General features: G+C 36.4%; 1 long non-coding RNA gene across 1 annotated transcript; it reads right to left on the bottom strand.

Moving 5' to 3' along the window:
• Positions 47,144-139,391, bottom strand: LOC110259276. Its single transcript, XR_002341501.1, has 3 exons — positions 138,534-139,391; positions 63,229-63,379; positions 47,144-47,249 (listed from the first exon to the last, which is right to left on the bottom strand). It is a non-coding gene; the product is annotated as an uncharacterized LOC110259276 (long non-coding RNA).

Raw genomic sequence — 144,179 nt, 5'->3', positions numbered from 1 at the left:
GCCGTGAACTGTGGTGTAGGTCGCAGATTCGGCTCGGATCCTGCATTGCTGTGGCTCTGGTGCAGGCCATTGGCTACAGCTCTGATTAGACCCCTAACCTGGGAACTTCCATATGCCATGAGTGTGGCCATAGAAAAGACAAAAAAAAAATTATATTAGTTAGGATTCATTGAGGCTACAAGGCCCTGAAAACATTGTCAATACCTTAAATAATAGACATGTTTCTTTTGTAGAAAAATCCAGATAAGTGGTCTAGGTCTATTATTGTTTCATGTTCTCAGATCCAAGGTTTCTTCTAGCTTCGCTCTGTTGTGCATGACCCCCACTCACAAGTTTTTCTTATAGTCCCACAAGGGTACCCCAGTTCCAACCATTTCCTCTGACTGCAGCCATCAGGAAAGTGAAGGAAAGTCATCTCCTTTACAAGACACTTAGGGGAACTTGCTATACAGACCATTTTCAATTATATGTCATTGGCTAAAGCTTGGTCAAATGTAGACACCTAGTTTCACTAGAACTTAGGAAATATAATCTTTATTCTATGTTCTTATTTCCCAGCTAAAATCTGGCAAGTTCTCTTTATGACAGGAGGTAAAGATTTTAGACTAATATTAACATTCTCAACCATAAAAGAATAAATTTCTTTATACAAATGGTAGTTTGCAACAATTAAATCTCAAGACAAATATAGATGAAAAAATAGGATGATATAAGGTCCTAAAATGTTCTGCATGACATTGATAGATGAGGTTAAAAATGTGCTGAACCCCTCAGGTTACAAGAAGGGTGCTATAGCTAGAAGAAGCGTTGACCACTTTCCTGGAGCTGAGGATATAGCAGTAAACTCCACAAAACTTTTTGTTCTCAAATAATCCATATTAGAGTAGGGGGTAAGATGAACACATATCACACATAAAAAAAAGAGTAACATGATTTTGTTCTATGAAGGGAAATACTAAATAGAAAATAAAGTAGGAAACAAAGTTATGATTGTGCAAAGAGAGAGGATGTGTTATTTTACACATGGTGAGCTAGAGAGTGCTTGCTGGGAAACTGATATCTGAGTAAGGACCAGGAGATATGCAACTTGGATTTGCACATGCCCAGGGCAAGAGACTTCCAAGAAGAGGAAGGAGCAGATGCTCTTGATTTAGAGATAATATCTCAGCTTTGGTAAACTACCGATGAACATGACTGTCAACTAAGAACTAATAATAACTGTCCCTTATTGGGTACTTTCTATGGGTCAGATATTCTAAGTAGGCCATACTTTCCCTATGTTATGCATGGAGAAACTAAATGTCAGAGAGATTATGTAATTTTCCCCAAATCAGACACCTAGAATGTAACAGGCAGTTTCAAACTCAGTCTGGAGTACTGCACTTTCTGTCCATCCTGCTTCTTCAGACTGAGAGAAGGATGACATCAAATTCAACCAATATTTATTGAGCCTTGGATGAGGATTTGAGATAATCAGTAAACAAAGCAAACAAACAAATAGCCTGCCTTTTTTAGCCCTAAGTTTCCAGCGAAAGGAAATTAAAGATAAATAGTGTATATGTAGGTTATTAAGTAAATTATATACTGTATGTCTTTCTCTGTGTAGTCTATAATTAGAAAGTGATGGTGTTCCTTAGTGGCCTATCAGTCGAGGATTCAGAATTGTTGCTGCTGGGGCTTGGATTTGAATCCTGGCCCAGGAACTTCTGCATGTTGCTGGCATGGCAAAATAAAAATGATAACTGCTCTGGGAAAAATAGAGCAGAGTAGGGGGATAAGGATTATGATGTAGGGTTGCACTTATAAATAACTTGTAAATATGGTAAGTTTTTGCTTAATATACCTTGGGTAAGGCTATCTACTACTAAAAATCAGGGTAGAATAACCTTTACAAAGCATGAGGAAAGTTCTCATCAGGAAAGTGTTTTCTGGAAAATTGTTACAGTAATCCATTTTTATACAACTTTAGAAATATTAAAGGGAATATAGATTTCTGATCAATTAGTGAGGTCCTCAGAGCAAGAGAAGTCTGCTCTTGAAAACAGAATTTTAGCCAACTGAATCCAACAACATATAAAAAAGATCATACACCATGACCAAGTGGGATTCATCCCAGGCTCACAGGGATGGTTCAATATATGCAAATCAATCAACATCACACACCACATTAACAAGAAAAGTCAAAAACCACATGATCATCTCAGTAGGTGCAGAAAAAGCATTTGACAAAGTCCAACATCCATTCATGATAAAAACTCGTACCGAAGTGGGTATAGAGGGAACATACCTTCACATAATAAAAGCCATTTATGACAAACCCACAGCAAATATAATACTCAATGGAGAAAAGCTGAAAGCCTTCCCACTAAAATCTGGAACAAGAATGCCAACTCTCACCACTGTTATTCAACATAGTACTGGAAGTCCTAGACACAGCAATCAGACAAATAAAAGAAATAAAAGGCATCCAAATAGGAAGAGGTAAAACTGTCACTGTATGCAGATGATATGATACTATATATAGAAGACCCTAAGGATTCAACCCAGAAACTACTTGAATGGATCAACAATTTTGGCAAAGTAGCAGGATTCAAGATTAACATTCAGAAATCAGTCACATTTCTGTATACTAACAATGAAATATTAGAAAAGGAATATAAAAATACAATAGCTTTTAAAATTGCACCCAAAAAATCAAATACCTGTGAATAAAACTGACCAAGGGGTTTAAAGACTTATATGCTGAGAACTATAAAACATTCATCAAGGAAATTAAAGAGGATTCAAAGAAATGGAAAGATATTCCATGTTCCCGGGTTAGAAGAATTAATTTTGTAAAAATAGCTATGCTGGGAGTTCCCATCATGGCTCACTGGTTAACAAATCCGACTAGGAACCATGAGGTTGCAGATTTAATCCCTGGCCTTGCTCAGTGCGTTAAGGATCTGGCATTGCCATGAGCTGTGGTGTAGGTCGCAGATGTGGCTTGGATCTGGCATTGCTGCAGCTCCAATTCGACCCCTAGCCTGGGAACCTCTATATTCCATGGATAAAGCCCTAAAAAGACAAAACAAACAAACAAACAAAAACCAAAAAAGCCATGCTACCCAAAGCAATCTACAGATTCAATGCAATCCCTATCAAATTACCCATGACATTTTTCGCAGAACTAGAACAAACAATCCAAAAATTTATATGGAACTGCAAAAGCAAAGCAATTCTGAGGAACAAAAACCAAGCAGGAGATATCACTCTCCCAGACTTGAGGCACTATTACAAAGCCACAGTCATCAAGATAGTGTGGTACTGGTACCAAAACAGGCATACGGACTAATGGAACAGAATGGAGAACCAGAAATAAACCCAGACACCTATGGTCAATTAATCTTTGACAAAGGAGGCCAGAACATAAAATGGGAAAAAGACAGTCTTTTCAGTAAGTGTTACTGGGAAACCTGCACAGCTGCATGCAAATCAATGCAACTAGAACACACCCTCACACCATGCACCAAAATAAACTCAAAATGGCTGAAAGACTTAAATATAAGACAAGACACCATCAAACTCCTAGAAGAGAACATAAGCAAAACATTCTCTGATATCAACCTTACAAATGTTTTCTCAGGTCAGCCTCCCAAGGCAACAGAAATAAAAGCAAAAATAAACCAAAGAGACCTAATCAAACTGACAAGGTTTTGCACAGCAAAGGAAACCATAAAAAAACCAAGACGACTTATAGAATGGGAGAAAATAGTTTCCAATGATGCAACAGACAAGGGCTTTAATAGCAAAAAAGCCAACAATTCAATTAAAAAATGAGTAAAAGACCTGAATAGACATTTCTCCAAAGAAGATAAACAGATGGCCAACAAGCACATGAAAAAATGTTCAACATTACTGATTATTAGAAAAATGCAAATCAGAACTACCATGAGATACCACCTCACACCAGTCAGAATGGCCATCATTAATAAGTCCACAAATAACAAGTGCTGGAGGGGGTGTGGAGAAAAGGGAACCCTCCTGCACTGTTGGTGGGAATGTAAATTGGTACAACCACTATGGAGAACAGTATGGAGGTACCTTAGAGAACTATACATAGAACTACCATATGAGCATATGACCTAGCAATCTCACTCTTGGGCATATATCCAGACAAAACTTTCCTTGAAAAAGACACATGCACCCACACATGTTCATTGCAGCACTATTTGCAATAGCCAAGACATGGAAACAACTCAAATGTCCATCGACAGATGATTGGATTAAGATGATGTGGTATATATGCACAATGGAATACTACTCAGCCATAAAAAAGAAAAAATAATGCTATTTCCATAAAAAAGAAAAAAATAATGCTATTTGCAGCAACATGGATGGAAGTAGAGAGTCTCATACTAATTCAAGTAAGTCAAAAAGAGAAAGACAAATACCATGTGATATCACTTATATCTTGAACTTAACATATGGCACAAATGAACCTTTGTGCCACAGAAAAAATCATGGACATGGAGAACAGACTTACGCTTGCCAATGGGGATAGGGAGGGAGTGGGATTGATTGGGTTTTGGAGGTTAATAGATGCAACCTATTGCCTTTGGGATGGATAAGCAATGAGATCCTGCTGTATAGCACTGGGAACTATGTCTAGTCACTTAAGATGGAGCATGATAATGTAAGAAAAAAGAATGTATACATGTATGTGTAATGAGGTCATTTTGTTGTATAGTAGAAAATTGACAGAACGCTGTAAACCAGCGATAATTGAAAAAATAAAAATTATTATAAATGAAAAAAATGAAAATAAAAAAACCAGAATACCTATTATGCATTTTTGGGTGTGCATACAAATATGTAAATACACATATATCCATTTACCTCTACAGCTATATACATACACATACACATTACAAATAAACACAAAAATTAAAAAACAAAGATAGAAAACATTTAATTAAGGTAAGTAAGTATTTGCTTTACATATATATTGCATCATATTTAACTATTGACATCTGTCTTCTCCAAAGTGATTAGAAAGAAAAATATCACTTTAAAGTTAGTAAGAAAATTTCACCTGAAGTTATTCACACTGGAGGAAACTTCAATGCAAGAAAGAAAAAGAGTGAATTACTCTAAAATTCACCACTTAAATGGTATCTTTTTGGCTTTTAGAAATTCAATAATAGGTTTCTTCCTCAAATAGAAAAACCTCAATTTGAAAGAATTCTCCCCTGGGTAACATTTACCTTTCTTAAGCAGAATAGAAAGTGTCAGTGACAAAATGGTATAAGTACAGTCTCAAAGAATACGGTATACCATCAAATCCTGTTTTTTTTTGTTTTTTTTTTTTAATCATTATTTAAAGGGGAGAAAAAAGGCAGTAACATTAATGATCAAAAAGCAACGCCGGTGTCCAATTCTTTCTTTGTCCTTTGGTTTTCTCCTGACGGTGACCTCTTCGCCTGCTTCAAAATAACATGTTCACAAGCTCTTGCTTACTCAAAGTGCAGGGCTGCTTATCCACTGAGCTTTGGAAAAAATGGTAATGCAGTCTTTCTTCTCCTTTCACCAATGCCAAATGCCAGCAGTCTTTGATGCAAAGCTTTAGCAAACTTTGCTCATTGAAATCAAGCCAGTTAGGAGTATTTATTTCAATGAATAGGCCCACAGTTGTTAGGAGGAACCTGCATATTTCAAAAATTAAAATGGAGGAGGCTAAGAAGTCTGAGGAAGAAAGAGAATTAGACGTTGAGAAGTGTTGGAATTAGGGGCTGCATGTTTATCCTTCCTCTGTATGTGTCTGTTTTGTAAGGCAGATTCTTTTTGGAGCACTGATTGGAAGCTTGAGACCATATTCCCCCCCCTTCTCTTCTTTTTATGGTCACAACTGCGACACATGGACGTTTCCGGGCCAGAGCTGCCAGCTTATGCCACAGACAGAGAAACACCAGGAATGTTCAGAGCATAACATATATGTCATACTATGCTATGTCATATTATATTTTGTCTATTCCAGGTAATACTTAATGTAAAAATTAAAACCCTGAAACTCAGTATATTCTTCACTTTTTAATGGCTATTTATATCTATATTCATCTCTATGAGAGAGAGTGTGCACATATGGTGAATATTCTACATACTGTTAAAATGTTTACAGTTACCTAGCTCTCACTGATGTGTTTTTCAGGAAAGACAATCTGTTGAAATACTCTGCTCACCCTTATAGAAATTCCAAGGAGCTGTGGGCATTTCATAGGAGAGAAGTTTTAGAGAAACAACAGGAGTAGGTTCCAATAGTTATATAAATATATACAATGTGATTCTAATATATTTTTAAATTATATGGTTTAATATATTGAATAGATAAATATAGATATGTCTAAATACAGCTGTAGATATACATAATAGTTGGTGAGTTAAATGGAAGCATATATTCCAACATATTAACAGTAGTACATTTTGAGTAATCAGATTATGTAATATTTAATTATATTTTCTGTAATTCTCTGTATATTCAAAATTTTCTCCCATTGATTTGTATTGAATTTATAATAAAAATAAACTGTAGGTATTACTTACAGAACATTCATCCTTATAAGCAATCAGATAAACTAGGAGGCACTGTTTTTTGTCTATCAAATTAGCAAAGATTAATACCCCCAACTATAAAAGGTGCTGAAAAATTTGATACTCATTTAAAATTTGATACTCATGCTAATGGCTGTATCAGTTGGACCAAATGAAAGAAATATAGTAGAAAGCCATCAAAATGTCATATTCTTTGGCCCTGGATAACAACTTTTAGCGGGCAGTCTTTTATCTTCAAATAATACAATATAGAGCAATCAATGACAAATAAAAACAATCTGAATACATGAAGTGTTTATCATGAGCGATGAATTGGGTAATATTCTATGGTCTTATAAGAAAGGAAGTGTTTAATATGGCACAATTACGTAATGGATTACATGATCATTAAAAATGGTAATAGAGACATTAATAGTTATGAAAGCTTGTGGCATGTTAAGTACAGAGCAGAATGTAGCATTGAACTTACATGATTACTTATGTAAAAATGTGGGAGAGATTAAAAACAGATGTGACATGATCTTTATGGTCTTGGGGTTGAAAATCGAATTTGGCTGACAATAAATGAAATGCAGGCATTTCTCAAACTTAAATTTCATTCTATTTTGCTTTTTTATATGCCAGCTTGGAAAACAAGACTTGTGACATTTACATCAGGACTGAATCTGAACTGAACTCTCTAGACATGACCTTTACAGACCAACTGAAAGTCCTTTAAGAGATGCTTTCATGCAAATTGAAATAATAACAGTATGATTTTCTCAGCTACATAGCTGATTCTTAATACTGACTTTCCAATTTGTACAAAACAGAGAGAGGAACAGTGCTAACTCTGGTCATTTGTTCTTCAAGGAAATGACACAAAGTCAAAATACAAAGACATACTTATCCTTTATTATTGTATGTCCTTGGGCAAATTATGTAATTGTCCCAACCTCCGTTCCTTTGTGTGCAAGTGTATGAAGGAGACAGAGCATAAAAGGGAAGGGAGAGGAGAAGTGATTAATTTTTTAAAATAAAGTCCTAGATTTGACACAGAATTCATATCCATTGTGGGTAATGTATAAACAACTTTATGAAAAGTCAGTAAAAATGATACAGCCTAGAACATGAACATAAGTATATTTTACCTAAATAACAAAATTAAGAGTGAATGAGATTTTTGCCTTTTCCAAGATTAATTTTGCAATTATTGATTTACCTCTAATATCATTGTGACCAGTATTTTCTTTGTAGCTTTTTCTAGTGTTAAGATGTAAAATATATTTTAAAAGTCCAAAAAAATGAAAATCAAAAAAGTCCAGGAACCCATACCATATTTTCTTTCTCTGAATCTTGTTTTTTAATGCGTTCAGAGTGTCGATTACTTGGCCAGAACGCCTCAAAACAACACATTTTCTTTTTATGAGAACATGTTTTCTCCTTCATTCCAAATTATAGCAATCTGAATATTAAAATTGAATATCCTATCACATAACTTAATCCATTCTGGACTCATTTATTGAAAAACTGTTGCAAAGCTCTGCAAAAAATGGAGGTTTTTGATGTGTGTGTGTAAGAATTAAGCTTTTGTTATGGAGTTATAAACTATAATTGCACAGAAGTTTTTGGACAGTTTTGAGTATGAAGAGACTTCCTTCCAAAAAATTGTCACATGCTGGAGTTCCTGTTTTGGCTCAGTAGTAATAAATCCGACTAGTATCCATTAGTATTATGAGAATTCGGGTTCGATCCTTGTGTTCACACAGTGGGCTAGGTATCTGGCGTTGCTGTGAGCTGTGGTGTAGGTCACAGACGTGGCTTAGATCCTGCATTGCTGTGGCTGTGGCATAGGCCAGCAGCTGCAGCTCCAGTTCAACCCCTAGCCTGGGAACTTCCGTGTGCCACAGGTGCAGCCATAAAAAGAAAGCAAAAAAAAAAAAAAAAGTCACATGCTGAATTCTCAGAAATATCATTGTAGATTTCTTTTCCAACTGGGAACCTAATGTTTCTGTCCTCTAAGTCATCACTAATCTTTCATTTTTTCATTAAGTTTTATTAAAATATAGTCAAATTACAGTGCTGTGGTAATTTCTGCTATACAGCAGGTGACCAGTTACATACACACACACACACACACACACACACACACACACACACATTCCTTTTCTTATATTATCTTCTCTTACAATCTATCCCAAGAGATTGGATATAGCTCTCTGTACTATACAGTAGGATCTCATTTCTTATCCATTCTAAATGTAATAGTTTGTATCCACTAACCCCAAACTCCTTGTTCCTCCCCCCATCCCCCTTGACAACCACAGGTCTGTTCTCTATGTCTGTGAGTCTGTTTCTCTTTCATAGATAGGTTCATTTGTGCTGTTTTAGATTCCACGTCTCTGTGATAATATATGGTATTTGTCTTTCTCTTTCTGACTTACTTAGTATGAAACATGCATCCATGTTGCAGCAAATGGCATCATCTTATTCTTTTTATGGCTGAATAATATTCCATTGTATATATGTACTACCTCCTCTTAATCCATTAATGAAAAAATAGACAAGGAAACAACCTAAATGTCTATTTTTTTCATTAATTTATCCATTCAACAGATTTGGAGTGGTTGTGCCACTGAAAATACAACAGTGAATAAAATAGACAAAGTCACCATCATTGCATTTGTATTAGTTTCTACCGTAACAAATTACTACAAATGCAGTGCCTTTAAAGTACACAGATTTCTTGTCCTTTAGCTAGAGGTCAGAAGACTGAACTCAAAGGTTGGCAGGGCTCCATTTCTTCTAGACACTTGAGAGGATAGTCCTTTCCGTTACCTTTTTCACTTGCTGGGGACTCACTTGCGTTCCTTGGCTTGTGGCCCCTTCCTCACATCACTTAGAGGATGGAACTTTTTGACTTCATTATCACATCTATTCCTCTTATCCTCCCCTTACCCTCTTATAAAGACTCTTGTGATTATAGCATGGACCATCCAGAAGATCCATAATAACCTCCATTTCGAGATCCGTTAGTTCATCACACCTGTAAATCCTTTATACCCTGTAAGGAAACATCCAGACGTTCTAGAAGAAGGTTAGTACGTGGACATCATTGGCGAGCCGTTATTCAGCCTACCACACAGTTTCTTATCAAGAATCACATTTTTTTTTAATAAAAGAAAGCTGTGTAGTCTCATTTCCTGAGGTACTTGAGTTATCATAAAGGAGAAATCAATGGCCCCTCATAACGAAGTAAGCTTCTAGATAGCTGGGTATTTCAGGATATATGTGTAGTGTTGAGACAGACATAGACTTAAATCTGAGCTTTACCGTCTTCTCATTGTGAGAGATTGGGAAACTTCCTTAACCTCTTCGTCTTTGTTGCTTCACATGTAGAATAGGGAAATTAATAATACCTACCTCCTTGGTTTGTTCAAAGAATAAAATGAAATCATGTACAGGAATTTAGCAAAGTTTCTGGTAAATACTAAGAACTCAATACATTTTATCCATAATCATGTCTTATCACCTTCATTAATATAAATATTAGATTGGGGAAGTACAGACCATTCTAAGTACACAGATGAAGAATACATCAATGATTGATTTGTCAAATAATACTTCCTGGACGAAGTAAATCTCAAATGGGTTATTAGACATCTGGTTATACTCCAGAGAATTTGAATTTCATCTAATAATTCAAAATAGATTGCTAAGAAACTAGAATATTGTAAATAGAAAAGAAAGAGATTACTTAAATGGTTGGCAGTTGCTCTCTGGGGTAGTTTGAATTATAGGCCTCTATTCTTTTTCACTTTTTTTTAACCTTTTCTTGTATCTGTACACTTTGCTGTGTTACTTTTTGTCCCTCTTTCTAGAAGCTGAGTGCCCTCCTTTGTCCCTTTCATCTGGGCTCAGTGAGGTGAGCTGCTTTGCCCCAAAGAAAGTGAAAGTGTGCATTCTGAGCTCAGGCTTTAGGAGGCAACAGTTTTTTAGATGCCCTCTTTTCCCCTGCCATACCATGAGAAGGACATGCCCCAGGGAGCCTATTCATCAAAGAGGATGAAAAACACATGAAGTAGACAAAGTAACTATGAGCTTATAGCTGCCTAGCTGAGCTCACTCTAAACCAAATAAATGCCTGTTGTTACACGGCACTGAGGTTTGTTTTTTTGTGTGTTTTTGTGGGGTTTTTTGGCTGAATTGTTATGCAGCAGTAACTCACTGATACTCTCCTTAAAGTCATAACACAGCACTTACTTTTTACTTTCCAGAGGCCTCTTCTCATATATTTTGATCAGGAGTATTAGGGCACAATTTTCAAGACTAGGCTGTGTTATCAAAGAGTCAGTACCACCTGCCTTCCCCAGTGACACACTCAAATAGTTTTACATCTAGTAAAAATCAAAGCTCTCTCAGAGAGAGTGAAAGAATTGCAATGAATAGAGTTGGCTCTACTCTTTCCCAATATTGCAAAAGTGGTAGTCACTAATTACATATCATAAACAAGTGGTTAAAGAAAAGATTCCTTTTCAGAAGAGAAAGGAATGAGAAATGTAAATCACAAAAAAAATAAAACAGAACCCACTTAATCAACCCCCTGCCAAACATGCCTTTCATCATGCCTTTCATTATGATAATTTCCAGTCAGCGCTTTCAGGTGGCTCAATGCAGCTTTGTGACAATAAACAAAGGCTAAGTAGGCACCTGGTGATGCCTGTAGCTGATTCACAGTGCTCTGTGGAAGTAAATTGGTATGTGCAGGTTAAAAATAAAATATTTCCACATACTCAATGAAAGGTGTTTCATATTACATTGTATGAAAGGTGGGGATCTGGCAGCCCCTCACTAGTTTTCTGAAGTTAGAGAAAGATTGAAGTCCACCTGAATTAGCAAAACCCATTCCCAGAAGCTCAAAGACAGCAACCAAACTCTAACATGACTCACAGCATAATATAATTTCCTTTCTCTGTCAAAATATAATCGTCTCAGATACCTCCTTTGAAACTTGCCTAGACTTTGCTTCTGTATCTAAAAATGATCTAGAATTAGTGAATGATTGATTTATGTATTTAAGTTGAGTGGGGCTCTAAGTTAGAGGAGGGAAAAACAGGATTGGAGAGAAATAAAGATGTATTTAAATATTCTCCTCTAAGTATCAGCCATCCTAATGTGCATATGTAATAGTGGTGATGATGATATTTATTATTTTTTTCCATATGTGCAAAATGCTATGCTAAACATTGTATGTGGACATTACTCCAGTATCCTAATATTTATAACAAGGAGGATCTATATTAATATAGATAGGAGCCAACATTAATGGAATACATTAATTAGGTGCATTAAATGCTTTCTCTTTTAATTCTGACAGTAATTTTGAGAACTAGATATTAATGCTGTGTTTGTGTGTGTATTTAAACTGGGCTGCAGTTTGGGTGGAAATATATAAAATATGTGAATGAAAAACCCAGCCTTGATGAAAGAAGATTGGAAAGAAAAAAAATAACAAAAAGTTCTTCAATTATTGGGGCTTTAGAATGGTAAAAAATTGTTGTAATGTACATAATACTCAAAGTTAGTGTCTGGGTAAAGTAATTCATTATAGAACATGCTGGAACAAGTGAGATTTAGCATCAGAGATGGGAAGCTATTAGCACTAATGACAGTTAAAAGAGAGGGTATTTACAAATGGTGTGTTAAATATTTTATTACTATTATATTATTTCTGTAAGTAATAGGTGGAAAGTCTAAGTATACAGGGATTTTTTCGTATTAAGATTATGAAGAGGGAAGGCACTGGCAACACTAGTTAACCAGGGAGATAAATAGGAAAAAGGGTTACGACCCCATGATGTCAAGATGATGTCCTTACCATCTTGTAACCTGAAATGGGAACAGCTGAACTCTAATGCACAGGACAGTCACTGGTGAATGAGTGTATGTCAGATCTGAAAGATGTCAGAACAATGAAACACATCTTGAGCATGCTCGCTCTGTGCGTGTGTGTATTTATAAGGGTTACACTTTTTATGTACTGATATTTCATACAAAGAGACAAATGGTGCAAAATTTAAGAGTGGAATCCATAAACCCAACATGGAGAGGTTTAAAACCTGTATCTTCTCTTGGAAACAGTACATATAACTTTCTATGCCTTGGTTTCCTTGCTTTTAAAATGGAGGTAAAAATTGGAGTTCCTGTCTGTGGCTCAGTGGAAGTGAATCTTACTAGTATCCATGACGATGCAGGTTTGATCCCTGACCTTGCTCAGTGGGTTAAGGATCCAGTGTTCCATGAGCTGTGGTGTAGGTTACCAATGCAGCTCAGATGTGGCATTGCTGTGGCTGTGGTACGTGGCCAGTGGCTACAGCTCCGATTTAACCCCTAGCCTGGGAACCTCCATATGCTGTGGATGCAGACCTAAAAAGACTATATGTATAGTAAAATGGAGATAAAAATATGCCTTGATTGAACAGTTGGTATAAGAATATAGGCAAATCACCTGGAATAATATTTTTTGCATAATGATCACCCAATAAATGCTAGCTATTACAGCTGTCATACAGCATTCAAAACAAAAGTTTGAAAAGTGACAAAAAATATACATGGCAACATTCAGTTACAGGTTTTCTTCCTATAACCCATGAATCATTTTATGAACCCTTGGATATATGTCCTGAAGTTTGAAAGCTACTTTTTGATCTGGATTTAGTAAGGGTAGAACCTCCTACTAAGACTTCGTGGTCCTAGAAAATTCATGGCTAAGGGGGAAATTCATGTTTTACTAAGTCATCTCAATCTTGCAGAGGATAGGCAGTTTAATCAATAATCACAATTACTTGACATCATTCTAAAAGCACTAGGTGAAAGGATAAGAATAAATAAGGGATATAAATATTGGCAAAAATAAACAGAATTATCATTATTTGATGATAAGGTCGTATGTTTGGATGTTAGAATCAACTGAGAGCTTGAGAGGATATAAAAGGTATCTGAAGGTTGCCTGTAAAAGAAAATATACTACAGATATCAATTTTGCTCTGTAATAGCAGAAACAAGTTAGAAAACAAAATAGCCAAAGAAAGCTTCATTCACAAAAACAGTAAGTACTTAAAATCACCAGGGACAAACTTAAGAGAAATTCACATTACCAATATTAAAAAAAGGTTAGAATTTTACTGAAGGATATATGACAATTCCAAATAAATGTAGATATATGTTTATTCTTAGAAAATTAAATTCTGTAAAGAGACCATTATTTTCCACATTGCCATTTAATTGTATTGTATTCCCATTTTAATGGATATTTTAAATATTTTGGACCTGATAAAAGCATTTGAATGATATCTGCATGCATACATATAAAAGAATAATAGGAAATCTTAAAGAAACAAAAGTAATGGGAAATTATTCCCTCTACTAGAATTAAACATTTTATGAAGCTACAGCAATTTAGATTATGTTGTAATTATACACAGAGACAATTTAATTAAGTAAAATTGGTAGCTGAGAATTATATCCAACATGTGTAAAAATTTAGTATTATATGAAAAAAATGGTTTATGTTAGTTAGAATAGGATAGGCTCAAAGATACTTATTTATTTCTAATGTAAAAGCCCAAAGAAGAATTTGTTTTCATCAGCAGAGGGTTTTCCTCCATACACCTTCATATTGTTACTTCCTTTTAATTTGGGCTCTAGTTCTCAAAGTCGGGTACCACAATAGGAGCATCAACAACACCCATGGGCTTTATTAGAAATGTAAGTATTGGGCCCCTTCTCTGACTTACTGAGTCAGAATCAGGGTGGTGGGGTTCGGCATTCTGTTTGTTTTAACAAATTCTTCAGATGATTCTGATGTTTGATGAAGTTTGAGATGTATGATAAAGTTTGAGAGTTGTCGTCCACTACACTGGCTGTAAAAGGGGACGTGCCTGTTGTAGTGGGTTAAACAGTGTCCTCTCAAATTCGTGTCCACCTGGAGCCTCAGAATGGGACCTTATTTGGAAGAGATCTTTTGCTGATATAATTCGTTAAGGACCTTAAGATTAAATTACTCTGGCTTGGAGTTCCCGTCGTGGCGCAGTGGTTAAGGAATCCGACTAGGAACCATGAGGTTGCGGGTTCGATCCCTGCCCTTGCTCAGTGGGTTAACGATCCGGCGTTGCCGTGAGCTGTGGTGTAGGTTGCAGACGCGGCTCGGATCCCGCATTGCTGTGGCTCTGGTGTAGTCAGTGGCTACAGCTCCGATTGGACCCCTAGCCTGGAAATCTCCATATGCCCCGGGAGCGGCCCAAGACCAAGAAATAGCAAAAAGACCAAAAAAAAAAAAAAAAAAAAAAATTTACTCTGGCTTTAGGGTGAGCTCTAAATTCAATGACTAGTGTCCTTATAAGGAGAGGAGAGGCCCAAAGAGACACCCAGAGAATGCTTTATTGAAAGCAAGGCAGAGATTGGAGTGACCTAGTTGCAAGCCTCTCAATGCCAAGGATTGCTGGGAGCCATGGGAAGCTAGGAAGAGTCAGGGAAAGTTTCTTTCCTAGAGCCTCCAGGAGAAGCATGGCCCAGCCCACACCTTAATTTCACACTTTGATCCTCCAGGACTGTGAGTGGTTGGATTTCTCTTGTTTTAAGCCACCAAGTTGTGGTAATTTTTTACTGCAGCCCTAATAAATAAATATAGCCATTTTAAAAACTCTGGCTCAGAAATGGCATATAACACTTCAGCTTACATGCCATTAGCTAGAGCTTGGTTGCATATTTCACCCAGCTACAGGGGAGACTAGGAAATGTAGTCTAGCCATGTTATATGCCCAGCATGAACTGAAAACCATAACTTTGGAGGATATTTACCAACCTCTGCCAAAATAGTACTTCTAATTATAGGAAAAAATTAGCGATTCCATGTATAATGTTGAAAGAACTGATAAGCTATTTAAAGGAATTATCATAATGTTAACACTTCCATAGGATTTAAGAGGAAATGTGCCTAAGATGAAAATGATTGACAGAACCTGGTACTTGGGAAGGTCAGGTAAAACAGGAACTTTCATGCCTTCTTGGTTGAAGCATAAATACAGGTCCTCTGGTGAACAGTCTAGCAGTATATGTCAGAATGTGCGGTAGCATATTCAATACTTCTCAGAGAATTTTTACCCTATAAAGATAAAATAGAGATCTGTCCTGCAATTGAGAGCTTAGTAATCAAATAATCATAATAGGTAAATTGTCTAATCTTACTGACCAGATGATTGAAATATCCACTTGAGAAGATGGAAAAACTACCTACCACATATTCTCATGTGTGGAAAGCACCTTTGCAATATAGCATGTTGGACATAATTCCATCAATGTAATATTTACCCTTTCTCCTTATCTTTTTATCTACATACTTCCCCATTTCTGCTTACACACAGAGTGACACATCTGCAAATATATTAACTAAAGTATTTTTAGGGGTTATTTCTAAGAAGTAGCAGTTCCATCAATTGATGTTTCTTTCGAATCATTTTTCAATACTGTTCAGAGTTTGCCAATGTATGTCGCACTTGTCCAAAGATAATATATAGTGGTCTAGGGTATTGGTTTGCTTGTGTAGATAACATTTGAACTGCGCTAGAATGGAACTTCCCATTGGTGGGTCACCAGTGTGAATTATCCTCAAAGATACAAATTCCTCCAGGTCAGGGGCCAGCTCAGGGAGGTCTGACTTGTCTCAGGCTTGCTGTAGCCACTGTCCTGATCCTATTAGGCTACTAACCTTCTTCACAGGAGCTCTCAGAGTGCAGGGCAAACAGCATAAGGTTTAGTGGCACACTCTGAAGTCTTCTTATGAGGGAAAAATCAGCACATGCTGCTCAAATATTACATGCTGAAGTTAATAGGGAAGAGTTTAATTTGTTAAAGGCTATTTTTCAGCTGTGAACTGTAGGGCACACTGTGTTGGAAAAGGGATCTGTGGAGATACTGGGTCAGTTCCATTTCAGATACCCAAAAAATATAGGCACTCAGCCCAAAGGAACTTGGGTAGGGGCTCCTGGTGAGTATAGTTCAGAGGTTGACCGAAATAAGTGTCTTTCTCATATATCAAATACATCTATCTTTTCTCTGTTTGATGTGACAGCCCAGTGGCATGGAAGCTGGCTTCAGAGGGGCTTTCAAACTATATATATGCATTCTGCAAATTGGAACTTTATTAACTGCTTTGATATATTTGATAGAAAAATTTCCATTGAAATTTAAATCAATTTGCATTATCCCAAGAACTTTTGACATTATATGTATCATGAAAGAGAAGGTAGAGCTGTTAGAGCCTTTAAAAATAATTTCTAATGATCTGAATTTTTCAGTGGTTATGAAAAGGGTGTTAAATATTTTATCACCTTTCTGTTTGAGCAAAGTTTCTCCTTGTTGGTAACTTTTAAGAATTGGAGGAGATCATTATTAAAATCTTTTTTTTTTTTTTTTTGTCTTTTTGCTATTTCTTTGGGCCGCTCTCGCCGCATACGGAGGTTCCCAGGCTAGGGGTCTAATTGGAGCTGTAGCCACTGGCCTACACCAGAGCCACAGCAACGTGGGATCTGAGCCGCGTCTGCAACCTACACCACAGCTCACGGCAACGCCGGATCATTAACCCACTGAGCAAGGGCAGGGACCGAACCCGCAACCTCATGGTTCCTAGTCGGATTCGTTAACCACTGCGCCACGACGGGAACTCCTATTAAAATCTTGATTAGGAAATTCCTGTGACTATTTCAAATATAAAACCTCGCATAACAATTTTAGGTGGACATAGGATGTGCTCAGTTTTTTATTTAAATATTTTATTTGCAAGTTTCATAAAAATATTTTTAATATTTCCAAATACTTCATTAGTATTTTCTTAATTGATGTAACCTTTTTTTTTTCTTGCAAATCCCATATGAAAGCCCCATCTTTACTTTCACTTTCTTCAGTACCTTTACAATTATTTTCAGTTTTTCTGAGTACTATTGTGATGAATAGAGAGCTACACCATGAGGCAACCCCTTCATAATCCCCACTTCTCTTATTTATGTTTTTGATAAATCCTCTTCTCTTGAATGTAAGTATGAGTTCATTGGGTTGCTTCTAACCAATAGAATATGACAAAGGATACCACTTTGTAGATATGTTACATTATTTGACAAAAGTGATGGAATGGGAGTTGCCATTGTGGCTCAGCAGGTTAAGAACCCAACATAGTGTCCCTGTGGATTCAGGTTTGATACCTGGCCTTGCTCAATGGGTTAAGGATCTAGCATTGCCACAAGCCCGGGCATAGTTCACAGATGCAGTTCGGATCTGGCGTTGCTGTGGCTGTGGCCTAGGCCAGTACCTGTAGCTCCAATTCAACCCCTAGCTTGGGAACATCCATATGCTACAGGTGTGGCCCTAAAAGGAAATTTTAAAACAAGTGGAGTTCCCGTCGTGGCGCAGTGGTTAACGAATCCGACTAGGAACCATGAGGTTGCGGGTTCGGTCCCTGCCCTTGCTCAGTGGGTTAGCGATCCGGCGTTGCTGTGAGCTGTGGTGTAGGTTGCAGACGCGGCTCGGATCCCACGTTGCTGTGGCTCTGGCGTAGGCCGGTGGCTACAGCTCCGATTCAACCCCTAGCCTGGGAACCTCTATATGCCGCGGGAGCGGCCTAAGAAATAGCAACAACAACAAAAGACAAAAAAAAAAAAAAAAAAAAAAAAAAAACAAGTGATGGAATGCCGCTCTCACTATTATGTCTTATTATAAAAGACTCCATCATGCCAGTGGACTTACTCTAGCAATTTTCTTTTCTGGCTTGATGAAGTAAGCAGCCTTGTAGAGGAGCCCATGAAGCAAGTAACTATAGGTAGCTTCAAGGAACTACAAATAGTCTCTGAAGAATGAAGTGTCTTCTAGGAAATACCTGGGAGCTGAGAGTGGCTTCCACTGACAATCATCAAGAATCTAAGCCTTTGGTCCTGCAGACAGAAGGAAATTCTCCCAGCAACACCGGGAGCAGATTCTTCTTTAGTTGAGTCTCCAGATGAGAATGCAGAGTATGGGAACCTGAGCCGAGGACCCGACTAGGTTAACCGTGATGATGAACATGTGATGTTTAAAGATGATAATTTTGTGGTAATTTGCTATGTAGCAATTGAAAACCAATACAGTCATGCAGTGACTAGTTGGAAGTAATTGCACTAGATAAGTACTAGTTGTCTGTAGGTAAACCATGTTCATGAACACCAATGACATCTTCTATTGAGTAAAAGTTAAATTTACTAGTCTTCGGTCCTTATCTGCTTGTTATTGGCAGTTTAAAAAACCACATGCATCTAGGTATTTGTTGGCATTCCTCATGATTGTATTTCAGTAGCCCATGCATCAACAATCCTGGCTGTTCTTTTTCACTGATCCCTATTGCCCCAAACTCTATCAGGTGTTCTGCCACTCCACTTTGCATTTTTAGGCCAAACACTGCTAACATCTCAGCTGGTCTTTACTGATTCTAAGGAAACTGATACTGTAACCACTGGTCTTTGTTGTTTCAACACAAATGTCACTCAAGATTACAGCTCATTTCTGATGCATGTTTTCTAACTTGTGTAAGAAAGCAGCAGTCTCATTAAATATGAAGCAAGATGAGTCAGTGTCATTATATTCAGATAAATAAATCCTACAAGTTAACTCCCTTAGGCATTAAATTTCAAGAAATAATGATATATTTTAGCTTATGTTTATATACTTTTTGTTCTTTGTACACAGGTTTTAAATGGAATGGTTAAGATAAAAGCGTATTCCAGCTACCATGGTATAGACCGAGGACCTTTCCAGAGTCTTCATAGTTAAAATGGTTTTCATAATAATAAGAAATTGGTTGTCTTTTTCTTTTTATCATGACTACACAACATTTTTTGTGCCTTTAAATTTGTTTAATTTCTATATTAAATCTAGAGAAACACAACCAGTGATAGGTTCGTAAACTGGCTCTCGAAAAAAAAGTTCCAATTTTTAAGATTTTCAGTTCAATTCCATTTTGCGAATATTCCTACTCTGGCTGATTTCAGGCTACCAAATAACCTAAGTGAATGCAAATTTGAGAAGAGAGGTACACAGTGAGTGAAGGATTCTTTATGCCCAGTATGAGTGAGCAGACTCCAGCATACCCCTGACTGTAAACCTCACTAACTGAAGCTCTTTGGAGTCTTCAGTAATTTAAGAGTCTAAAGTAGTCCTGAAATGAAAATATTTGCGAAGGATGCTGTAGAGCATCTGTTGAAGTCATCATACCAGACTCCTTCATTTCTGATCCTCTCAGAGGACTTTCTACTTGTCTAATCTTTTCCACAGACTTTCACGTGTATTTATGTCTGTTAATATTCCACTTTTGGTATGAAATATCCTTTCCATGAAGTACCTATAATGAAAATCAGTGATTGGGAAATGTCAAAGGAGGGGTTATCCCCAAACCTCACCTCCAAGATATACGTAGATCTTACTTTCAGCTAAAAAGCATCCCTGTAACATACCCTTGACTGCAAACATTTAATAAGTGCTTAACAAAAGTTTGCAAAGTTATCTAATAATTCCCTCCCATAGGATAGAAAAATGAACATATTTCACACAGTTTTTGTTGAGTGCTTACTAAGAGCTAGACAGAGTCCTCTATTTCTGGACCCACAGTTGTTAATAAAATATACAAAGTCCATGACCTTTTTGAGCTCACCTTCTAGTGAGGGATACAAAAAAAATGGATAAATACACATAGGTAGAATACAAAATATGTATGATTCAGTGATAGTTGTGAAATTATACATAGCTGAAAGAAGGGCTAGTGAATGATGGCTGCAGAAGGGATATTTTAGATATGTTGACTCAGGAGAAGGATATGGATAGGCTGACAACTGAGCAGAGACCTGAAAGAAGTGACAGTGTATTCATTTCATTTGGTTAATTGATAGAAGAGCAAACACAGGAGCTCTGAGGTAGAAAGATGCTTAGTGGGTTTAAGCTGTGTATACTGAAGAGCACTTACACAAGGAGATCCTGTAATCTGGATAGGGGTGGTTGCATTTATGTATTTGGGTCATTTCTGAGTGGAAAGGAGGAAATTGTTTTCAAGGAAGCAGAGAAACGGAAGGCACCGGGGCAGCGTATGTAGTCTGAGGCATTTGCGCTATGGATAAGCACTGGTTGCTTTAACATTGCCAGGGCAGGGCCAAGTGTTAGACTGTCAACAACCATGCATCTCTGGGAAGCCCCATTGTGTTGATTCACACATATGCCAGGTTCTGCTAGCATCATACAACTGCTGACTCCAGGGTGTTAAAACTCTGGGTGAATTATTCCCACTTAGAAATGCCTAAGGCAATGCAAGTGAAACCTGGACAATGATCCCAGTTTTGGGTATGAGTGTTACATGAAGACCTATATTTAGCCTTTCCAGTGCTGATACTTGACTGGTGTGCTCTCCTCCCTTCATCTAGTTATTTTCCTGCTTGTCCTTCTGGTCCTATTTCAGAAATTGCCAACTCCAGGACACCTATTTTGCAGTTCAATGAAAGACTTATTTACAGTTTCTGTTTGCTCTCAGAGCCCTCTTTACTTACCCTATTGTTTAATAATCATGTATATAATTAAATGTTTACATTCTGCATCTCCCACGGAGGTTGTGAAATACTTGAGGCTGGTGCATGGAAAGAGATTTTTAAATATGTGCTTATAAAAGTGTGGGTGTTTAGTTTTACATTTAATCATTATTTGTCATGATTTATGACTTTAGAAATAGACATTACAGTGTATTGAATCCATTATAAAATATCTTTGGAAATAGAGCTCTGAAAGGTAAACTAATTTTGTTCTAGGTCACACCTTGCATTTTTTTAAAAAGTCAGAAAATTACCCAGGTGTTGGAGCCACCTGTATACACTGTCTACATTATCAGGCTTTCTCATATCAATAAAGACAGGACAAACATGCTTTAATCCTGTGGTATTGCTCCTATTTTTTTCAAGAATACAAATGTCTTGTAATAAAATAACAAATGCATCTCCTTATCATCATGCTCCTAATAGAGAAGAAAATACACGAAAACGATTTCAGATTCTTCATGAAAAGATGCTACTGACACATCTATTTTAACTGCACTATTCCTATTTGAAAGTAGAATAAGGAAAACTGTTTTGAAGATTTATCTGTCTGCAGGTTGTTTTTTTTTTTTCTGGCTCAGAAATTTTGATTTTTAAGATACTGCTTTATTTAGCTACATTATTTTCCTCCTATTAACTATCTCTGTTTATCTCTTCCAAGTATTCCCTTATTTATAGCCAATATCATATTCAAAGTTATTTCATATCAGAATCACAAAACCCTACTTTGTATTCACAACTATGCAGACTCTTCATCTGTCAAATTGATAAATTCACATATACAAAAACTTTTTTTCCACTATACTCTTCCTTTAGCAGATAATTGCTAAAGACATTCAAAGTTATATTTCAGATGGAAGATGTGAAATGTGTTAATAACAAGTTTAGTTCCTTTATTTGATTAACTCTCAGTTATATTTTATTTTGACACAAAAGGATTGTATTCCTTTGGTGTAAAACTAATAATTACATGTTGATGTTATGTTAGAACATACAGTTGTTAATACCGTCAGCAGATAGTCATTGCTAGCTAATATTGTGATGGAATTTTGCACAACATTGCTTATCAGCTTGCTCAGCAACAGCCTTTTGTACTATCAAAAAAAAATCAATATGTTGTTTGTGATATGTGCCAAATTGATAACCTTGGTGATTGATATAGAGTTACCCAATCATTGTTCCCCTGAATTGGTATTCAGGATTGACTGGGTAAATCATTTTCCCCTCCCCAGATCTTAAACTACTCACAAACTTTGTTCTGCATTACCATAAGAGATAACACCTGCCGAGAACTTAGTATCTTGAAAAAGAGGACAAGTAGGGAAAAAAATCTGTTCTGTGTATGAGTGAGTTGATTTAATAGTGAATAGCAACCTCTCTCACTGTAATCTCAGAGACTTCCTGTTTCCTCAGTCATTTGTGAAACTATCTTGCCTAAAGGTTTTTGACCTCTGATTCCCATAACACAACATTACCTGGAAGCTTGTGTTCAAGGGTTAATTATATTTTTATTTGATCAATACCAGTTATAAGCTTTCTAAGACATGTATATATATATGATGGATTAATTCCATTCTCTCATAATGGAAATGAGAGATGGTCATTAAAAACCATCGATAACCAGACTCTATCTGAATGAGCTATTGGAGTGAACAAAGGAAAATGCTCTTGAATTTAGGAAGAAGAGGCTTCATCCTATTGTGTAGTTCCATGAAAAATTCATGGAAAGGAATGACCATAATATGTGGACTGGATATTTTACAAAGAAAAAAATATAATATATATATATATATATAAATGTGTATATGTATATACATAAAATATATATATAAATGTATATATACACATAAAATATATATAAGCAGAAAACATGTTAGGGGAATAGCATAAATGAGAAATCCCAGTATGATAGTGAAGACAAGATCAAATAATTATTATTGAACTTTAATAAACTCATTAGTATTAAAGGTAGAAAGGAAAGTTAAAGGGAAATCAAAGTATGCCTAAAATTTTCACTAAAGACTTTGGATTCTAACTGATAAGGAAAGTCAATTTTTGAAGTTTTTAAAGAAAAAAAGATGTAGTGAAAGATGTGGTTTATGTACTGGAGTATATTATGAGAAACTTAAGACTGGCATTTAGACATCCCATTCTTTTTTTTTTTTTTTTTTTTGTCTTTTGTCTTTTTTGTTGTTGTTTTGTTGTTGTTGTTGTTGTTGTTGTTGCTATTTCTTGGGCTGCTCCCACGGCATATGGAGGTTCCCAGGCTAGGGGTTGAATCGGAGCTGTAGCCACCGGCCTACGCCAGAGCCACAGCAACGTGGGATCCGAGCCGCGTCTGCAACCTACACCATAGCTCACGGCAACGCCGGATCGTTAACCCATTGAGCAAGGGCAGGGACCGAACCCGCAACCTCATGGTTCCTAGTCGGATTCGTTAACCACTGCGCCACGACGGGAACTCCGACATCCCATTCTTAATTAGATGCATAAAATTAGGTAACTTAATGGTATAGTGCACTTAATATATTATAATGCTCTATGCTTTAGAGATGAGTTGTGTAAAATAGGGCAAGAAGATATTATTTTTTCCAATAAGAGTATCTGCATACGTCAGAAGTCATGTTCAATGGGTATTTTAATGGAAACATCTCAAGAACATATCAGTGAACCCACCACCTTCAACTAAGCTATGAAAGCCAGAATTCTAGGAATGGCTCCCCCTTGTCCAATGATCATGAACCCTTTCTTCCTTTCCCCATGTATATTGTCATCACCCTAGTCTAAATTGTAATTTTCTTCCCCAAACAAGCATAATTGGGACCCTCAAATGCTTCTCCTCACATCCACTCTTCCATCATTTATATTTCAAATGTAAATTAATATATTCCATTCCCTTAAACTCTAGTAATTGGCCATTTTATTTGGAATACATTACAAAATGCATTGCCCCAAAGTCCTTCACACTTCACGTACTTCCTTGCAGACTTCCCCTGTCTGCTTTACCAGACCTGTCTTACACCACTTAATGCCTTCTGCAGACACTGTGGCCTTCTTTCAGCTGTTTAAATAGACTGTTTCTTTTCGGCTTATGGTATTTATACATATTATCTCTTCTGACTGTCATCCATGCATGTTCCTTCTGTTTCCTCCCTAGTGTTGGAAACCAATTTAGATAAAGACATAGGACAGAACAAAACAAAATTTTATTTTTGAAAAATAAAGGTGATGGATAATATGGCAAGGACTTTGGACTAAATGGACCCCTTCTCTGCCCCTCAGAATTAGACAGCTTTACCCACCCTGGTTCAGGCAGATTAGTCATTCCCAGTGTCTCTCACTACCACCACCTTGGAAGTTATGATCTTATAAAGCAGAGCATATATCTTCCTATAGGCAGGCAAATCTCCCTCCAAAAGAGGGGAGGAAAAAAAAAAAAAAAAGAGTCCTGGATCATATACAGTCATGATATAGATAGGATCCTTTTTTTTATTTCTTTCTTTTTTTTTTTTATTTTCCCACTGTACAGCAAGGGGGTCAGGTTATCCTTACATGTATACATTACAATTACATTTTTTCTCCCACTCTTTCTTCTGTTGCAACATGAGTATCTAGACAAAGTTCTCAATGCTATTCAGCAGGATCTCCTTGTAAATCTATTCTAAGTTGTGTCTGATAAGCCCAAGCTCCCGATCCCTCCCACTCCCTCCCCCTCCCATCAGGCAGCCACAAGTCTCTTCTCCAAGTCCATGATTTTCTTTTCTGAGGAGATGTTCATTTGTGCTGGATATTCGATTCCAGTTATAAGTGATATCATATGGTATTTGTCTTTGTCTTTCTGGCTCATTTCACTCATTATGAGATTCTCTAGTTCCATCCATGTTGCTGCAAATGGCATTATGTCATCCTTTTTTATGGCTGAGTAGTATTCCATTGTGTATATATACCACCTCTTCTGAATCCAATCATCTGTCGATGGACATTTGGGTTGTTTCCATGTCTTGCCTATTGTGAATAGTGCTTCCATGGGTTGGATTGTGTAAGGGACTGGGTGGAGATCAAAAGTTTATCTCCATGCAGCGTAACCCCCAGTCTACTTGAACTTCAGAGCTCAGTGCTGTGCTCCTTTCCTGGAGGATGCTTTCTGTAGTCGTCCTGCATACATCAGTACCTGTACGGAGAAATCTCAGGATCTTTAATGGGCTCATTTGTGCTGTGGATTTCTAACAGATGACTTGGCTGCACTGTTTCTTACACTCAATGATCATTAAAGAATTTGTTCCCTAAGTGTTCTATGTAATTAGTGATAGAGAAAATGCAGACTGAGAAACACTGCTTCATGATAACCAGGTAGCTGAGCCTGTTGCCTGTGCAACTTTAGTGGCATCATCAGCAATATTATTGCTTCTACTTATAGGAAGCCTTAGTCTGATAGGCTGGGGTGGGCATGGTAACAGTAAGCCCTAAAATTTCTGTGTTCCAATCAGAACATGAGTTCTGATGAAGTCTGAACGACTCTCCATGGTATATTATCTTCTTTGGAGTGCCTTGGTAATTAGAGCTTTGTCAAGATAATGTGGGAACTTTCCAAGAATTCCTATGGGAGGGGAAATGAGAGGAGAGGTAGGACTGTAAACGGTTAAGTGCTTTGGCCTAGAAGCAACACATACCTCTTCCATTCACAGAACAAGCCATGTCATCTTTCCTCTCACCAAGGGATGTAGGAAGTGTGTTCTTCCATGTTCCCAAGAGGTCGAGGAGACTGGATTGTGGTGGTGTCGTATGTGGTGTTTTCCTGATTCATGTATCTAACAGTGTCTTTAAAACTGTGTAGCCCTGGGAACTCTGTCTAGTCACTTATGATGGAACACATAATGTGAGAAAAAAGAATGTACACATGTATGTGTAACTGGGTCACCATGCTGTACAGTAGAAAAAAATATATAAATAAATGATTTAAAAAACTGTTAAATGCAGAAGAAGAATTCAGATCCAAATTTGATCCTGTATCATTCTTAATATTTTGCAAATATATCTAAATTTCAATAAATATGTTTAATCTTTTTTTTTTTTTTCACAACAAGGACAATATTAAGGATAGTTTGAAGTAGGTGTCAATCTGTATTTTTTTCCTGGCCCTTGCCAGCATCTTCAGTCTTAACTTTTACTAGGACTAAGGTGGTTCTATATGGAGAATGGGTCACCCTGCCATCAGTGACTGGGTCAGGTTTGGCTTATAGGATATAGTAGTCAAGATTTAAAAATTTAATATAAAGGAGTTCTCCTTGTGCCTCAGTGGGTTAAAAACCCAACATAGTGTCTGTAAGGATGCAGGTTCCATCCCTGGCCTTGCTCAGTGAGCTAAGGATCCAGCATTGCTACAAGCTGTGGCATAGGGCAGAGACGCAGTTCAGATCTAGAGTTGCCGTGGCTGTGGTTGTAGGCCTCAGCTGCAGCTCCGATTAAACCCCTAACCTGGGAACTTCCATATGCTGCAGGTACAGCTATTAAAAAAAAGTTTAATATAAAGTGCTTCTGTAGGAGTTCTCATTGTGGCGCAGTGGAAATGAATCTGACTAGGAACCAATGAGGTTGTGGGTTCGATTCCTGGCCTCACTCAGTAGGTTAAAGATCTGGCGTTGCTGTGGCTGTGGTGTAGGCCAGCGACTACAGTTCCAATTAGACCCCTAGCCTGGGAACCTCCATATGCCATGGGTGCAGCCCTAAAAAGACAATAAAATAAAATAAAATAAATAAATAAATAAAAAGCTGCTCTAGATATTCAGGCATGGGAATCAAAAACAAGAACAAGATAGAGGAATGGGAAGTTAGGAAATCCTATCATATAATTCTGATATTATAATATTATAGAGCATACATATGCAATATGTATGTATCTTTATGGTCTAATTAGACTACTGCTATGGAAATTACATGGCATTCTTAGTATAGTATTTCATTCTAAGATGCCATTGCTTTGCAATATAGCGTATATTTTAACAATATTTTAAAAAAGAAACAGTTTACATTAAGTGTATTTATAAAAAGCACAATGATTTCAGAAAAATTTCAAGTTTTAGAATATAGAAAACATAAGCATCTACTTTTAATCTCTCATTCAAAGTATTTTCCTAGTGACATTATATTTTCATGCATTTTTGGACCAATATTAATTCACATGACTACTGAAGTGCAATGATGAGAGCAAGGAAATCAGTATTACCTATATAAGCCAGAAGATTTGCATCAGTTGGACTTTTGCATCTATCCTCAAAGAAAAGTATCACTAATAATCTCATTTAAAGACTAAGAAATAGGTTTGAAGAAGATGAATCAATTGCATAAATTCAGATAACTTGTATGTGGCAGGACCAGGGATTTAACCCATTTTAGCCTGATTCTTTAAACTGCTCTGTAATCTTTTCATTAGCCACGTGAAATGATGGCAATTTGCAAGAAACATCCTGGAGTTCCCGTCATGGCTCAGAAGTAATAAACCTGATTAATATCCATGAGGACACGGGTTCAATACCTGGCTCTGCTTAGTTAAGCCTTTGGCATTACTGTGCTCTGTGCTGTAGGCTGTCAGCTGCAGCTCCGATTTAACCCCTAGCCTGGGAGCTTCCATATGCCGTAAGTGTGGCCCTAAAAAGAAAAAAAAAAAATCGCAAGAAACATCCTGTCTGTGCTTTCCTAAATACGTATTTGTACACAGAGACCACTGCCCTCTTAGTGACTCTGTGTGTGTGTGCCTATGTTTTTATATATTCGGTCAGAATGGCAAATGGCAAGAATCATAATATTTAGTTCTTATTCAAACCAATTTGTTTGACAAAAGTTCTAGGGTGAAATGTTAAAAACAGACAGCATCTTTAGGTCAAAGGATAATTACAGTGAGAGATTAGTTTAGTCACATCAGAGGGAGTTCACTTCAGACATTTTTTTCTAGTGTCAGCTGCAATATTTCCCACACACTAATGGGAATCCAAGCTCTCTTAAGTAACATAATATAAAATAGCTTACATCAAAAGAAAGAACAATGTTCGTTTTGGTTGAGTGGATTTATAATTCACTCCATTCCATTGCAGGGGTAAAATCTGAAATGCTTTTTTCTTTTCTTTATCTTTTAATAATTTCTCAACTAATCCTAACTGTCCATGCATTGTCATCTAATGAAGACGAGCTAACCAGAAATATTCTACCAAGAGGAGATGCCAACCAGTCTGAGAAAATGCTCACAATTTTTTCTGCTTCTCTCTTTAGGATAATCATTTAGAAGCATCAGCAGTGTCATGAATATGGTAATGATTATTGTCTCTAAATTTCTCCACATTTTCCAATTTAACCTGGGATCAAGTTAAAATAACACAAACTATATATTTGAACCACATAGTTTTGGTACTTACTGATATTTTAAAAAATGGTATTGCACTATTGTCTAACAATAAGGTATGTTGCAAGAAACATTTTTATTAAAATAATCTACAGAAAGACATTTTCTGCAATGCCATTTAGTATCATATTTATAAGGACCCAAGGGAGAAATGTTCACATTATTTTGAGGAAGTGAAAACTTTTGCCTTCAAAACAGATATTTTTTAAATCTTTTGGATTCTATCCATAGGATAATTTTTAAAAATCTCATTTATTCTCATGGATTTATATAACTGTTAGTGGCTTCTTCTAAGGAGCCCACTCAATGTTACCTTCTTACGATGCTCAAATGTCAACTCATAAGATAAATCTTTCTTAATCACTCTTATACAGTAGTACCTCCACCTGCTTGGACCCAGAACCATTTATCCCTTTTATTTCACTGATTTTTTCTTTAATATATGTAACCAATTCAATGTAATTTACGTATTTATTTATTCTCTCTCTTTCTCCACTGAATGTAAGCATCATGGAACCAAGGACTTGGTTTGGTTAGTTCACCACTTTGTACCCAACAGGAAGCATAGTTCCTGGGATATACTATCAGTTTATTGAATGAATGAATGTATGAACAAACATGTACAATTTATTTCCTGCCTGACCATAATCTCTAAACTAACACAGATCATGCTTCCTAATGCTATCAGTACTCTATTCTTCAGTGGTTTTCATACTGCTTTGCTTTTGTTCAATACACTAGAATATCCATATCTCATAACTGGGTCAAATGGGAATTCTTTGGCCCTTACTTTTTTTCTTTTATGTGGCATATTTGTAGGTAGCTTTCAAGGCCGACTTAACTAGGCTTCCTTTATAGAGGAGAAGCAGCTGTTTCAAAAATACTCTCAGATCATCTTTTTATCATCCTGATTTTGAGGCAATGTAATAACTCAGGTAGTCAGTGTAGGAGCATGGGCTTTGATGCATTCTTTGATATGGCTATTGATTAACATTTGAGGCTTAAGGGCTCCAGGGAGTAACATCCCCACAGACCTTGTTTACTATAGGGAATGTACCAATGCCCAGGTGGTCATTAATCCCTAATCCCCTGTGACTCAGTTTACGGGAAGGGGCAAAGAAACCATGAGACTTAACGGGACATTTCCACCTCTAAGACCCTTATTGGACAAGGACGGATATAAGTAATTGAGCAAGGCCAACAGAAGAAAACCACATCTTTCTGGACCCCACGTTGGTACCCATCCCATCTTTAAGGAATTAAAAACCCCTATAAGACAATAAAGAAGGGGGCTCTTCTCCCCACTCCCAGCAGCCCTGGGAGGTATTTACTTTCCTGTAACAAAGACTTTGCTTGCTTGCTGCCTATGTGTGTTCGCAAAGTTCCAGGTTCATTCTTCAGCTGCATGAATAAGAACCTTGATTCCAGTAACATCTTTCAGACATTAATTTCACTTTGTGTTGATTTTTCTTCCTATTTACTATTCCCTTCTCTGATTTTGCTTTCGTTGGTGGTGGCTTTGCTTTGCTCACTGCTTCTGAATCTTCCTCACGAACTTTTGATTGGATTTGGCTCAACAGCACAGCTCTCTTCTAAACTTTAACTGATGACTAGGGATCCAATCAGGAGTTTCTCTGTTGTAGTAGACTATCTTGATGGGAATAGTTACATACCAAAAAACTCTTGACTCATTACCTTCACTTATATCCATTGTGCTTTATCTGAGATAACTTCCACACAAAGCATTCCACCTTCCTACCATTGTCCATGATAGCCAACCTTCAGTGGACATCATTTTTCCACCTTATGAGATAAAGAAGAGTTTTTTTTTTTTCCTCCTTCTTCTGTTTGTTTCAGAAGTGTTCTTTGTAATTTTCCTTTGTCTCAGCAAAATTGTATCAAGAGTCAAGAACCCAAGTTGCAAATCTTAATTATATTGCCACCGGAGTGAGTGGTGGTAGTTATAAAAACTATATATTAAGAAGTACTAAACTGTACGTTCACACAATGACAACACCACAGTCATTCATCTGAAATTAGTCCTTTATTGCAAATATACTGATGTATTTCATTGGAATCTGACCATCTTTTACTTGAGTTTTATCTCACTTTAGTCGTCTACCCTGATGTTGCATTTTTAATTGACTAAGCTAGATGCTACTCTAGAGCAAAACTTGAGTTTTCTGTTTCTAGTCAAGTTTGCATAGTTCACCCAAGTTTTTTGAATGAGTAGTTGAATTTTTGTGATAGAAGATGCCTTTAAGATGCAGACAGTTAAAATAGCTTGAAGATATTTTGGGGGCATAATTACATTTTTTATCCTGGCTCTATCACTTCCACCATCTAAGTGGCAGAACTAATGGACCATTCATGAGGTCAGCTATGTATGTTAGGAGGATATTCAGCAGAAGCGACAGTATCTAATGCAATGGAACTCTGTAGTGCATAAAGAATATTTGTGATTTCTACAGTATTACTTCTATATGCCTTATCTAACATCTGTAGTTAGAGTATCATAACAATAAATTTCAATAAAGGAGTTATAATTTGGCACTAAATTAGTAAAGAAAATAGTGGCTTGAGAATTCTCTTGAACAATTTTAATGCATTTGAGTATATAAAGCTATAGTAATCAAGTAGTAGATGAAAAAATAGACAAATGGATCAATGGAACAGAATAATGAGCCCAGGTATAGACCCACATAAATGTTGTCACCTGATCTCTGACAAAGCAGCAGTGGTAGTACGGTGGAGCAAGAGTCTGCTCAACAAGTGGTATTGGAACAACTGGACATCCACACATAGAAAAAATGGATACAGATACAGACCTTCCACCATCTTAAATCACAGAACTAAGTATAAAATACAAAACCATGAAATTCCTAGAAGACAATGTAGGAGAAAACTTATATGACCCTGGGTATGGCAATGACTTTTTAGGTACAGCACCAAAGGCATGATCCATGAAAGAAATAATTGATATGCTGGTCTTCTTTAACATTCAAAGCTTCTACTGTACAAAAGGCAATGTCAGGAGGATTAGAAGCAAGCAGTAAAGGACTATTATCCAAAATACACAAAGAACTTTAAAACTCAATAATGCGAAAACATTCTGCATGAGGCAGTCAACAAAATAAGAAGACAGCCTACTCTGGAGAGAAAATATTTGCAAATCATTTATCTGTTAAGGGATAATATCTAAAATAAACAAATAATTCAGACAACTTAAGAGCAAAAAATACCAACCAATCCAATTAAAAAATGAGCGGGGGATCTGAACAGATGTATTTCTATAGAAGACATAAAGATGGCTAAAGATACAGGAAAAGATGCTCAGCAACACTAGTTATCAGAGGAAATGCAAATCAAAACCACAATGAAATATCACCTCATACCTGTCAGAATGGCTCTTATTAAAAGTAGAAGACATGGAGTTCCCCTTGTGGCTCAGCAGTAACAAACCCAACTAGTATCCATGAGGATGCAGCCTTGATCCCTGCCCCGCTTAGTGGGTTAAAGATGCAGCGTTGCTGTGATCTGCAGTGCAGGCTGCAGATGTAGCTCAGATCTGGCATTGCTGTGGCTGTGGCACAGGCCAGTAGCTGCAGCTCCAGTTCAACCGCTAGCCTGGGAACTTCCATATGCTGCAGATGAGCTGTAAAAAAAAAAAAAATGTAAGTGTTCATAAGTCAAAATGCACTTAATATACTTAACCTATAGAATATCAAAGCTTAGCCAAGCCTCCTTTAAACCTGCTCATTAGCTTACAGTTGGGCATCATTTAATACACAGCCAGTCAGATATTGACTGTCTCATGTAATTTATTGAATACTGTGCTGAAGGTGAACAACAGAAAAGTTGTACGTGTACGGAATGTCTGTAAGTGCATTCATTGTGGACTCTGGTGATCACGTGGGTGACTGGGTGCTGCAGCTCTCTGTCACTGCACAGCATCCCAAGAGAGTTTTGTACCAAAGTTCTCTAGCCTGGGAAAAGATCACAATTCAAAGGACAGTTTCTACTGAATGCGTATCACTTTTTCACCATCATAAAATGAACCACAGCAAGTGGAAGACCATCTCTATTGCATACTTCAAGCATATTAAGAGAGTAACTCTTAACAATTCTTATAGCAAGAAAAAATATTTCTGTAACTATGTATGGTAATTGATGTTAACTTGACTTATTGCAGGAACCTACTGTAAGGTTGCATGTCAATAAAACCTCAAAAAAGAAAAGAAAAAAACTCCATTTAAAAAATGGGCAAAAGACTTAATTTTGTCTTTTTTAAAATTAAGGTTTATTTACAATGTCGTGCCAATTTCTGCAATAAAATTATGGTTGATTTACAATGTTGTGCCAATTGCTGCCAATTTCTGCTGAGTCATAGTGACTCAGTCATAGGTGTTTGTGTGTGTGTGTGTGTATACGCACATTCATTTCTAATACTATTTTCCATCAGTGTCTATCCTAGGAGATTGAATATAGTCCCCTGGGCTGTAGAGTAGGACCTCATTGCTTCTCCACTCTGAATGTAATAGTTTGCATCCACTAACCGCTAACTCCCAGTCCCTCCCACTCCGTTCCCCTACCTCTTGGCAACCACAAGTCTGTTCTCTGTGTCTGTGAGTTTGTTTCTATTTTGTAGATGGGTTCATCTGTGCCATATTTTAGATCCACATATAGGTACTATCATATAGTCTTGTCTTTCCCTTTCTGACTTACTTCACTTAGTATAATAATCTTTAGTTGCAAGGGCCAAAGACTTTAATAGACCCCTCATTAAAGAAAACATAAAGATGACAAAGAAGCATAGAAAAAGATGCTTCCCACATCATATTTTCTCTGGAAATGCTAATTAAAACAATGAGATAATATTATACACCTATTAGAATGACCAAAATCCAGAAGACTGACAACATAAAATACTCTTGAGAATATAGAGGAACAGAACTCTCACTCACTGCTAGTGGGAATGCAAAATAGTACAGCGACTTTGGAAGACAGTTTGGCTACTTCTTACAAAACTAAACATCAGTACAATCTAGTGCAATCTTGCAATCATTCTCCTTGATATTTACCCAAAGGAATTGAAAACTTTAAGCAAAAACCTGCACATGGATGTAAATTTATAACAGCTTTATTCCTCATTGTCAGCACAAGAAAGCATCCAATATATCCATCATAAAGTGGTTGGATAAATAAACTGTGACATCCGGATAATGGAATGTTACTCAATGCTAAAAAGAAATGAACTATCATACCATGAAAAGTCATGGAGAAATCTTAAAAGCATACTACTAAGTGAAAGAAAACAATATGAAAATGCTAAGTATGATATGATTCAAACTTTATGACATTCTAGGAAAGGTAAAACTATGGAAATAGTAAAAAGATCAGTGATTATCAGGGGTTTTGGAAGGTAGATGGGGAAGAATTTATAGGCAGAATACAGAGGATTATAGAGCAGTGAGAATACTCTGTATGACACTGTAGTGATGAATATATGCTGTTATGAATTTGCCCAAATTCATAGAATGTGCAACAGGAAGAATGAACTGTATTGTAGCCATAACCATAGGTTCATCAATTGTAATAAAAACTGTAGAGTTCCCATTGTGGCTCAGTGGGTTATGAACCTGACTAGTATCTAAGAGGATGCAGGTTCAATCCCTGGCCTCGCTCAGTGGGTAAATATAAGTATCCAGTGTTGGCTGTGAGCTGGGGTGTAGGTTGCAGAAATGATTTGGAACCCAGGTGGCTGTGGCTGTGGCTGTGGCCGTGGTGTAGGCCTGAGGCTGCAGCTTTGATTTAACCCTAGCCTGGGAACTTCCATATGCTGCAGATGTGGCCCTAAAAAAATAAAACAAACAAAAAATATACCAGTATGAGGGAAGAGATTGACATAGGGGGATGCTGTGTAAACGAGGGAGCAGGGAATCTCTGTACCTTCCTCTTAACATTTCTGTGAACCTTAAACTGCTCTTTAAAAAATTTCTTAAAAACTGTACTTGGGTGAATAATAATAAAATGATTTGTAGCAAATTAAAAATACGTAGAAAATAATGCCCAAGATGTTTTCAGAAGACAAGTTGTTAATGAGTTTCAAAGGAATGATAAAATGTGAGTTAGGTGGATAAAGAAAATTAATGACAAGAAGGAAACTGTGAAGTAAAAAATAGTCGTCAACATTAAATATAGCACATTATGAATTCAACACTTCACAATCAAATTTGCCTCATTTGTTGACTTGTGCGATAGAACTTAAAATTTTTGAAATGAAATAAAGAGGTGAGAACTCAGGAAATCAGGAATAAGGATCAGAACAATAAAAGCAAAGCCCTTGGAAAAACAATTCTCTAAGTTACATTAAATGTATCATATCTAATTCTTTCAACCACATTGCACAACAATTTATTTTATTGGTGGAAAGTTTATATTAATATATATATAGTACACTCTTGGTATCCGTGGCCTTTCTGTAATAATTATGCATATGTAGTGACTGAGACCTTATAAATGTCTATTAAAACATGTTCATTCATTACTTGGCCCAAATAAGAGGGCATCAGTTCCTATTCTGTCCTAGATTCTCTTTATTACTCCACGTGCACTTCTTGGGGAGTCATCTATTCCCCAGGCTTTGTTTGCTGCACATACGCATATGAAACTAACTTCAACCTCTCTTCTGGAATCCAAAACTATGTATCCAGTTGCCTGCTGTACGTCTCTTTTTACCTCCTAAATGCATAAATCCATACCTCCAAGTTCAGCCTCCTTTACTTTCCCTTCCTTAGCTTCTTGTTCACTGTTATCCGTTTGAGTACATGAAGCCACCATCATCTAATTGTTCAAATTAGAAATGTGAGCATTTTTCTTGACAACTCCTTCCACCTTATAATCAGGTCTAGTAAACTAATGGTTCTTATTCATTCCTCACTCTATAGGAAAAATACTTCTTCTCCACTCTAATTACCATTTATGCTTTTGATGTTAATAACTTAAAACACTTGAAAGCCCTCCTTGGAAATTTGAGTTTCCTTCTTTATTGCCTTTGTTGTTCGTTCGTTTCTTTCTTTCTTTCTTTCTTTCTTTCTTTCTTTTTTCTTTTTCTCCCCTTAATTTTGCCTCCAAAAGAAGCTTTATAAAACAGCAATCTTATCTTTCCAGTCACCTGTATAAAACTTACTATTGGCTATCCATTTACTTCAGTAGAAAGCATATAATTTTCTACATCCGGTTTTAAAATCTTAAGAGAATTATAGATTCACCTGCAGTCAAAAAGAAATAACACAGAGAGAGCCTGTGTACCTTTTACCCAATTTTTCCCAGCGGTAACTTACTGTGTAACTGTGCCATGCCAACACAATCAGGAGATTTGTATTGATACTATCCACTGAGCTTATAACTTTTTTTTGTCTTCTTAAGGCCACACCCACGGCACATGGAGGTTCCCAGGCTAGGGGTTGAATTGGAGCTGCACCTGCCAGCCTGCCCCACAGCCACAGCCATGTGGGATCTAAGCTGCATCTGTGACCTACACCACAGCTCACAGCAATGCCGGATCCCCAAACCCCTGAGCAAGGTCAGGGATCAAACCTGTATCCTCATGAATACTATTCGGGTTCATTAACCTCTGAGGAGCCACAACAGGAACGCCATAATTTTTTTTATTATGGTTTATTAAACCCTTCATGATGTGGCCTCTGCTGAACACCTTCATCATTATTTTCCAGTTAGCCAAATGTCAAAAACTTTTTTGGTTATGACAACAGTTAATTATATGCTTTATCTATCGCTTGTTTTGCAACTTTCATAATGCTTTCCCGATATTTGACTTCATTATTTTCTTAAAAGAACCCCATTACGTAAGAAAAGTATATATCTTCAGTTATCATGTCACAAATGAGCAATGTTTAGAAAATACATTGTTCAATTTGGAATGACAAACCAGGTCAGTGGCACTTGGGTGAAGTGGTGAAAGACAGAAAATTGGATGTTTATCATGTACCTAGACCCACACTTGTGCTATATCATCTAATCTGCAAAACTGCCGTGTGAAAGAACCCCCCTGCGATACTTTCTATCATCTCATGAGCAAAACCACTCCTTTTATAGATGAAGCTCACTGAGGTTATGTAATTTACATAATATCATATTATCGCTAAGTGGAAGATTTTACCTTTGCCACCATCTGCTTTTCAAACTCCATGTAAGCTTTAGCCCACTTAAAAATCACTTGCAGAAGTTTGGAATTGCACCCTGCAAGTTGCTATAAGAAGTTAATTCTCCTTAAAGTTGAATACTCTGTTTTGAACGTCTAAGAAAGTAATTAAGAAGCTAAAATTTGAAGTTTGTTGTTTTATGAGCCCACTTGTTTTGGCCTGGTCATTTAGAATAATTATAAGTGTTTGTGACCAATTTAATGTTAAGACTTCATTTGCACACTCATGGAGAGATGATGATCTTGACGTTCCCATTTGCTTAGTGAGAAATAGTTTGAAGAAAGCAGGGATACACCAAAGTATCCATTAGAAAGGTATGTCAAGATGTAAGCTGTGGATTCTTCTCTTCTAACTGCAGTTTCACTTCCACACATTCCTACAGAGTTGTAAAACGGCTTACTTCTGTTGGAAACTGTTGCCTTTTGTGTAGGAGGCAGATGGCATTTTCTTGGCAAGCTACAGAGTGGATTTGCAGAACTAGCAAAGAGGGGAGGGGACAGAGGAGGAGAGAGAACTGTTTTCTTATGGCACTTCTTTAAGCAGCAGCTGCTGTGGTGCACAGTTGACTTACCACGGGGCATCCATCCCCAGATGAAAGGAGTGGTGATCTCTAGGGACCCCCATTAAAACTTATTGTAAGTCACAAAAGAAGACACACATTCCAATCCCCATCTGAATACTATATAGCATTCATATTTATTTGCAATGAGATGAAGGTCTGTTCAACCTGCCACCCAAGGCCGAACAGGGAATAACCTATGTTATAACCTAATATATATGAAATATATTATATATATGAAATATATATGAAATATATTATTTCATATAATAATCTATGAAAAATAGTAATGGCAGCCTCTCCTATTTTGTATCATACTATCATTGTTTGAAACAAGATTGACTTGTAACAACTATACACAGGAAACCCTAGGATTACATTTAGGTTCCAGATGTGGTTTGTTCACTTCAAATAGAATTTGAAAAAAAATGGCGAGTTATAAGTATTTAAAAAGAAGACTTCATATAAACATCTGGATTACTGTCAAGCATCAACATGTTAGACCTGAAGAGATGATGGAGCACTCTGTGGAAAATCTCTCATGTGCCTTTTTCCTTCTTGTGTTCAGAATTTTTATTTATTTATTTATTTATTCATTTATTTATTTATTTATTTATTTATTTTTTGCTTCACCCGTGGCACGCGGAAGTTCCTGAGCTAGGGCTTAAACCTGTGCCACAGCAGTGATCCGAGCCACCGCAGTGTTAATTCTGGATCCTTAACCTGCTGCACCACAAGGGAACTCTTGTTTAGGCCAGTTTTTAATCTTAAGTCAGAGAATATGTAATCACTTAAAACTATCATAATTACAAGAGAACATGTCAGGCTGAACTAATAAAATTAGCTCATTTCAGTTTGGAGAATCCTGAAGTTACTAGACTTCAGTAAGACATTCTGTAGTTGTTTAGTATGTTTTCTAGAATTGAAAGTGACATTAGATATCTAGTGACTTGTAAAATGTGGCCCACGGAGTCCTTGATACTTACGGAAGAGACTCAGTCACCCTTCCTAAAACCCCTTCTCTAGTCAGAACTATTCCAACTATACATGTGTTTTCCATGTGGCAAGGATTCACATATCTTAAAGATTTCACTCTTGGGGAAAATAATTTTAAGGACTGTTTTATGCCTAACTTGCTTTGTAGAGGGAAACACAAGCCAAAAAGTAAAGACATTTGCCCTAAATCATCTGGTTTATAGGAGTTCGGTTAGAGGGATTAGATTCTTTCCCATCGCCAGGATTCAAGAAGGAAGAACTTTTCTGGAGCTCCCATTGTGGCTCAGTGGTAATGAACCTGAGTAGTATCTATGACAATGAGGGTTCGCTCCCTGGCCTCGCTCAGTGGGTTAAGGATCTGGTGTTGCTGTGACTGTGGTATAGGCCAGGAGGGAACTTCCATATGCCCCAGGTATGGCTCTTAAAAAAATTTTTTTTTACATATGTTTAGAACAAATTTCCTCCCTCCCTCCCTTCCTTCCTTTCTCTTTTTAAAGGCTGCACCTATGGCATATGAAAGTTCCCAGGCTAGGGGTCAAATCAGAGCTTCAGCTGCCGACCTATGCCACATCCAAAGCAATATGGGATCCAAGCTGCATCTGCAACCTATACCATAGCTTGTGGCAATGCTGGACCCTTAACCCACTGAGCAAGGCTTGGGATTGAACCTACATCCTCATGGATACTAGTCAGATTCTTAACCGGATGAGTGACAATGGGAACGCCTAGAACAAATTTTCTGAGACCCCATCCTCCAGGGAGACTTCAGGATCTTGGGCTAATGGAAATCCTAAGCCTCGATTGCATTGCTATACCCCAGACTCGTTCAGGAGTATCAATATTTGGGGGAAAAACTAAGTCCGTGAAATCATACTCTACCCCATACCCTAAGCACACACCCATACAGGTCTCTGCTGGACATTCTTCTTCTACCCATGATGACTACAGAAGATTTCCACATTAATTAAGAATATGAAAGTTTTCTCCCTAACAGTGCTTTTCAGCATGTCTTGACACCTGCACCCCACTACCGTTAGAACATGGTGGCCCCAATTGTTTTTCCCAAGTATCCTGCTAGGGAGGCAATGTAGTGAAAAGATGTGTTTGGAGTTAAAATCACTAACGTTTGGATTAATCTACTAGCAGTGCAAATGTACGCCCACTATTTAAACTCACTGAGCCTCAGTTTCCTCATACTTAAAACATGGAAATAATACTGTCTACTTTGTATATGAATCATTAGAATGAAAGAAAAAACTTTGAAGGTTTCTAACACGCTGTCTGACAAATAGAGTAAACAGATATCATCCCCTCTCCCAGGGTGATCAGCTAATCAACTTGAAATATCCTTCTCAAATGACATTTGCATTTTAGTCATGGCCATTAATGTTTTAAGTCACAGGATTAGGTACATGAGAATTTTAGTCACTGCCAAAGATGGAGGAAGTTAAAAAAAAAAAAAAAAAAACTTGTTTTCTCTGAAAGTATTTCTGAGCAAGGCCGTAACTACTTCATAATATCTGAAAGATAGTAGCTTTCCTCCCCCTCCCCCCAAAAAATCAGATTATTTGTATCTGTCCATAATTGTATATAAGGCATATTCAAAATAATTTTAAAATATGTTGTTGGATTCTTTCCTCTTCCTCATAGAAAATTACTTTCAGGAAGCAGGTAGAGCCACCTAAGTAACTTAGAGAAGCAATTGGCATTTGGAAAGAGTGTTTTTTTTCATAAGATCAAATCAACCCAACTCTCAGAAGTATCTTAAACCCTTTGGTGACGAGCTCTGTCCCTTTCCTGTGGAGTTGATCTAGAGGAGCCCTAGTATCAGGGCTGCTAAAAAGACATGGGTCCTAGGGAGTAAATGTGAACTAAATAAAAACACAGCAGCAGGGAACCAGGCTTCATTTGCGCTTCTTTGAAACGTAAAAATAACACCTAGCATAGTCAAGAATCCCTGGCTGCACATCACAATGCATAAAATAAAAGGCACAATCTGAATGAAAAGCATCTCATTCCCAGGGACAGACTTCTCAAGGCTTTGCAGTTTGAACAGCTACTGAATACAGGGCCTCCCACTTTCTTTTTTCCCTCTCTCCTCCAGGGGTAACCTAGTGTTCCAGACACAACCTTAATTGGCCTGCTCTGGTTTACCAGGGCCATCTGCTGTGGCTTCTAAGATGGTCTCTAGGGTCTCTGTTCTTTTCCCTGAGCAAAGCAGGGATCCTTCACTCTGTCTTGCATAAGCTGCATGCTAAATTTTTATATATGTTAATCTCACTTTAAAGACTTCTTTTTTTTCTAAAGGAAAATGTTCTTTTAAGAGTCACTCTGGTGTTTTTGAAGACGTTTGTGCATAACTTCTCTATTGGCAATGTGGAACAGAGTCATTTTTTTTGAAAAAAAGCAAAAAAATAAATTAAGAAAGAGACATTCAATGTCTAAACAAGAAGTCTTCTTTATATTTGTGAATAAAGCTGGATGCATAAGAACACATTTAGCACAGAATGGAATTTGTCTGCATTAGGGAAATGGGTTTATGATGTTCCCTTCTCCTTAGCAAACATATTGTGCTGTCAAAATGAATACTGAAGCTCTCAGTGTCTGACTCCCACTCCCAAAATCAGTATTTTCAAATAATCAGTTTCACTGCACGTTATTTTGAGTGAGTTTTGCCTAATGTCACTTTCCTTCCAAAGTCATTGATATTGTCAAAATAATTGTGGGACATTTTGCAGCGGGCACCTGCAATTATTCTTTTCCTGTTCTATAAAATGTTGAGCACATGCAGATTTTAGAGAGGCAAAAACTCACTTTTTCATGAATTCCTGCCTGAGGATAGCTGTAGCATTTATTGTCTGTACATATTGCTCTGGCATAAAGAGAATTATAGATAATTCTTATTAAGGGTTTACTGTAGTCCAGATATTTTTCCAAGTGTTTTGTATGAATTAACTCATTGTGTCTTTTGTGTTAACACTATTTTAAAATAATCATAGTTATGAATCAAGAAGCCACCATAGGATATGTGTCAGACTCAGATAACTTTGAAAAGTACGAAACTAATTGGTAGAAATCTGTCACAGTGACATAAAAAACAAACAAACAAAAAAACCAAAACAGTAACTGTGGTGTTTTTTTCTTTTTCAGTCACAAATTCATCCTCAAATAACAAACGCCATTTTGTTTATTGTTTTTTTTATTTTATTTTGAGATTCAGATCACAGTTAAAACTCTTTCTTTAGAAGAATGTTACTTGTTTTTTCAGTATTTATCATTTCTTATCTCTGTTTAAGGACGCCTGCAGAACTGATTGTATCACAAATAAAAAGGGTGTGCAGTTATTTGTTGTTTCCTTCTATAGTTGATTTCAGTTTGTTCTTCCAGTCAGCAAAAAAGAGAGACATTTTTACGTAAAGCACTTTGTTTTAGAAGCTTTCTAGTCTATCTGATAAATATTGTAAATCATTAATAAACCATCATGATTTCATTCTCTCGCATTTAATCTAATATTTACTCATAAATTATAGCTGTGACACATGAAGCCATATCACAGCCAGAGATGGGAACATAAGGCTTTGGATTTCTCATTTGATTTTGTTCTTCATTTATTTAGCAGTGCTGCTCTTCATGTTCTAAATGTGCATATGAAAGACAAGGAATGACTAAGTTAAAATCCCAATTAAAAAGGAAATATGGGAGTCCCATTATCTTTTCTAACTCCATCATTAGCTATTTTAAACTCAGTTACTCTAGGCGGTGATAAAGACTTGATTTCAAGTCTGTCAAATGCCATACTGTCTTGAGAAAAGATATGACTAAATTTATACAAGAATATTTTTTTACTCCAGGGCCTTGAATAAATTTGGAAAGTAAAAACACCAGTGTTAATTATGTTATTTTAATATTTATAATTTTTTTTTTTATGGCCACACCGATGGCATATGGAAGTTCCCAGGCCAGGGATTGAATCTAAGATGCAGCTGCAACCTATGCCACGTGGCAACACTGGGTCCTTTAACTTGCTGCACTGGGCTGGGGATTGAACCTCTGCCACCTCTTTCCTCAGTAACCCAAGCTGCTGCAGTAGGATTCTTAACCTACTGTGCCACAGTGGAAACTCCAGTATTTATCATTTTAATATTAATTTTTTATTTACAAAGTAATTCGAGTGAAGGATTTGATTTATTTAGAAATAGAATACAACTAATTTGTATAAAAGTTTTAAAGCTGCTGAAAGTTACTATTCCTTTACCACTGTAGTTGGTTATCTGGTCAAGATTTAGGTGCAATTTTTATTGTCTAGGGGATTAGTTAGTATTTGATTAATGCAGTCTCATCACCTTGAGATCAAGCCAAGGATCTCTGTCTAGGAAAAACCTGGAAGATGTCATCACAGCCTTGCTATTTACTTAAATAAATGTGTTCCTCAAGTGGAAAATCAGAATTGAGTAAAGTAATAGCCACAATGTAGGGCTGGTATTCTCTCATAGGTACAAATAAGGCACATAGAGACAAAGTTTTATAGTTTTTAATTTTTTTCTTATTTATTTTTCTTATAGGGAAAATTATTAATGTGAGTATTTCAAAAATGTCTAAGCAAATAATAGGGAAATTAATAAAAGAATCATGATGACATGCGGGAAAAGAAGGCTTTTATAATCTTCAACTCTTCATTGATAGCCTCAGTTAAGAAAATTTATCAGAGAACATCAAGATAATCAATATCATCAGATCAAGGAATATTGATGAATAACAATATTGATGAATATTCAAGATCTATGAATTCAGTCAACCATGGGGTGGGTGTGTGTGTGTGTGTATGTGTGTACACATTTTATATACACATACACACACACATATATATTCAGATAGAAGAGAGAAAAATGAAACAGATATAGAGAAAAATGTTGAGAGAATAACTTTTGTCAACCTCCATAGAGAATGGAAGAGCAGATAGCATCCTTAATTCTTCAGAGCATTCCAGTGACTGGTACTCATCTGGGTGACCAAACTTTATCCACCCTGGCTTCCAAGAGGTGATTCTGTATCTGTTCATTTTTGAGCTTATACTTGATGAAATGAGCATAAACAGAATATGGAGTGATCCAAATAGAATTATTTTTTAAATTTAAAGTAAGAAGTACTGGTGATATACTTCTCCGGGAACGTCGCCTCTCGGCCTTTTGGTCAAGATCAAGTGTAGTTCTCTGGCTATGACAACATTCTGTAGTTTTCTGACGTGTTACTGTTGGGGGAGGCTTTGCGAGAGGTATGTAGGAACTCTCCGTTATTTTTACGTTTTCTTGTGTAGATAATGACCTAGCATTTAGATATCGGTTTCTAATGCTATTCTCCAATAAAGGAGTCCAAGAGTCCTTAGATAAATGGCTGATTCTAGGCCTGAGGCAAGGAATATACAGGATGATCTGCAGCATCCCCTACTGACAAAGTAGAAAAGTGTTCAAAAAGTTTCACAATGGTAGAGATATGCTAAAGGGACCCAGAAGCCAATGAAAAAAAAAAAAAAAAAAAAACTCCCGGTGCCCCAAACTGGGAAAAATTGAGCTACAGTATAAATAAATAATACTGCATTCTAACACAAAGTATGAAATAAATATCCATGAGTCCGTAACTGTTATAAATAAATGATTGAATAAATAAGTAGGGGAGAATAGAAAAATCTCCTAGGATAAAGAAATCATAATAATATACGTAGATACTTTGACCTCCGTGGGATGGAGCATCATTCCTCACTTCATAGGTATGAGTTGCACCGACTTCCTTCAAGACGATTGTACGAAAAGATAAGAACAAGAGTAACGCTACAGTAGAGAATTCTGACAGGAACCACCTTAGCCAGGTGATAATGTTTACATCAGGAGTTATAAGTCATGTTACAGTTTGCACCCTTGATATGAGATATGATGAAAATATCATTTCATTGCTGTGGTCCTCCTCTCCAGATCCCATAACCCCAGTTCCCTCATGAGAGGAACATCTGGTAAATCCAAATTGAGAGACATACCATGAAATATGTGGCCAGTAATCTTCAAAACTGTCAAAGTGATCAGAAGTAAGGAAAGTTTGAGACATTATCATAGCCAGGAAGGAGCCTAAGGTGACAGGATGACTAAATGTAATGTGGTCCCCTGGGTGGCTCCTGGAAGATAAAAAAAGTCGTTGGATAAAAACTGAGAAAATATGAATATAGACTTTTGTTCATAATAATGTAATAGTATTGATTCAGTAATGGTGACAAAAATGCCACACTGGTAAAAGACATTAATTATATGAAAAACTGGATGTGGTGTATATCTCTGTACTGTGTATATCATTTTTCTGTAAATTTACAACTGTTCTAAAATTAAAAGTTTTCCAGAAATACATTAAAAAAACAAACAAACTATACTGGCTGTGGTTTTTACCAGATTAATTAGTAATTTAATTTGATAGACCTCCTTGTTGAATAAACCAAGCTATCGCCATTTAGACCTTACACATACACACACTATTTTCTTAAAATTTTGCTTGAGTACGACCTTTACTGTTATTGTGGTCGGTCTGCTTTGTATAAATACACCATTTCCATTTTTAGAACTTTACCATACATTTTACTATCTGATTGCCTACCTCAGTTTTCTCGTTTGTAAAATCAGAATATTAGCATCTACTCACTGTATGGCACTAAGATTCCAATCAAATTATATTCATAAGGCACTAGCAGACTTTTCTGGCTACAGAATAATGTTTACATGAATAAATATCTGAATTTAACTTTCCTAAAGGTGGGCTATGTATCATGATTGAAATGCATGTTCTCTAGAGAAGCTGGATTAAATGCTAATATACCTATGAATTCAATAATTGTATTTTAAAATCAAGGAAATGAATCTCCATTCATTGTTAGCATTGCTTTTAATTTTTTCAGTATAGAAATATATCTGTAGCAGTTTGTGTATTCTTTTTTTATACATATAATGATTTTTCCCCATTATAGCTGGTTTACAGTGTTCTGTCAATTTCCTACTGTATGGCATGGTGACCCAGTTACACATACATGTACACATTCTTTTTTCTCACATTATCATGCTCCATCATAAATGACTAGATATAGTTCCCCGTGCTACACAGCAGGATCTCATTGCTAATCCATTCCAAAGGCAATAGTCTGCATCTATTAACCCCAAGCACCCCATCCATCCCACACCCTCCCCCTCCCCCTCGGCAATTGCTACTTAAATTTTTTTTTCCTAATTGGTTGTATAGCAATATCTCATTGCAACTGAAATTTGCAGTTCTGTGATTATTAATCAGAGTGATAGATGTGTTGGGAATTTAGGATTAATAGATGCAACCTATTGCCTTTGGAATGGATAAGCAATGAGATTCTGCTGTCTAGCACTGGGAACTATATCTAGTCACTTTTGATGGAGCATGATAATGTGAGAAAAAAGAATGTATACCTGTAAGTGTAACTGGGTCACCTTGCTGTACAGTAGAAAATTGACAGAGCACTGTATACCAGCTATAATGGAAAAAAATAAAAATTATAAAAAAAAATGAGGGTGAGTTTGTGTATTCTAAAGATAGTGAGAGCCATCTCTCCCACCCCACATGTTGTTCTGCAGTATGACCTTGCCCCTCCTGTTTCAGGAGGTGGAGCTTCATTTCATCCTCCTTGAATCTAGGGTGGGTTTAGTGACTTGCCTGCATAAGCTAGGAGTCTCATGTGACCCCCTATGCGCCTGTAGATGGGCTCAGAGAGAAGGCCATGCAGCTTCTATCTGCGAGCTCTTCCTCTCAGATGCAACCCCTCCTCGAAGTAAGTTGACCCTCAGGACCCAGCAACCAATGGGAAGCCCAAGTCCTAAGAAAATTCATGAGTAGGTGCTTTTGTGGGCAGGCCCCCGATGAGTCCAACCTTGGAGCCATCCCATGCCAGGAACCAGGTGCATAATGGACAGAAATGAATGAATAAACCTTTGGATGGCCTTAGCCCCCATCTTTTTGAGTCACTCAACATGTTGAATTTTTCTAGCTGAAGCTTCTGATAGTGTGGAACAGAGATAAACCATCCTCATTGTTCTCCTGTATTTCTCACCCATGGAATCTGTGATTATTGTTGCGTCACTCACTTAAGGTGATATGTGTGTGTGTATTTTGCTTTTTAGGGCCACACCCCTGAATATGGAAGTTCCCAGGCTAGGGGTCAATTTGGAGCTACAGTTGTCAGCCTATGCCACAGCCACAGCAACACCAGATCCAAGCCTGGTCTGCAACCTGCACCACAGCTCACAGCAATGCTGGATCCTTAACCCACACCGAGCAAGGCTGGGGATAGAACCTGCATCCTCACGGATACTAGTCAGATTTGTTTCTGCTGCGCCACAACGGGAACTCCCTGAGGTGGTATATTTTGCAATGATTGATAACCATAGGAGACTTGTCACATTTTCTAGATCTTAATTGTCTGTCCGTAAAGTTTAGTAGTTTATGTTTTATTTGTTTTGCTTTGTTTCATTTTTTAGGCTCCTGTATTTCTTACTGGAAGAATTCATATGTATTTCATTATGCATTAAAGTATTTGCTTCTATTGTCTATGTGAGATATTTCTTTCTGTTTTATACTCTGGTTGGGTTATTCATTTAAAAGTTTTCAATCCTTTTTCTTTAGATTTTCAGTTTGATGATAAGTAGTCTACAAATAATAATATTACTCTACAGTATTTACATCTTTAAAATTTTTCTTACCTTTGTGAATTGTCTGAAACCACCTCTAGATATGTGAAATTGTGAATAGAATATGCATTCTCTTCTTTTCCTTCATATGAATGCACATGCTTCTAGTTAATTTCACTGTTAAACATGATAATTTATTTAGTTAGTTATTTGTCCAAAATACTATTTAGATCAGCTTTTGATGTTTCTGCATTCTTATGGCACTCTTGTAGCTGTCAATGTCTCTTTTAATACCTTCAATGTTCTTTTTTTTAAATGTTTCATTAGAGTTGTTTCTCATCAGTGTTCTTTTTTTAACTGTCATTCTCTGATTTTCTTTCTGTTTTTGAGTTTTATGAGACTAGGATCTGTATCACCACAGCTCAGCATAATTCTATCACCAACTTAGCATATGGTTGTATTTGTTGATTGACAGACTTAATAAAGAAAAAATGATAAATAAGATATAATTTTTTCATGTTGCTCTTGCAAAGGATTGATTTTAACTGGATTTACAGCCTGTAAGTGTAGTCGAGGGTAAAACATCCCAGAGATTTCTAAGTGTTTGTTGGTATCCTTAGTTTTTAGAGCTTTGTGACTGAGACTCCTTACTGTGTTTTCTTAGGCATTTGAAAAGGAAGTCAAAAGAGAACAACTAGGTGTGCACTATCACAGACTAAAAGAAAACATTTATCCTTGGGAAGGGTGAACATGAAGGGAAAAAAAAAAGCCTTCAAAAATAGTGTTAATTTTTAATTCTCCTCATGATTTATCTTACCAAAGAAAAAATCAATATTACCAACTCTTATGCTTAAAATCATCAATTCTTTCCTCCTAATATCTTTGGAATATATTAAAGCTATTGACCAACTCTTATGTACTTACGGACTAGACTAAGTACCAAGCATTCTGAGTTTTATATGTATGAGTAAATTTCTGCTTTTAGTGTATATCAGATATAACAGGCTTATGGAATGAGTCTTAAGTAATAAAGGCCAAGTGACCAGATAAGGTAACTTATATATGCATGCTCTTTTGTTCTTCGAGATACTGGAACCATTAGACACCAATTTTTTCCCAGTTTGAGGTCCTTTGTTTGTTGTTTCTTAACATTTGAATTAGAACATATTGCTTATGGATCCTAAAACTTCCTGTCTCATTGAGAGTGTAATACAGACCAGGTCTAAATTACATTGTAGTGTTTCAAACTGTCACTGAATAGTGATATCCCCTACATCTTTCTTGGTGACCTTTGTGCAGTAATAAAATATCCTGTCTCCCTGGCATTTTTACTTTCATAGTTTTCTCTTTTCACTCCTTAGGGCACTTTTCCAGACCAGCTTGAGTTTCTGAATAGAATTGTGTGATTTAGGCATCATAGCACCTGACAGCAGTAGAGAAACAGTCTTCCCTACAGAATTTATGGATTTTTCAGAATGCTATCTGGGATGTCTCCTCTACCCACATCACTGATTCATGAGTTCATCTTTGGCAAGATAGCCAGAGAATTACCTTTCTACAGAGAACTGATAACTTCTTGGGGAAGAAGAGGGTCAGCCTGTCCCTGGGTGAATACCATACGACATAAAGCTCAAATGTTGTAACGCTGTAAAAAGTCATCAAGTATTTTATAAAATGAGGTTCTTGCTGCTTGGATTCCATCAGGCAGCAAATTTTGCTCTGATTACCTTAAGTCGCATCTTCTTTTTCTCAGCATCCCTCTGTCTGTAGCTTATCGCTTTTCCTCTAAAGGGGACTTGATGTTCTGTCAATTTCCCCACTGTCTATGGTACTGTTTTGTGCAGATAGTATCTTAAAATTTAAAAAAAAGAATCTGAACAACAAAACAATGTCAATCCGTCTTTGCCTTTTCGCAGAATTTCCTAAGGTCTGAAAAACCTTCCAGCAGTTGATGACATTAGAACAGAATTAGATCTCTGTGTTTGTGTCTCATAGTTTTGCAAACCTTATATAAGCTCTTTAAGAAAAAAACAAGCAAAGCAAATGCTTTCTCTTTTGTTTAGAACTTGAGTCGCAGGTAGCAGAAATTCTTCCTAACATTTGTATTTCCACTCCATGTTTAATTATTGGCACATGTCATCTGGTTTGTGAGATCTCCAAATCCATTACTACTGACAGTAATGGATTGCTAATGTAAAAATAGATGAGTTTCTTGTTTTCTGTATAGAAAGCAATTATTATAAAGGTAGAATGGATACTACCTAGTGGGAACCTTCCAGGACCTTTGTACTCAAAATGGGCAGTCTGAGGACCCCCAGGAGGCTTCTTAGAAATGCAGGATCTTGGTTCCACCCTAGACCCACTGAAACAGAATCTGCATTTAACTAAAATCCCCAGGTGATTTGAATGCATATTAAAGTTTGAGAAGTACTGTTCTAGAAACCGCATCAGATTGTCTGTACATTGTCATATATATTGCTCAACTCAGTGTTTCAGTGTAAATAAGTATTATTAGTCCCATTCTAAGGATGAGAAATATGGCTCAGAAGATATTAATTTAAAATTTCTCAAGGTTATACAGCAAATAAATTAGGATGAATTGTTGGACAGGATTTGGCAGAATTCGAACCCGTATATACCTGACTAAAGTCTGTGCAAAGGACCTATTCTTTCTTTATTTTTTAATATGGTAATCTTTGTTAAATCTTATGTGAGTGCGCTCAGAATATTTGGATGTCTTCAAGAGACTAATCTGGGATTTATAGAATGTAACTGGGAAAACAGAAATTTTCAGCTTCCTCAAATGAGTTTGATAAGGAAGTTATATTGTGTAAAACTAATGCCACTAGCACTAACACATGTTCAACAGCGCTTAGAACTTGCATGTCTTAACAAACTTCAGTTTAAGTGTGTAAAGATGATTTCATGCTTTCTTTTATTTGCTACTTAAGGCAATACTAATGACAGGGTTTTTTCTAAAATACCATGGTAAGGCCTAAGTTAAACTAAACATGGATTTACAGTAATCAAATTAAACAAGTTCATGGGGAAAATATGAAAAGATGAGCTGAGCTAAAGCATCTCTTCATTTCTTTGTAAATGTTATAAAATTGTGGTAAAACTTGCACACTACTGCTAGATTCTGGATGTGAAACGCTGTGAACTCTTAAATTAAGTAATGTAATTTTTTTAGGAAAATAGGCCTGAAAATCTTTGCTCATGTCTAATGCAATAACTATGCTGATTGTTAAGATATGGCAGAAAACTAAAGGTCTTCTCTGCAGTTACTACTCAAAATTAGAATGAAGTATTAATGCAGGGACTATATATTACAGATAAACAATCAGAGGCGATCTGACAGGAGATTTTTGTAAGAGATTCAGGTAGGAACTGTGGTTCAAATGTGAAAATGTTCTAATTTCCAGGACTCCTTGGGGCAGAATATCAGGATAAGAAAAGAATTCTCAGAATAAGAAATGCATGTTTCCTTTACCTATGAGTTATTTCCCATAAAGAAACTCCAGGGCTAGCCATAAAAAATGCTCAGAAATAGTGAGCTAAGGGGGATGCAGTACAAATTAAATGTTTTTCAATTTCTTTTGACAAGGATGAATTTTTTGTTCTAAACATTTGTATTTCAGACTCTTTTTGTTTATAAACTCTGGCCAAAAACTTTAATCTTTCCACAATAAAGAGTGGTTTCATCTTAGCATGCCATATGTAAATAACAAGTTTTCATTCTTTTTCTTTTTTGATGATAAATAGTATGATGTTTTGTTCTTTGATGAACAATCTTTTTCAGTGAATTTTATTTCAAAGTCATTTATAAGAATCCATTGAAGCTGAGTATTAAAGAATCCATTGAACTTGCTTCAGGAATGTCAGCAAGAAGCATCCTTGTGTAACATTGATGACATTATATTATTTGCACTTTTAATTGAATGTTTAAAAGGTTCTGTTTTGATGTCTTAGTTTCGGCTGAAGTCCCTAAATTAAATACAGTTAAGCATCACCATGCCTTCTTTAAATACATGCATTTGATTATCTGTGTAAGACTTCCCATTAGGGTGACTCTTGGCTTTTTGGACTTCTGACCCTTCACCCAAACTTAAGTCAAACATGATGATAAGGCTAAGGCAAGACTGATTGTGAGGGAGACCCATGGTGAGGATTTCTTGGGAGAGAGATAATGAATAACTGTCAAGTTCTCTCTTCTCTGTCAAGATGGGAACAGGTAATCAGGTAATGTCTGTCTTAAGCCAGGGAATGGGCCTTCAGTATATCCCTTTACAAAGCATCTGATGTATTTTCTGGGGTATGAAGGAGACAGAAACAAGTATACCTTTTGCCTGGAACATTCCAAAGCAGGACTGAGAATGAACTGCATATGCAGTGATAGTCATGAGGCAAAACAAATGTTTCCTTGTCCAGGGTGGATTCCATAAAAGGTGACTAAAGGTGCATCCTCATGAAGGGACTGCCCTCAAGAGTGCTGCTTGGGGACACCAACTGAACAAAGCTACATGGAGTATAGGGCCAGAAACACACATGCAGTGGGGAAATCATATCTTATGCTAAAGAAAACATTTTTAGATAATTTAATGATAAGCCCATTTCAGAGTGGTGTTACAATATTAAGTTAATGGGAAAGACCTCTATTAGGCTACTTTGAAGACTCTGTCTTGGTGACATCATTTAATGAGAACAAGAGAATTATAAAACAATAGTGACTTAAAACAAAGGAAAAAATATCTGGTTAAAGCCACTAGACTTGAATGACAATAAACTAGTATTCATTGGCATTCACAGGGGCAGATGACTAACCAGTTTCCTAGAATAAGCATTAATTCAAATAAAGTTCATCAGAAAATCATGGAAGCATTTTATCATATGTTAAGAATTTATCCCCAAAGGAGGTGGAGAATTAAGTCTCTCCAAGAAAAAAAAATTGAGTTTGGAACATACACATCAGAGGTCATACCTTTGATACTCCAAAAAAGTATATAATAAGAGAACCCACACCGGGAATGAAAGTCTGAGAAGATCCCATCTAGGTATGTGAGGCTGAATGGTGGCTGAAGGAGACAGGAAAGGGCAGCCCCCAAATACAACCCCTGTGAGCATCTTTCAAAACCAAAGGATACCAACACCAGATTCCTTGTATCTACCAAATCTGTGTTTTTGTGCATCTCCCATGCCACCCTCCCTTTGGAGGAGGCAGAGCCCAGGACAGCCTAGTAAGTGTGACAGGAAGAATGGAAAACTAAGGTGAAGTAAAGAAGCCAGTGAAGATAGAACTGAGAAGAACCCTGTGCCACCCTTCCAGCACAAAGGCCCTTCCAGATCCCTGCCTCTTGTTTGCAGAAAAGCTGAGGTCTTCTAGTCCTCCTTGAGTCACAAAAGAACAGGCTCCCATAGTTAATGATTAGGACGAGTCACTGAATCTTTCAGTGTCTGATGCACATTCCCACTGCCACCAGAGGGAAGAAGCCAACTGCATGATGACCAGACTATAGCCATGACATAAGCTGTTCTAGTTTGAGCGATAATGAATCTCTGACTAGCAAATTCCAAGAACTGACCTCAAGAGAATTATCATTTTTTTTTTTTTTTTTTTTTTTTGCTATTTCTTGGGCCGCTTCCGCGGCATGTGGAGATTCCCAGGCTAGGGGTCTAATCGGAGCCATAGCCACCAGCCTACGCCAGAGCCACAGCAACGCGGGATCCGAGCCGCGTCTGCAACCTACACCACAGCTCACGGCAACGCCAGATCGTTAACCCACTGAGCAAGGACAGGGATCGAACCTGCAACCTCATGGTTCCTAGTCAGATTCGTTAACCACTGCGCCACGACGGGAACTCCGAGAATTATCATTTTATTGCTCTTAATGGTCTATAAGTTTGTGGGCATCAAAATAATTGTAGCTTTCTCTGCCTGTATAGGTAACTGGCAACTAAAATTGTCAGCAAATAGATGCTACAGTCTCATGTTGACATCTCTCACTCTAAGAATAAGGCTCCTTCTGTCAGCATGAAGTTACAGAAGATAGATCTTTGCTTCTAATTCCATAGAAGTGGAATGTAATGTGGGATTCAAAGCAGCTCTTTGGCCCCTTTCTCATTTTTTATTCCCCTCTAACTTTGACAGAACCTAATTACAGGAATGAGATCACTAGATAATTTAACCTGCTAATTCCTGACTTATGCTCTCCTGAATGCACATTACCCCTTGCCTAACCTGTTGATTCCTTTCCAAGATAAAAAGAAGTAAGAATTACTTAAGTAGTTAAAAAATGGGTATTTATTGGAGTTCCCCTTGTGGCTCAGTGGGTTAAGAATACAACACAGTGTTCATGAGGATGCCAGTTTGATCCTTGACCTCAGTGGATTAAGAGGCTGGTGTTTCCACAAGTTGTGGCATAGGTCAAAGAAGCAGCATGTATCTTTAATGGCTATGGCTCTGACATTAGGCCAGGCAGCTGCAGCTCCAATTCAACCCCTAGCCCAGGGACTTCTGTGTGCCTCAGGTGTGGCACTAAGAAGGAAGAAAAAAAAAAAAACAACTAAAGAAAGAAAAAGAGGGAGTTCCCCTTGTGGCCCAGCAGAAACAAACCTGACTAGTATCCAAGAGGATGCTGGTACAGTCCTCAGCCTTGCTCAGTGGGTTAAGGATCTGGCATTGCCATGAGCTGTAGAGTAGGTTGCAGATGTGGCTTGGATCCTGTGTTGCTGTGCTTATGGCATAGGCTGGCAGCTGTAGTTCCAATTCAGCCCCTAGCCTGGGAACTTCCTTATGCCACACTTGTGACTCTTAAAAAAAGAAAGAAAAAAAAAAGACTATCTACTCCCAACAAGCCCTTTAGCAAATCCTGAAGGCAGATCACATGGGCATGATAACAGCTGATGAGTCATCCAGGCTGCACAAAATGGAGAACATTGCAGAACCCAATCTCTTGCCTTGATGATTCATTGAGTTTCTTCCCTTTTTTTCCCTTTAAAAACTGTTGCAGCTGAGCAGAATCTTTGGAGTTGGTCTTGGGACATGAGTCCACCTTCTTCCCAGGTCATTGACTTTTCTGACTAAAGCAACTTTCTCCCAACACATGCCTCTCATATTGGCTTTTGAGCAGCTGAATCTGAGTCAATAACAGTGAAGAGGATAAAATCCAGGCTATAGTCTAATAATCTAACTATATGAAGAACAGAGAATGAGGAATTGCTATATTTAGAGGGCCAAAATTATATATACTTTTAATGAAACATGGGAAACATGATTACTCGTCATACTTTTAAAAAAGTATTTATTAATTTTTAACATACATATAGAGTGTTTTATATGCGCTCTATGAATGTTAACATATTTGATGATGAACAATCTTCTTTACATATTAAAACCGAATTCAGAGGGACTTTTTCTTTGTACCCCTCTCATTTTAAAGTTATTGGAAAGAAATTAGAATAAAAGAGTATAGGAAATACACATACTCGTTTACCCTGCTAATGTCACTATTTGCATTTTGCATAACCAAAAAAAATACATTTGCAAAACCACTTTACCTGATGCTTTGATTTCAGCTAATAGCTGGTTTTGCAAAACTTAGGAAAGTGTAGATTACAGTAGAAATTCACTTCTCTAAAGATTAAGGATATGCAAATAGCACTTTACTAAAAAAAAATTATACTTGAAATGCTCATCGGACCCATTTTAACACTTTTCCAAAATGCTAATTAAATCGATGCATGGCTGGTGGTTGATAAGATTCAAAACATCTATAAATTTTATACCCCTATGATCCTCTGGAAGCTCTTGTATAAAAACATATTTTGAAAGCAATTTGTTAAATTGCAAAAATAGCTAATAGGCCCAGCCCCAAATTCATTTGGAGAAACTGAAGTAAAAAGATAGCCCTTTTGAAGTTCCCTTATAGCACAGCAAGTTAAGGACCTAGAGTTGTCACTGTAGGTGCTGAGGTTGCTGCTATGGTATAGGTTTGATCCCTGGCCCGGGAACTTCTCCATGCCATGAGTGCATCCAAAAAAAAAAAAAAAAAAACCTGAAAAAAATTAAAAAAAGAAAAAGAACCCTTTCTCTAGTCAAAAACTACTCTTTTTTTAAAGGATAATGGCTGATTCATGTGAGTAATACATTGTCTGTTTTCATCTCGAGACGTACAAAACACAACTGTGTTTATCAAATTTGAAACGTGAAATGTAGAAGTGAACTCTTTCAAAATGGAAAAATTGAGTGAATGTTTCCTCAATTTATTTTTAACAGTTTAATTGGTATATAATTGGCATATAGTAAAGTGCATGTATGTGAAATGTATAGTTTGATATGTTTTCATATAGATTTGATGTATATATATATAAAAACAAATTATCAAATATATATTTCCATATAATTTATCAAACAAAAATTTGAGTACCCTTATCACCCAGTGTTCCCTAATGTTTTTTTGTTTGTTTTCATGTTCTTTTTTTTAATTATTCAAATAATTTATCATATCTGTAGTTGTATGATGATCATAACAATCTGATTTCACAGGATTTCCATCCCACAGCCCAAGCACATCCCCCCACCCCCCAAACTGTCTCCTCCGGAGACCGTTAAGTTTTTCAATGTCTGTGAGTCAGCATCTGTTCTGCAAAGAATTTCAGTCTGTCCTTTTTTCAGACTCCACATGTCAGTGAAAGCATTTGATGTTGGTGTCTCATTGTATGACTTACTTCACTTAGCATGATAATTTCTAGGTCTATCCATGTTGCTGAAAATGCCAGTATTTCATTCTTTTTAATGGCTGAGTAATATTCTTAATGTTAACATGTTATGTGATTTTGTTTACCCTTTTTTCCTTTTTTAAATAGACTTTATTTTTTAGAATAGTTTTAGGTTCACAGCAAAATTGAAATTAAAGTCAAGAGATATCTCATATACTTCCTGTCTCTACCTATGTACAGCCTCCCCAACTATCACCATCCATCACTAGTAGGGTAGTTTTGTTACAATAGATGAACCTACACTGGCACATCATTATCACCCAAAGTCCATGGTTTACATGAGGGTTCATACTTGGTGTTGTACAATTCTCCATGTTGGGCAGATGTATGACAACATGAACCCACCAAGAGTCTCATTGCCCTAATTATCCTCTGTGCCCTTTCTATTCATCCCCCCTCCTTTCTAACCCTGGATCTTTTTACTGTCTCTTTTCTGGAATGTTCCTTTTCTGGAATGTCATATATTTGGAAACATATAGCATAAGCCTTTTCAGGTTACTTTCTTTCACTTAGTAACATACATTTAAGATTCTGCTGTATATTTTCAAGCTTATTAGTTTATTTCTTTTATAGAAGTGAATAATAGTCTATTATTTCCATGTACTGAAGTTTATTTATTTGTTCACCTATGCAATGACATCTTGGTTGCTTCCAAATTTTAGCAGTTGTGAATAAATCTTTATCAACATCTATGTACAGCTTTCCATGTGGACATGTCTTCCTTTCCTTTGGGTAAATACTGAGGAGTGTGATTGCTGGATTGTATTGTATGCTTAGTTTTGTAAAAAACTATCAAACTACTTCCAAAGTGTACCATTTGCATCCCCACCAGCAGTGAATGAGGGTTCCTGTTGCTCTGTGTTCTGGCCAGCATTTGGGATTTGACAATTCTAGTATTTGTGAGATGGTGTCTTGTTTAATTTGCATTTCCCTGATAACATAATATAATGCACCTTTATATATGCTTCTTTGCCATCTGTATATCTTCTTTGATGAGGGGTCTATCTAAGTCTTCAGTCCACTTTTAAATTGGATGGTTCTTTTTGTTGAGTTTTAAGAATTTTGTTTTAATAGTATCAGTAACAGTCCTTTAGCAGAGATGTCTTTTGAAAATGTCTTCTCTCAATCAGTGGCTTGTCTTTTCATTCTCTTGACATTATCTTTTGCAGAGCAGAGTTTTTCATTGTAATGAAGTCCAGCTTATCAGTTATTCAATTCATGGATTGTGCATTTTGTTTCGTATCTGAAAAGTCATCACCATATCCTAGTCATTTCGTTTTGCTCCTGTGTTATATTCTAGGAGGGTTTTTTTTTTAGTTTTGTGTTTTACTTTTAGGTCTATAATCTATGTGGAGTTAATTTGTATGAAGGGTGTTAGGTTGGTGTCTCGAATAATTTTGAATTCAGCATGAATCATATTGTTTTTAAATGTAGATGTTAACTTTGTTTTCTTGCATAACTACTATTAAAAGTATCTAGTGCTCAATATTTGAGATGGGAAAGGTTATGATGTTTTGGCAAGCTAAACTAAGATAATTGATATTTTTGGCATTAGTTCTTTTCACATTGACTTTTAACAAATTTCAAGCCTTTGAATTGCATATTTGAGTTACTTATAGAAGATCAAAAAGCTATTTCCTTTACTTATAGAACTTTCAAAATAATATCCTTCTTTCAAATATTGTTATCTGTTGGAGAAATATTTCCTAATCAATTTTGCAAGGTAAATTATAATTATAGGAAAAAATCATAAAAAGTGATTCACTTTTATTTTAATTGATGGCATTCATATTCTGTTGCCCAGATGCCATTATTCTAGAATTATTGGATTCAATAAAATTTATTTTGTTTAATCCATTTACTTTATAGATGATAGAAGTTTAGAGAAAGTAAATGACTTGATGTTCACTTAATATTAGATACAAAATTGATGGTTTAAATATAAATCCCCTATGTCCAATGCATAGACTCCTAATCTAGTTTATAATTAATGTAGTAAAATCTGTAAGTCAGTGGTATTGAAGAATGATCAAAAACCCATTCTTTTTCTTTTAGACCTATGTATACTAACAATATACATAATAAGACTTTTTGTTGTTCCATATTATCTGTTCTCCCTATTTCTTAAAACAGAATCTATGCATTTTAGCTGTGTCTTGTTTAATTTGCATTTCCCTGATAACATGATATGATGCATCTTTATATATGCTTCTTTGCCATCTGTATATCTTCTTTGATGAGGGGTCTATCCTCATCAAAGAATGGTGTGGCCATTTGGGTTGAAGACCACATTTCCTAGCCTTTCCTGTAAATTATGATTATGAGTCTCTTCTAACCAATGAGATAAGCAGGAGTTCTATTTGTGAATTCTGGAATTTGTCATTTAAAGAAGACAGATATATCCTTTCTTCACTCTTCGCCTTTTTCTGGCTGGAGTTTGGATCAAGTAGCTGAACGTGGAACATCTTAGACAACATGGTGAAACTACAGGTTGAGGGTGAGAGAGCAACATGACAGTAAAAGCCTAGGTACCAAACAAGTTTGTTGAACCACCATGGACTTTGTTCTACCTCCTTCAGGTCTAAATGCCCTAGTTTGAATGTATCAGCTTTCAAAGACCACATACTCTTGGGGGAGTAAAAAGGCTGTTTGATTCTAGAAGCCCATAACTGGGATCCAATAGTGATGTCATTTGCATGGCAGTCAAATAGATTTCATCTATACTTTATAGCAAAAATTCTTAATTGTTGTGCCAGGAAAAGGGGTCTCCTAGGTTTTTCAGGTGTCCATGTGGGTCCTGGGGCAGCTAGAGCCATCACGTTTGTTGGCTACCATTTGTCCCAATATACCTCAAAGATAAATTATTATTTTCTTCTGTGCCCTATATCCTAAAAAATGTTTGGAAAAATGCATTAGAGTTACATACTTTTTAGAGGCTATTTATTTCAACCTGTATCATTTTAAAGATAAAGTCATTTATTCCCAGATGACCTAAGAAGTTGCCCAAACCACAAACCTATTTTAGGCTAGAAAGAAATCAATCAATATCCAAGCTCTACTATTTTTAAAGTTTCTTACCATATAGTATGCCCCTTCATAAAATGGCTTACAACTTGGCTACAAAGATGTGAAATCACATAGCACTTTTCAGGATGAATATTAATTTTTGAATTATTATGCAAGAAGCACACTCAGGAAAGTGGCATATTAAAAATAATTTGAATCATGGGCCATTCAGATCATGACAGGTGATGACAGCCATGTGAAAGATGAAAGAGGTCAAAATTAGTTTGACAAATAACCAGAATTAATTTTTATCACCTGCAATAAACTATGGTATATCCATAAAACAAAATAATATGCAGCTATTGAAATGAGTAATGTGGACCTCTCTGTAATCACACTAAAATATATCTTAATAAAAGATGACTAAGTGAAAAAGATCAAGTTGTAGGAAAAAAAATATGGGTAATGCAAGTCCATAATCACCTATCTGCAATTCTGAAAAACATAGAGTTCTAATTTTTTTCATAATATATTTGCCAACAAAAACTAATTGGTTTTGCACTTATTTGGCAGCAAATCTTGACCTGAATTGACATGAGAAGATTTGAGTTAGTATTTATTCTAATTATTGCAAATGTGCACATGATGTGCTGAAAAAAATATTACTATAGTGAATAATAGGATGGTGCTCCAGTCCATACTAGTATTTCATCAGGTATGACATTTTATTATCTTATCTTTCTAAAATCTAAAAATAATAGTAATAATAACCAATCCCCCCCCCAAATAACCCCAAACAAAACAAAACAAAATAAAACAAAAGAATCAAATACTTCTACAAATATATCTCCTTTCAAAAGTTTCAGGAGAAATATTTAGTAATCAGGCAGAGGTGAGTATTTTGAATGATTGAGAATTACTGAAGGGAGTTCCCTTCATGGCTTAGCGGTCAATGAACCCGACTAGGATTCATGAGGATATGGGTTCAATTCCTGTCCTCGCTTAGTGGGCTAAGGATCCTGTGTTGCTGTGGCTGTGGTGTAGACCAGCAGCTGTAGTTCCAATTCAGCCCCTAGCCTGGGAACTTCCATATGCCATGGGTGTACCCCTAAAAAGAAAAAAAAATTACTGAAAATGTCTATTTTTCAGTAGAAGGCATTTCTGGGATGTCTGCTATAATAAGCCTGTAATACTTATATAATCAGGAAAAAGTAACAAAAGTTTGAAGGGCAAAGGGTAATACTTATATAATCAGGAAAAAGTAACAAAAGTTTGAAGGGCAAAAGTTTGAAGGGCAAATGGTTCAACATATATTCATTCTTAGAAAACACCCAGTGTTGGACAATAATGCTAATAACCTTTTCCAAAGCACTATATTTTTCATAGACTTCAGTCATACCCAAAATATATTATTATAGCTTTGGGCTTGATCCTCTGCGCTCGAGATTTGAATAGGCTTGAGATTTTCTGCTATGCCCCTTAATAAATTTATAAAAGAAGCAAATTATACTTGTGTGCTTTTTCTTTTTACCTGGAATAAAGTGACCATGTCTATATCTATCACCTAGGACACTTTCAAGAAAAAAAAAAAAAAATCTGATGAATGTAATTCAGCCCAGTTATCTGCCACCTACCCAAAGCCTTGGTAGATGTTAATCATTCTTATCACATTTTCCTGAAGATGTCCTTTCAAAACCAGAACTGTTTTCCTCTGCCATTACCTCTGATACATGAACTGTAACTTCTCTTTGTCACATAATCTTGATTCTTATCCTCTCTTCACATGTGTTTGGCTGGGAGTATGAGACACGAGCAGGTGGAGCAATGAAGAGGAGTCAAAATGAAGACTTTCTCTTTGATTTTCTCAAACAAATCAAGTTATCATCTTTGGCTTCCAAAACTGATGCAAAGTATTTTAATTTTTTCTATCCAACCATTCTGTTGGTTTTCTCTCCACCCTACCTTTCTTTCTTTTTGCTTTAATGAAACCCAACAATGACACTCACCTTTGACTACTGTGATCAATGGGAAGCAATGACTTTAGATTTTCACCACTTCTTTATCCTCTTGAAATGATTCCCATCAAACCTAGTGCAGTATTTTAGCATGCAAGTCTATTGATAAATGCCTTTTAACTAATATCCCACTATCTAAAATGAAATATAGCATTTGTTTTGAAGTTTTTGTTCTTGCCTGGCTGTTTTTGCAAGGACTCAGTTGGAGTTCTCCTCTTGTAAAGGGATACTCTTCAGGTGCATGTTCTGAGTCTGGGATAAGAATGAAAAACTTTGCTGGGTATGCTACAAAGCCTAAAGCCACATTCATCTTTTCATTAATTCTCATGAAATTCTTACTATAGAATATAAATCTATAATATTACAAAGGGTTCATGAAGCTAAAAATAAGAGTGATTGAAGATAGTTTTTAAAGGGAACAATGGACAGAAATATCATTTGTGTCTCCAGTTCTGCTGTTTTGAACTCCTCCTATTATATTTACCATCCCTAATTTATCACCAGAGGACAAGGAAATCCTTAGATGTTTTGTGTTCTCACCTCCCTTCCATGTATCCAAGATGTTGGTCAGGGTGTGGTTACTTCATGTGTAAGACCCGTTCTTATCTATTTTGATGATATCATAGAGGATTTAACGAAAAATACTCTGATAATTCCAAATTGTTCGCCTCCGAGATCATTGAAACACTTTGGCATTTGCCCACAGCATTGCTTTGTAGTTAGGATATCATCTGATTTGTACTCTGATAAAATTTAAATTTTCAATCCCATATCACCGTGTGTCCTAAATCTGTTTCAAATCCTTAATGATAATCAATAATACAGACGATCGTAAGTAATTTGGGAATAGTACTTTGATTTGTGTTTAATTTTGTCATGCACTAGGTTATGTTTATAAATAAGTCCCTTTTAATTTTGTTTCATGGTTTATTGTTACCTTTTTCTTTAAAATTTCGGTCAGTTCTATCTGTCCCATTTCACAAATTTACAGAATTGTCAAACATGACTATGTATAAAAATATTTAAACATTTTTAAGTATAACAAGTAGATCTGCTTTGAATAAGTAGTTCTTTAGAATGATGACTGTTTTCAGACATTTTGTGAACAATATGGATCATACTTGAGAAAAATATACATAATGCCAGTATTTGTACATAATTTAAGGGGCTCAATTAGATATTCTTTTAATATGTAATTGCACTGCAAAAGATGACCAGTGATGCTAAATTGAAAAATGTATCATCAAAGTAAGATATCTATGAGGGAGGTAGTCATTGTGAACTCAAATTCCAGAAACCAGGGGAGAAAATTTTTCTTAGTTCTTTCTTGGATTCTATTTTGGTTTTCTGCCCATTTTTTAGAGGCAAGGAGAAAGAATTTATAACTGCAAGTTTTCTTAAGTAAATGTTCTAAGAAAAGTCAGAGACCCATAGTCAGGATGAAACTTATCTAAAGTTGAGTCTGTCTTAGTTACTTTCCCTGGAACAGAGTGAACCTGGACCAGTGTGAAGTCTCGATCCTTATGTGCTCTACATCACAGCAAGTACAGAAGGGCACGTGACCTACCGACTGTTTTAACACCACTGTCTTCATGGAAAATACATGGAATCAGGGGATGTCTTTGACCCGTTTTCATACCTATATGGATTTATCACTGTGGTAGGTGAAAAGAATTTTTAAATGCATGTAAAATTCCATTCCAGAAGATCCTAAATGCTCGCCCTCCTCCTACCCTCAAATGGCTTCTAATAGAAATAAGAATAAGAATTCATCACTAAGGAAATTATTACCCAGGTGATCTCTTAATTTTGAGAGTTAGTTGGAAAAAGAAATAATCAAGATGGTTTGAAAATCATTCTATGAAATAATAACAGTAGGAATATTCTGTCTGATGGAACCATGAGTTTGAATTCAATATGAGGTTTTGTCTAAAGCAGATTATTATAATATAATGCTATAGCTTTGATTCTCCAGTGCATAAAAATGGAAGCTGCCTTAATCTTTTCCCATAGAGTCATATGAATAAAAGAACACATAATTGTGAAACTCTGTGGATTGGAATTAAAGTTAATATTTTGGATTTTATAAAAATTTCTAAAATTTTAACGGGAAGAAATGAGATATGAAGAATCATCTGAGAAATAGGGGATAAACTTTCAATTTGATTCTTTTTTGTATCAACTCAGTCATTACAAGGAGATATGTGGATGGTGGTGGTAAGACTAGGATGACTTCCTGCAAAAAGTGTGAGCCTCACAAAGAAGGAGACCCTGTAAAAGTTTTCTAGTTTATTTTTCTCAAGAACATTTTTTGGTACTACAGATACTGACAAAATACAGGAGAATGTTTTACTCACCTAAAGCCAGTGGGTATCAATGTAATATTACAGCCTTTTGGAGGCTATTCTTCAGCTTGTTGGGAAATCTGCCATCTCACTTCTTTGAGGGCTTTCGTGAGAGTGTGTGTCCTGGATCAAACAGAGGTGGGCAGGCCAGGCATTTTGAACTCTAAGAAAAAGACAAAGAATTAGTGATCTTCAGCTTGACCAAGAAGCTCTGCTGCTCCAAAAAAAAAAAAAAAATCTATATTTAGAAACAATGACAGACAAAACTGGAAGAAGGTTAGAGTTCAAAAACTGATACAAGAAGCAATAAAAGGAATACAATTTATAACAAATAGAGATGTTCAAACTGAACTCTTAGGAGTCTTTGTTGAAGCCATTTAAACATTGAATGGAGGTATAGAAAAAGAGATGGTAATAATAGCTCACATCCTCGAACACTCTATATGCCAGCCTTTTAAAAAGCACTTTACATATTTCATACGGTCTTCATTTGAACAGTGTTCTCAGGAGGGGGTTGATGTCAGGAAACTATATTGACACTCTGCGATGGACCAGGCACTGGTTGTTTTATATTCTTTATGTGTAATTTCATAATAGCACTTATGAAAAATTGGAGTATTCTTCTCATTTTTAAAGTGAGGACACTAAGGCACAAAGAAATTTAATAAATGGCAAATTGGCATATGTCAAGTAAGATTGGAGTCAGGATTATGCTCAGATAATAATAATCCCCAGGCTTGAGCTCTTCACCCCCCATTGTACCAACAGTCTGAAGGCTTTTTCATTCCTTTATTACCTTATTTTGTATGTATGTAAACACATTTATTGTGTACCCTACCATGTGGCACATAACTTCTGAGCATATGCTATGCTCTAGTGACGTCCAACGTGCATTTAATAGAGTGCACAAAGAGCAGTCCACCCTTATAGAAACACTCTTAACTTTGTTTAGCCCAGTGTTTTCCACGTTTATTTTTCCAAGAATACCACTTTGTCTACAGTCTCTATTAATATGACGTGAACATAGGCTATAGAAGAGGCATATGTTTGATGGAAAAGGTCAAATTTAATAACACCTTTAGACCAGTGCAAGAGGCACTGTCTCATCTTCGGAGCACCTCCCTCCAGATATGTAAGCCCCTAAGGAGACTGAGACTAATGAGGACTGGCAGTATAAAGGACCCCAAGGATGCTCCCTTGGGGATTCTCCTCCATGCAGAGACAGGACCCCAAGGATTCTCCCTTTCAGCATGTTGTTTGACCCTTAACATCCCTTGCCAATAAGTCCAGTTGGTCACACGTGCTGAAGAGCTCCAAAACCTATGCCTATGAGGGTTGTCTCAGTGTGCCAAGGATGGGCTAAGGTCAAGATGGATAGCCTGGTGAGTCAGCATGACACACTTTCACAGGATCAAGTAAGGTTGGGCCTCCAGAAGGATGCTGACATGCTGATTTGGGATGATGCACACTCCCGTTGGGCAAAGGATGAATTAAGGGCTGTGGTCCATAACAGCACTGATGTGCAATACATGTATGGGCTGGTGTATCAGCTCTCAGCCATTTGTGCTTTGACTACTTCCCCTCTTGTTTACTGTGCTCAGAGGTAGGGCATGTGGTGGCAGGTGTTCTGCATGCCATGTGTCCCTTGCTGTGGGTACCCAGAGCAGTCACTCCAGCCAACACCTCACATGTCAGAAAGTCCTATGAGATTGTCATACCTATGTGCTCTGAGGGTTTTTAAGACCAATCATTGCACCATGTGGTGTTTTATACGTATGTATTTTCTCCTGTCTGATTAATATGGTGACGGGGTGCTGTCCTAGAATAGTTTTAAGCCCCGACAGAAGTTGTGCAAGTGAGAGTGTTCTTTTTTCTTGGGCCATGGGACCATCGCCCAAGTTTTCTGCTCGTGGCCATGTGTAGAAGGCAGCTATGCCATCAACCTTAAAAAAAATTCATGTTGTAGGAATTCAGTAATGATAGCCTAAATTGTTCAAGAGAGGACAAGTGTTTTGTATTTATATTATAAACTTCCGCAGAGCAAATTTCACGACTAGAAAATGAATGACCATTTCCACTTTCTAGCACACTTCGGGTAAGGTACGCCTTTGTGTTCAGCATCAGCAAAGCATAATGACAAACTTTGAGAGTTATCAGGCGTTAGCATTCATGGACAGATGATACCATGTCATGAGTGATGATTTAATCAGCATTAAATAAATTTGAATTAAGCAACTGCAGGGACAGGAAGATCTATGTTGTTTCAAAATAAATAGGTGCTATGGCATTGTGAGAAATAACAGCATGTCTGCCTTTTTTTATGGTGACAGATTTAAAATTATCCAGCAACAATGTACATGATGATAAAGAACGTAGAGATGGTTCCTGGCCCTGAACAAAAAGAGATGGTGCTTAGAATCCGTAAAGAATCTTCTCATGCACTTGTTAAGGCAATAAATATGTTAGCATTTCTTCTCTACCAATTTTTCCAAATATTTATCAACAAATTACTGTACCTCATATGGGCCAGTGTATTTTGGAAAAACTTTAAGAATCAAATTGTATACAGAACAGTGAGGCCCTAAAAATCTTTTTGTCCAGAACTCTGTGTACCATAAAAGTGACCCTGATAAAAATTCTAATGCTTTAGACTCTTTAGGGAAAATCCCCATGTCTGTTATCTTCACATTGCTTATCTGCAAGAAATATTAAAACATGTATTGCATCTAGTGATCTCTTGTTCATTAAAATGTTGTTTATAACTCCATTGGCAGAATAGAATCTGTATCTCCCACTGAGTAATTATCTTTGCCTTTCAGTAACACTTGGGAACTTTATATCTTATGTTTAAGCAGGATGTACTGCTTGTCTGTTCCATGATAAGGACTGTGTTAGGTGTATAAACATTTGTTATCATATTTTCTTTAAAGTCAGAAGTCAAATTTGCAGAAATGTACATGGAGAGCTTATGCAAAACAGAGAGCTTATGCCTACTTAAGTTATTCAGATTTCATCTGATCTGTGGCTAGACTCAGCTAGAAGCTGCCAGTCTGTGACTCCTGTAACCTAAACACTTAGTTCACTCTCCTTAGCTTGCTGGTCACTTCACCTGTAATCAATAGCATTTGTACACATTTTTCTTATAGCACTCGGGAAATTGCCATGAGCATATTTGTTCTCATGCCTGCTTCCATGTATTCTATACAGTTACCTAAGAAATGGACTCTCCAGGTTCATCTTTATAGAATGAATACCTAAGACAGTCCTTAGCTCAGAAAAGTACTCTAGTAAATATATTTTCCTCTCTGTTTATAAAATATGTGCTTCCAGCTTTGAGATTGCGTAGGGGAAAATCATTCACTTGAGCCAACCACAGGAATAAGTAGGATCCTTAAGCAGAATCAGACCTGATAAAACAGAGGAGGAAACTTAGGGGAGATTTCAGATTTCTGTGTTACTGGGCAAAAATTCGGACAAAATCTGCCAGCAAAGAAGCACTTGCTACTTAGATACTAGTCGATACTGCCCTACCCTTGAGGCTCCCCTACTATACAGTCTGTCCCCCAGAAAGAACCGTAACTCTCCAATAAGTCCATAGGACTTGGTGATTCCTAGGATGCCCAACTTCCTACCAGGGAGTTGCTTTGGCCCTGAGAATATCTGGTTTATTGGAAATATTCAGATCATTTCTACTTTACCTCTCTTTATGCTGCTGAGATGATATTAGAAAGTGAAGCATACTAAGGATGCTAGTAAAAATAATACCTATGGTTTTTGAGCATGCTTAAGTGCCAGTCATGGCTCTGTAGTATGTTCTCACTTAACCTCAGTGACAACCTCATGAAGGATGTGCTAATAGACCCCTCATGTTGTCAATGAGACATGGCCCCGTGCTGGAAGTCATGCAGCTGATTGATCATGGATTGAGTGAATCGACCTCTTGTGCTCAGGGTTCTGAAATCCTGGATGTTAGTTTCATTTTCACCCTGACTCGTCTTCATTCTTCTAGTTTTATTGAGATATAATTGACACATAGCACTGTATGAGTTTAAGGTGCATAGCGCAGAAATGACTGACATACATCATGGCATGGTTCTCACTATAAATTTGGTGAGACGCCATTCTTAGAGCCCGATTATACTGCTCAAACCACCCACCCCCTTATTGTGCTGAGAACTGACTGTTCAGGCACCACGAATACCCACATTTGCCTCTTGTTTATCTTCAGCCCACACCGTGGCTTGGAACATTCTCACCCTTTCCTCCTACTTTCCCATGACCTTATCTTGGAACTTTCTCATCTTCTCCTCCTACCCCTCCTGTATAGCATGATGCTAACCTTGACACAGGTTACTTCAGCCACAAGCTCCTATAAAACCTACTAACCCCCTAACGCAGGGGAGCCTGAGCCTTCTCTCAGGCCTGCTGGCCATTTGCTGGCCAATAAACCTACTTGAAGCATCAATGCTCCAAACTGCCTGCTTCTATTTACTTCAGCTCCAAACCCACAGCCATCATTTCCTATAGATACAGAACTCAAAAAAGAGAAAAAAATTCCCTATGCTGGGAACTCTTAGGATTTACTCTCTTAACAACTTTCATTCTCTAACATAGAGCAGTGTCAATTAAATTCGTCATGTTCAACATTATACCCCAAAACTTAAAACTGAAAGTTTGTGCTTTTTGACCACCTTCATCCACCTTGACGTTTTTTGTGAGTTGTATTAAGCTGTTTAAATATTCTGAACTTTGTATTCCTCCACTGGCAAAATTAAAACCCTGTTATCTATTTCCTCTTTCATGAGAATCAGGTTAACTCTGACATGCAATGGATGTGTGAAATTTAAAGCACTATAGACTCTTGCAATGTTACCATTAATACCAACCACATCATTATCCCTTGAATCACCCACAGATTTCTGATGGAGGGTCAGGTCCAGTATATACATACTATTTCAATAATTTCCTAAGGAAAAAGTCATGGTACTTGTATATGTTGGAAGTCTCTTTCCAAGCATTAAATAGCATGTCATTTTTTCAGAATAAGTATAAAACACCTTCCTCTTTTTTTTTTTGTATTTCTTTACTGTGGTAATACTCTCCTTTTAATTAATCTGACTTAATGTACTAGAACTAGATTATATATATATATATTCACATTAAAAATACTGTATGTAGAACCCACCATCATTAACAGAATCTTTAAAAAGTAGAGCCAAGTTTTGCTTGACTTCATTTAAATATTAATATAAGATTTTCAGTAAAAGAAAAATGTCATAAGTTGCCTCCTACCCTTTTATCATCCTGGAAGGGTTTTGAATCATTTCTGTAAAAAAGAAGCAAAATGCTCATAATTAGAACCCTGTTTCTCTAGCATCTTATTCTCTGTAGAGTAAAATCTTCTGGGCTTGTTAATTTTTATCAAATCATACTAACAACTATACTTTAAAAAAATAACTAGTGCTGTGTGTTGGTTTCTGTGTGATGCCCTTTAATTTTATTATCTCATTGAATTTTCAGCATAACCTGTCAAAGTGAGTGTCATCATTCCCATTACAGGGAGCAGGAAACAAAGTTAAATAACTTCATCAAGCTTGACGAACTATTAATAAGCCATTTTTATCACCTGGGTTTTTAACTCTAAAATCAATATTCACTTATATGATTGATTGACTAATGAATCCTGTTGAATAATAAGTACATTTTAATATTTAATGTTATCTAATGTAGCTTTACTTTTTCATAGGGGTAGGAGGGTGGGGAATGCAGTTTGGTTAGACCATAAACACTCCCAATTTCCTAGTATTCTTCTCTCATCTGCTCTTTCACCATAGAACATTTAAAAGACATACTCACTTTCCTAGTATCTCCTGCAACAACAATTTGGGCAGATGGCACAGTTCTAACCATGAAATATATGCAGAGGAATCTTGGGCACTTTAGAAAAAAAAATCTTTTCTTCTATAGGTGTAAAACTGGCACTAGTCCTTTGCCATGTCTTCTTACCACAAATGCTGATGTGATACTTGGAGCTGTGGTAGCCATCTTGCAGCCATATGGTAAAGGCAAGAAAATCACAAAGATGCAGACTCACATAATAATGAACCATTGCAAAGAGCAACTGTATAGCTCCACCTTCTTAAATCAAAAACCCCCACAAAAACTCTCTTTTGATTAAATCTACTGTTAATCAGGTATGTGCTAATTAAAGCTGAAAATGTTCGTAATTGACATAACAATAATTGGAAATTCCGTGCCTCCCTATAGGATATATTACAACATTTGTTGCAAAATGGAATTGGATTTTTTTTACAAATGTTAAGTGAATGAGTACACCCTTTTAGGAACCACAGTTTTCAAAATTAATTTAGACATAATCTGTGCCATTAAGATTCTTGTAACCTACTAAGAATTGATTAAAGTTGATGGTCTTCTATTACTGTTATTTTTGCTTCCCTGAGTCACTGAGATTCCAGTGAGAACAACTCTCCCTGTGGTAGATTGAATTTCTGGCTACCATTCTTCATCCTTCTCTGTAAGCAGCCCTTAAGGTTCCTAACACTGTAAGTAGGGTCATCTTCCTGTTCCTTGATTCTGCTGCTTGACCTGCTTTGGTTGATTGATATTAGGCTTGAAATGGTTTGAAGACCTAGTCTCTTGGGCCTTGGACATTGCTTGATTAGTCCACTGGTCCCAAGTGAAGAATAAGAAACATGTACAGCAACACTAATCTAAGGCACCAGGACCAATCTTGGCAAGATCAGCTGAACTCTGTAAATGATGGGGGATTGATGTTTACAGTTATGCCATTGCTTTATGGAGTTTAGGCAGTAAGAACTAACTTACACACTCCTCTACTTTCCATCTACCTGAACTGAGTAGACCTGACAATAACTGTTCAGTGTCAAGACTGGTCATCTGATCTATATTTGTTTGCTCAGTATATTCAGTTCTCTTCAGCTTAGTGATTAATTCATCAGTAGGCTCATCACCATACACAGATCTTTCAAACTAATTCAGTGACATTTTCTAATTATTAGGAGAGGTAATCATTCTTTCCACTAGGTTTCCTAGCTCTATGAATTGCATCACTTCTGCATTGCTGGAGTTCGTCTATGAATGCTGCAGGCCTAAGGATGAAGCCAGCAAACACTGAAAAAGATACTCAAGAGAGGAGTTCCCATCGTGGCGCAGTGGTTAACGAATCCGACTAGGAACCATGAGGTTGCGGGTTCGGTCCCTGCCCTTGCTCAGTGGGTTAACGATCTGGCGTTGCCGTGAGCTGTGGTGTAGGTTGCAGACACGGCTCGGATCCTGCGTTGCTGTGGCTCTGGCGTAGGCCGGCGGCTATAGCTCCGATTCGACCCCTAGCCTGGGAACCTCCATATGCCGCAGAAGCGGCCCAAAGAAATAGCAAAAAAAAAAAAAAAAAAAAAAAAAAAAGATAACTCAAGAGAGAGAAAGAAATAGAAGGAAAAAAAATCACATCTTTCTGACCTTGTTAGAGCTCTAGAATCTAATTCCCTTTGGATACTTTATTACTGCAAATCAATACATTCATTGTCTTAAGCAATTTTGAGTTGGGCTTCTGTTGCTTGCCACTAGTAAAAAGGGTCCCCAGAACTTTCAAGGATAACCATGGAATAGTAAAATATTAATACCATAAAAGAGATATCCATAAAATGTTCCTACAACAGAATACCTAGGGATGAGTACTCAAAGATTTCAAGTAAAGGTGCGACATTTTTCATGAGACAATGAAAAGGAGAGAATATATCCTAGTGAAAAAATAAAGTTTAAAAAAAATGAGTACATTCTAGTGACAGAAATCTATTGTTTTACTAAAGCATTTGGAGCTTAGAATGAAGAAATGGGAGATGGGATTGTACAACATTTTGGAGATAGTTTGCTGAAAGCCGAAATAAGGAATTTTTGCTTAATGTGTTATATATATTGAAGGATTTTAGAAATAGAGTTACGTGATTAGAACTTGGTAGAATTTATTCACTTGGTAGAATTAATTGATGGGGGGGAAATGGGTGTATGTAAAGAGAGTATTTGGAAGATGTGTCTATCACTTGAGCAGTATTTGGCATATAGCAGTGACTTAAATATTGTGTTGAATAAGAGGCTTCTGTGGTATTATAATGGGAAGCAACCTGAACTAGATGGAGAGGTGATGCAAAGGAATAAAGGAGATGAAATATTCCAATAAATTTCTTAGCATTTAGTAACTGAACAGATGTGAGAACTACAGGGAAAAGTAGCTACAGATATGATCCTGGGGGGTTTCAATTTTGTTGATGGAGAAAATACAGAATTTCTTAAATAATACAAACTTGGATTTGGTCAAAAATGTTTAAGGTTGCTTTAGTTGAACACACATTATTTTGTCCCAAATGAACACGTACGTTTTACATATTTACGATGAATTGCTTTTTTCTGCAGACCAAAGTTGAAATTTTTATGGTGCAGAAATACATCTTTTTTTCTTTTTAAATTAATGAAAATAGTACCATCATAAACAACCCATTTCAAGCTATTCCTGTTGAATTGGGTTGGGGATAAAATTCTGGAATTATCATAAATCCCTGGGAGATATTAACCAAACATTACAGGAAGAAATACTTTCATTATCATGTCCCTTTGATTGTCATGTTAATTAATAAATATTTATGTTTCAAGAAGCTATACTTTGCTGTGCACCAAGACAAACCATATGGTTTATATAGATGCCAGAAAAAAGAGAAGTAGGTGATTTTGCAATATTTATTAAACTAGTAGCTTGTGTTCAATTTTCTCTGGTTGACATTAATATGGTTCTGTTGCCTTAATGTTTAGAATGGAAGCAAATGTATTTAAATAACAATCATGACCCATTCTAAGTATTTGTAAAGTATTTAGCATCTTTCCCCAGCCTGGCTTCTAAAATATAGAAACCTCTAAAACTTCTGTCCCAGACAAGACAACTGGTCTCTAGAGTGACAGTATAAATACTTTGCAGATTAACTCTTAGGATAAATACACATATGATTCTATTAGGAATTACCTTTGATAATTATTATTCACACTAAGCTGACTTGCCAAAGTATGGAAGGTAAAAAAGACCTTTTTTGGTCTTTGTGTTTCCCCCCCAATTTTTCTGTTGACATATAAGAGGGACCTACCAAGATTGGCAGACTATACCGAGACAATACAGTTCTTATTCTGTCTTAAGCCTGGAGATGGTCAATTTTGGAGGATACTGTACTATTAGATATTGATGTGCATACAGTTAGTTTAGGAATCAATTTACCTCATGCCAAATATTCTGTCACTCCAGAGCAAAATAAAGCAAGCATATGGGATAGTAGCCATGTTTCTTATATAACGATAACTAACCCTATGATCTGTGCACAGGCATTATTTGTGTTGAGAAGTATGAAGGACATATAGATTATGGTAACATTCAGCTTCTGCTGCTAATTTAGGTGTAACTCAGTCTTATTTGCAGAATATGTAATACTGTCATCTTAAATTCACTGTAGTGAGAGAGTGGTCTTGTCTTTGTTTGTTTTCCTGTTTCATTTTCTTTTTTTCCATTATAGCTGGTTTACAGTGTTTTGTCAGTTTTCTACCATACAGCAAAGAGACCCAGGCACACATACATATATACATTCCTTTTTCACATTATCCTTCATTATGCTACTCTAAGGCAAAAAATTTGACCATGGAGCTTAGTTTTCTCTGAGATCCATAAAATTTGTGCTGTTTTTCTCAGTTTTTGACTTTGTTTGCAGACATATAACTCTCGAGTTATTAAATCTTGTTACTTAATCATATGCCTAGGTTATGATCATATCAGAATTTTTATCAAGCAGAATTTACCCTTCTCAATTTTATCCATATTCCCTGAATGCAGCCTTGTAAGCACTGCTTTGTTACAATATTGTCAACACGGAAATATTTGCATGGCAAAACTTATGTATAGATCTGTTATATCTGTGGAAAAAACAGTTGCTACACAGAGATTGGTAAAAAGTCATTCGATGTTAGGAAGGACTTTCCTAAACATAACTGCTGAAAATAGAAAGAACTGTGTCCCGGTGTACAGCACATTTCAGGAAATTTGGAAAGATTGATGTAGCCATTGTCAAGTCCACTGCCTGCCTGTTACAAGGAACTGGGCTGTGAATACCCCATGTAGCAGTGCCTGTGGAAATATATCTGTTCATTCTCCAACCTTCCAACCCTCACTCCTGCTTTGAATGGCTTACGCCTATAAACTTTGACCTATTGTCAGCCAAAACGTCATTATATGATCTCAGCCCTGGGTATACTTAAATATCATCTTTGGAGCTTGATACAAATGCAGACATCTGAACTCCACTCAGTCTACTGAATTAGAATCTTTAGAGTGGGTTCTTTTTTTTTTTTTTTTTTTTTTTTTTTTTGTCTTTTTGCTATTTCTTGGGCCGCTCCCGCGGCATATGGAGGTTCCCAGGCTAGGGGTCGAATCGGAGCTGTAGCCTCCGGCCTACGCCAGAGCCACAGCAACGCGGGATCCGAGCCGCGTCTGCAACCTACACCACAGCTCACGGCAACGCTGGATCGTTAACCCACTGAGCAAGGGCAGGGACCGAACCTGCAACCTCATGGTTCCTAGTCGGATTCGTTAACCACTGCGCCACGACGGAAACTCCTAGAGTGGGTTCTAAGTAGGTGTAGCTTTTAAAGTTTCACTGGTGAATCTGATGCACACTCTAGATTAAGAACCACTGGCTTCATCAAAATCTAGTATTATACCAGAGCTCTTACAAATAATAGTCTCTTTTCATCTTAATTTCTTTTTTTTCCATTTTTTTGTTTATTGCATTAAAATGCATATATATCTTGGAGTTACCATCGTGACTCAGTGGTTAATGAATCCGACTAGGAACCATGAGGTTGTGGATTCGATCCCTGGCCTTGCTCAGTGGGTTAAGCATCTGGCGTTGCCATGAGGTGTGGTGTAGGTTGCAGACATGGCTCGGATCCCCCGTTGCTGTGGCTCTGGCATAGGCCGGTGGCTACAGCTCCAATTCGACCCCTAGCCTGGGAACCTCCATGTGCCCTGCGGGAGCAGTCCAAGAAATGGCCAAAAAAAAAAAGACAGAAAAAAAATGCATATATATCTTAACCGTTTGTAAATGTACAATTTAATGGTATTAAATGTCCTTATATGGTTGTATAACCATTGCCACCATTCATCTCCCAAAGTCTTTTTATATGGCAACCTATATCCATTAAACAATAACTCCCCATTTTCCTCTCCCCCAGACCCTGGCAGCCACCATTCTACTTTCTGTCTCAGTGATTTTTGTTAAGCTAAGTTCCTCCTATAAGTGGAATCAAAGTATTTGCCCTCAAAGTTCATCCATGTTGTGGGATATATCAGAATGCCCTTCCTTTTTTAGGCTGAGTAATACTCCATTTGTATGTCTATACCACATTTTGCTTATCCATTCATCAGTCAGTGGACACCTGGATTGCTTCCACCTTTTAGCTTTTGTGAATAATGCTGCTATGAACATGCTTTATAAATAAGTTTCTCTTTGAGGCCTTACAGTTCTTTGGTATAACTATAATTGTCCCTCAGAGTCAACAAAAAAGTGGTTCCAAGACCCCCTGTGAATACCAATATCCTCAGAAGCTTAAGTCCCTTACATAAAATGGCATAGTATTTGCATGTAACATATCCATATCCTCCTGCCTACTTTAAATCATTTCTAAATTATTTATAAGACTTAAACAATGTAAATGCTATGTAAATAGTTGTAAATAAAATGTAAATCCTATTATTGCCAGCATGTGGCATTTTCAACCTTTGGCTTTTTGGAACTTTCTGGAATTTCTTTTTCTAAATATTTTCAGTCCACTGCTGGGTATATATTGGCTGACTATTCCCAGAAGTGGACTTGCTGAGTCATATGGTGATTTTATTTTTAATATTTTAAGAAACCGCACCTCTGTGATGAGAAACAACAGTAGGCTGTCAGAATACGCATCCCTGAAATTTGGAGGACGATGTCTTTTTTGCCCACCCACCATAGCTCCTGCAAGCTGTATGCAAGCTGCTTTAGGAACCTGTACACAACGGCATGCCATGGGGCTGAGGGATGAGGGGTGGGTAACACAACTTTTCTAAAAGCTGAAGTTGGCTGATATTAACCACATTCTACCATCCAGTTATTTCCCTAGAAGTAGCAAGCCTTCAATAGACTCGAAAGTTCCAAAGTAGATCGGACATATTTCCATTGCAATTTTTTGTCTAAGCAGAGAGACCAATATCTCTTGGTTCCTACCCCATCATCTTCCTGCAATTTCCATTCTAATCCCTTTTTTAGGCTGAAATCTTTCTCAACTGGGTCATTAGCCTGAGGTTTAATCCAATTTGTCATAAAAGGTTCCTCTGGGTGACCTTTTCTAGCTATCAGTGCTTTCTCTGCATTTCATTTATATGTACTCTTACAATGAGAAAATTTGTGTTTCTCTAGCCTTTACATCAAGAAGAAGCTCTATCTTAGCAACATATTGCTTGTGTAGGAGATATATATATATATATATATATATATATATATATATGTCACAAAATAACCTGTATTAGTTGTACCCAGTGATAAACAAATTCTTTCTATCCAAGTATTTAGAGGAACCTACTCAGTTTCCTAGTCAGGGCAGTTCACGAGTTCTGAATAAACAAATTAAATTGACTCTATTGGTTAAATCTAATATAAAACACTAGCTGTTAAAAGCCATTTTAGCTCCTCTGTGACAAGATATTGGTTACTTCTGGATATCATCTGTCCTTATCTTTGAAAGGTCTACAGTTCTCCCAACCATGTGTTCAGTAACTTGTTTTCAAAAAGAAAACTTAACAAGGTTTGTAAGCAGATGTTTTGCAATATCTTACCACAGTGTTAACATAAATCAACTTTTCATGCAATACTTTTGAGCAGTTTGGAAAACATTCTCTCTCTGAAGTCATCTTTGTAGAAAACAAGCTTATTGATTTTAAATTGCTGTGCATCTAAAATGCTCTTCCTTCAAGAATTTTACCCATTAAATGCAATAATGATATGTCTTTATTTTACCATTGTGCACATTTTCATATCTCATAACTCCAATTAGAATATTCATTCTCTTGGAAAAATAAAACTGTGTTGAATGACATAGAAACTAATTGGTTTCTAAGTTAACGATGGTATTAAAGTGCCCCTTATGTAAAATACAGAGCTAAATAAAAACTTAATTAACATTAGACAATTTAATTATAAATTTATAAATATGTGTATGTACACATATATACACATGTACAAATGTACATATATACCAAAAACGATCTATCTGATCATTAAAAAATTATTACTGTATAGATATATTTTAATGTAGTAGTACTATACAGTTATGTTTTATATTTATAATAATATCTATAATTATATCTATGCCTATGTATCTGCCATAATGTTCTTAAATACAGAAAATTATCTTGGGGTTTTCCCTTTGGCTCATTTCTGACAGGAGCTTTAGAAGAGATTCAGATCTGTAGCTTTTATTGGCTTCTATGTGCTAGAAAGTATAATCACTATTTCTCAAGACATGATCTTTCTAAATTAGGCTCTCTGGGTCCACGTACCAGAAATCTACATTGATAATAATATAGGTGATTCCACCAACTCTGTAATTGTGAAATTTAAACAGAAGTTAGCAGCTCTTTTTTATAAGTCTTCTGTGATATTTATTTTAAGGAACACAAAGCTACGGCAATAGCAATTCCCTTTCATCCTAATAAGGTAAATATTGTGATGGGATTAATGTTTACATGTCTATCTTTGTCAACTTAAATTACTGATAGAAATTGAAATTTATTTTGAAAATAAACTCTAGAAGAAATATGTCAAGATATAAACATCTACAGAGTTTACTCAGAATAGAAATATGCATCTCATGGGAAAAATTTGAGATGAAAAGTTTGGGAAATGGTGAAATATACTACTTCCAACATTTATTTTAGTCTTTCCAGTGTGTTTTAAATTTTTATAGAGACAAACCCCTTCAACTAAATTCCCAAATGAACAATTAAAGGAGGAGAGAGAAGTGATTTGTTTGGGTATGAAATAAGGAGTTATTTTATACCTACTCTGAGCCATTTTATTTATTACTCTGAAGCAGATTTTACCTTTGCATACCCCAAGTCAGAAATGCAGGATACAAGCCAGAAGAAGGAAGAGAGTAGATTTTCAGATATGAGTCAAATTGAAGTTTAAAAAATAAGATAGCTTGTTGACTGAAATGTTTGAAGGTGTAGCATGGGAAAATGCTCACAGAAATAAGGTGAACCTGACCGAATGCAGATGTGCGGCAGGAGACAGTTGGCACAGGGAAGAGAAGCAAATCGCATGATTAACATCAAAGAAGAAAGATGATTGAGAGCAAACCTGAGAATTCCAAATATGTGAACAGTGGTTTATGGAGCAGATGATTGCGATCATCTGAATTGGTCTCTGAAATGTGACTGTTATAATCAAGAAAAATAATGTGTCACGGAAATTCTACTGGTCGTTGAATAGAGATCATACCTTTACTCATTTATTTGTTGCATTATTCACTTAATAAACTTATACTAAGTTGTCTAAATGTGCCAGTCACTGGGCTAAGTGCACTTGAAATGATGTTGAATAAAAGCCAGTCTTCATTCTGCAGGAGGATATAGACACATAAACAGAAAATTAGGATGCCCTGGTTAAACCGAGGGATACAGAAATGTGCAGACAATTAAGAATGTAGGAAGTGTATGAGCTGAGTGAGGTATGTGTTCAGAAGAAATTATAAGTCCAGGAGGAAATGAAGACTGAATTTCTTTAAGCCAAGGGTGAAGAGAAAGAAATTTCATAAGAGGGAAGCAGTAATAACACACACATAAGAATAGCAACATGGATTGTGGAGAACTTGGAAAAGTTCATAGTTTTTAGGACACACAGAGAAAGGTGGAGAGGGATATTAGAGGTAGAAACTCACCGTTCTGTAACACATGTTAAGGGATACAGATTTTATCCTACAAGTGAGAAGTTATCATAGAGCTTTAAATGAACCAAGGGTTATTTTCATTAGCACTCTTTAAGAAGAATGTAATTGAGGAGGCAGGACTGAAGATAGGAGATTCATCAGGAAACTTGTTATTCTAAGAAAGACATAATAAAGGCCTGAATTAGGATGGCAGCTGTAATAGTAGTAAATGTTGAAGGATATCAGATTCAGATTTATCTAAGAGATAAACAGCTGCCTGATGGATTCAGTGCAATCCAAGTCAAAATCCCAGCAAGCCGTTTTATGGACAGTGACACAATTATTTTAAAGTTTATTAAGATGGCAGAATAGAAGGACTGGAACTCAACTTCTCTCATAAAAACAGCAGAATTGGGAGTTCCCGTCGTGGCGCAGTGGTTAATGAATCTGACAATAAAAAAAAAAAAGTTTATCGAGAGTGGCAAAAGACCCAGAATAAATAAATTCATTTATATCATTTATCATTAGAGTCCACATATAAGTGTTATCATGTGATATTTGTCTTTGGCTCTTTGCAGTTAGTATGATAATCTCTGTGTCCATCCATGTTGCTGTAAATGGCAGTCTGTAATTCTTTTAATGGCTGAGATATATTCCATTATATATATATATATATATATATATATATATATATATATACCACTTCTTATTTTGTACTTATTTACAAAAAAGAGACAGACCCATAGACATAGAAAACAAACTCATGGTTACCAAAGGAGAAAGAAGGTGAGGAGGGATAAATTAGGAGTTTGGATTAACATATATGCAATACTATATATAAAGTAGATAACCAACAAAGACCTACTATATAGTACAGGGAATGCTACTCAGTATTTTGTAATAATCTATAAGGGAAAATAATCTGGAAAAATATACACACACACATATATTTATAATGTAAGTATGTAAGTCAACTATGCTTCAATAAAAATCAATATGCTTCAATAAGAAAAACCCAGAATAGCCAGTGCAATATTGAAGAAGAACAAAAATTGTAGGATTGACCCTACTCTACTCAACTTCAACACTAATCATAAAGCTACAGCCATCAAAATAAGGCAGTAGTGGTCAAAGAATATACGCAATAGGTCAACGGGATAGAATAGAATCCAGAATTAGACCCATTAGCATGTAGTCGACTAATCTTTTACAGTGGAAAATGAAATAATTCAGTGAAGAACGAATAGCCTGTCTATCCCCTATTTCTTCTACAATAATAGAAAATTCAGCTGGTTATGTGGACATGCAGTTAAAAGTATATTTCCCAGCTCTCTTGGGTTTAGCTTCCGTTCTTGTGGAAACAACACTAATAAAAGTGATATCTTTAACCTTTTCACCATACTTTCAAAATAAAAGTCTTTTGCATTCACTTTCTACTTTCTGTCTTATCAGTAGCTGCAGGAAGGTTGTGCTGTAGGATGAGGAAATACCTATCTTAGATGCATTTTTGAAATGTGTTTAAGAATACAAAGCAACAAAATCAAGTGATCCAGTACCCTTGCATCATGAAACTCCAGGGTTTAAACCTAGGGTTTCAAAAGAGAGACAAGTACACCACTATTTTATTCAAGCAACTGTTAAAATTTGGTTCTTATTTTAGCAGCTGGACTTTCTGTCCTAACTTATACATCCTACAAAGCTATCATGATCTTTATGTCTCCATATTTCCAAACTCTGCTCCTACTAGTCTCCTTCTTATTTTTTCCACCGTAGCCACACTGATCTCCTTCCAACTTCTGGGATGCACCAAGAAGACTTCTGAGTCAAGCTTTTAAAACTGCTATTCCATTGAAATATCCTTTCCTCATAAAATATTTTATCTTCATCTAACTCATGTTGTTGTGGACATGTCACTTTATTAGATGCCATGCTGTATCACCCTTGTTTTCCCTGCCCTGGTGTTTCTTTGATATAGGAATTATTACCACCAGACAGAGTATTTTATCTGCTTATATACTGTCCATACATCCTGACTGCAGAAGTTTTGGGTAATTTTCCATTCTATAACAAGAGGCTGGAATACTGCAAAGTACAGAGTGATAATTCCATAAATATTTGTTGAGTGAATGATTGACTGGAGAAATGAAAGAGAAATAATATGGTGTCGTCAAGGGGGGTTGTGTAGAGTGAGAAGAGCTAAGGACTGAGCTCAGTAAACCTCCACTGAAAGGAAGGAAGAGTAAACGAGTTCACAAAGGGACATTCCTAGACAAACAGAGGTAACCAAGAAGAGATGGTACCTTGAGAGTCAAAGAGAGAGCTTTCTGGAGAATAACCTGTGAAATGCCACAGAGGGATTCAGAAAGATTGATTTCAAAGTGGTCACTAGAAGGCCATTGATGACTTTGATGAGAGTGACTCTGGTACAGTGGTGAAAGCAAAGGACATAATGCAGTGGTTTGAGGAATGCATGGGCTGACATTTTTGACATAGATATGAGCTACTACTTTTAGGAATTAGAAAGAGAGAGAGAGGGGAGACAAAGAGAGAGGAAGATACTGATATGTCAGTGCCATAAGGAGGACAAGGAATAGTATTAAGGTAAAATTTGTTATTTTGATGGTGAAAAGGAAGAGTAACAACTCATTCTCTGATACTTTCAGAAAGTCAGTGAAAGGAAAAGTGTAATATAAATATATGTTGGCAAGATGAGAAGTGTCTGAAGGAAGTAAAGATAGATAGTAACTAGAACATATATTGGAGAGAAAGCTCAAGTGAATGAGGAAAATTAGAGAGTTGTTGAGGTAAATGAAGTATTTGGCCAAAAATAAATTAATGGTTTTCAGTAACCGCTAAAGACCTCTATGAAATTAAAACTACTAAATTTGTTGGTTCTCCGAAAGGAGGATTCTGGTGCCCTCTGGTTTGGATTAGGTCTCCTTAAATACTGTTAGTGATTTCGCAAGCCCTATCTTAGCCAAAAAAATGAGAACAAAACAATGCCATTTGTAGCAATATGGATGGAACTAGAGATTCTCATACTAAGTGAAGTCAGAAAGAGAAAGACAAGTACCATATGGTATCGCTTATGTCTGGAATCTAATGTATAACACAAATGAACCTATTTATAGAAAATAAATAAACTCATGGAAATGGAGAATAGACTTGTGGTTGCCAAGGGGGAGGGGGAGAAACTGGGATGGGCTGGAAGTTTGGGGTTAGTAAATGCAAACTATTGCATTTGGAGGAGATAAGCAATGAGATCCTGATGTATAGCACAGGGAACTATATGTGATTACTTGTGATGAAACATGATGGAGGATAATGTGAACAAAAGAATGTGCGTGTGTGTGTGTGTGTGTGTGTGTGTGTGTGTGTATAAAACTGGGTCACTTTGCTGTACAGCAGAAATTGACAGAACATTATAAATCAACTCTAATATTTTTTTAAAGCAAGACTTACCTTAAAACCTGATGTTTTGAAATCCCTGAGTACCTCAAGTTATAATGGACCCCCCAAGACTGGGGAAAGCAAAGTGAGAAATGGCCACAATAAAATTGATCTTGCAATATTATTTGTATTACATCATAAAAAATTCATGCTTTTGAGAGTTCCCATTGTGGTGCAGCAGAAATGAGTCTGACTAGCATCCATGAGGATGTGGGTTCAATCCCTGCCCTTGCTCAGTGGATTGGGGATCCAGCATTGCTGTGAGCTGTAGTGTAGACTGCAGATGCAGCTCAGTTCCTGAGTTGCTGTGGCTGTGGTGTAGCCCAGCAGCTGTAGCCCTGATTTGACCCCTAGCCTGGGAACTTCCATATGCCACAGGTGTGGCCCTAAAAAAAAAAAAAAAAAAAAAAGTGTTTTTCGTAAAAATCTGATATAGAAGAAAGAACTGGGCCTTATGGTTTGACACACCTGAGTTCAAATAAAACTGTGATCAATACAGGCTGCATGATGTTGGGATGGTTAATTTGATTGTACTAAGTTTCCTTCATGTAGTAAGCTGGTTAAGGCAGAACTTTGTGATGGTCCATCTCAATAAATAGAGGCAGAAGGGTGATGAATCAATGTATTATGTTTAGCTCAAAGGCTGCAGCCTCTTACTTTCTAGCTCTGTGAACTTTCTAGACAAGTTATTTAACCTGTTTGTGGACCTCTTTTGTACAATTAACAGTGCCACCTACTTAGCTTATTCTAAGAATTTCATGGTCCTGTATATAAAGCACTTATCTCAGTGTTTGACACAGAGAAGATGCTGCTCTCATTATTATTGTTATGATTATTATTATAATCATCAATGAAGTCAGGGAAAAAAAAGTATTTTTCCCTATATACAAAGCCCAAAGTGGAAACATTATGCGATAACATAGTACGGGATTGCTTATGTAAACTTAAAGTATAATCTCCAGCCCCCACCACATAAAACTTCATAATGGCAGTTCCCTTCAGCTTATAACAAGTAGTTCAGAGCCACTAGCATTTTTATGATATCTACTGGGGATAGACCTCTTATACTGCACCTTTTTCTAGTAGAAAGGGGGGAGAGGATATGGGATGTTTCTTTTTAAGCTCTCAAGCATCTCAGTGGCTTATCAGTGGGAAGCCATATCCACACTCTGATCCATTTCACTCCTGTTATTTTCTCTCATATTAATTTTACTGCACCAACATACCTTGGGTCTACTGTCCACTCAACTAGTACACAGATATTAAGAAGCTGATTGGGTGGCTATTTCACTTATGGCCAAGACCGGCTTCATTATCTCAATTAGAGTTTGATTTATCAATTAGCTGTACAACCAATAGTTCTGGAATCACTGTGCATTGAATGTGGCAAAATTTAATTATAGCACAGGCAGTTAAAAGCATGTTTAAAGTGCTAGAGGGTTAAATAATAATAAAATATCTTGATATCCAACTATATGAAGCCTTTAGCATTAATTTAATGGTGCCAAAGAGCAGAAGTTTTCATATTTATAGGAAGAATGGTCCAGTTGATGCAAACAATCTCCCAACTCTTTTGTGATCATCGTTTTTCTCAAGTCCCTGTGGTGTTGTTGGGTTGCTTCTGATGATAAAAACATAATGAGAACATAGAAAACAAAGACACTTTCTCCATGCAGAGTTTTGAGTGATTATTATACCTCAAACTACTGAACAAGCTATTCTATGAAAAACTTAAATTCGTCTTTGAAAAAAGTTCTTTTATTAAAAAAAATTAAGAAAATCTGCATTGCAGATAAACAGGTGGCCTCTATCTTCCTCTGCAAATGATGGTGTGAGGTAGGAACAATTCTTGCTTTTTGCAGTGGGGTGTTTTAAATACTGTTTTCTCTTAAACTCTGAAATGCTGAGGTGTCCTGGTTGCTTACACCAGTGGGTAGTCACTGACATTTTGAAAGCGATATAGGGATAGACATTGATGGAGATAATTCTGGGGACTATGTCTGAATGCTGCAAAAGAATGGCCTGGGAGAGTAGGCTTGGGGACGTTCTGTGATGTTTAGCCCTCTTCGAGGACGTTGTGGTTTAGGTGTTTTTCCACTGAGCTGGGAGCCAAAGCAATGATGACATCCACAGAGCTGAGGCTTCCACAAAGCTCAGTGATTCTTTATGGTTCTTATATAACAAACCATGCAATTGGCATAATATTTTGTAACTAATTTACCTTAAGGTAAAAAGCTTACAAATTATAAAGCATTATAAATCAAGTTAAGGCAGACCTTAGAAAATGAAAATTTTTCATCCGAGTGCCTGGTCGCAGTCACTTCCTCCTACAACATTAAGACTGTCCTCAAAAGTTTCCTATTGGATCTATCCAGTAGGGCAGAAGTGGCCAGTTGGATTTTTACAAGCGTGGGGCTCCAATTACATTGAGGTATCATAAGCAAATGGCTCTAATGGCCATCTTTGATAAAGTCTGAGGAACTCAGGAATGATTGGCTGAAATTATTATTTTAAAACTCAGTGATTGGCTGAAATTATTATTTTGTGTTATCTGCTCCTCGTACCTTTAAAATGATGGCTTGAGGACATCATTAAAAAATGCCTCGGTGCAGTGGTCACATAAAGGCACTAAAATTTTGATGTCTGCTCATTGTAAATGGGCAAAGTACTGTTGGTACTTTACCATCCCTTTACCTCTCCCTATTTTTATTCCTCATATTTGATTGATTATCAGGTCTTATTAATTCTGTCCTTAAAATGTTGCTTAACAGCAGTTTTACACCTTCCTTCTTGCTCAAGACCCCCAAACCAATATCATCTTTTGCTTATACTCTTGCATATCTCCTAGCCCATTTCTTTCCAACATTGGTCAGGTTAACAACATAAAGACTCTGCCTTCAGACACTTATACCAAATTATAGGATTGGTGGGAAGCATTCACTATAATTTATATTATGGAAAATCTTAGCACAGCTTACAAAGAGAGGTGTTGGAAGAATATCTACCTTGCCTTCACGTTCTTTCTTAGGACTTAGTTTCACTCTAATGTCTTTCTTGATATCCTGGTACACAGAGTTTTAGCCTCTGAATACCTGAAGTTTTACCAATCATATCACTGTTCCACATGCATGGTGTCATGGCCTGAATGTTTGTGTTCCCTCAAAAGTCATATGTTGAAGGCCTAACCCACAATGTGATAGTGTTTGGAGGCAGAGCCTTTGGAAGTAAGTAGGTTTAGATGATATCATGAGGATGAGGCCCCAGGACAGGATTAGGGCCTTTAAAAGAACAGAAAGAGCCCAGAGCTCACTCTCTCCCTCCACCTTGTGAACTGGCCATCTGCAAACCAGAAAGAATGTCTTCACCAGAATTGACTATACTGGCACCTCGATTTCAGACTTCCAGCTCCCAGCACTTTAAAAAAAAATATATCAGTTGTTTAAACCACCTAATCTCTGTTTTTTTTGAAGCCTGAGCTAAGTAAGACACATAGAATTTATAAATATACTTATTACATAATTTATCTTATGAGTACATATGTCTTTTCATCTCCAGATATGAAGAACCAGACTCTAGAAATTATCCATTCCATCCACAGAACATATTGGGAATTCATGGATTGGGATCCATTGAACATACTGATCTGTGTAGATCAATTGATGGAAAGTTTATCTTTCCTGTACTAGAATCTATTTGTATATTCAGGTTAAAAGTCAATGACAGAGTAATATATGACTTTATTTTGGAGTGGCAGTGTGAGATAATGGAAATTAGTGGAAACTTGTGAGTATGATGTTGTTGAGCTAATTGCAGTAAAATGAATAAGAACTGCACAATTTATCGAGGTGGGAGAATAAAGAGTTCTAGGTGTAGAAAACGGAATTTGTGGAAACTCTGACTGAAAAAATAGCTTATTTCTTGATAGAACTTCACTGTCAGTATGACGAAGGACTGTATCTCGAGGGGAAATTATATCAGTGATGAGGCCAAAAACAAGGTTAGAGACCTTGGGTAAGAACAGAATGTAATGATTTAAGCAACTGTTTATGTAATTTTTAATGCGTATCCCTGACACTAGCCTGTAAGTTCTTAGAGGGAAGATAAAATATTTACTACGTACTTACCAACTCTTCCATAAAACACTCGTAAAAATGTATTGAATAACTGAATATGTGATTGAATGGGTAATGAGAAGGATCCCAAATGGATAATACAAAAGGTCAAATCCCAGAGTGGTTTTTAGGGTCAAAATTCAGAACAGTAAATCCAAAACAAGTTATCAGTGAAGAGGGTCCAAGTCAGTGTTATTGAACTGTGATGAATAGTGGAAGCATCTGGGGAGATGTTAGAGATCTGGATGCTCAGGACCGCCCTGTAATAATTAAACCAGAAGTTTAGGGGTGGGACTCAAGCATAAGGATTTCAGCACTCACCTAGAATCGAGAACTAGTCAGATGGGCAACCGAGAATCAAGGAGCAGAGCTAAATTAAGGTATCTGAAAATCCAGTCGGATGAGTCGTAAGAGAGCATATCTGAATTAATTCATTTGCATTTAACCTGGATCTTGCAGATGAAGTGGGCTGAATTTACCACTTTGCTACCGCCTCTCACAAGCACCAAGGAAAACAGATTTTCCCTCTTTATTTTTTATATAAGAAGAGAATATTTTAGTGTGAGAAGCAAGCCTGAATGGTGAGTACTGCATAGTGGAGAGGGAATCAAAAGTGTATTTCTTTTACAATCAACTAAATTCCAATTTTATAAATATATCCCAGAAGCAACCTCTGTCACACAGGAAAAAATGAGCCCCACTCATCTTGATAATTAAGAGGGATGGCCTACCTGGAACTGGACTGACAAGAGAAACACACACACACACACACACACAAAAGATGTCTACGAATCATGCTACTCTAACTCACATTATTTGTTTTTATCTTTTTCTTAAACTGAGAAAATAATATGAGGACAGTTTTGGCCAACCATTTTATTCAACCCCATCCCCACACAGAAATCACTGACACCTCTATCTAATGCACAAAATCATTCAGGAGAATAGTTTGGGCTCTTCTAGTATCGGACCTCTGACGTTTAAGAATGTTGACCCTGAAATATCAACCCCCTTTTTTTTCGTATTCATATTAGAAGTCCACAATAGTGCAGCAAAAAGAGTTATTTCTGTAGTTCCCTGATGGCCTAACAATTAAGAATTCAGCATTGTCACTTGCTGTGGCCCAGGAACTTCCACATGCACTGGGTGCAGCCCAAAAAAAAAAAAAAAAAAAAAAAAAAAAAAAAAAAAAAAAAGAGTTCTTTCCTCTAGTTTCCTCCATATATTTAATTCTTTTCTAGTTGGTGGTCCAGGTTGGGCTGCCCTCTTCTTCAGCAGAGCTGTAATAAATCAGCAGCTGATAATTTGGACATTACCATTTACTCAAAAATAGAGTCAGTGCATTCTTTAAACATAGTTTTTTAGTTTTCTTCATATACCACTTGGAGTAAGTGTTCCAGGGAACATTCTAAAACATTAGACATATTATAATGTATCAGGCATTAAATATGTTTCGATTCTTTCTCTCATCTCTTACCTTAAAGGCTACATTCATGGTCCTTTAAATAGGGATACTGGATTGTGGGACAGGGCTTCTCTCTTCCAATATGTTTGAATACAGTTTACTTCCATTTTCTAGTTAAGCCAACTAAGTTTTCTACTTGGAGAAAGAAGGGCTCCAGTGCATCTCTCTAGCTCTTGAACTTAAGAGTAATGTTAAGCATGGGCTTGTGGCAGTTAACTTGGGCCCATAGGTAAATGACACAGATGCCTCTGTTCCATAAAGCATCAGAAGAATGAAGGACATGATCAGAGTCCATGTGTCTCAGAGAAAATAAGATGGAGAGAACATCTCCCTGAATCATTTATTTATTTAAATGCTACCATGAGCATGATACATTTTCTGCTGTGCTCTGGGAGTTGCTCTTGGATTTTTACAGCACTTTTTCAGATTGTATCAAAGTCATTTAGGTTTGAAAGTGTCACAAGGCAAATTTTATTTCATGTATGTGTTGTTTACTATGAAGATTGTAATTATCCTACTGGAATGAAATTAAAGAGTCTGATTCATGTTTAGTTAATTTGTTTTCAACAGTTCTTTTAAAAATGGAGATTTAGGAAGTGCTGCCCTTTCCTTTGACAAATGAAGACACATTTCAAGACTGATAAAAGCCCCATAGTAGAACACTGATTAATTAAGCCACTGGACTGAATGCCAGCATTAAAAGGTATGACTCTGAGAGCTGCATTATAACATTAAAAATGTTTGGAATAACACTTAATTAAATTCATAGTTCATTAAATTGAATAGGACAAAATTGAAAATAAATTCATTGAAGTGAGCCACATAGAAAGCATTGATTTATGTATTTTTACTTCATCTAGTCAACTACTATTTTATAAAAACCTGTGCAATCTCCATTCAACAGAAGAGGAAACTGAGGTCAGAGGGAATAAATATTTTGCTCATGCTTAGAGCTTGTAAATAATTCCCCCACCAGAAATAATTCTGAATCAAAGATGCTGAGAAACACACTAAGTGGAAATAATGACTGATCAAAAAGTAAAAATTTGGGACAACGATTTCTCTCTTTGTAAAAAGTTTTACTGTAATTTTATCATCGTCATAGAAAAGCATGGTACCAATTAAAATGTTTCCAGCTATACAGACTCTTTTCCGTATTTTTGCCTATATTTGAAAATGAAAATAGAATTTATAACTTAAGTCATGAAAGATTTAGAATCAAATGTTAATTCTTTGAGGATAAAAAAATGTGTAATTTATCATCTGCAAATCAAAGTACTATAACAGCTATTTCCTCTATCTACTGCCATTCCTATTTCATCAGGTTTATTACTGTGCAAATTAATGGGGCCACATCAGTCTCTCCTCAACACCCTTCACAAAGCTACTAGAGCTTTCTCTGCTGAATGTGGACATTCAGCTCATTTCTGGGTGGCAGCATCCTGGTTGCTGCTCCCTAAATTGCATGATTAGGAGTCAATTTAACTTAACCTCCCCTGATCAAAGATGAACCCCTGGGAGGATTATTGATGCCCTTTACAGAAGTTTAAGTAAGTGGCTAGTCAATTATCTAATCTTCAGAAACAAATGATTAGATTTAGCCTGGGAGGAAACTAAGGTTAGATTCGAAGAAAGAGAATCCATCTTCCTCTCTGTTTCCTTCTGCTGTTAGCAAGTCTTTATAAACTGATTAATCATAAATTATTAATGTCAGTGAGACTGAGATATATTGTCGCCATTTATGGAAATGGATCTCCCAAGCATCTTGGCAGTAGGTTTGACTGAGAGGCCAATAGCAGTGGTATTTGCATAATCACGTTGGCACCTTGCTACCAAGCTTACTCGTAATATTGCGGACAGAGCGATTCATGATGTATTTGCACTTGCCATAATCTTGATGGCCTCATCAGTATCTTTGGCTGAGGAGAGTGTAAATCAATCATTTTTTTTTTAATTGTAATTTTTCATCTGATTAATGATAAACAGTTTGGGGAGAAAATAATCCAAAAGTGGACACAGCCTAGCTTTAAGATTGAGAGAGCTCGGTTGTAGCATTTCTGGACGCTGCTTAGATATCTTGAATACACTGCGTTATCTGTTGGAGACAGCTGCTACCATACATGGAATTTAAGATTATATTTCCTCTAATATTAGATCCTTTTGGAATCCAGAATAATTTTATATAGATCAATGTTTAGTAAGCAGTGCTTAATCAGTAAATTAAAAAAGGCCAAGCTTTCAGTGGGTCACAGTAACCTGCAACTCTAGAGCTGCATGGGATTTTATTTGACCTGGTGGCCTTTGAGGGACAGTCTGACATAAAGTAACCAGAACTTTCAGTGATGGCTTATTAATTAGCTGCAAGCTAAGGTGGATTTAATGGATCTACCAGATGTCCACTAATATTATTAATTTCAGAGATGATTTAAAGAAAAAGAACAATTGAAAGAAGAGATTTAATGTCTTATTTTACTTTTTGTATACTTAATATGTACAGAATATCTGAAGTGATTTTTGACCCCCATCATTGTATAAACAAGGAAACTGAGTCTCTGAAAGGCTAATTACCCTTGGAGGCCCACTGTGGCTCAGAAATCCATGAGGATGCTAGTTTGATCCCTGGCCTCACTCAGTGGGTCAAGGATCCGATGTTGCCATGCGCCGTGGTGTAGCTTGCAGATAAGGCTCAGATCCCGCATTACTGTGGTTGTGGCGTAGACCAACAACTGTAGCTCCGATTCGACTTCTAGCCTGGTAACCTCCGTAGCTACAGGTGAGGCCCTAAAAAAGCAAAAAAAAAAAAAAAAAAAAAAAAAGTTAATTGCCCAAGATTATAGAGTTAGATGATGCCAGAGCTAGATAATATCTAGGCAAAGATCAGAAAACTTCACTTTTTCCCTGTATATCAAAAGTTGTTTTATTATTATTATTATTAACCTATAATCCCAAAACTTTCAGTAATTTAAACAAAATGTGGCATAGAATGACTAGCTAATTGTTTAATGAACCGTTTTCTTTCTCTTTGGCATATAGACTGACTGTATTTCTCACTGCAGAGAATCCAAAACAGGGCTCTAAGGTCCTAGGAAGTGGTGAAAATATGTCTTAAAGAAAGCTAAGTTTCCATCTTTTGGTTCCTTGAATTAGTGCATGAAGTAGACCACGTGCCTCTCTCAAATCCCCATTCCTCTCACTACAATTAAGCCACTAATATTTGGGAATTATTTTATTTTATTTCTTGCCTTTTGTCTTTTTTTTTTAGGGTTGCACCCATGGCATAGGGAGGTTCCAAGGCTAGGGGTCTAATTGGAGCTGTAGCTGCCACCCTACGCCACAGCCACAGCAACACGGGATCCGAGCCACATCTGAGATCTACACCACAGCCACAGCAACACCAGATCCTTAACCCACTGAGCAAGGCCAGAAATCGAACCCGTATCCTCATGGATGCTAGTTGGGTTCCTTAACTACTAAGCCACAATAGGAACTCCCTGGAGCTAGTTTATATTAGATGCTGACATTACATACTGTAAATAATAATTCTCTGTACTTTGGTGAATTGCTGAAATGATTTGACAAACAGGTACTAAAAATGGAGACTTTCTTTTCTTTTCTTTTTGCTATTTGAAGTTGAAGGAAGCTATCAACGTGAGTTGGGTTGTCAGATTGCCAAATAAAGTTAATTCAGGGCAGTCTGAAATCTTCTTTGTTCCCCTTTAGACATAACTCCTCAAAAGAACTGTCTATACTCTGTACTCAGGGTTCCTCACCACTGTACCTTTTGAGCCTACACTCATTATACGTTAGGAACCACCACTCCATGGAAATCCCGTCTATAAAGGGATTGCCCCTCCATACTGGCAGTTCTAATGACTAATTCCCTGTCCTCACTGTACTTGATCATTTGATCACTCTCACCCTTTCAGAATATTTTATTACCTTAACTTTTGACTATCACACATCCCTTAAACCTCTCTGGAGGCTCTTTCTGTTTCTTTGTATAGCTGGATGCTTCTCTTGGAGTGTGACGCAGAACCAGTCATACCAGTTCATAAGAGATGGCTGTCACATTTTCATGAATTTTGCAAGCTGGTTGATATCCCATAGAAACTTAGAATCAGCCACTGTGAGAGTATTTACACTATGGGAGAAATAAAACACTAGGACTCAATCCCTGCCCCACCAGCAAGAGCTGGTTGTTAAATGTTTTATTAGAACAAGACTGCATCTACTTTCTGATCCCTAAATATTAGAGCAGCCCAGACCTTAGTCCTTGGGCATCTTTACTTCTGCACTTACTTCCAGATGATCTCAATTGCATGGCTTTAAATGATATCTATACTCTATGACCTTCAATTTATACCTCCCACATTAACTCTTCTCTCAATTCTAGAGTTTTCTACCCAACTTCATTTGAGGAAAGGCTTTGCAGAAGAGATTGAGCATGAAGTGACCTGAATTCCTTCCAGAGGAAGTGGAATAGGCTATCATATTCAGGAAGAATGTGTTCTGATAAGCAAAAGCGTACCAGTTTAGGATTGTGGCTGGATGACCAAATCCTAGGAGGCAAATCTAGACATACTTAATTCACTCCATGCAAAAAGTGATGCGCATTTTGTAACTTCCTACTGTATGTTACCAAGGTTTCACCCTATGTATATGCAGTGAAATAGCTGAGAATGAGCAATGCTGCTGAAGTGCTAGCTCTCCTTCATAAGTTATGAATGAGTGAGTCATGCTACTCACCATGCTGGGACCTATTTCCTCAAATTTAAAATGAGAATAATAAAACTCCGTCTGCCTGACCTAAGAGACTTTAGCAAGAAATAAATCAACTTTTTTGTTTATTCTTCCAGATATCAAATATTTGCCTAGGGCCATATTTCTATTCTGGGCAAACAAATGGAAAAGACAACAAACAAAAAACAAAACAAAACAAAAAAAACAGACCTGTGTGGAGTTTCCATTCTACTCAGAACAGACCCAGTTAGGCAATAAATAAGGTAAATAAGTATGGTGTTGTATAAATCAGGGTTTTCAAAAGCTTTAACCAGTATGACTGTGTGTGTGTGTGTGTGTGTGTGTGAGAGAGAGAGAGAAGTTTATTTTACAGAATTAGCTCTTGCAGCTGTGGAGGCTGGCAAGTTCAAAATGTGCAGGGTAGGTTAGGAGGCTGGATCCCAAAAGAATTACAGTTGGGTCCAAAGGCAGTTGGCTGACAGAATTCTCTCCTCTTCTGGGAGGTGACAAAGATCCTTTGCTTGACCAAGTTTGAGTTAAGCTCCCCTACACTCTCCCATTAACAAGGCTTATCTGTATACATCCTTGTAGAATTCAGGATTAGCAAGAATCCTGTTTGTCAGTTTAGTGAGAATTCCCCACCCTCGATATCCAGTTAACCTCTTCATCCCTGCTGTTCCTCCAGGAGCTATCCAGTCACCCTGGCCTGTCTTGGGCAAGAATCCTTTTAGGTTGGTTCAGCCAGAATCCCCTCACTTGATGTCTCCTCTTAGTAATTTTCCATTCACCAACTTCCCTTCTCCCAAACTTGCTCCTTGGCTGTAAATACTCATTTGTCCTGCTTATATTCATGATTTAGCCCAACTGTAGACTGGAGCCTCTCTTCCGTGATTGAAGTTTGTTTTTTGTTTTGCTTTGTTTTTTGTCTTTTGTCCTTTTAGGGCCGCACCCGCAGCATCTGGAGGTTCAGGCTAGGGGTCTAATCGGAGCTGTTGCCACCGGCTTATGCTAGAACCACAGCAATGCCAGATCTGAGCCATGTCTGTGACCTACCCCACAGCTCATGGCAACACTGGATCCTTAACCCACTGAGTGAGGCCAGGGATTGAACCCGCAACCTCATGGATGTTAGATTTGTTCCCACTGCTCCACAACGAGAACTCCTGAAGTTTTTTTAATGTGTATTAATCTTGTCTTAAAAAAAAAAAAAAACTGCGCAGAAACATCTAGAATGATATTTGATCAAATATCTGGATATCCTGGCCTAGCCAAATTAACACATAAAAATTAGCATCATGCGTGTTTCTTTTGCTAGATGGAGATAAATACTAAAGAGAGGTATAAATCAGAGAAGGGAATGGAGAGTGGTAATAAATAGACAGAAATCTTTAGGTAGTGACATCAAATAATGGCTGGAAGGAGGTGAAAGAACAAACCACAGGCATATGAGGAAGAAGAGCTAGCCAAACAGTAGGTGCAAAAGCTCTACAGAGGGAACCTGCCTGACATGTGCCAGGAATTAAAAAGAGATCAGAGTTTTTGTAGCAAGGTGAGTGGGGTATGTGGGGTAGGTGCTGAAAAACACCCTTATGTGCAGGTCGACCTTTTTAAGGACTTTACTTTTTATTCAGAGTGAGCTACAATGTAGAGGACTGTCATGATATAACTTTTTTTTAAAAGGAGCTTTATTACACAGGTGTTGAGATAAGGGTAGCTTGAGCAGTAGGGAAATGGTGGAGATGGCAAAAAAAAATCACCAGATTCTAGAAATTTTTTTTTTTCTTTTTATGGCCACACCTGCCCCATGTGGAAATTCCTAGGCTAGGGGTTGAATCAGAGCTGCAGCTGCTGGCCTACATCACAGCAACACTGGATCTGAGCCACATCTGTGACCTATGCTGTAGCTTGTGGCTATACAAGCTCCATGTAGGGCAAGGCCAAGGATCTAACTTGCATCCTCACAGAGACAGTGTCAGGATCTTAACCTACTGAGCCTCAGTGGGAACTCCCTGGACATATTTTTGAAGATGGAACTTAAATTCGTAATTGCTTACAAATTAATTGAGTAGTAAGAGCTAAATAAAGTAATTAAACCAGACTGGAGCCTAAACAGTTAGGAGACTTGTGTTGCTTTTAACGGCGGATAAAGAAATCTGGGGAGTGAGCATATTGTTTTATTGGGAAGATCTAAGGTTTGATTCCAATATATTAAGAGTGAGAGACATATTAATAAAAATATAATTAATTTATATGACTATGTCTTGTGGTTTATTAAATGTGGTATAAATTTAGAGGAAAAGAAATCCTGTCGAAATTAAACATTATACCATATATATGTAGACTTGATACCTCTAGTTTTATTTATTTTGATTTTTCTATCTCGTTAAATTATTTGTTAATAATAGCTCCAGTTTCACCTGTATTTGCCCCTCACCCACATTTGCTTTTCATGTAGTGCCAAGAATTAACTATTGAATAATTTATATGGCTAGAAATGGTTCATCTTGAGCAGTTCTTGGCCATTCTAATCCAAGAAGTGATCCAAGGAAGTCAGTCACAGTGGCATCTTTTGCAAGCTTTAAATTTAAATTTCTCATAATTCAGAGGAGATCTGGGAGTTCCCTGGTGGCTCAGCGGGTTAGAGAATCTAGTGTTATCACTGCTGTAGCTCAGGTCACTGCTGTGGCACAGGTTTGATCTCTGGAAGACTGGTTTCTAAGTATTTCAGTGCCAAAGATGTAGAAACAGAAACATTTTTGGACTCGGTAATCTGATTTGCTGTTTCCCATGTGGGAAAACTCATTAATCATTCAACTTAGGAAAAACATAGACTGGCCAATGAAAATTAATGCAGATCAGATCAAATTCAGATCAAGCAGTTTAGACAAAAGTAAACTTACTGTTGAAGGTGAAAGAGGAGGATTATATTATACCTGAGGAAATTGGACAACACAGGCTGGACATTTCAACTGAAGAAAAGGAATGGTTAAGAGTACATGTCACACATGATTTGAAATACTTAATAGTATAAGAAGTCATTGTCTGCCCAGTACAAATCAGTAGAATATACTCTAGTCTATGCAAGAAAAATAACATCAAAATGATTAGAATGAACTAAAATATTATTAACATGAAAAAAGAATTATTTTAGGATCCTGACTAAAGAGATGGGAACTAACATAAGTATCTCACAATGAATAAGCAGCAGAACTTCAATTGAGTAGTTTCTGAGTGATTTTCATTAATTAAAATCATTTGCCATACTTCTCTTCCTCTTTGAATGGCTTTTCTCTTAGAGTTTTGTCATTAACACAGATGAATAAAGAACTATTATGCATTTAAATACCTGCTAAGGAAAAAATTTTGCCTGTGTACACAGCTTTCAATGGCCATTCCAATGAGGCTTTTGGCGTACATACCACACACCAAATCATTTACAATTCCAATCAGATATTTCAAAATTGAATAATTTAGTTCTTTGTGTAGAGTTTATTTAAGTTGTTCAGGAAAGATTTTTGGATTAATTAAGTACGTAAATCCTTTTTATATAACCATTTTAGTCCCTCCTAGTTTATATTTTCACAATAATGCAATAACTCTGTACAGAATTTTGACATATGGTATTGTGTAATGTGAATGACAATGAAAGGGTATATTTAGCTGAAGATCTTGGAGCGAAAGCAATGGTTCTTGTATTTTAGCATTTATTACAATCACTTGGGAGATTTATTAAATGTCAGATTATTGGTCTTGTCCTTCAGAATTTCCAGTTTGGCAGATCTGGAATGGGGCCTGAAAATCAGCATTTCTAACAATTTCCAGGATGATACTGATGCTCCTAGTTTAGGAATCGCAATTCAAGAACTACCAAACAAGAGGAAAGAGAGAAATTTCAACAAGTTGTCTTGATTTATTACTACAAACATTCATTACCTGTGAACTACCATATTTATTATTATTTATATATGCCTGTATAAACAGCTATTTACTCTCCAGCAGTTAGCACTTGCTTAACTGGTAGCTCGAGACTGTGCCTGATTTAAACCCACAGTGGTAAACTTTAAAAAGAGAGTGCAATATTTTTAAATGACAATTTAAATATTTTTAAATTGGAATTTTCATCCCTCTTGGCTTGGTATACAGTCATAAAGTGGAATTCCAGTTGTGTGAGAGGGGAACATATGCTTGTTCCCAAGATTGACTGAAATGACAATAAAAACTGACAATATACACACGAGACATCCCAGGAGCATCCTCATCGAGCATCCAGAAGTCAATATTAGCTGGTTATGATCAAACCATTTCAGGAGATGGGAAAGCCATAGGTCTCATGTCTGTGGTAGACTCTGGGTGACTTATAACATCAGAGAGGCTAAACTACCCAGTGGGGAAACAAGAGCTTTCTTTTTCTTTCTTTCTTTCTTTCTTTCTTTCTTTTTTTTTTTTTGCATTTTGTCTTTTTAGGGCTGCACCAGTGGCATATAGAGGTTCCGAGGCTAGGGGTCTAACTGGAGCTGGAGCTGTCAGCCTACATGACAGCCACAGCAACGCCAGATCTGAGCCACATCTGTGACCTGCACCACAGCTCCCAGCAGTGCTGGATCCTTAACCCACTGAACGGGGCCAGGGATAGAACCCACAACCTCATGGTTCCTAGTCAGATTTGTTTCCACCGTGCCACAACAGCAACTCCAAGAACATGAGCTTTTTGTGAAGCTTTTCTTCTGGTACTGCGGCGAAGAAATTGGGGCAGATCCTAGCCTAAATTCCCAACAGTTTATTTTCATTTATTTTAGATTTTTCTTTAGATATAAAGCTATCTTTTAACTTTTCCACATAATCATAGAAATCACCTTAAATTATCACAGAAATTATCAATAATGTAACTGTTATTTGCAAAAATGATAATAATGCATACTGTCATTAATCTTTTAACTCATTAGTTTCTCCTACATATGAATATATGAAAGGCAGTCTATGAGCTCTCATTCCCGTATGCGAAGTGAGTAAGTGGTAGGTAAATGAACTTTCTCACAGGAAAAAACAGGGCCCATTCTGTGAAATATTTAACACAAATACATATTTTTATAAGCCGCATTTTCTAGATAGGATTTATTGTGAGGGAACAATTTCCCAGGTATAAGGAATCACTAGACAGAAATAAGTAGATAATTTTGTCATGTATATGTATCTTATACCTACAGCCTCAGAGAGACTTGTGCTACTCAAATTTGCTAAGCAAATTATATAATGTATTTACAGAGGATTTTAGTTCCAAAGAAATACATAGACATTGAACTTTATTGTTAAAATAAAAGCAATGACAGAAAACACCCAGAGATTCCCTCTTATAAATTATTTGTATCTTAGCACTACCAGGTGACAGTGTGGTCTGTGGCTGGGCTTTCTGCTGCCAATCCCAACCTTATTTCCACTCAGTTTTTCATACCTTCTGATAAATGTTATGACATTCATTTTGTGAAGATATATATATTTTTTCATTCTTTTTTTTTTTTTGTCTTTTTGCCTTTTTTAGGGCTGCTCACAGGCTAGGGGTCTAATCGGAGCTGTAGCCACTGGCCTATACCAGAGCCACAGCAACTCAGGATCCAAGCTGTGTCTGCAACCTACACCACAGCTCACGGCAATGCCGGATCCTTAACCCACTGAGCAAGGCCAGGGATCAAACCTGCAACCTCATGGTTCCTAGTCAGATTCATTAACCACTGCGCCACGATGGGAACTCCTATTTTTTAATTCTTAATTTAATTATTAAGAAACATAAAAAAAAATCTTAGAAGCCAGTATATGAACTTCCATTTTGTGCAGGATGGCAATTAGATGATATGAAAGGCCCTCCAGATTAATCGGTTAAAAGTCTGGATTAAACAACCATTCTAAAACATTGCTTCTAAGTGCTGAGTTGGCACAAAGCAGAGAAATCTGCTGAGGCAAGAATAATGGGCAAGTTGGAGTTCCTGCTGTGGCACTGTGGGTTAAGAATCTGACTGCAGCGATTTGGGTTGCTGTGCAGGGGCAGGTACAATCCCCAGCTCAGCATAGTGGTTTAAGGACCCTGTGTTGCCGCAGCTGCAGGGTAGGTTGCAGCTGTGGCTTGGATTCAATCCCTGACCCAGGAACTTCCATATGCCATGGGAATGGCCATCGGAAAAGAAAAAGAAAAGAATAATGGGCAAGTAAGACCATGCTTAAAAAAAGGATTTTTCCCTTAGGATTTCTACTGTGTCCAGAGTAACTCGAGTGTGTTTTGATGACTGTGTGGGTTATAGGGGTAGGAGAAAAAGTCAGAACCCGACTGCTGCAGGAGTCTAATGGGAAATGTGCATAAAAAGCTGGCATCTGCAGGGCTTTTGATACCTTTGTTGTAAGGGTGAAATAAAAACCAATTTTCCAGGAAAAGGGGGACTTCAAGGAAGTCCCTTTAACTTGGACAAGGATTGGCAGACTTTTTCTAGAAAGGGGCAGAGAATATTTTAGGTCTAGTGTCACTCACAACTACTCAGCTCTGCCAATGCAGAGCTAAAGCGGTGACAGGCAATATGCACATGACTGGACTCACTGTGTTCTAGTAAAACAATATATAAGATATATATTTAAAATTTTTAATTAAAAATTATGTAAAAAATAAAACTGACATTTAAAGGTTATGTAATTTTCACTGTCCATGAAATGTTAGCATTCTTTTGAATTTTTAACCATTTTAAAATATAAAAACCATTACTAGCTCATAGATGAAACAAAAACAAATGTCCTATACTGGCCCCACTAGCCATCACTTATTAAAACCAAATTTAGGTATTGTGATATTGGTACACAGATATGAACTGACAAATGAAATGAAACTGACAAATGAAACCCATATACAAAGACCAATAATGGACCCACATGTAATGAAAGTTACTTATAATAAAGTAGCTTTGGCATATCTGTGAGGAAAGATGAGCTATTTAAGCTATTTACACAGTTCTAGAGAAACTACTTTTTTATATGGAATAAAATTTAAATAACACCCAAGGAATTCCCACTGTGATACAGTGAGCTAAGGATCTGGCATTGCCACAGTCACAGCTAGGACTCGGATTCAATCCCTGGCCCCAGGAACTTCTATATGCTGTAGGTGCAGTGAAAAACTAAAATAAATAACATTTAAAAATACACCTGAAATTAAACCTCTACCTCAAATGATAACAAAGAAAAAATCTATATAAATGAAAGGATTAACAGAGAAATGAAACATCTTAAAATTTATATACGAAGATACTATTTTGGAGTTGCAATTTGGTGCAGCAGGTTAAGGATCTGGCATTGTCACTATCGCAGCTCAGGTCACTGTTGTGGCACAGGTTTAGTCCCTGGCCTGGGAATTCCCACAGGCTGTGGGTGTGGCCAAAGAAATACTATTTTACAGCTTTATGTTAGGGAATTAGTCTTTTAAATAAGACCATAAGGCTAAACATCCGTGTATTTTGTGATGATGACATTACTACTAATAACATTTGTACAACAAGCATCAAAAAGAGTTAAAATATGTCACAAAAGGATGAAAATATCATATATTTTCAGCAAAGAATTAATTTTCTGAATCTAAAATACACTATAGTTTAATATAAAAAGAAAAACCGTAAGGAAGTAGAAAAATAAAAGGAATTGCATGTGAATATAGAAGGGATATTGAATCACATTAATAATCAAGTAAGTGCAAATTAAAGCCCATGAGATATCATTTCACAACCACCATATTTATAAAATGCAAAGGTCTATAGAGACCATAAATTGATATCTTTTGTCATTACCTGGACAAAGGAAATATGTGTGTAAGCAACAAGCTCATCATTCCATCCGTTCTACTTGCAGTTGCACCAAAGTTGTGAACAAAGCAGTTCATTAAAGCATCGTAAACACACACACGCACATGCAAAACCTCAAAAACAACAATTTTTAAAAATCTGAATATCCCTCAAATGTACATCATTTATAGGTTATAGTTTAAACAGTGAAATATAAACCAGAGGTGGGAAAATGAGTGAACTTAAACTTCATGGATCAATATGGATTCATTGCCAATATATATTTTTTGAGAAAATTAAGCATAGCACAATAAAATTTATGGATTATAGTTATATTAATTTTAAAGTTAGGCAAAAATTAAAATATATTTTAGGGATATGTATGGTAAAAATATAACAAAAAACAAATTATTTCTATTAAATGAGGAAAATTTGTGTGGCCAAAAGATGTAATGTAGAAGTGCTTATTAGGCCTTTCTAAGCTGAGTGGTGACTGTATGAGGTTTTCTTGTGCTGTTATTCATTTCTTTCAAAATTCTTTTAGTTTGTATGTAAAATCCATATTAAAAATGGTATATTATTATATAGTCAGTAATATTAAAATTTACTTATTTTTCAAGTATTAGCCCAACATATGAGTTTGGCACACAAAGACCAAGGATTACAAGTTGCATTGTCTGTTAATGGTGAGCTTGTGGGTCTAGATAAAACTTGTCTACTTAGAACTTCCTTATTAATTATTATGCATCTTATAAGCTCTTGCTTTATTATTTATTTTAAATTCTTAACTTCCTAATGCAATAATATTAGAGGCAAATTTCTAAGAATTGGTTTCTTTAAAAGTCAGTCTTGGTGTTTATCCCCTTCTTCACTCTGTTTTTAGAGATGTATTTTCAAAGTCTTGACACATTTGTTTAAATAGTTTAAGGTCCTCCAGATTCAGTGAAGGTACTACCATTGGTTCCAACTATATTTTAAACAATTGGCTCTTGTACATCATGAAAGTTGGCTGGGTCAAAGATAACAGGGGTCTTATTCAAAAAGCAAACTGTTTAAATGAGGACAACTGTAAAATAGATTGACAATCTAGAAATTAAATATTTTGAAAGAACATTTGCTATCCTGGTACATTTTCTTAGTCTCGAGTGCCTGCACACCTGTAAACACACACCTTCCCTCCCACATTCACAAAAATGCACACAAAAACACATGCACACAATTGAATGAGTTAGCAATCATAAAAGGCTTTAAATGATGCCTATTCTTTAGGATATGCTCTGTGGGTGCTTGTTAAATAAATAAATGCATGTTAAATGCATATTTGATATCAAAGACTCCAATCCTAAAAGCCTTGTAGGAGGGTGCACCAATAGTTAACACTTCAAAGAGAACTGTACTCTGAATGACTTCATAACTAACTTTGTACATTGGTTTTTCCTCAAGTCCCAAGAAAATATGGATATTTAAGTTTTACTTTTCAACCACCAGAAGTAGAAATAATTTAGTAAAATGATTTATACATTGATAAAGAAAAAACTTATAATGAAGCAGGTGTTAGAATATTATTCAAGCGACAGAAATTTAGTGGAATATTTCAGGACTCATCTAATTACGTTGTCAGCTTTTGAGAATGTAAAAATTCTGGCAAACTCTGCATGTGAAAAATTTCAGGCTATGTTCTACAAAGATTAATGAAATTATGCAATGAATTTAATCAATGTACTCATAAAAATAAGCAAGTTCAGGTCAGACCTCTCCTTTTATTTTCCTAGTGCTTGTGGTCACTCGTCTATAATTTTCACTGTTAAAAGAAACAAGCAAAAAAATAAGACCAGTGAATTTATGCCTAAGTTACTGAGATGCGTTATTTCAATTGTATTTTGCCTGTATAGGCAGATAATTTGGGAGGAAATAAAAGTGGTTAGTGCATATTTAAATGAACTCAACACTGACTCCCATCTTTTGTCTTTCCAAATATGACTGCCTTATTCAGGTTCTCCCCTGGTAAAAAGGTTCAAAGGGTAATTTTAATGTGTTGTTGTTGGTTTTTTTCCTCCATAAAGAGTATTTTACTTGGTAAATACTTGTGTATTATCAAACCTCAACAACAACAAAGAAGAAGATAGCTTGGCACAATCTTGTTATTCTGCCTGGCAGTAAATATAATCTTTAGTGATATTTAAACTGTATAAGCAAATAATTTTAAGTACAGAAGTTGACAAATATCACACACTAATGAAATATCCTGAAAAACCTATAAAATATATTTTGTTAAAAAATACAGAAAGCACCAGTAATTACTGCAGGCAAGATACATTGATGAATGTTAAAATTAGTGAGCTTTAAAGAGAAAGAGGATACTTGCCTATCCACAAAGCACCTCCCTGAAAGTTTACTAATTTTTCTGGTGGTTTTAACACATGGCCATAAATTCTTTGCTATCCCTTCCCCTGGGAGCTACAGTTTAAAGCAGTGCTTCCTGAGTAGGGCTGGACTATGTAAGTGGCTTTAAATGAATAGGTTGTAGAAGAGGAAAGATAGTAACTGTTAAGGGAGAAAACTAGCAGACACCACTTTAGTCAATGAACCAAGGTGAATGTCATCAGCAGCAAGTCATTTTGAGGCCATTTGCCCTTTGATAAATGCAACAAGGAGGGATTACCATATCTAGAGTATATGTCCCCAAAATCAATAATCTCAGGCTATTATGAGAAAACATAGGACAAACATTGAGACAGTGTAGAAAATACTCAACCATATTGAGTATTTTCAAACTCTCATATTCTGCGGAGTTTCAAAGTCATGAAAGATAAGATTGGAGAACTGGGAGTTCCTGTCTTGGCTCAGTGGTTAATGAATCCGACTAGGAACCATGAGGTTGCGGGTTCGGTCCCTGGCCTTGCTCAGTGGGTTAAGGATCCGGCGTTGCCATAAGCTGTGATGTAGGTTGCAGACGCAGTTCGGATCCCGTGTTGCTGTGGCTCTGGCATAGGCCAGTGGCTACAGCTCTGATTAGACTCCTAGCCTGGGAACCTCCATATGCTGCAGGAGTGGCCGAAGAAATAGCAAACACACACACACACACACACACACACACACACACACACACACACACACACACACACACACACACACACACACACACACACACACAAATTGGAGAACTGTCTCGGATTGGAGGAGACCAAGCAGGCGCAATGACTAACTGCATTGTTTGATCCTTGAACAGATAAATAGCAGATATCTGAAAAAAATTTGAGAAGATTGGAATAAAGTCTGCAGTTTAATTAATAATATAGTTACTATTATATATGGCTCAATATATAGGCATACAAATAATAATTAATAGCAGTTCATAGTCTATTTCTTTTGATAAAAAAAGATGAAGCATTTTATCTTCTTCCTGCCATTGATACCTTTTCTTGCAGTTCTTACCCTCCAAATGCCAGTGTTATAAGAATCAGTTATAATGAAGGCATATATAAAAGATAATATTGCACCAAATAATTATTTATGATAAAAATTTCCTTTGTCTCAAAAAGCAGCCATACGCATATAGATATGTCAGAGCAGGGATGTCCAATTTGGTAGCCACTGGCTGTAGCCACTAGCCATAGGTAAAAGGTTATAGTAGATTAAAATTAAATAACATCAAAATTTTGAACCCTCAGTCCCTCAAGCCACATTTCAAATGCTCGATAGCCACATGTTACTACGGATACTGGCTAGCATGTTTATAACATTCTCTCAACATGGAAATACCTTTAGAAAGTTCTGTGCTTGAGCTAAAAGAAAGAAGAAAAGAAAAAATTGAAGGGGAAACAAACATGCTCCAAAGTTAAAATTTTAATTTAGTTTTAAGAAATGGTTGCATAAAGACAGCCGATACAGTAAATCTTTTTGTAATTCCCTGAGGCTAATTTCTTGAGAATTTTCCATAATGTCCAGAGCTGAGATTTATTGCTCTGCAGAGAATACATCAAATCATCAGATTTCCCATGCAGCGATTCCACATCCTGATGAAATCTAAGCTCTGAATGTCATTCTCATTGTCCACTAAAGGTCTGTACTTCTACCTCAGCCATCTGCTAAGTAATGCATAGCATAACAATTAAATTTTTATAGATGTCCATCATTGACAACTATTTTCTTTGGTGTTTCCACGCTCCAAATCACTTTCACAGCACTGAATGAATTCTCTTTCTAAAAGCAGTCTAAAAGAATGACATCATTCCCCTGGTTTCAAAGCTTCAGTAACACTCATTTCCTAGGAAGTCCATATACTTTAGCAGAATTTACAAAGCCCTTCTCAATATTAGCTTAACCTAGTTTAGTCTCATCTGCCATTTCATTTCTGTCTTCTCTCTGGCAACATAAGCATTCTTCAGTATAGCCTTTTACTTTTTAGCTTCCCAACCTTTTCCCCAAGTTTTACTCCATGTCTTCTCTGTTTAAGGTCTCCTTTTATCTTTCCAGACACAGCTGAGGCACCCCATTCACCATATATCCCTAGTATCTGTTAACTACTGAATTATAATGATCTCTAGGATTTATTACACACTTCCATAGGAATACTACTGCATACTCCTCTAAGTCTCTCTGTGTTGCTCCTGTCTCCTTCAGTAGACTTTGAACCCTTAAAGGGCAGATATCATATATTATCTGAGGAGATACCTCACCTGCTACATGTCCAGCACACAGTATGTATTCAATACATAATTATCAACTAAATTTTTGTACTTGCTCTACCATTTGTCCCTATTTTATTGTGTTTTGGGAATGGAATATAATATTTATTCTAAGCTGAGTATTGTACAGATGAGGAAACTGACACTGAAAGACTGAAATGTTGCTCCAGTTACTAACAGGGGTGGGGAGTAGCTAAAGGGAATTAGGCCAGTTTGATGATGATTAATTATTCAGTATAGAGACTGTCTCACTAGCTCCAGGTAAAGAAATACAATAGAAGAAGTGATTCACTTCTCTTAACTTATGAAAAGAAATAAAGAGGAAGAAAAAAGAAAAGGATGTTGGATTTTAATCCAAGATTCCAGGACTTTGCAATTTGGGAGATAAGATATTACAGTAATGTCCTCTTTTTCAGTTGTCTGTATGCAGGAATGGGGGTAGTAGGAAGGATTGGCTGTTGGTAAAATAGGCTAATGACTGTGTAGATATTTTTCTTTCAACTGGTTTCTTTTTGAAATTCTCTTCTAGGTAAAGTCTTTAAAACTTGGAGCAAAGGGTATTATTGTCAGCTTTCAAATTCATGGTCAAAACTATATATATATATATATGTCAGAAAAATGGTAATGATGAAATAAGTTAATCACTCTTCACCAAATATTGTGGGAGGATAAGCACATATTTAAATGATAATGTTATTTTGATTCAGGAGTGTACTGCAAGGGCTGTGATCATCATGAAAAAAATGAATTTAAAGAATACTTAGAGTTCATGAACTAAATTTTTCAGATGAGAAAACTGAAATTAAAAGAAGGTAGATAACTTGATTCATCACATGAAATTTTGTTATACATCCAATGTTTTAATACATTTATGTGCCATTTGATGTTCTATCAAGAGCAGTATTAAATACATCATGGGAGAATTCCAAGATTCCAGATATTAGTTTCTACATTTTTTTCAAACTAGTATCTATTTTGGCAAAATTCCCTATAAATAGGCCAACTGTAAATTTTAGAGGGAAAAAAAAGAAATATTCATGAATATTTATAAAAGAATGTTACAATTTTATGAATTATATAAATAATGACTTACATAAAATAATTATTTGGTATCAGAAAAGCAAATGTAGACATTGTTATAGAGTGTCCACCTTTAAGTGCCATTGTAATGCCACTGCACATTAAGAATCTCTGTTTTAGGAGTTCCCATCGTGGCATAGCAGAAACAAATCCAACTAGGAACCATGAGGTTGGTGGATTCGATCCCTGGCCTCGCTCAGTAGGTTAGGGATCCAGCGTTGCTGTGAGCTGTGGAGTAGTCTGCAGATGCAGCTCGGGTCTGGGGTTACTGTCGCTTTGGTGTAGGCCAGCAACTGTGGCTCCAGTTTGACCCCTAGCCTAGGAACCTCCATATGCTGTGGGTGCAGCCCTAAAAAGCAAAATAAATAAATAAATAATTAATAATAATAATAATCTCTGTTTTAGACTCTTTTCTTCAATATAAATGAAATATATACAGCAGAATTATACCTAATATATATTAGATTCATAAGCTCTTTCTGTGATTATAGCTTTTTATTGATTGGAAAGGCATTAATATATACTTAATTGAGTGGGTGTTTTATTTGGCTTTATTAAAATAAACTGAGTTTATTTCACCTGAGGATGTGTTTAGTCATGGTTTTGATTATCATTTCCTTAAGAATATATTAATCTATTCAATATGTACATGTTGCCTGCAATCTATATAGGTTAGTAACAGGCAGGAGAAAGACCATGAAATTTGTAATCAAATGGATCTGAGTTTTATAGCTTGTTCTGTAATTTATTAGCACTGTAACCTTTAAAGTAAAGTAATAATAAATTTTCTTAACTTTAGTTGTTTTGTTTTAAAGAGCTTTTTTTTTTTATAGGATTGTGGTGAGATTTAACTAATACATTGGGTGTAAAGATATTCAATAATAGTGGTTATATTCACATTTGTTCATTGAATTTTAAATATTAAGATGTTCTGTGTCCTTAAAAACTCAGTCACTAGTGATGAAAATAAAGTAATGTAAATCAGAATTCAATATCAATTTAGTACCAGCACAAGAAGTGAGCCAGTTTCTGAATTGCCATAGTGAAAGCTAAAAACTTCTTTCCTTGGCGATTTTCCAGTTTGGTATCTCTTCAATCTCTCTATCTAGTTACCAACCCCAAACTATGCCCACAGCTGGTATGCTTTTTAAGACCAAACAGCTTTTATTTGTAAATTGGCATCTCTGGGATACACAGATAAATAAAACAAAATTATTATTTCAAAGAATCAGTACAAAATTTAGAAGGGATAGACAGAAGTGTTTTGACTGGAATTATTCCCTGGACAAGAAGATAAAGTTCAAAAAATAGTTGGCCTATATTGTACCAGAAGAATACTTGGCTACTTTTATTTGTAGTCTAGCTAATGTTAATTTTAAATTATTTGATATTTGTTTTTCATGAGTCATTTCATGTAGTTTATTTCCACAGCTGAACTCTAACAATGCAATAAAGATAAATACAATCTAAATAAAAGGCTCCGAAGTTGGCCATGATGTCTGAGATAGCACTTGTGATTAATCAGAAACCTCTTCTATAAATATTAGGAAAAGCCACAATGACTGAGAATTTTTTTTCTGTGTTTTAAGTCACATAAAACCCTGGACTTATGGTGGGATTAGAATCCATTTTTGTGGGCAAAAAACATCATATTTTAAGAAAAAAACAGGAGTTCCCATTGTGGCTCAGTGGTAATGAACCTGACTGGTATCCATGAGGATGCAGATTCAATTCCTAGCCTTGCTCAGCGGGTTAAGGATCCACTGTTGCCATGAACTGTGGTGTAGGTCACAGATGCAGCCCAGATCTGGCGTTGCTGTGACTGTGGTGTAGGCCAGCAGCTGCAGCTCTGATTTAGCTCCTAGCCTAGGAAGTTCCTGGGTGCAGCCCAAAAATAAAAAACCAAACATACCTGAGTTGACCTTAAATACCAAATAACTGTAAATTAAATAGAACAACTTTATAGTTGATTATAAATTGGTATGATAATCTTATTAAGAGTGAATGGGTCTTCTTTTATCCCTTCCATTCACACTTGGTTTTCATATATGTGGATTTTCTAGTGAAGAATTTAAGTCAAAGACAGAATCAACACCGAATCTCTTTGGAATTTGTAACCCATGTATTATATTACAAAACACCAAATGGTGGCTGTTAGTTGAACTGTTTGGAAGTATGCCTAACATAAGAGTATTATTCTTCTCTTAACCTCCACTAAATAAGGAAATTTTGTTGCATTTTCACAATGTTGTAGACACCATCTACCTTTCTTTATAACCCACATTGTAAGGGAAGTTCTATTGTGTATCCCATATTTCAAAATAAAGTCAAGTAACTTTCCTAGGACATATAGCTAGTAAATTTCAAAACTAGGATTTGAAGTCAAGCACAGTTTCTAAAGTATCTGGGTTCTGTTCCTAGCTACTATATATGACAGCTTCTAATCATAATTTGGGGTGAATTACTTGATTTCTCTGTACATCAGTACAAATGGGAGATAAGTAGTAACTTCATAGGGTTTTGTCTGGGTATAATAAGAACTATACAGTATAGGTGTTGTCATGCTCTGTGTAAATCCCAAAGGGATGCCTTTAACAGCTCAATTATGTGGCTTTTTAATAGTTCTAATTCACCTCTAAATAGGTGTGTGTGTGCATAAGTGATGGGGATGGTAGAACCTGGAAACAGATTTAAGTACCTTGTACTGCTGTATCATATAAAAAGTTCCTATACTATATTTACAGGACGTTCAAAGGGAGTCTAAAACTGAGTTTGCTGCCATCAGTGTCCCATAAGCCACTTTGAGTCAATGTGAGGGTGGTTGATAAGTCTATTAATGAGGGCTTTCACTAAGAATTACTCATGAGCTACACCTGGATCTCCTGGTGTTTGAGTCATGCAGTTACTGGTGTCTGATATCTGCTAGCTGTGATGGTTAATTTTATGTGTCAACTTGACTGGCCACATGGTACCTAGATTCAGCATTATTTACAGATGCGTCCCTGAAGGTGTTTACAGATGAGATTAGGAATTGAATTGAATTGGTGGACTTAGTAAAATAGATTTCCCTCGCCCATGTGAGTGGGCATCCACCAATTCATTGGAGATGTAAATACAACAAAAGGCAGAGGAAGGAGGAATTTGCTGCCCTCCCTTTTTTTCCTGTCTCACTACTGAGCTGGGAGAGCTCATTTCTTCTCCTTCCCTTGGACTGGAATTTATACCATCAGCTCCCATGGTTCTCAGGCCTTTGAACTTGGACCGAATTAGACTACTGCCTTTCCTGAGTTTCCATCTTACAGACAGCAGATAGTAGGACTTCTCAGCCTCCATAGTCCATTGAGCCAGTCCTTCTACAGATTTTGGTACTGAGGATGTTTACTGAGGCACAGCATTTAAAGATGTGATTTCTGAATTGGTTCTGAGGTTTCTGGAACTGGCTGCCTAGTGTGGTCAGATGAAGACTCTGATGACACCATTGTAGTAGTAAAGAGAGCGCTTAGTAGTAAAGAGAGCACGTGGTGTGATCTGTTTACAGAGATATGCAAAGTATCTGCTTTGGATACTCCAAAGCAGACGTGTATAAGAGCTAGGTGACTATCTTATATGATACTTTCATACATTTGTTGAGAACTAATATAATGACATTGGTTGGTTGCTCTTAAAAGAAAAGGATGAGCTCAGGAAGTCCAATTCTCAGGTCAGGCATCCATAAATGACCTAGGAGCTACCGTGTTTGTCCCGAAGGTGAGAGTAGCTCCTGCAGCCTCAAGGCTGAAATTGCTGGAAATCAAACGCAGAACCTCATCCAGTGACTGGCTGAATTATAATGCAAGTTGAACTCCCAGCCTCCCAGGGCATCTACTCTTAAAAGTGAGACTCCTGATTGGAAAAGAATGGGATTCTGTAAATTGGGATGAGGAAGTATAGGAAGATTCTGATGAAGCTGGGGACATTGACTCCCAACATTCTGATAAGTCTCCATTGCAAGTGGAAGAGGTCTCCCTGCTCCTGATGGAAGCATACACTGGGAAAAGTATAAAGCTAAAAGTCTGGCTCTACCTGGCAGAGGTACAAAATTGAAAATGAATGAGAAGGGGTGGGGAAGGAAGGAAGGAATGGGGGAGAGAGGAGAGAGATTTGTTGGAAGAGCAACCTACATTTTCACAAAAGGTGAAAACGAGAGTATGATTTTTGTAACCAGACCTGGATTTTACAGAAGGGGGGATCATCCCGGAGTCATCTATAAAAAGAAATCCATCCCCGAAGACCAGTTGTAATGATGTGCTGGATTAATTTCAAAGAATTAATTTCAAATTAATTCTATGAAAAAGGAACACTAGGTTTTGGGGCATTTTCTAATTTCTGTGGTATAAATCATCCCACCATAGAGAATTTCAAGCCACCAATATGACATGGGGAGCACAGCATAGAAAAGAGATGTGTACAGTCATCTCTTTCTAGCCAGTATATGGCTAGATCTGACACAGCACTAAAAGAGGCAACCATTGCAAATGTGAGGGGAGATTTGAAAAGCAGCCTACCAAGGATTCATTGTCTTCATTGAAGGATTTGCTCTTGAGATCACTCCCAAGGACCTTGGAGGAATTTAGAAAAGAGCCGGTATGTAGATAGCACCAAAACTAGACTCCAGCTGTAGTCTAGTTAAAGAAATCCCTTTCCTTTTCCCCCTCCTTTCTGTTCAGCTTGAATTCTGATAAGTTACAAATAGCAACAGGGGAGTGGGTGGGAGGAGATCCAAAGAACTGGAAACTGACCATTCCCTCTGCCTCCTGGTTGGTTTTCCACCCTGAAGAAGAGACAAACTTTTGTTGAGGAAACAAAATAAAAAACACATTATATTGGACAGAGAGGCAAGTTTCATTTTACACTGGGGGTGGATTTTTTTAATTACTGAACGACTCAGAAGTGACAAGAAAAGCTGCGAGAACTGCCTGGGATTTCATCTAGGGAAGTTATAAGAAAAAAAACAAGGTTTCTTTTTGATTGCACCTGCCAAGTCAGTTTTATCTCCACTGAATCTTCTGTGCCTGATCAATGCCACATGAGATTACATTAGGAAGTTCTGGATTGTTTTGGCTCCCATTTGTAGATAATATGATTCCTTTTAATAATGAAGAATTAAAGACAGGGAGGCAAATCACACCCAGACTATGATTTATATAAATGTGTCAAAATGAAAAGAGCTTGTTATTGGAAAGTAGAGACATCCATAGAAATGGGTGTGATATATATATATATATATATATATACACACTCCCTAATTGCTCTGTAAAGTTTCTAATCTATTTGTCTATCTCAATCCCAGTTTTCATGAGGAATTATAAGTATCTGTTTACAGAATAGAGTATTTTCTATTAAAAAAAGGTTGCAGATATTCTATTCTATATCACTATATTCAAAAATATAGAAAGGGATTTGATTGGATGACAAGGAATGCCTGTGTATTTAAACATAAAATCACATGCATATGAAGTTCCTCAGAAGATCCTGTATGTCAGTAATAGCTCTCTCTTCAAAGTGTAAAAATTCAGGCTCTATTCTCAGCTCTGCCACCCAGCTGCCACATGATTTAGGCAGCTCTCTTAACCACTCTGAAATTTCTATAGAAAATGAAGTTTCCTACTTCAGAGATCCCAATTTGTTCACCAGTGCACTAAAAGCCGCCTTCTACAAATGTTGTTCTAAGCCATTTCATCATATCAAGTCTTGTCATTAAAATCTATCCCAAATGGTTATAAGTTTAATTCTTCAATCAGCTTGATACTGCCTACCTTCAAACGTAATTAGAAACCTTGAACTCTTAGATCTCTGATAATTAACTTGTAGCATTTAATACTTAAGAGGATATCTTCTATAACAGAGAAGATATAGTGTGCATTAAAAAAGTATTTCTGAGCCTTAAAGAAAGTTACAGTAACTTTGAAAGGCAATGAGTTATTTATTTTGTTGTCAGAGCCAACATCAGATCCAGAAAGGAATTAACATATAACTTTAAGTCAGAAGTCCAGAGACAAAGAAAGGTAGGTTATAGGAGGAGAAATACAAAAACCAGAGAGGACCAGCTGGAACCAACATAGCAACAAATCTGACCTCCAACAGACTAAGTCTGATATTCTTCTTGGGTACTAAATGACACACCTACCAGCAGCCATGACCGGAAGTCATAGACTAAAAAGGAGAAAAAGTGGGTAGCACCCCATTTCCTGTGAAAGCCCTGCCCATTCTCTGGTGGACTATTGCATATGCCTCCCCATCATTAGACTCACTCCTCCTCACATTGTCCTTACTATGTAAAATCAAAATCCTCAAAACCGTGTGGATGAGAAGCTGATCTATGGACTAAGTTTCCACTTCTCCACACTCTGGCTATAGAATAAAACTTCCATTTTTTTTTGGCTGCACTAACCCCAAATGGAAAAAGAACCTACCCCACAGAGGCAGAGAGACTCATCTGGGCGACTGTCTGAGCAGAGGTCCATGCAGCTTAATTCAGTAACTGTATCGCTCTAATATCACACAACCAGCATTATTATTATTATTATTATTATTATCATTATCATTATTATTATTGAAATGCTTGCTTTAAAAATTGATCATCAGAATTGACCTATTGTTTTGATGTTTAAAAAATACAGTCTTTATTATTCTGAGGGGACCTGTTTTCCTGTTGTCACTAAACTGCATTAAATACATTTTTTTTAATTTAAGCAAAACATGTAATTTCATGCTTTATTCGGATGAACTTTATTCCATTTACTTTTATTTCTTATTTTTAGATAACATTTTATATGAAATATGAATATCAAAATACCTTAACCCAGTTTATTATCATTGTTTTCCTTTAACCTGTTACTGTTAAGAAGAGATGTGCTTGCAGCGAAATGCTGTCTGTGCTCTTACTCAGATTTTATCCTTTCTCTTTCTCCTGTACCGTGAAGAAACATCACTCTTTTAGAACTTGATTTAAGGATAATATTGCCATGGTAATGTTAGCACTACATCCAAATGCAGTGACAAGGCCTCTAATTCAATCATATAAGCCCCAAAACTAAATATGAATACTCAGGCAGACTTGGGTATTTCAACTCTTCAGTCCTGGTCTCAAGAGTCGTTGTGCAGTAGTTAGACAGAAAGAAGGATTTGCAAATCTGAAATATTGTTTTTATTTAATTTTATGATTCATTAATTGATGGTTAATTTTTTCTGGGCAAGCGCTCCTGAAATTTCCAGTTGAGTTAGTGTAAAATGTGCTTACACCTGCTGATGGAAGAATTAACAAATTTCAGTATGTAATTTGGATTCTACTATGTTACATATGGTTAATTACATAGATATAGGAATATCCACAGAGAAAAATGCCTTTTCACCATTTATCTTAACTATTTGGACAATTTGGGTACCACTTATATTATAATAATGGGGGTTTACAAATTTCATTACAATAGCATTGTGGAACCATTGTAATATCCATTTTCCCAGCCTCCAGCACCAAATTTTAATTCAGTCTATTTGTTCAAATGAAACAAGCTATAGATCTTTTGAAACAGATGGTGCTGTTTCTTATTCTGAAACAAGAAAGCAAAACTGCTTCATTTGAGAAATAGTGAAGGGTTTTTACATTAGAAAAAAAACAAAGATACAAATATTTCTTAATGGGATATACTATTTAATAAAAAGCTAATTAAAATACTAAGTATTATCTACCCTTTGGGAGGTATAGGGAAATTTACCATCAGCTCTAGAAATATTAAAATGCCAGTTCTCGGTCTTGAATATTAAATTCATTATGATGGTTGTTTTGTTCACTAGTCAAAATGGTATTCATAGTATTCATTATTCCCCTGTTGTTATGTCATGAACTATGGTACTTGTAAATATACCATCTTAGTCTGCTCAGATTGTCATAACAAAATATTACAGATTGAGTGACGTAAGCAACAGATTTGCTTTCTCATAGTTCTGGAGGCTAGAAATTTGAAGATCAGGGTCCAGCAGCAAAGTTTGGTTTCTAGTTAGAGCATGTCTGGCTTGTAGACAGCCAGCTTCTACTATGTACTCACGGGGGCTTTCTGCAGTGCATGTTCATGGAGAAAGTCAAAGAGGCAGAGACAAGAGGGGTTGAAAGTTGGGGGGGGGAGTGTGTTAGTTCTCTGGCGTCTCTTCTTTTAAGGCTACTAATCCTATCTGATTAAGTCCCCACCCTTATGACTTCCTTTAACTACCTGCCCAACCTTGTCACCTCATGCAACATACTAAAAGCCAGGATTTCAACGAAGGCATTTTAGGGAGACATGAGCATTCAGACCACAACGTAAACCCAGGTGATATATTACCATATGGTGTGACTAAGAACAAAGCTTTTAAATCCGAAAGATTCAGCTCAAATCCTCACTCTACCATCTGTCTATGACCATGACAAAAGTAATCGCCTGAATCACAAAATTGTTTTAGGGCATTAACAAAATTCATGTAAAAATAACTCCCCAGGACTTCTGTTTTCTAGTTCCACCTGTAAGGAGCTTGGATGTTACCACTCTGTCCTAATAAGTAAAAAGCTAAACAGACTGAAAAATCAACAGTTCTTCTTGAGTCTGTAAGACAAGGAGGACGCAAGGAAAAGAACTTCCCCCAAGATTGGAGAGATAGGCAAAAACAGAGGGCCATGGTTTACAAGTGCAGAGACCCATGCAATAGCTACTGTGAGACTGGGTAGGAAAGCCTGTGTGTGGACGAGTCTCAAAGTTAAAAACTTCCAGAGAACCTAGCAAAGGGAGCCCCCACACTTTTGTGAGTTTTACCACTGGGAGCTCAAACAGGTTCTTACAGCGAATATTGGAGTAAAGCCCCTCCTGCTTCCAAAAGAGGGAGGGGAAAAGGAACCCTTATGAAATACACTGGAGAACTCTGTTCTTAATAAAGCCTGCCCTTAGGGGAAAATTACTTAACTGTAGCTTAACCTTCTGGGTACAATGACAGCCTAACTGACCTCAGGGAAGGTGAAAACCTACTCCAGCTAGCTCTAGTTTTCCATGTAGGAGAAGAGAAAATCCCAACTCCAGCCCACTCTGCCATCCTGTCCCAAAAAAGGACTGGGAAACACCTGTGAAGTTCACAGCCCAGTAATAAAGACCCTCTAAAGGGCTGAGATCTAACTACAGGAACCCCAGAAAGTTGCTTCTTCCAAAATACTTCAGTACTACATGACTAAAGGCCTATTTACAGCAGTTCCTTTTATATGGTACATTATGTTCAGCTACTGAGAAACAAAAACCACAAATCATACTAAAAGGCCAAACAAGCAAACAAACAAAAAAAACATCCCACAATTTGAAGAGATAGAGCAAGCATCAGACCTAAGCATCCTGACAGGAGTGTTGAAATTATCAGACTAGGAATTTATAACAAATATGATTAATATGCTAAAAACTCTGGAAGATAAAGTAGACAGCATGCAAAAACAAATGGACAATATAAACAGAGAGATGGTAGTTCAAAGATAGAACCAAACAGAAGTGGTAGAAATCAAAAACTCTGTAATAGACATGAAGAATTCTTTTGATGGGCTTATTAGTAGACTGGACACAGCTGAGGAGTTTATGAGCTAGACGGTATATCAATAGAAATCTCAAAAACTGAAGAACAAAGAGAACAAAGACCAAAAACAAAACAAAACAACATGGAACTGAATATCCAAGGACTGTGGGGCAACTACAAAAGGTTTAACATATTCATACTGGAAATACTAGACGAAGAAAGAACAGAAAAGAAGAAATACTTGGGGAGACAAAAAAAGAACAAAACCCTTGCCTCTCAGCATATCATTTCGAAAGTTCAAAGACTCAAAGAAAGAAAAAATCTTGAAAGAAGCCAGAGGAAAAAAACACTACCTAGAAAGTAACAAATACAGAAATTACATCAACTTCTCAACTTCTCAGAAACCATGCAAACAGGAGGAATGTGGAGTGAAATATTTAAAGTGTTAAATACAGAAACTTAGAATTCTGTACCTTGTCAAATTTTCCTTCAAAAATGAGGGAGAAATAAAAACTTTTTCAGTCAAAGAAAAACTGAGGGACTTCTGAGTTTGCTTTGCAAGAAATCGTAAGTGAAAGTTCTTTTGAGAAAAGAAAAATACATGTATAGGTCAGAAATGCATATCTCCATAAAGTATAGAAGAGTATTAAAGAAAGAATAAGTGAAGGTAAAGTAAAAACTTTTGTATTCCTTATTCTTAATTCAGATAAGTTTGTTCAAACTAAGAACATGGTTTACAAGTGCAGAGACCCATGCAATAGCTACTGTGAGACTGTTCTAACTAATACCAACAGTATGTGGTTTTATTACATTGTTATATGGTTGTTATGTATAGTTATAAATCAGTGAAATGAATTATAATAATGATATAAGGAATAGGAGGAAGAAATTAAGATAGTTTTGTTATTACAAAGTACCCACACTAACTTTGAAGTGATATAGTATTATTCTAAAGTAGACCTTGATTAGCTGCAAATGTATATTACAAAAGCCAGAGTAACAGCTAAAAAAGTTTAAAAAGTATAACTAGTATGCTAAGAAAAGGGAAAACATGTAATCTTAGGAAATGTTCAATCACAATCACAAAAGGCAGAAAAAGAGTGGAAGGCAAAAGTAATAACAAAGAACAAAGAAATAAAAACAGTAGTGGATATGGTAAATAGTGGTCCAACTATAACTATCACTTTGGGGGACAATAGTCTAAACATACCAGTTAAAAGATAGAGATTGTCAGAGTGGATCAAAAAATATGAACCAACTAGCTGTTTTTAGCAAGTCATTTTTACTATAAAGAAACATTTAGATTAAAAGCTAATAGATGGAGAAGAATATACCATGCTAACACTAATCAAAAGAAAGCAGGAATAGCTATATTAATTTCAGACAGAGCAGACTTCAAAGCAAGTTAAAGTATTAGGGATAAAGAGGAGCATTGCATTTTAATAAAGCAGTCAGTTCTCCAAGAAGACATACAATCCTTCGCATGTATGCACCCAACGACAGACCATCAAACTACATAAGGCAAAATCTGGTTGAACTATGAAGATAAATAGAAGAATGCATTATGTTATTTGGGGGTTTCAATACCCCTCTGTAAAAAATGGATAGATACAGTAGATAGAAAACCAGTAAGGACATATTTGAACTAAACAACACCATCAATCAACTGAATATAATTGACATCTGTTAACTACTTCATCCAAAAACCAAAGTAATACCCATTCTTCTCAAGCTTATGTGGTAAAATGAGCAGAGTGGGCCACATTCTGAATATGTGTGTGTGTGTATACATATCTATATCTATATATCTATATCTATATCTATATATTCCTTAAACTTAAAAAAATAAAAGTCAAGTATTGTCTGCTTTCACCCACAATGGTATTACACTAAAATTTAATATTATAAAGATAACTAGAAAAAAACCCAAAGTATATGGAGATTAAACAACACATTTCTAGATAACATAAAGGTCAAAGAAAAAATTTCAAGAGAAATTTTAAAATACTTTGAATGAAATGAAAAGAAATACACAACATCAGGAGTTCCTGTTGTGGCTCGGCGGTTAACAAACCCGACTAGAATCCATGAGGACGCCGGTACAACCCCTGGCCTCACTCAGTGGATGAGGAATCTGGCATTGCCGTGAGCTCTGGTATGGGTCACAGATGTGGCTTGGAACTGGCATTGCTGTGGCTGTGGCATAGGCTGGCGGTTTAAGCTCTGATTTGATCCTAGCCTGGAAACCTTCATATGCCATGGTGCAGTGCTGAAAAAAGAAGAAATATGCAACATCAAAATCTGTAAGATGCAGTGAAAACAGTGCTTAGAGGCAAATTGATAACAATTTAATGCACATATTAGAAAATAAGGAAGATCTAGAATGAATAATGTTTACAACTTCAGAAACAAGAAAAAGAAGAGTAAAGTAAATCCAAGTAATCAGCAGAAAAGTAATAACTGGAACAGAAATCAATGCTATCAAAAACAAATTCAGTGAAACCAGAATCCAGTCCTTTGAGAAGATCAATAAAATCAATATGCCTCTATCTGGCTAAGAAAAAGAAAGAATAGTTGAAAATTACTAATATCAGAAGTGAAAGAGCCAGTATCACTATAGATCCTATAGGCATTAAAAGGATAGTAAAGAAATACTCTGAACAACTCTATGCTCCCAAATTTGATAACCCGTATGAAATGGACCAATTCCTTGAGAGGCAGTTTATCAAAACTCACACAAGAAGAAGGAGAAAATCTGAATAGTCCCCTATCTATGAAAGAAATTTAATCAATAATTAATAATTTTCAAAAGGAGAAGCCTAAGTCCCAGGTGCATTCACTGATGAATTCTATCAAACAATTAATGAAGAAATTATAATAATTTCCTACAATCTCTTTTAGAGGATTAAAAGAGGGAATAATTCCTAATACATTCTATGAGGCCAACATTACTCTAAAATAAATCACAGGAAAAAAAAACTACAGACCAGTATCTCTGATAAACTTACATGCAAAAGTCTTCAATACAATAGTAACAAATTGAATCCAACAATGGATGCAAAGAATTGTACAAGTGAAATTTATCCCTACTAAGCAAGGCTGGTTCAACGTTAATATAATCTGTCACATCAACAAATCAAAGGAAATCATGGTAATATCAATAGGTGCAAATAAAGAATTTGACAAAAATCCAACACTCATTCCTAATTAAAAACTCTCATTAAACTAAAAATAGAATTTCCTCAACTTGATAAAGAATATCTACCAAAAAACAAAGTCACAGCTAACTTCATACCTGATGGTGAGAAACTTGAAACTTTCCACTAAGATCATGTACAAGGCAAAGATATCCTCTTTCACTATTCCTTTTCAAAATCATACTCGAAGTTCTAACTAATGCAATAAGGCAGTAAATGGCATTAAAAGTAATATATACGGAAAGAAGAAATAAAACTGCCTTTGTTCATAGATGACATTATTGTATATGTAGAAAAAAAATTTTAAATTGACCAAAAAAAAAAAAAAAAAACCACCAAACTTAGGACCAGTAAGTAATTAGAATTATAGCAAGGTTGTAGGATATAAGGTTAATCTTCCAAACTTAATAGCTTTCCTATATACCATCGTTGAACAAGTGAAATTTGTTATTAAAGGACAATATCATTTACATTAGCGCTCAAAAATGAAATACTGAGGTATAAATATAAAAATGTATAATTCCTGCATAAACAAAACTACAAATGCTCATAAATAAAATAAAGAACTAAATAAATGGAGAGATATTCTATTTACAGATAGCAATTGTCAATATTGTCAAGATGTTAGTTCTTCCCAACTTGATCTGTAGATTCAGTATAAAATCAATCAAAATCCCAGCAAGTCATTTTATGGATACCAAAATGTGATTCTGTATTTATATGAAGAGTCAAAAGACCCAGAATAGGCTACCAGTATTGAAGAAGATCAACATTGAAAGACTGATACTATCTGCCATCAAGACATACTACAAAGCTACAGTAATCAATTAGTGTGGTATTGGCCAAAGGATAGACAGTAACTTTAATGCAACAGAGTGGGGAGCCTCACAGTAGACCCATATCAATATAGTCAACTGACCTTTGACCATGGAGAAAAGGTACTATGATAAAGTTTGTTTAACAAATGGTGCTGGAAAAAGTGGACATCCACGAAGTAAAAATTGACTCAAAACACAGAACCTATATCCATCACAAAAATTAATGCAAAATGAATCTCCGACTTAGAAAACAATAAAATTCCTAGAAGATAACATAGGTACAAAACTAAATGACCTTATGGCAATGAGTTTTTAGATACAACACCATAGCACAATTCATGAAAGAAATCATTGATAGAATGAACTTAATTAAAATTTAAAACTTCTGCTTTGGAAAAAACAGTGTTAAGAAAATTCAAAGACAGGCCATAGAGTGGGAGAAAAATGTGTGTAAAAATACGTCTGATAAAGACTGTTTTCTAAAATACAGAAAGAACTTTAAAACTCCACAAAAAGAAAATAAATGATCCAGTTTTAAAATGCACCAAAACCATAACAAGATACTTCACAAAAGAGAATATATAGATGGCAAATAAGCATATGAAAATGTGTTCCACATCATCATCAGGAAATGTAAATAAAAACAATGCTGATACTAGTGTATACCTATGAAAATGACCAAAATCCAGAATATTGACAACACCAAGTGCTGACAAGGATGTGAAGCAACAGAAACGCTTGTCCATTGCTAGTATAGGAACACAAAGTGTTACAGCTACTTTGGAAGCAGTCTGACAGATTTGTAAATTAAACTTAACTCTTACCATATGATCCAATTCCCAAAGGAGCTGAAAACTTTTATCCACATGTTATCTTGCCCTTGGATGTTTATAGCAGCTTTACTCATAATTGTCAAAATTTGAAATCAGCCAAGGTGGCCTTCAGTAGGTGAATGGGTAAACAAATTCTGGTACTTCCAGACAATATTACTGAGTGTTACTCAGTAATAAAATGAAATGAGGTATCAAACTGTAAAATAAGGTGAGGGAACTTTAAATGCATATTACTAAGTTAAAGAAGCAAATCTGGAAAGGCTGTATACTGCATTATCCTAACCATTTGACATTCTGAAAAAGACACAACTATATAGACAGTAAAGATAAGTAGGTCCCAGGGTTTGAGGGAGGTGGAGGACGGATAAATAGGCAGAGCCCAGAAGAGTTTTAGGGCAGTCTAAGCACTTTGAATAATACCATAATGATGAATACATGTCATTAGACATTTGTTAAACCCATAGGATGGACAACACCAAGAGTGAATCCTAATGTAAACTATGGACTTTGGGCGATTATGTGTCAATGTAGGCTCATCAGTTGTAACATATGTACAAATGCTGGTGGGAGTTTTTGATAATGGGGAGGCTATAAATTTGTGGGGCAAGAGGCTATAAATTTGTGGGGCAAGTTCTATATGGGAAATCTCTACTTTCTCCTCAATTGTTTTGAACCTCAAATAACTGTCAATGAAATAACAAAACTAAACAAAAACTCTATCAAATACCTGAAACATAGTGGCACTCCATCGTTCATGATAATGACTTCATTAATACTGTCAATACTAGATTTGTAGATGTCTTAAAAGTCACCAGACTCTCATGTCTTTAGGTAGAAGTTAAAGGATGACCTTGCATAATAAGTAGGAAAAAAGGATGTAGAAAAAGGAAACTAAATACATTGAGACAAGTATGTGCTCAGAGTAGTACATAATGTTTTAAGTATTATGCTTATAGTAAGCATAAAAAAACAGACATTGTAAAAAAAAACACTTGTAAAAAAACAGAATTAAATTAAAAAAATTCATTTAATACTTGAAATCAAATTACTTGGCCTCAATCCTCCATTCACCATATTGGTAGGAAATAAAATCCTAATTATATTTAAATATCCCTCATGCCCCATGTGCTCACATAAGATCACAAGCATGCATGGGGTTTCAGTTGCCTCTGGTGTCTCACCTCTGATTTTAGCTACAGGTATGATGGATGGTTGTGTGCAATTTCAGACTTATGTCACACTGGCAGCATCTTACATGATGTGTATGCTATGTTTCTATCCAGTTCCCTACCCAGAACCCAGGACTTTCTTCCAGATCTTAGGAGTCCATTTATAATGAGATATCACACAGAAGAAGCAACATTTATAGAATATTTCACCATACTTCCACACACGTACACAAACATACACATAAACACATATGCACATAAATGTAAACAAATACATTAGTTGATTCTTGTTTTTCAGGCTATTTATTATTATGGATTTAATGTTTCTGCCCCTCAAAAGTCACACGTTGAGAGCCTAACCCCCAGTGTATTAGGAGGTAGAGTATTTGGGAGGTGAATAAGTCATGAGAGTGGAGCCCACATGAATAGGAATTAAGTGTCCTTATAAAAGAGACCCAGAGATACTTCTGTCTTCTTCTACCTTGTGAGGACAAGAAGAAGGTCATTGCCTGCAAATCAGAAAATGGCCTTCATCTGAACCAAACCACATTGGTACCCTCATGTCTGACCTTCAGCCTCAGAACTGCGAGAAATAAATTTATGTGCTTGATAACCCACCTATCTATGGTATTCTGGTACTGCTGCCCAAACTGAGTAGTTAGGTAGTTATGTTCTATAAAGTTGGTGTGAACACTGAAATAGTAACACTGAACCATTTTTCCTAGCCAAAAAAAAAAAAAAAAAAATGCAGGGTTAAGTACCTGTGACCCTTGGTCACAGTTTTATCAGCATTTCAATATATAACCTTGATTTTTATGTGTTTCTGTTTAAAGACCCTTTAATATGTATTGCTACTTCATGAATGTTAAATTATAGCCAATATCACTGTAGCTCATGCCTGAATGAAGTTTATCTAACAGAGAAACTTTCTCCATGAGGCACATCACAGCGTGTGCTTAGGAATGCTAGGCAGCATTCTAGTACCACATACACTTACGGGCCATTTTAAATGGTGAAATCACAACAAAAAGCACACACATGCAAAATCATGGCACAACCTAGATGAAAAAGGATACTTTTTTATATTATAAATACCTTGTTCAGTCATAGCTGGCAAATGTGCATAGTACAACTCAAAATTTTTTTTTTGATATATACACACATATGTCTATGAATGAACTCTTAATTACCATGAGTATTAGTTTGGAGGTTTAAAGTTAATTGTAGCTAGCAGGTGAATTTAGCAAATGTGGAATTCACAAAGATCAATTGCTTGTATGTCTATATACTGATGTTTCTTAACTTACATATATAATAAATGCATTTTTCCAAGTATCCACAGATACTTAACCATCCCTAAACATTCATGGCTCAGAACAATTGGGGAAAAAAAAAAAAAAACGCTGTCTTTTTTTTTCCTCCTTTTTTATTGAACTATAGTTGATTTATAATGTTGTGTTAGTTTCAGATATTCAGTAAAGTGATTCAGTTATATATTTATTTTTGAGGTTATTTTCCATTATATGTTATTATGAGATATTAAATATAGTTCCTTCCCTGTGTGACAAAAAGCACTCTCTTTGTATCATAGAAATAAATTGAAAATAACTTTTATTGTTCCTTGGAAAATAAAGGATTATACTATATGGGGAAATCGTTTCTCAACCACCATGTACTATATATCAAATTAATAAGGCAAACATTAAAAACCCCATACAGGGTTTTATGGTGGTTTACAGTGAAATGGCATTACCTTTTATAAAAAAGTAAGAATAAATTTTGTCGCTATACTGCCTTTAACAGAATGTGATTTTAAGATTCATGGACCTTTTTTTTAAATTTTTTGAACTTAATTTAGCCACTGTTTAAAATCAAAGTCTGTGGCAAGATCTTACTGTCTTGCTAAGACATCTTCAAAGACGTTTTATATCAATGTATCTCCTTCTTCCTTCTCACCCCCCCCCACTGTTAAATGCATTCCTTTGACAACCTACTGTCTACTAAGATTAAAGTCTCTATACTAGTTTACTTAGAAGGGCAAGGGATGAATAGAAGCAGTAACTTCAGATAGAGATCATTTGCAGGCTCACTAACTCCATTTCTTCTGCTATTTTCTCATGCAGGAAATCTGTTTGGATTGTAAGACTATGAAGGCCCTGATTTTTTTTTTTAACTTTAATATGGAAATGAATTTCTATCTCAGGGAAGTGCTGACAACTTTTTAATTTATTTGGCTTCTTCCACATATATTCGTGTGAATCCTTCATCATCCTGATTGGTCTCTTGTGGAGATATTTTTTTTTATGTTGAAGAAGGAGCTGACACTCTACTGCAACTCTTCCTCCAAATCTCTTAATTTTAAAGGTTGCAGTAGAGGGAAAAGACACATTTACTTGAAAGACCAGTTTTTTGAGCTAAGCCTTTGCCTTTCCCAGTGGGTTTGTTGGTTTGTTTCTGTTTTTGTTTTTGTTTTTGTTTTCTTATTCCCATTCCTAAAGCAAAATGAGAAAATACCATGGAAAAGATTATTGCTCTCTCTGGAATTTTTCCTGCTATTTAGGCAATAAATAGATACAAACTATTACCTTTGGAATGGATTGGCAATGAGATCCTGCTGCGTAGCACTGGGAACTAAGTCTGGTCACTTGTGATGGGGCAGGATAATGTGAGAAAATAGAATGCATACATGTTTATGTATAACTGGGTCACCATGCTGTACAGTAGAAAATTGACAGAACACTGTAAAACAACTATAATGGAAAAAAATTAAAATCATATAAAAAATAAAATAAAATGTAAAAAAGTAAATAAATAAATGTGTAGCCAGATATTAAACTAATTTTTTTTTCTTTTTAGGACCGCGCCTGCGGCATATGGAAGTTCCCGGGCTTGGGGTCGAATTCGAGCTGCAGGCCTATGCCACAACTATGACAACGTGGGATCCACACTGCATCTGTGGCCTATAGCCCAGCTTGCAGCAACGCCAGATCCTTAACCCACTGAGCGAGGCCAGGGATCGAACCCACATCCTCACAGACACTATGTTGGGTTCTTAAATAGGAATTCCTTAAACTGGAAATTTGAACTAATCTCCAAAATAGAAAAATTTAACCCCCCCAAATCACCTTATGTAAAATTTACCTCCTCCCCCCAAAAAAGAATAATTTAAATTGGTAGCATGCCTTTTTGACCCTTGGACAAAATAAGGCTATAATAATGGTTTGAGCTGAAGATATCCTTCTGGAAAGAATGGTTGGCCAGCTATAAGTCCTCATCTAACTTTGTGTCAAATCAACTTATATTTTATAATTCATATCTTTCATTTCATGCCCTCTATACAAAACAAAGACTGTATCTATGACAAGTGACTATTAGACCGCTATTTTCTTGTGCAAATTGCATGGGCTTTTCTAAGTTTTCATCTGATGTCAGGGGAAAACCTTCCCCTGTGTAATGAAGTTTAATGGGAAGAGTGAATGCCAAAAGCGTGAAATTGCATTTCGACCATGCCGCAAGCCATGCTTGTGCAACACTTCTGAGATGAGATAAAAAGCAAGTCTATCCTTTATTCCTGCTCTTAAATGGGATTCATTTTGGAAGCTCCACAATAATTTTTAGTCTGTTCTCTTTTCCAGCCAATTTTATCTTTTTCCATTTTTCTGATTATCCGTATTTCCCGGAACCTCTAATCACTAACTTTTTACCCTTCAAAGCTCACCTCTCTGCCCTCAGCATGCAGTGTTTTACTTGCTTTCTCATGTCATTTTTTCTTTTTTTTTTTTTTTTTTTTCATTTTGTGTGTTAACCTAAATTCTTCCAGATGCGTCTTTGAACTCTGAGTAGGGGATAGGAGGAAATGTACGTTTGCAGTTACAGTGTTATCTTGGACTTCGGGATGAAATCACTCACGTCTCTTAATATATCCAATGATAATTTTATTGATTGTATCCTATCACATTTTCCCACAGCTAGTCTTTATCATGCTCTATACAGAGAAACCCTCCAACCACCACTATCAAGATAATATCCTCTAAGACTCTTATCACTTCTCCTCTTCTTCCTCCTTCATTTTTGTTCATCTTTTTTTTTTCTGCTTCTCTCTGATGATGCAATCAGATGTAAACTGCCTGATGCCATTATAGTCTAATAAGTCATGTGCTAGAAGAATAAATAACTTTTATTTGAGTAAAAGCATTAGTCTGAGGATTGAAAGCTCTCCAGCATCTTTGTTAAGAAAGGAAAATGAGGAATAAGAATATCCTAAATTTTTACCTTTGGCATTGTCAAAGTGACTTTCAAAATTTCGAGGTTTTACCTACCCATAGGTTAGAAAAGAATCAGAGGATATGTAACTGAATGACTTCAGAGGACTTTTTGACCCATTGTTCTGGCAATATCAACTCAATTGTCTGATGATGAAGAGTGCAACGTCAAGCTTGAACTTTCAAAGTTGCCTCTAGAAGGGTCTTGGAATTATACACTTGGGTTGAAAGAATCTGTGTATTGGCTTCTGTTGTCATTATTTCCCTGTCTTGAGGAAGCAAGCATGTATTCTCTGTGGAGCCATGTCTAGAAATTCCCAATGTCTTTTTTTTTTTTTTCCTTTTTTCCTGATGCATTGAACTAGAATTAACAAACTGGAACTTTCAACTCCTTGAGTCCCACAGGTATCTATGGTTTGCATTATATTATTTGCTTCAAATCTTTTATTGACCACATCTGTCTACCATTTTCCCATCCCCAAGGTTACATTTACTGAAAAACTTTGGTTATCTTTCACAGCAGAAATTATTGTTTATGGCCGTATCATTTATTATTTCTGACTGTATATCATCCCTATGTAATTTTAGCTTCAAAGCTTCATTCCATGGTTTTGCTAGCAGATGCCCATGAGTGTAGTTCTTCCATTTGGAGCACAAAGACAGAACAATTTTCCCTGGGTCACTGGCATGCTGTATAGAATTCAGAATATGAATTCTAGTCACTGTCCACCCTGTCAAATACTTGTCCTATTCCTATACATAAATGCCAGACTTTATGGATTTTGGTCAAAATTGACCTTAAGGCACTCATCGTAAACTCTCACAAGCTGGCAGTGTCTTTTGCCTCCGAGCCTGTCTCTCCTGTGATTTCTGAGGCATAGTCTAACCATAATTCAAAACCACTTTATTAGGATACTAGATCATATTACCTCCAACTTTCTCAAGTTTTTCTAATGCTGGTTTCTATGCCAGCAGTTCCAAAGTTTGTCTTCTCATTGGTCTGTTAACATTGTTCTTTTTCCCCCAGACAATTGTATTGGCATTAATGGAACCCAGCATTGTCCATCAGTTTTAATAAATCTAGCCCACACTTCTATAGGGCACTAAGACACTTTCATTTGTTAATAATAATAGGGTGTGAAAATTATTTTCAAGTCTACCTCTTTTCAATGTTTTTCACTAAATTTAGGGAGCATATGCATCAATAAATAAATTATCTGCTTGGAACATGCAGTTTCAAATAACACATCTCATAATTTGCCACTTTGAAATCTTCATTCTTCCCAGGGTACCACTAAGATGTTGAGTTATTCCAGTAATCGCAATGTCTCATAATTAAAGACTCTTTACTGTGTCCCATAATTGAATAATTTGACTCAAGCTAGGGTAGAGATGTACCTAACCATTACGTATCTTTGAGAAGCCTCCTGGTCTCCTCAGTTGCAAACCTGCTGAAGCTGGCTCAAGTTGGCTTAACCTCCAAATATTATCATGTTTGCAAAACACCTTTCCAAAGCAGAAAATGAATTCTAAAAGGAAAGTCTGTTGTTTAAACAACATTATAGGAGGAATCCTAGAGAGCATATATGGTAAGGAGCTAATTTACTAGCCCTTACCACCTTCCTTACCCTACTCTCATTTACATTCCCTAGGAAATGCACTTCCTTCTCAGGGTTCCAACTTTTCCAATTAGCTCATCCCTTTGCTACATAGATTAACTCTATGCCTCTAGCTAAAGTGTTCTAGTTTTCTGCCTCCTCTCAGATTCTGTACTTCCCTGATTATTCTTGGATTCTGCATCACAAAAAGGCAGAAAAGAAAATAGCTGCTTACCACAGTCCTTTCTGTGAATACTCTGCCTTTTTTTTTTTTTTTTTTTTTTTTTGGTCATAAAAGCCACACCATTGAAGAGATATAGATTATGTGAGGGTAGTGAAGGTATGACAGGGCAGTTTAATAGCATCATTACAAATTTATATGAAATGTTCATATTATCAGGTACGTATTGGAAAGCCTAAAAATTCATGAAATTAAAGAAATTCCACATCAGGAGAAATTCAAATGGCAGTGTTATGGTGAGAGCCAGTGCTTTTCCAGTACCTTTCCATTATGATAATATTTCCAAAAAAAAATATTTGATGGGCTGCTTTATTGGTATACAAATTAAATTACATTAATATTTAGGAAAAGTCTAATGTCTACAAGCTGTATTTTGATCTATTGAAGGGCATTCCCAAATTTCCCCTCTGCATATGTATTTGGAATTAAAAAAGAGGGCTTATATATTTTATATTTTCAGTCCTGGTTAAACTACTTTTCCCCTGAAGGTAGAGAACACAGATATGTCCCTTGAACCTTAAGTTTTTAACTCCTGGTTTCGAAATAGATGGATTAAAGATACGACATTGCCATGTCCTTCTTAGTCTTGATCTATTTATAATCGTCTTTTTGGAAATGAGAGATATACATTTTTGTTGTTGTTGTATTATTTGAGGACATTTGAATCTGTCCTGGAAAACAAGAAAATCAAATACACAAAAAATAAAAAAAAAACATATGTGTTAGTAAGGGTAGTAATTAAATCAGCCTTTTGTGAGAAATAAAATTCATAGTTTGTTAAGTAAATAGGATAGATAGTACATTAGTAATGCTGGAGATTTATGATTAAAAACAAAGTTATCTCCCAACCCAGAAATCACCTCCATCATAGTAGATGAGAAGGAGAACAGTTACATCATTGAATAAGCTTTAAACCAGAATGTGAGGAATATCACAGGTGATTCACTAAGACAGATAGAAAGCTCATCCTTTTATATAGAAGTAGATACAACCCAGTACATACTTATTTTCGAGGTACACAATAACTAGTCCTAAAGAAAGAAGACTTGACAGCACCATCCCAAGTTTACCTGGAAATTGGGATGACCACTTGTGTTAGTCAGTAGGCTTTATCCAGAGGAGAAGCAATTATACTAACATAAAAAAGTGATCCACATGCATTTCCATCCTTTATTTTATATATTGAGTAAAATCAATATTGTCGTTTCAGTATGCAAATGCCTAGTCACAGGGGTTTACATCTTCAGAACACTTAGAGTGAAGGATGATTAACAAGCCTCATATTCCTGGCAAACGTTTCATACCCTCTGCAGTTTAGTTTCAATGCATCACATTATTCTCCCACTGAAATTTTTCATATGCCTTTTACACACACACAGGTGTGCATGTGCGCACACACACTTACGTGGTGATGGAGATTGCCTTGATATTAAAAATATGTTAAGAAATGAGTTAACAAATTATACAGGCTGTTTTCAAATTTAAATATAATTTATTTATGGAATACATGCCATGGAATAGATTGTCATAGGAGTTTTTATTTTTAAAAATACATTAAGCGTTTGCATCTCTGATCAAGATCAAGGGATAAGTTAAATCAAAGAAATGACTAACCTTAATTATGACAACATATATATATATAGTTTTAGTAGTGTTTAATAATATCATATGCATGTCTTATATGGTTTAAATATACATATGCTCAAATATATGCAGTAATTAATATAAAATTAATATATACTCATATATCTTCTGTATACAAATGAAGTTCCTATTTATTATATACATGTATTTTACGTGAAGTTACAATGTACAATATATACATATTATACTGTATTTCCAAAGTAGTATAATGTATAATGAGTATATATGGTATTTAATATAAAATGTTTTATGTAGGAAGTTCCCATTGTGGCTCAGTGGTAACAAGCCAGACTAGTATCCACTAGTATCCATGAGGATGCAGGTTCAATCCCTGGCCTTGCTCAGTAGGTTAAGGATCTGGTGTTGCTGCGAACTATGGTGTGGGTCACAGATGTGGCTCTCATCTTGGGTTGCTGTGGCTGTGGCCTAGGCCTGCAGCTGTAGCGCCAATTCAACCCCTAGCCTGGGAACTTCCATATGTTCCACCTGTGGCCCTAAAAAGCAAAAAAAAAAAAAAAAAAAAAAAAAGTTTATGTAAATATATATAATATACATATTTTACATAATTATATACATTTTTACATATTACATTTAGTTTTCATCCATAAATAAACCAGGTGATCTTGATAAAACTGGTTCTCAAAGTCTTTTGAACCTTTAATTATGAGATATTGAAAAGATACTTACCTAATCCCAGTGCAACCCAATTTTGATCTGGGCTATTAATACCCTCTGTAGTGATTTTTAAGACTAAAAGTCCCAGACACTGGAAATGGATTGTATGGAATCAAACTACTATTTGATTATCTGGTGATGTCAAAGGGTCAAGTTGTAATACTGTGATTTGGGGTGCAATTTATCCTGAAGCAAATGAAAGATACCTGTTATCAGTTATCATGGGAGGTAGTTAATTCCAGAGCAGGAAATGTAGGTTCAAAAAAGGGCAGCAGTTTGTCGGTATTAGAATAGTCCATCATGCCACATTTGAATTTGTTTTCCCTGCTCATTGTGCCAACTAATCGATTTAATTACCCATTGTCTTTGAGAATTCTGGCCAGTCAACCCTTTTTTCTGGTATATTGGCTTTAGGAATAAATTCAAATTTCTTTCTTTTTGGGCACTGTTCACTCTCTTTTTTTTTCCCCTACCTTGACTGGAGTATGATTAACAAATTTAAAAAATGTGCATATTTAGGAGTTCCCGTCGTGGCGCAGTGGTTAACGAATCCGACTAGGAACCATGAGGTTGCGGGTTCGGTCCCTGCCCTTGCTCAGTGGGTTAACGATCCGGCGTTGCCGTGAGCTGTGGTGTGGGTTGCAGACACGGCTCGGATCCCGCGTTGCTGTGGCTCTGGTGTAGGCCGGTGGCTGCAGCTCCAATTCGACCCCTAGCCTGGGAACCTCCATATGCCGCGGGAGTGGCCCAAAGAAATAGCAAAAAGACAAAAAAAAAAAAAAAGACAAAAAAAATTAAAAATGTGCATATTTAAGGTACACAGCATGCTGACTTGTTGTGTTGTGTGTATATACACACACACATTCTGAAATGATTAACCACAAGCTAGCTAATTAACATATTCATCACCTCACATAGTTACTTGTGTTGCATACAAGTACTTGTGTGTTTTGAAATCATTTAAGATCTAATCTTTTAGCAGAGTGCAAGTATACAATACATTGTTATCAATGATAGTCACCACTCTGTACATTAAGTCCCCAGACCTTACTAATCTTTTAACTGGAAAAGTGTACATTTTTTCTCACCCCATAGTCTTCGTGAACCACCCTTCTCCTCTCTGTTTCTATGAGCTCAACTGTTTTAGATTCCACGTGTAAGTGATCATCTGAATTACTGATCAGTCTTTTTTCTGGCTTATTCTATTTAGCATAATGTCCTCCAGATTTGACTCTGTTGTTGCAAATGGCAGGATCTCCTTTTTTAAGGCTCCCTCTGTGTGTATGTGTATGTATCACATTTTCTTTATCTATTTATCCATCAGTGAACACTGAGGTTATTTTCCTGTTAGACTATGGTGAATAATGCTATGATGAACATGGGAATGCAGATATCTCTTCAAAATAGTTATTTTTATCTCCTTTGGGTATACCCAGATGTGAAATTGCTGGATGATATGGTAGTTATATTTTTTAATTTTTTCAAGAACGCCTGTGTTATTTTCTGTAATGGTGAAATTACATTCCCACCAACAGTGTATGAGGGGGAGTTCCCATCGTGGCTCAGTGGTTAGCGAATCCCACTAGGAACCATGAGATTGCGGATTTGATCCCTGGCCTTGCTCAGTGGGTTAAGGATCCAGCGTTACCATGAGCTGTGGTGTAGGTTGCAGACGTGGCTCAGATCCAGTGTTGCTGTGGCGTAGGCTGGGTGGCTACAGCTCTGATTAGATCCCTGGCCTGGGAATCTACATACGCCACGGGAGTGGCCCAAGAAATGGCAAAAAACAAAACAAAACAAAAAAAAAGTGTATAGGGTTCTTTTTTTTCCACATCTCACCAATACTTACTATTTTTTTTAACTTTTTGATAATAACCATTCCAAAAGTCTCAAGATATCTCATTATGGGTTTGATTTGCATTCCCTGATGATTAGTGATACTGAGCACTTTTCATATACCTGTTGGCCATCTGTATGTCTTCATTTAAGGAAATATCTATTCATGTCCTTTCCCCATCTTTAATCAGATTTTATTTATTTACTGTTGAGCTCTATGTGTTCCTATGTATTTTGGTTATTAACTCATTAGCTGATATCTAATTTGCAAATATTACTCCCATTCTGTAGGTAATTTTTTTGTTTTGTTGATGGTTTCCTTCATTGTACAGAAAATTTTTAATTTGATGTAGACCCAGGTGTGGTGGTGGTTGGTTTTTTTGCCTCGTTGCTTGACCTTTTGGTATCATATCTGAAAAATCATTGCCAAGACTCACATCAAAGAGCTTTCCCCCTGTGTTTTCTTTTCAGAATTTTATGTGAGGATATGATTCTCGATTTCATTGATTCATTGTTCACTGTATCACAAGAGGATTTTCAGTTATATCCATTATCCAAGGTGTTACCAGGCTAATAACAAAGTTTAGTTCCCGTAAATCAAGATGAATTAAATTAGCCTTAGCCAAAGGCTACTACAGTGTGTAACCTCTAATACCTAGCTTTGCTGCATAATATGATAAATTTTTAGATTTTGCCAAAGTCCTTCCAAACCCACTAAAGTCAGGAAACCTATTTCAGGCATCCAAGTCTCTCATTAGTATCTGTGATTTACAGAGAAAAAAATGAGGCTAGCACTTTTTGAAGAATATGTTGTTCCACTCACCAGCAAATTTTTCAAGTCCTTGGGGTTAAAACTTTTACTAAATTATAAAGGAAAAACAATCTGCAAACATATTGTCCAAAAAAATTTAGGAGTTCCCATCATGGCGCAGTGGTTAACGAATCCGACTAGGAACCATGAGGTGGCGGGTTCGGTCCCTGCCCTTGCTCAGTGGGTTAACGATCTGGCGTTGCCGTGAGCTGTGGTGTAGGTTGCAGATGCGGCTCGGATCCCGCGTTGCTGTGGCTCTGGCATAGGCCGGTGGCTACAGCTCCGATTCAACCCCTAGCCTGGGAACCTCCATATGCCCCGGGAGCGGCCCAAGAAATAGCAACAACAACAACAACAACAAAAGACAAAAAGACAAAAAAAAAAAAAAAAATTTAAATTCTCCCCTCTACATTTTTGTAAAAAACCTTGAGTATGAAATCCCTATACCATGGATTATTGGTGAGTTGCGAGTGAGGGTTTAGAGAAATATATATGAAGCAATTGAAAAGATTAAAACCCAAATAATATTGAATCCAGATTCTCTTGTGATTTTATACATATATATCAATTCCATAAATTCTGAAATTTATACTCTAAATTTCTAAAATTCTAAATCCTAATCTATATAATAGAATTTTAGAATCTCTCTCTCTCTCTATATATATATATATATACACATATATATAATATTTTTTTTCCTATTTTTAGCTGCACCCATGGCATGTGAAGTTTCTGGGCCAGGGATTGAACCCCTGCCACAGCAGCAGCCCGAGCCACAGCAGTGACAATGCTGGATTTTTAATCTGCTGATCCACAAGGGAACATCCTATATTCATTTTTTTTTGGATTGGGCTACCTCAGAATCCATTTCCATAAATATTCCTCAGATTTTTGCCATTCGTAGTCTCTAGCCTATGCCACAGCCACAGTAACAACAGATCTGAGCCACATCTGTGACCTACACTGCAGCTCATAGCAACTTTGGATCCCTGACCCACTGGGTGAGGCCAGGGATCAAACCTTCATCCTCATGGATAGTAGTCAAATTCATTTCTGCTGAGCCATAATGAGAACTCCTCAAGTAGCTTAATTTTTGTATTAGAGATCTGGTGATGTTAAATTCAATTGATATTGTAATTTTTCAACTTTCAGAATTAAACGCTAATTTTCCTTTTGTCTCCTCCAATCCTATGTAAGTGATGAAACTGTTTTTGCCATGTTCATGGACTCTGCCTGAACTTCATTATGTGATTTGACCTGAATATTGTGAGACTTTTATTTTAAATTGTCCTCTACTGTTAGAAGTATTTTATTGCATATAATAATTGTTGAATTCTTCATGCCTTTCATACTACCTTACATTATAAGTGGCTTGTGTTTCTTCTCCGCAACATATTAATACATTAACTAGCAGTTTCGTATCTGCATTTCATAGGCTTTGATGTTTCTATCACTAAATGTGTATGAATATGTATAGGATTTTTACTGTTTTCCAAATTCTTAATTCTTGTGGATCCTGTTGCTACAAACCACTCCTGAACCCAATTCATAGTGTCATATGGGTTCTTGGTTGTAGACAACAGCAATTAACTCTGATTAACTCACTAAGAGAAGATATTTGTTAGAATAGTAGCAAGTACTCACAAAATTGATTGGACAGCTGATAAATGAGGGCTAAAAAAAGAAAAAAAGGGAAGTGAAGAAACATAGGCAGTCTACAACAAACCACACTGCACCATAAAAGCAGCCTTTTTACAATATTTCCTCTGAAATAACTGCTACAAAGGAGAATCTGCCACCATCATAACAGAATGAGCTCTCTGCTGCCACCAACTTCATCCAGAATTGATGCCAGTACCACTTCTGTTAAAAGTGAATTTTAAACCTCCCTGCTTCTCTGACTCACTTGTTTAAGATATAAAATCCCTTATAGTCATAACTCTTTGGCAAGATTAGATTAAGTGTTTTAGGGAGATAAATAGATATAGATGTAGAAATATATCCAAGTGTGTGACTATAGATAGATCTAGATAGAGGAGATGATAGATGATAGATAGATTAGATAGATAGATAGATAGGTAGGTAGATAGATAATGTGTATAAATATATGAATATATAGTGTAATCTTTTTTATAAATACTATAAAGTTCATGGCACAAATACTGACTGGTGGTTATTCAAAGGGATAAATAAAAGCAAACACTTATTATTCTCTCCTCTAAGATATATTCATAATTTACTCTTTAGTTGTTTTTCATAGAGCCCACTCTACTCTGCCCAGCTAAGAGAACTAGACACAAAGAAAGGAAAGGAACTAATACTTACAATAAATATAGTCTACTTAGGTCACTCCATTGTTATATAGAGTGTATATAAAAGTCATTAAATAATAAATATGAAAGAATAAGCTGAATTAAATAGATATGCATTATCTGATATTTTCATTGGCATATAGTGGTCTATTTAAGTGGCCTTGTACTAGAAGTCACTTCAAATGATATGCAATTTTGAATAAATCACAGGCAGAATAGGTTTCAGGGCATAATAGAAAAAGAAAAGGAATCTTAGAATTATAGAGATAAAATTATTTTGAATTTTAAAATTTATGTTTTTTCCTTGCTCTGTTCCTTTTACTGTTATGTCAGAAATACAGTTTAATATAATGAAAATTTAGAAGAGTAATTTCCATGAATTATTTTCATTATTATATATTTTTACCTTCCAGTCCGTCATTCAAAATGATGACAAGATTTTAAAATTTAAAGCATCTGTATTCTAAAGAATTGAGTGATAATTTTACGGCACAGTATTTTCAATGAATATTCAAAAAAAACTAGACACTTAACACTCTTAGTGCTCTTAGTTAAAGGTAATATCAGACTTAATGGCACTAATACCACATAGAGTCCAGTTCCCTCTCTGACTAAATATTATTGCAACACCATCTCTGCTTACTTGTTAGACAGCTGTCGTCATGAGAGATGACCTTTGTAGTCATTTATTTGCAACTGTATAATGAACAATCCAGAAATGCCTATTTTAGCAAGTGTAATTTATTAGATAATTGATGTTCTTGTCTTGAGATGTCTGTCTTTTTTGTGTCTGTAGAGTTTAACTTTTAAATTCAATAAGCTGTTATTTAAGGTGTCAGAATTTTATAATTATCCCATGCCTTTATATTTTTATTCACTTGACTGGTTGGATTACTTTAATAGAATTGATCTGATAAATAATCAACTTGATAAGTTAGTCTGATAAGTTAGTCCAAGCAGGCAGATATTTTTGTCTGATTTAATTCCTGAGACAGATTAAAGGGCCCTGATCTATTGACAAGGAGTCAGAGAATAACTGTACTTTGGGATTTGATGTCTTCAGGCAGGTCAGGTAACTACTGGGGGAAAAAAAAAATCTTGCTTCTGAACAAAAGTTAAAAAATAATAAAACACAGAAAAAATAAAACTAAATTGAAAAATTCAGCTGCCTGGGTTTCTTTGCTCTGAGCAATATCATAAATTCATTTCTGGTAGAGGCCACACAAAGTAATACTTGATTTCTCCCTCTAGTTTCATAAAATCAATAAAAACAAGACAGATGCTTGAGAAATTCTCTTTGAGGGTAGATGGTATAGAGGGCACAGATTCCAGGTGATAAACACAGATGCTTAACATGTGGAAGCTGCTGAAGAATGATTTGTTATGTTTCAGATTTGGAGCCTGGAAATGTACCAGCATAGCCTCAGATTCACAAAAGAGCTAAGGCCCTTTCCCAAGTAGAAATAATAATAAATGCAATTAAACTTTATTCTGCAGGCAAAAATTAATTATTCATTGAATGTTGGAATAATGATAAAAAGTAACACTGAATGAGGAAGAGAAGCCTCCCAAAGGTACAAGGTCCATTTTCCCAGGTTTTCTGTAAATTGGTGGGAAACACCACATCTGAAATTGAGTTCAGTGCCTTTAAATTTCCTTAGTGAAACTGCCCCATCCCATGGAATTTCAGCATATTGATGCAGACGATCAATAAAGCAATGTTGTGATTTTACAGCTTTGAGCACAAAGTTAACAAGCCCTTAGGAAGGAGAACCAAGAAGGTAGAACATCACAATAGATGTGGTAAATGTTAATGAGCTTTCTTTTTAGGGAAATACTAAGCACCAGAAGCAGAAAATACTATCTTGCATTCTAAAAGGACTGTGCCCTTCTTTAAGAACCGTGGAAGCTAGAGAACATAGTATTTTCAAGAAAATTTCACATTGTGTTGATTGAGTGAAAGATGAATGAAAACTCTGGTATTTTTAATAATGATAGTTATTATACAGTGTTTTCTTTGACAGAATCCCTGTAATAGTTAATATACTACTGAGCTTTCTTGGCTTCTCCTAGTCAGAGAAGTTTTCTGAAAGGCCTTCTTGTTAATGACAAAACATTCTTGAGGAAAGAACTTTATTTTTTATTTGACTCCTGCCACTGGATGCCACAGTGTTTGGAATGAAAATGAAAGCTTCTGACAAGCAGAAAATGAATGTCTATCAGATGATATGGAGCTAAACTGTCCATAGTATCTATGTACAATTGTGTGTCCAGGTACTTGATTGTTACATATGGGAAAGTGTGGAAATGTATTGTGGTTACAGAAGTCACATTTTGAGGCTGAAAGAGGATGTCAGTGGAATTATATTTGGATTCCAAGCAGCACAAGGAGAAATGTTGATAACTCAAGAAATTATTTCCATGGCAACAAAGGCAGTAATAGGAAGATAGCTTTGAAAATCCTGAGAATGAATATTACCACATATGTCCTGTCATGTAATTACAGAATATGAGGACAGCAACAGGTTTGCAGAGATAAGACACATCAACTAGTTACTATCTTTGGAGGGAAGTTAGCAATTTGCCCCCCTCCAAAAAAAAAAAAAAAAAAAAAAAAGGAAAAAAAGAAAGAAAGAAAAAATTTAAAAAGAGAGAAGAAAACCAATAACATGGAACTTATTCTGTGAACCAATGAAAATGATTAATTCAATCCTCTATCACTTAGCATATATTATTAACACTCTGTATATCATGTTTAGGAAACCAGTATCATGCCTTTATCAAGTAAAATATATTCTTAAGTGACTACTTGGCATTGTCCCAGTTCATGATCATGGGGCTCAGGATAAGGAACTAGTAGTTGGCGCTATGACCTTGGTAGCAGTGTAATCATTTGTTCAAATCAGGATTTCATTCCGAGTTCTTCTCTATATTAGCTCTGTGACTTACACAAATGCTTTAACTGCTCTGAGCCTTTAAAACACATCTTTCAAACAAAACATATCTGCAAAGAGTGCATCCATAGTGGACTCTCAATAAATGTTCATTTCTCCATTTTCCTTTCATCACACAGCCTGACATTTCATCAAGTAGAGAGTCATTGCTATTAATAAACCACCTCATTTAAAATTGAAATGTCTCTGGGAAGGTTAAGATTTTTATATCTTATTTTCAATGAGTTTAATTATATTACTTTAAGCCTTTCTCTAAATGCAACTCCCCAAAGCGACTATATTATGGAAAGCAGAGTTTTTGTAGGGATGGTGGGAATGTGATAGATGTGGCATCAATGTACAGATTGAGAAAGACATTTTATCTAGCTAAAAAGGATGTAGAATTTTCACGGTTAACACAGAAAACAGAATTTCCAAATGGGGATTCCTAGCTTATCTGTCTACCTCCAGTTCTATTCTGCTTGGCTTTTCACTTCTAGGGGTTCTTCTCCTATCCCAACATGTTTAATGCAAAAGCAGTAAAAGGGGAGAAGTGTGGAGGGCATTTCCCCTTTAAAGACTTAAAGAATCTTTTTTTCATTTCTTGGAGCAGAGTTCAGAGAGGCGGATCTTCAAAAAGATTCCCTTAGTGATACAGTGGAAGAATTTAAGAGCCATGTGTGCGAAGAGTGAAGAAAGGAACATTTTAAACATCTGGTTTATAATCTTCTCGGTACTGATGCAATCTTATTTCCTTGCTCTCTGAGGTTTCCATAATTTACTCCTTTTCACAAAGAATCCCTTTTCCTGATCCCTGATCTGCAATACAAAGATAACCAAGAAGAGATTTAGACAGGGTTCCAAATCTGGTCTCTCTATATAGATAACTAATCTCAACTAATAAACCTGAGTAATACATAAAAATCTGAGGTAGATTTTTCTACACACACACATACACAGACACACACACACATACACAGACACACACACACACATACACAAAGCAGATTTTTTTTAATCAGTTCTCAGCCCATCAGGAAGACACCAGCAGCCTGCTCGTTACCTGTGGACCATGTAGGAGAGCACAATGTACTTGTCCAGAGCAGACAAGGCCACAGAGGGTTACTTTTTGAGTTGTTGTAGCTTAGTCCATCTCCATTGGAGTCCTTACTGCCAGTTAGGCAGAATTTGAGTTCTCAAACTGCCCAGGGCTAGAAGATCTTCTGGTACAGATCTCTTGGCAGCAGATTATAGGAATGCTGCTGGCATGGCCCTTAAGCCTCCATGCCACCAGCTCCCCCGCATTGTGTTGGCGCAGCATTAATTTGCAGAATTTAATCTGTGGAGCAAAAAAGAGCCTGGGGCCTTTCTCAAGCATCCACATTTTTCTGTTTGAGAACTGCTGGAGAAGTTGCCTATTTTCATGCTTTATTTCTCTTCTTATAATAGATTTGGAAATAACTGGGGCAGGCAGCAACCATCCTTGGAAAATCTGCATTTTCTTTCATAGAGTTCTGATATTGTCTTGGCTATACATCAAGCGACATCTGAACCGAACCAGAGCCAATGGGCTGACAATGTCAGAGGGAGGCACCTTAGTTCCTTTAAATCATGCATTCTTTTTTCATTCCCCTCTTCTGAATACAAACTAGAATGGCAGCATGCTTTCTGAATACGGAATTCAAAGTTGACCAGGTTCACAGAATGTTAGCTCTAAAAAGAACTTTAGTGTTCTCACAGCAACCTAACTTGCTTCATGCTGTAGGGAAAGAAATTGAGTCTTGGTCATAAAAATAATAGGACATCCCTTAGTGTTTAGAGGCAAACTAGTATATATAGATGGATAAACAACAAAGTTCTACTGTATAACACAGGGAACTATGTTCAATATCCTGTGATAAACCATAATGAAAAGAATATGAAAAAGAATATGTATATATGTATACCTGAATCACTTTGCTGTACAGCAGAAATTAACACATTGTAAATCACCTATACTTCAATAAAACTTTCTAAAAAGGGGGAAAAAAAATGATAGGACATTCCCACAAGGACCCAAAGGTACTAGCAAATCTGACCATAGAACCCTTTATCCAGGAGTCCTAATGCTATATTCTTGCTTTAAGTTAATCCCTCACTATAGTTAAGGAGTTCAGTTTTATCATAGAATGAATGCATATGCATCCACTCTTGGTAATTTTTTTTTTTCCGGCAGCATTACCTAATCACACACTATTAGTCAATGGAACACTAATCCTATTTTACCGCATATTTACATTGATATTGTTCATTATCAGTGTCATGATTATTCTTCAAAAATAATTATGAGTGTGCAAGACACCTTGTTAAGCACCCATGTGCGTCGTTTCATTTAATCCCCATAATAGCTTTATTCAGAAATAGCATTAATATTTGAATTTAAAGATGAGGAAACTGATATTCAGGGAAAAGGAACAACAACAACAAAAAAGGCTCAGAGCCACCCATCTTGAATTGGTACAGGGATTCTACCACAGCTTCCTTTGACTGAAGTGTACCTTTTTCTTTTGCTTTTTCTTTTGCCTTTTTACCTGCTTTTTTTAAAATTTCATACTCTTTTAGGTTCTCTGGTATGTAGTTAAAGCTATGAATTAAAATTCTTAAAAGCATTAGAAAATTTATACTGATTCATATCAGGGTTGCAAAAGTGCAATGCTGCACAGACCTTTTTTTTTCTTCTTTTTTTTTTTTTTTTTTTTTTTTTTGTTTTTGTTTTGCCTTTTTAGGGCCATACCTGAGGCATGTGGTGGTTCCCACGCTAGGAGTCAAATCAGAGCCATAGCCATTGGCCTATGCCACAGCCACAGCACTGCCAGATCTGACTGAGCCCGTCTGCAGCCTACACTGAAGCTCACTGCAATGCAAGCTCCTTAACCCACTGATAGAGGCCAGGGATCAAACCCGTGTCCTCACAGATATTAGTTGGGTTCATTACTGCTGAGCCACAAGGGGAACTACTGCAGAGACTCTTCTTGAGAAAACTTTTGAGGCAGTATAACAAGACCCATTGAGGTTAGATCTACATAAATGATGCCCTCTTAAGAAATATATTGAATCAAAGAGGGTTTTTGGGGTTAGAGAAAGTGGCCTTTAGAAATCATAAGCATAAGCTCTGTTTTCCCATACTGTGTATAAAGTAGGTTGGAAACCTTATAACCTCACATTTTTTTTAAGAATTAAATAAGGAAAAAAATATATACACTACTTAGCACAGTTTCTGGAGTATGGTAAGTATTAAACAGTAGCCATTATTGTGATTAGCCTTTTGACTTCATTTATTCTACTTATTCTTCAATCCCTCCAAACAGTTTGCTTTTGTTTTCCATGGTTTTAATGCTACCTCACTGATATTGTTCTAAGAGAAATAGAGACCATCAGATTTATACCAGTATTTTCTAAATGTCCTTTTACTGGTAATCTAAACAGCATTTATTAATATAGCTACTTATCTACCTATTTATTTATTTATTTATTTATTTATTTATTCCTGCTGTACAGCATGGGGATCAAGTTATTCTTACATGTATACATTTTTCCCCCACCCTTTCTTCTGTTGCAATATGAGTATCTAGACATAGTTCTCAATGCTACTCAGCAGGATCTCCTTCTAAATCTATTCTAAGTTGTATCTGATAACCCCAAGCTCCCCATCCCTCCCACTCCCTCCCCCTCCCATCAGGCAGCCACAAGTCTTTTCTCCAAGTCCATGATTTTATTTTCTGTGGAGGTGTTCATTTGTGCTGGATATTAGATTCCAGTTATAAGTGATATCATATGGTATTTGTCTTTGTCTTTCTGACTCATTTCACTCAGGATGAGAGTCTCTAGTTCCATCCATGTTGCTGCAAATGGCATTATGTCATTCTTTTTTATGGCTGAGTAGTATTCCATTGTGTATATATACCAAATCTTCCGAATCCAGTCATCTGTTGATGGACATTTGGGTTGTTTCCATGTCCTGGCTATTGTGAATAGTGCTGCAATGAACATGCGGGTGCATGCGTCTCTTTTAAAGAGAGTTTTGTCTGGATAGATGCCCAAGAGTGGGATTGAGGGGTCATATGGAAGTTCTCTGGATAGATTTCTAAGGTATCTCCAAAGTGTTCTCCATAGTGGCTGTACCAGCTTACATTCCCACCAACAGTGCAGGAGGATTCCCTTTTCTCCACACCCCCTCCAGCACTTGTTATTTGTGGACTTATGAATGATGGCCATTCTGACTGGTGTGAGGTGGTATCTCATGGTAGTTTTGATTTGCATTTCTCTTATAATCAGGAATGTTGAGCATTTTTTCATGTGTTTGCTGGCCATCCGTATATCTTCCTTGGAGAACAGTCTGTTCAGGTCTTTTGCCCATTTATCCATTGGTTAATTGGTTTTTTTGCTGTTGGGTTGTATAAGTTGTTTATATATTCTAGAGATTAGGCCCTTGTCAGTTGCATCATTTGAAACTATTTTCTCCCATTCTGTAAGTTGTCTTTTTGTTTTCTTTTTGGTTTCCTTTGCTGTGCAAAAGCTTTTCAGTTTGATGAGGTCCCATGGGTTTATTTTTGCTCTAATTTCTATTGCTTTGGGAGACTGACCTGAGAAAATATTCATGATGTTGATGTCAGAGAGTGTTTTGCCTATGTTTTCTTCTAGGAGTTTGATGGTGTCCTGTCATATATTGAAGTCTTTCAGCCATTTGGAGTTTATTTTTGTGCATGGTGTGAGGGTGTGTTCTAGTTTCATTGCTTTACATGCAGCTGTCCAGGGTTCCCAGCAATGCTTGCTGAATAGACTTTCTTTTTCCCATTTTATGTTCTTGCCTCCCTTGTCAAAGATTAATTGACCATAGGTGTCAGGTTTATTTCCGGGTTCTCTATTCTGTTCCATTGGTCTGTTTTGATAGCAGTACCACACTGTTTTGATGACTGTGGCTTTGTAATATTTCTTGAAGTCTGGGAGAGTTATGCCTCCTGCTTGGTTTTTGTTCCTCAGGATTGCTTTGGCGATTCTGGGTCTTTTGTGGTTCCATATAAATGTTTGGATTGTTTGTTCTAGTTCTGTGAAAAATGTCATGGGTAATTTGATAGGGATTGCATTGAATCTGTAGATTGCTTTGGGTAGTATGGCCATTTTTACAATATTGATTTTCCCAATCCAGGAACATGGAATATCTTTCCATATCTTTACATCTTCTTTGATTTCTTTGATTAACGTTTTATAGTTCTCGGCATATAGGTCCTTTACCTCCTTGGTCAGGTGTATCCCGAGGTATTTGCTTTTGTGAGGTGCAATTTTAAAAGGTATCGTATTTTTGTATTCCTTTTCTTATGTTTCATTGCTGGTATACAGAAATGCAACTGACTTCTGAATGTTAATCTTATATCCTGCTACTTTGCTGAATTTATTAATCAGTTCAAGGAGTTTTGGGGTTGAGTCCTTAGGGTTTTCTATGTATAGTATCATGTCATCTGCATACAGTGACAGTTTGATCTCTTCTCTTCCTATATGGATGCCTTTTATTTCTTTTGTTTGTCTAATTGCTGTGGCTAAGACTTCCAAAACGATGTTGAAGAGCAGTGGTGAGAGTGGGCATCCCTGTCTTGTTCCAGATTTGAGTGAGAAGGCTTTCAGTTTTTCCCCATTGAGTTTTATATTTGCTGTGGGTTTATCATAAATGGCTTTGATTATATTCAGGAATGTTCCCTCTATACCCACTTTGGCGAACGTCTGGGTGATGAATGGATGTTGAACTTTGTCAAATGCTTTTTCTGTGGTTTTTTTGTATTTCTGCTGCATCCGTTGTGATTTCTCCTTTTTCATTTATAATTTTGTTTATTTGAGTTCTTTCTCTCCTCTTTTTAGTGAGTCTGACCAGGGGTTTGTCAATTTTGTTCACCTTTTCAAAGAACCAGCTCTTGTTTTATTAATTTTATCTGAATCTCTATTTTATTGATTTCTTCTTTGATCTTTATAATTTCCTTCCTTCTGCTTACTTTAGGCCTTTTTTGTTCTTCTTTTTCTAATTCGTTTAGGTGGATGGTTAAGTTGTCAATTTGGGATCTTTCTTCTTTTTTGAGAAAGGCCTGTATCGCTATGAATTTCCCTCTGAGCACTGCTTTTGTGGCCTCCCATAGATTTTGAGAGGTTGTGTCTTCATTATCATTTGTTTCAAGGTAGTTTTTGATTTCCTCATTGACCCATTGGTTTTTTAGTAGCATGTTGTTTAGTCTCCATGTAGTAGGTTTTTTCTCATTTCTTTTCCTGTGGTTGGTTTCTAGTTTCATGGCATTGTGGTCAGAGAAGATACTTGAGATAATTTCTATGCTCCTAAATTTGTTGAGGTTAGCTTTGGGTCCCAATATGTGGTTGATTCTTGAGAATGTTCCATGAGCATTTGAGAAGAATGTGTATTCTGCTTTTTTTGGATGTAGTGTCCTGAAGATATCAATTAAGTCTAACTTTTCTATTGTTTCCTTTAGGATCTCTGTTGCTTTATTGGTTTTCTGTCTAGAGGATCTGTCCATTGATGTGAGGGGCGTATTAAGGTCTCCTACTATGATTGTATTCTCATCAATATCTCCCTTTATGTCTGTTAATATTTGTTGTATGTATCTGGGTGCTCCTATATTTGGGGCATATATGTTGATGATAGTAACATCCTCTCCTTGGATGGATCCCTTAA

Source organism: Sus scrofa, chromosome 2 (assembly GCF_000003025.6).
Source record: "Sus scrofa isolate TJ Tabasco breed Duroc chromosome 2, Sscrofa11.1, whole genome shotgun sequence".
Classification (NCBI taxonomy): Eukaryota; Metazoa; Chordata; class Mammalia; order Artiodactyla; family Suidae; genus Sus; species Sus scrofa.
This window is presented reverse-complemented; position numbering and strand designations above follow the sequence as displayed.